The sequence below is a fragment of the Dipteris shenzhenensis genome, chromosome 28 (genome assembly GCF_047967505.1).
Source record: "Dipteris shenzhenensis isolate YYH24624 ecotype China chromosome 28, Dip_SZ_1.0, whole genome shotgun sequence".
Taxonomy (NCBI): domain Eukaryota; kingdom Viridiplantae; phylum Streptophyta; class Polypodiopsida; order Gleicheniales; family Dipteridaceae; genus Dipteris; species Dipteris shenzhenensis.
In genome coordinates this window covers 1,579,395-1,709,440 of record NC_141623.1, presented here as the reverse complement: position 1 = coordinate 1,709,440, position 130,046 = coordinate 1,579,395, and the positions used below count along the sequence as shown (strand labels likewise).

Below are 130,046 nucleotides of genomic sequence, written 5' to 3'. Positions count from 1 at the left end.
CATGGGATCAATGAGAGAGAGAGAGACAGAGAGAGAGAGAGAGAGATACATATGCACGCATGTGCACACATGCACAGACATAGACACACACATGTAATAAAGTAGTACGAGAGAGAGAGAGAGAGAGAGAGAGAGAGATGCATGTGCGTGCACGTGCACACACACACACACACATGTAGTAAAGTAGTATGAGAGAGAGAGAGAGAGAGAGAGAGAGAGAGAGAGAGATTGAGACTTGATTCTATTTTCTTGTTTTTTCATGTTCTAAACACACTAAGTGGCGATAGAATTTGTGTTGTAGGCATTTGTGGACATAGGAATCCAAATCTACATGCCTTTCTTCCTTTCTTACATCTTCTCGTGTGCTTGCTCATCATTTGAATGTCCTTATTCATTGTCTCTAGCAATGAAGAACTTGTTGAAATATATTGATCTATGAATGCAAGTGCATGCGTACACATACACACACACTAAAGTAGTAGGAAAAAAACTATGCTCACTGACCAACTTCTTTACATATGTTAGCACCTAATTATAGGATTTATTTTTTCATGGATGAGGTAACATCTTGTGACCCATCTTCCTACACTTTCATCCACTTATGTGCCCATGCCTTTTCCTTAGCTATGGGTAAAGATGCTATCTTCTTTACAACACTAGTGTCAATATTGCATTGATAATAGGGATGTTTTATTTTTGTGAGTAGATATTTGATGGCACTCTCCACTACATCATGCTTCACCTCTATGTTGATGCACTCCTCCATACAATCATCTTTGTTGTCCTTGCCAAAAAACCATTCTTTGTGGAGGAGCTTTTTTGATGCAATGGTTGCATAGGTGTTTTCTGGTAAGTACTTTACTAGCCTTCACATCCTTGTGGTCACTCTTTCTCAGCCACACTTTCCTTTTGTGTTAGAATTAAAGGGGTTTCATATGTCACATCTTCCTTCTTACATGTAATGAAAACATTTACAATATGGTTGAACACTTCATCAGGATGAAAAATGATGTATGACTCTAATACCTCATCACTTTTGCTTGTTCTTGTTCTCTACACACACACACACACACACACACATGTATATATATATATATGCAAAAAATGAGAAAACCCTAGGATTGTTTGTAACTATGCAAAGTCATGTAAACTTATGATTCAAAACCTTTCTTTGCTACCAAAAACAAGCATGAAGACTCCATGCATCTTGAAGACGGATGAAAATGACGACTTTGGAGAGCATTTGAGCTGCATGCAAATAAAGTGATACAATTCCAATCTTTAAGTATAGCAATTAAATAGGCTATCATGACATTGTGAGTGCATTGTCTAAGAAGGAAGATCAAGCATCAAAGATGATCCATAGTCACGAATCAACATTATTTGAAGATAAGATTAAAACCACACATGTTAAGGCAAGTCTCGCTAGTCATACTATGGTTAAAAAGGCCACACAATTGAGAACTATTGGAATTTCAAAGACTACTTTGTTGTGGATGATGAGAATGCCTTCTAAAGCATTATGCTTGTCGATGGTTCAATTGAGCTTGTATGTTTTGGTACTTGGGCATCTACTTTGTTGATGGGAATGCCTTGCTTTAGTCCTCTAGATGGATGGCTACCTCTTGTTCATAGAGGAAGTCCAAGCATATTGAAATCCCCTTACTTGTTTAGAGGGGGAATCGAAGGCGTTTAGTCCAAACTCATAGTAGGTAAGTTGTGAGTGCGATTGTATTGAGGTGCAATGTAAGCCATGATAAAGGGTGATTAGCTTAGAAGGTGACAATAGCATGGCTAATTACAAGGCAAGCATCACGAGGAGCAGAGCTATGTAATGACTATGGTAATTACAAGAAATCAATCGAGTCTTTTCGGCAACAAAATGGGTTGCAGGGTATCATCCTGTCCATGAGGGTTGAATGCCTATGTTAATACCTCCTCTGTCTTCATGTTGTATGTTTATCTTTCCATGCATACATCGAGTTACCTTCATTTTCTTGCCTCATATACTAGTTGGTATATTAGTTCCTTGCAACACATACGTTTCTATTGTCTTCACTACCAGAAGTTAGTCCATTCAATTAGCTCTTTGCAAATGAACATGCAGATAGGTTGGATATTCCTACAATGTTTAGTAGCATAAACAACCACAGGCAATGCAAACACACCAATAAGATAAGCCAAAAACCCAACCAAAATAAAAAGTAACCCATCTAGAAGAGAAAGAGTCTTACCTCTTGTATTGAAGGAACCCAAGTAAAGGAAAAAGGGGGGTTGCAACCAACAGAGTAGAAACCCACACAAAGTAGTGTAGCATTTGGCTACATCCCAACGAACAAAGGATTCACCACGGCTCACTTAGGCACGTGAAGGTGCTCCCCTTCACTTGTCTTGGGTCTCCCATCCAAGATAACATCTTTTGAAGGGAACTTTTTTCAAAAAGTAAAACCCCTCCAATGCATGGGGGTTAATACTCCATCGTCCATAAATCTTTTTACTTTCTTATTGAGCTAATGTATAGTTCTCCACTCAATTAGAAACACTCTAGAGGGTTCTTAAGAAAATCATAAGTAAGGGTTCAGGCATCATCACAATCATCACATCACAATCATAGTTCTCCACTCAATTAGAAACACTCTAAAGGGTTCTTAAGAAAATCATAAAAGTAAGGGTTCATGCATCATCACAATCAACGAATATAACATCTCATGGCATATTCTATCCATCTCCAGTTTAGCACATCCAAAGCAAATAGCAAAAAATAGCATAAGTCCTATGGGCTCTTCACTATTTATGCAAATTAAATAACAAAAAGACATGATGGCTAAGGTGCAATGTTCCACGTCTGAGAATATCTCTAGAGACTCATGCTTCTAATTAGGATGAACAATAAGGTCCAAAACTATTCCAAGGTAAATTGTAAAATTTTCCAAGATAAGTAGGTAACAATTAATTGCCAAATCTGACAATTAATATAAGCCTTCATAACGAATCATAGTAAATCTATTAAGTCCCTTGACTCTAAATATTAAGAAGGAAAATGTAGCAATGTGTGTGTGTGTGTGTGTGTGTGTGTGTGTGAGAGAGAGAGAGAGAGAGAGAGAGAGAGAGAGCGTGCGCACAATGCTTGGAATATCATTTTTGCAAATAGGTGCCTATGATATATGACATATGAAAATAGGGATTGCTAAAGGTAAACAAACCCAAGTTAGTGGGTTTTTAAAAAATATATTTATTTATTTTTATTTAAAAAATAAAATCGAGTAAAATTTTGTAATTCAAATACCATCTTTACGCCAAAGTTAGGACATGGTACCTTCCAACATCCAACACATGACAACATTTGTTGGAAAGACAAGTGTTAACAATCCTATACACGTGTGATTAATGTCAAGAGTAAGTATGGTGTAAGAAAAAATCAAGGGAAAAGGGATACAATAAATCATGTGAGAAATGCTAGATGGTTTTTCTTGTTATATGGAATGTAGGGCTAGGCCATAAAGCAAGTTCTACCATTAGCTGGTAGATTTTACTTATCTAAGATGTTTGAAGCCATTTGAGATATTTTCTAGAATATTATCACACAAAAATCACACTACCTATCACCATTTTCAACCATTATTGACAAATATTGTGTTGTTTGATGAGTTATTTCTACCAATATTCTTCAATAGCTAAAAGCAACACTCTAACATCAAAAAATGATATAGGTTGGTTCTACACTAGTCTGCATACTATTTGATCAACACAAGTTTGCATATTATGGCACAAATGATGAGATCATGTTACTGTGGACCAAAATAATGAGCCTCATTGTAGTTCAAAAATGCCATCAAGGTGATTCCAATGAAAATAAAAACAAAGAACATGCAACAACCTTCAACTTCAAGCATAGGTCGTAACCATCAATCATCTAACGATCACAGAGGTAATTTCAACAATAAGAATAACTTTAATCAAAGGCAATTGTCTAGTCATTAGCATAATAAAAATTCTCAAAGAGATTGTTGGAATAATAGAGATTGAGATAGAGGTAATCAAACAAGTACAACCATATTGAAAACTTTCAAAGAAGACCTCAATTGCTATGGTATACTTTGACCTTGGGAATTAGAATGACATAAAAAGAAAAGAGATCAATCACAAGAATGAAGATCCAAAAAATTTCAGAAACATGATGATCAAAATACTCCTCAAAATGAAACTTACTTTTTGATACAAGGCAATTTCAAGCTCGAGTAATGTAATCAAGCAACATGGATAGTGGATTAAAGTGTAGCTACACACATGATACGCCGTTATGGATGGTTCTCAAAGAGTCACAGGAACTCAAAGAGTCACAATTCAAAGGAACATGTATTACTTTGACCTTGGGAATTAGAATGACATAAAAAGAAAAGACATCAATCACAAGAATGAAGATCCAAAAATTTTCAGAAACATGATGATCAAAATACTCCTCAAAATGAAACTTACTTTTTGATACAAGGCAATTTCAAGCTCGAGTAATGTAATCAAGCAACATGGATAGTGGATTAAAGTGTAGCTACACACATGACACGCCGTTATGGATGGTTCTCAAAGAGACAATTCAAAGGAACATGTATTCATTACGTATTGTTAGTCATGCAAGATTGAAGTTACATATTTAGTGCCGATTCAAAGCAGTTCAATCCATACCAATGTTATCAATCATGTTTTGCATGTGCCACAATTACTCAAAATCTATTTTCAATTGATTAAATTAATGATAGTGATGTTATTCAACAACAGAAGAGCCTTCATCCGTAAAAATATTAATGCACACAAACTTTTTGCCCAAGGAAAGAAAATTGGAAGACTCATTAAGCTAACAATTGATTTGCCTTCACAACAAGCAATGCAATGCACCATAAGCACAAATATTGCAATTCCCAAATGAAGTCTGTAAATCTTTTTGTATGAGTAAACTACACGATAACCCTTTCTTTGCAATAAGTATCTCATAAACACTATGTTTTACATTAAGTGCACACATATATGTAGGAAAAACCACAAAATCAATCGCGTGCAAAGAGAATGGTACTACATCCCATTAATTGATCATTACTCAAGGATAACCTATACTTACTTCATCAAGGAAAATTCTAGTTCAAGCTTTCAAAGCTCTTTTTAAAATAAAAACCGACAAATAAATAAATAAATTGCATTGTGATAATGGTGGTAAATATAATTCTCATATGTTCAATATCATGGCATTAGAAGAAAATTCACATGCATTTACACTACTCAAAGTGTTGTCGTTGATGTAAAATTAGAGTCACTTTAGAAGCTTCTAAATTCATGATTGATAGAAATGATTTACTAAAATCATTTTAGACAAAAGCATGTAACACGACTATTTATTTGATGAACGTAAATCAACCTCCATACTTAAAAATATTGCACCAAAAGAGATCTTCTCTTGAAAAAGACTCAAATGTTTCACCTTAGGAGTTACATCACAAAGGTTATACAAAGGCTAAAGTTTGAGCCCACTAAGGATTGAGAAAGGGCCATCATTACTTATATCCATTGTTCTTCATTTCATATAAAAATGGGAATGCTAACCTATGCCCATGTGCCAAAAAAAGGAAAGCTTGACGCCAAGTCCCAAAAGTGTGCACTTATAGGTATATTGATGGAAGAAAAGCCTATTTGCTATGAAAACTACTAAAAGCCAGTTCATTATTTCTTACGATGACATTCTAAATGAGAGCAGTAGTTATTTTGATAAGTTAGCAATCCTCCAAGTTCAGTCAACTACCAAAACCTTTAAAGTTATTTCATCAAGCTACATTTACCAATTTGCTTAGTAATCGACAGTGACAAGTCAAGCACTAGCCCATATGCGCTCCTCCAACGCCAACAAATATGAGGAAAGGTAAAATCTTCATGAAAACTATTGAAGTGAACAATTACACAAAAATTCTTCTAGATAGCATAAGAGATGCACCTACGAGAAGAAAGCCTCCGACAAATAAAATCACATTACAAACTACGCTTTCATGGTGATGTGATGGAGATTAATGAGCCTACAACTTATCAAGAAGTTGCACAAGATCCACAATGTGGCAAACACTAGCGGATGAAAAATATTAGGTCATGAAGCACAACAAACTTGGACACTTGAAAGAACAAAACAAAATATAAACAAAGTGTTAGATGCAAGAAAGTTTACAAGGCTCAAGTCATATTTGATGGTCTAAGCAAAAATACAAATCCATACTTATTGCTCACCAGAGTATGGTGCAAATTATGATCAAACCTTTTCTCCAATTGTGAAAACGACCACAATGAGAACAATGATTGCCATAACTAAATACTAAAGCTTGCCCATTTATTATTCTTAATGGGTACATCCATGATAAGATGCATAGATCAACCCTAAATATTATGTTGTGTTGTGAAAAAGAGCATCTTGATTGCGGTATGACCTAAAACAAGTCCCCAAAAAATGGAATGTTAAAAAATTGATGGATTTTCACACCAACTTAGTTTCCAAACTTCATATCAAGAGATTCCTCTTTAAATCACTCAAACATGATGCATCATTGTTATTATCGTTCTCCATATTGATAATTCTCTTTTATCATAAGATCATGTGAAGAACTACTCACACTATGGAAGCCAAAACTTGCAAAATTGGATTTTCGGTGAACGGTATTAGTTAACTGCATTACTCTCTTGGCATAGAACTTTAGAGGTCAGATTCACAAATCCTGTCAATTCAATCCAAGTATGTTAGAAGGATCTTAAAACAAATTAAAGTGGAGGCCAAACTTTGTGCCTTCTAGTAGAATGCAATGCCAATCATGATAGGCAAATTCACCCGATAAATTCAAAGTAATACTACTAGCTCATTTGGAGTCTTATTTTAATTAATGGCTAACAAACTTCAGGTTGGTTGTGCTATTGGTATACTCATCCAATATATGAAAACCAAAGAGAGTTCATCTTCACACATCACAAAGAGTGCTGAGGTGTGGGCACGAAACCATTGACTATTGCTTGAATGCAACAATCATAACTACAAATATCCTCATTTATAAATGCACACTAGGTTCATCGTATCAACGATAGAATATTTGCCAATGGTGTTTCAATTGCCATTCTTGGCAGAGCAAGAAACATCTCCCAATGGCCTTTTCTAGAGTTGAGTATTGTGCAAAAGCAACACATCGTGTGAAGCGGTACAGTTTCAACAACTCTTATCAAAACTTGATCGATTTTAGGGGACGACCTAAGTCCCATACATTTTAACATCATCGATAGTATATATCATGCATGAAACCCCATTTTACATGCTTACAGCATATGCATATAGTGTAGTATAACTTCCTCTTTGAGAGCTAGCTATATAAGTAGATCTTGTTTAATTCTCTAGTCATGAATAAGTTGCGGACATAATCAGAAAAAGCTCTCAAGGATGATAAGTTCTCTAGCTCAAACACATTCTCAAAACCTTTTGTAGAGGGAAAGTAAGGGAAAATAATGGATCACAGGTTGGTCCAAGTTTATACTATTGGAATTTTGCTTTAACTTTTCTAATTATGCTCACAACAGCATTCTTTAACACTTCTACTCTAGTAGCATTCAAAAGTATCTTTTGCAATACAATTTAAGAGTGTGTTAACATGTAAATTGCACTTGTATGCATAGAGGAGGAAATGTATTACGCATAGAGTGGTAAAAGGTTGTATCCTTAACTCTGTGAGGTTTTATGTAAATTTCAAATAGGATCTTAAAGGAGGGTTTATCATATAATCCCCGTTCATTTCGTAATTGAGAGCTTTTATTCTATATCTTGTTGCTTATGATGGCTGCTCCTTTCTCACCTTTCTCTCCCACCTCGCACTCACTCTCTCAACATCTTGTTCATCCATCAAGTCTGAGAATGAGATTGTGTCGGAAGTCCGAACTTCTACATCAAGTTGTCTTAGATTGAGTTCTTTTAACTCCGGTTGTCAAAGATGCTCACCTATGTTTGCTTGGCTTGCCCTCCACTGACAAACAATGCCTCCTAAATTAGAAAGAAGATTAGCAAGATGAAAAAACCAATGATCATGAAAATCTGTCGTCGTCAAGTTCACCTTAGTATTGACCTCTTATTGAGCTTTAACACTTACTCTAGATGTACATCTCATGAGATTGATGTTTTGGCTTGCATTCCTTTTCAGAGTGCCCTCGCTTTTCTTAATGAGCACAAAACTTCTTTTTCCTTTGCTATGCTTACTCCTCATGAGATAACCACTTCTTCAAGCAATCTTGACCCTCCCTTGAGTAGATATTATTGATGTCTTGTTTAAGGCCAAGGACTTTGAGAAACTAGCAAAACTCCCTCACTACACTCTCAGCCATTACATAAGTATTATCCAAGGTTTTGTGATGGAACAAATCCACTTCTTGGTGAATATGAAAAAGAGACTCGCTCCATATTTGATGGTGGGGGTCTCCATAAGAGTCTTCCAGCAATTTCATTTAAAAGAAATTGGTGAAGATCTCATTGTATAGTTAAACTTAGCTGTAAAGCAGCTTCCAATTTGTACCCCAAAGCCAAAACTTGTTGTTCATAGCTTGTTCATTATGTTGATAGGAGGATGAATCTCCATTGAACCTTAGTTTGAACATACCCCACTATTGGGATGTCTCCTTTGAAGAGCTTAATGGAAGCAAGATGTAGCTTGTTAGCTTCTCAAAAGGCTAAAATAGTAGAGAACGGATTTGTCTCCCATTCATTCAACTTCCTAGGATGAAAGGACCCATCAAATATAGTCAATTCCAAAGCCGTATCAACTTTGAAGCGGGGCCCTCCAAGGTAAGTGACCTTCCTTGCATAAAGAGTTGGCTCCTCCTGTAAACAAGGGCCACTTTCTCTACGAAAAATGTGAAATCCACTATTACTTGCTCCATTTGATACGTTTTGACAAGAAGGATCATGCGATTACAGTTCCACTTAAAGGCTTGCTAGCCCATCTTGCAACTGGATACCACAAATCGATAGCCAGTGCATTTGTTTAGCCATCTCCTTCAGATTTGAAACATGTTGTTAAAGGTCTGCATGCCCATCTTCCATTCTTGAATGGATACTTGAGAATCCTTAAGCCCCTTGATCTTGAACTACATAATGAACAATTTTGAGTTCTTTGGTCATAGGCGAACCACCTTGAGGGTGAAGTAGAGGAGCTAGAGTAGGGTCAAGAGGAGTAGAACACTAATTTTGGTAGGCTCAAGAGGACTAGAGGAGCTAGAGTAGGCTCAAGAGGAGTAGAAAATTATTTCTGTAAGAGACTTAGAAAATCTCCCACTCTATCCAAGATCTAATGCCAAATGATATGGTTTCTCATTTTGTCACCTATTTTACACACCAAGTGAATAGTAACACACTCAACGCACAAGGCAATACTCAAAGGATGAGCTTTATTGCATGTAAAATGAGCAAATGCAAGGTGATTCCACAAAATACACACAATAAAGAGGCAAGATCTCATGAAAGAATGTCAAACATCACAAAATGAGAATTCTAATCGGGTACAATGAAAGTTACGTCGTCCATATATTATAAGCTCTGTAAGGCACACAAAGCATATGGGTGCCAAATTTTAGCAGCAGAGATATCCAGCTTCAAAGAGAAACAAAGACCCCGAAGAAGCAGATTAGTCCTGACCACCTGTAGAAACATGCCCTCATATTAGTCCTCACACAAGGGTTTGCCAATACTGTCGGAGCTCAACACTGGCAATTTTAGAGCTAAGCTCAGCAGGAGGGACATATAAGTACAACATGAAACAAAACTGGGAGGAAGTGCAAAAAACAAGATTTCAAAATAAAGTGAAAACTGATTAAAACCAGAGATATATACGCATGCACCAAATTGCATAATTCTGAATATGACAAGAGGTACGCGGACTTACCATCCAAATTTCCTGATTAAATTTCTTTATAGGAATTGTTCGGAGTATAGAATTTTGCGCCATTGGAGAAACTGTAGCTTCCTCCACATAGCACACATCAAACAAGATGCGGGCTGCAATTGCTATTGTACTCAATGGTACACTTGTCATATTATCACGCTGAAACACCACACCTATGTCTAGCAGCGCCAAAGCGATTGAAAGTTCATTGCCCTCACACAATGCTAACACCATTCGAGCCAACTTCCTGCGTGCTGTAACGTCAATTTTTTTGCTCTGAAACAGACAACAGTAAGCAGTGCACTTTGTAAGAGAGGCACAAGAGTATATTTTTGGAAGAGCTTTGAAGTTTATTGCAGAATCACACCTGCCCATAATCAAGAAGCCCAAGTCGACCATCAGATAACAAGAAAAGATTGCCAGCATGTGGATCCGCATGAAACACTCCATCAATGAAGAGCATCTGCTTGCACAAGAAACAAAGTATGACCTAAGATTGCCAATGGTGTGTGTCCGTGCATGTATGCTTCTACAAGGAAGAGTGCTCTTTCTCTCTCTTTCCCCAACATACGTAACATCGCTCTACGACATCCCAGTCCAGGCAAGGCCTAATATGTCCTCCTTACACAGGCCCACGACATCTATCTTGTTCACTGCACAGAATGTGCGAGCTGCAGTGTGCTTGCTCCACAACCCGAGAGCCCAGGATCATAAGAAATGCGGACTCAGCATTTTGCACATGGTCAGGAGACTTTGGGCTCTGATCTAAGCTCAAATGTTCAATCATGCTATCTACCATGGCTTCCCACCTGCTTGGAGTATCCCCACCATTGTGGTGATATACAGTGCAGAGGACCCCGCGGACACTGGGAAATTACTGTACTGTCATGATTGGCCACACACTTGAAAAAATTTATGGATCGGTGCTAGAGAGAGAGATCAGCTCTTACACAGAGGCACAAGACCAGGGAGCTTTGGGATAGGCTGGGTTCCTGAGACAGTACTCTACCCTTGATCACCATTTCACTCTTCAAGCCGTCATCGAGGAGGCAAGGTCGAGATCCTAGAAAGCCTACGCAAGCTTTGTAGATTAAGGAAACCTAAAATGCACGCAACGATTAAGAAAAGAAAACAAAACGATGGTGTTTCACACAAAACTCGTTTTTGCTAATGAAGCCATGGAAGACAAAGAAAAAGACATCCTTTAGGATGATTACCTTTGGTTCCTCACATCACAACATCTCTATGGTAATACTCCAATGCCCCACGCAGTGATGGAGGTGGCCGGAGAGGATTGGCCAACCAATAAGTGCAGTCAGCTAAGGAATTTGCAATGGAGGACTTGGAATCTTCAAGATGTACGGGGATTTCTCTTGAAGAAGGTGTAGCAGCAGATTAGGGTCTCCAAGCTAAAGATCTTTATGTGGAATCTGATGGGGCACAAGCTCCTCATGGAATAAGGTTGGAAGGTGGAAGAATTGCAATGTGAAATGCCCAATGTGCCGGTGAGCCGATGAGCCGATGAAGGATGCAAAGCATTTCTTTTGGGCATGTCCAGTTGTAAAAGCAGTCTAGGGCCAGGTAAACCCTGGGGCTTGAGAAGTCTGGGATAGTGCAGCATCTGGTGGGGGAATTGGAGATGGAAGGGGCCTCAGCGAAGTATAGACAAGGATTTCTTTTCAGATCCGAATCTGATTTGGCCGACGCTTAATGGGTCCTTCAGTACATGGTTAGTATGGCATGGAATGCCGTGCCATTTCGGTGTGCTGTAATTCATGAATATGAAGTGGAGAGAGTTGAGTGGGATGATTTTGGTGACTTTGAGAGAGATGTTTGGTTGCTAAGGATGGCCTTGGCGGATTCTTGAAGTGCGTTTGAGGATCTGCATTTGCAGATGGTGAGGAGAGCACTAATTTTTATCCATCACAACGTACAATTGATGAGCTGTAAGAATGAGCCTCTTATTTTCAGAGGGAGATATTGGGTCTTCAGAGGCCTCTTGAATGACAGATTGGGACTTCAAATGTGAAAATTCTTGCTCATATTATACTCTTGAATTTTGAGCAATACAATGCATGATGTGCAATAATTCCACACTTAATTTGCTAGATATACCTGAAATACTTGTTAGACCAATGAGACACTACTTGTGCTCTCTATAAAAGCACGCCAAAAAAGGCTCCCAAAAGGGCTGATGAAACACAGGTAGAAATGTCCTGCACCTCTAAATCCTGCCATATTTTATATGCTACAAATCAGACCATAGTGAAGCCACTGAGCTTGTGAAGTACCTGGCCATAAGCTTTTATCAGATGTTCCACGGCACGTGCTGCCTCAGGTATCCTGCCCAAAGTCAAAATTGAAGACTTTATTACAGTTTCCACACTCAACAAGCATGAAATTTTCCCGAGCACAAGACCCAAATGGTACTTGAGATGCTTCCAAGCTTTACCTGAATTGCAAATCTCCGTTAGATGAATGTAATATTTGGGTAAAGGGAACCCCTTCCACCTTCTAAGACATCCAAAACAACAGATTACAGATTACAACAAATGGTACAGATTACAACAAATGGCCTTCCAACTATATGATATACAAAACGGCTATCACAGTAGCCCACACACAAAGCACAAGCATTGCCCTGGAAGAAAAAAATCAAGCTGAAATTTTGCCTGATCCATCTAGCACAACAAAAACTCATTTGAGAAAACACCACAAACTAGTCATAAGCTTCCTGCAACTTTTGCTTAAACTACAAAACATGGCAAGAAAATGTTACCTGCATCACAATAAGTCGATTTGAGCAGAATTCTACATATGGCAGAGGACAAACTATATTCTCAAATCCATTGGCCTCCAGACTATTCCTAATATAAGTCTGTCCATAGAGACACTCCATAAGTTATAACTAACGCTGATAAGTCTCAGTTCATACTAAACAAAGGAAACCCATATCTTTGTTTTAAAGACAGTATTCAAGAAGAGCTTATTGAAAAAAGACTCAGTCCCTTTGTTTCTATTAGTGCTACTTTACGCTCACATAAATTCTTAGAAGGTGTATGCAAACAATCTCATAAAAATTATGAACAAGCTGTGTCTAGCAGGAGTGCACATTTACATGAGACATTGCATGAGTGCCTCTGTGTGTGTGTGTGTGTGTGTGTGTGCGTGTGTGTAAACAACATAAAATGCAGCTAGATATTGTTTGTTTGCAAGAGCATAATCAACACTCCATGGTTGGTCATCATGGTTATTTTGGCGGTTATGATATATATTATGCTGGTACCACTACCTACTCAGGTGTATGCATACTGGTTAGACATGAGCTGGAACCTCAGTTAGCCTTCAATGACAGCAGTGGCAGATGGATGGTCATACAATGTAATGTCAATGGTGATATTCTTGAGTTTGCATCAGTCTATGCTTCCCAGACCTCTGCCATGAGGGCTTCATTATGGGATTCTTTATGCAGATATCCATGGAGATCCAATGCATTCATCTGTGGAGATTTTAATAATTCCCCTCTGCCAAGAGATAACACCACTTCAAGATCTCATATGCTATCATTGGAAAGGCAGAAATGGGATAGCATGCTTCTTTCTCTGCAGGCTGAAGATTTATGGCTGCTTCTCCAAGGGTCAGTGCCTGGATATACTTTTCATCATAATGCACTTACTACATACTGGGCAAGGCTTGACAGATGGTATTTGTTTTACCCACAACAATTTGCAGATTTTAGCCCTCATCTCCTTATAGATTTCTCATTGGGCTTGTCAGATCATGCCCCATTGTGGATGAATTTGCAGCTTGGCATGCCTCTGGATGATTTGCCACCCCTTTCCAGTAGATTATTGCATGTTAATCAGGCTTATTTCCGACATCACTATTTTCAGCAAATGATCAGACTTGCAATTCATCCCTTGCCTTTGCATGCCCAGGAGGACATGAATTATGCTTGGGACAGTTTTGTCTCTCGTATGCAGAATGTCATAAGGGAGTATGGCAACTGGCATATGACTGAACGGAGGAATGAGGTTAAATGGGCAAAAAGGACAACACAACAATTGACAGAATTTTCTCAGTTAAGGGCTCTCTCTGATTCAGAAAACGATTCCCTTTCACATGCTCAGATTAAATTGACTGTTAATGATCAGAGGAAATTGCACAAATGGCAGATTAGGGCAAGAATGAAGCCCCTCATGGATAAGGGCTGCTCATCAAAAGCCTTCTTCCAGGGCTTGCATGCTACTCGAAAGAAAAACTCATGTCTAAGGGTAAGGAAGCTAGATGGCTCTTGGACGCACTCTTTCTCTGATCTCCAAGATGAATGCCAAAATTATTTCCAGAAATTGTTCTCCGCTCCAGGTTCCCCATCAAATCAAATGACTGATGCTAGGACTGAATTTCTCCAATATGTTTCTGGAATAGTGGAAATGGATGATGCTCTTACCTTGGAGAGACCTTTTATTGACACAGAACTTGATAATGCATTGTTCCACCTCAGCAAATACAAGTCCCCTGGCTGGGATGGCCTTACGGTGGAATTTTATATTTCTTTTTGGGATGATTTAAAAGAAGTCCTCTTGCAAATGATCAATGTTGCCTATCAGTTGCCGCACTCTTGGAAGCATGGCATAGTCAAACTTGTGCCCAAAAAACATCTGTGTGACCATATGTCAGATTGGAGGCCTATTACTTTGATGCCTGTAGTTTACAAACTCATTGCCAAAATGATTGTGCATAGGCTTCACAGGATACTGGATGCGGGACTTCATCCTCATCAGTATGGGTTTGTGCCGAAGACAAATCCATGATCAATATATCCAATGCCTTGACTGCAATTGAATATGCTAAGTATTCGCATCAAGATGTGCTTATATTGCAGGTGGATATTGCTAAGGCATTTGACACTGTTCAATGGGATTTTATCTCTCAAATCATGACAAAGTTGGGCTTTGGTCCCAAGATAGCAAATGCAGTTTACTGGCTTTATTCTGGCTCTACTTCTCAGTGCATTCTTGGGGGTCATCTGTCTCGGTCATGGACATTGGGTCGATCAGTTAGACAGGGCTGCCCTCTTAGTGCTCTCTTCTATGCCATTGCGACCCATCCCCTTTTAATGTATCTTGATCATCTTACAAACACAGGACAGATGACTGGTCTTAAAATCCTTGGGGCTGCATCTTTTTTGGCACAAGCATATGCTGATGATTCCTTCTTTATGCCACAGAATTCTCCCCGGAAAGTTCACATGCTTATGACCACTCTTTCATTGTATGGTTTGGCAGTGGGATTGCATGTCAATTTTGACAAATCTAAATTACTTCCCCTGAAACAATGTGACTGGCATTCTATTCTTTGGCCAGGTCAGGTGGTGCATTCCAAAGATGTAGTTAGGCATTTGGGATAACCCATAGGATGGCATATCACCAGGAAGCAGCAGCTAAAATGGATCTTCCAAAGACTTCAACACAAACTGGAATACTGGAAGATTTCTACTTGGCCTCTTCATGTCAGGCTCAAAATAGTACAATCCATTGTAATGTCCTATGTCCAGTTCTCTTTGCCTTTGCTCCATTGGTCCTCCAGGGATATTTCAGCCTTTATGTCTCAAGCTATGGAGATGTTATGGAGGACAAAAACTGTTGTGAAAGCATTGAGACTGATGAAGATGGAAATGGTGTGCTCTCCTAGGATGCATGGTGGACTTAATGTCCTCAATATAAGATATCATGTACTTGCAAGGAAGGCGACTATGCTGCATACTTTTTCCGCCAACAACAGCCATGGACTTGTATGCTAGCATCCATGTGTCTCAACATGAGGACTTGTGCTTATGGTCATTGGATTACTGATCATTGGGAGGTTGTCATTGGGAGATTTGTAGGGAAGATACCTGGCTGTCCTTTCTCTACTGCTCTGATACTTGATTGGAAACAAGTACTTTCTAAGGTCAAATGGGTTCCTGATAATTGCTCGGGGACAAACTCAATGAGGAAAGAAAGTATTCATTGGAGTGCCATCTTTGACATTCCACTCGCTTTACAGGAACCTGTTCAGGCATACAATCGCATGAAATTGGGAATTAGATACATACATGATGTGGTAGATGATCAGGGCTATGTCTTATCTTTTCCTCAAGCCACTGCTTCCTATGCATTGGGAATGCATCATAGGTCTATATGGAAGAAAATTGCTGATTTATTACATCCTTTTCTACCTGTTCCTCCTGTGGCTGACACAGACAGGCTTACGGATTGGCAATTGCAACCCTCTGCTACATGTACTCATCCTGTTCCTCTTCCTGCCTTAACCTCCATCAAAGCCTACAAGCTTCTTCAGCCTGCTCCATGGATTCAGCAATATGCTAATTCTCTGTGGCATATAAGGAAGCCCCTCTCATGGTGGTGGAAGAATCTCGGGATGTTATGGAAGTGTAAAATGCCATTGAAACAAAGACTTTTTCTCTGGAGATGTATGACACGCACATTGTCAGTGGGGGTCACACTTGCTAAACGTCGCATTGCACCATCCACATGTTTAAGATGTCAGGCTCCTTCAGAGACTGTTTTTCATTTGCTTTGGCACTGCCCGTGTTCTAGGATCCTCCTCAGGAGAATTTCAGATTATCTTCGGCTCCGTTTCCCGAGTTATAGATTTGGGAAACATTTCTGGCTCTTTGGCAGATTTATGAGGTCATTGTCTCAATACTCACTATTTCTCTCTTGGGTGAGATATTGGGCTCTTTGGACAATCTGGAGTGAGCATAATTTGGCATACTTGGGTCCGCAGATTCACAAGTCATATGAATCTTTCCGAGCCTCATTGCGGCAATCCTTATATGATGCCTGCCATGAGGGTGATATGGATGCTTCTTGCAAAGAGCTTTTCTTCTTATGTTTCTGATCTTTGGGATACTCTCCATTTCGGAGACCTCCCATCATGTAAATTTATGAGCATATAAATATACTGCACTGGATATTACCCAAAAAAAAAAAAAGTGCGTGTGTGTAAACATGTATATCTGTATCTATCTATATACACACGTGTGTATCAGTGCCCCTGTGCACATGCATGCGTCGTTTTGTATATTGTTAACTGTTGCACTTGATTTGTGTGCATGCATGAGAGAATGACTGTTGGCAGTACTAAAGATATGAATACTTGTAGCTCTGAAAACTCATAGCATTAAAAAATCTTTTGCCTCCTGTGATGATACAAGAGTGCTATGGAATCCACAAACATATAGGATTGTGAGCATCTCGTTCCATGCGATTAAATAAAATTTAGTAGTCCATCCAGTAGCCTGGGCCAAGCATCGGTGCAGCAGGGCGGAAAATTCTGCAATGCCTTTCAATTTGATTGCAAAACTATCGTGAACTGAAGGAAAAAGCGCTGACATCAAATTTGCAAGAAGCAGACTGGTGGAAAAAGTGAAAAATGCCAAGAAAGATAAGAAATTGGCCTTCATCAAAGATGGCAATGCAGTAATAGTGAACAAAGACAGAAAACAAGAACTTGTACAAAGCCTAGGGACTTGAGACCCTCAGGATCAAGGTATGGAATATAGAAGGGTAATCTCTGGATAACACTTTGGCACTACCTCTGGCTGATATGTTTGCAGAGACTGAGATTTTCATAGCACTAGAAACCTGGGAAGCTGAAGGCAACGATACAACAGCCCTAGTTCACAAAGACATCAATCTGGAATAAGAAAGACTACATAGAAGGGAGAGGTTTTGGCGAAATAATATGCTACATGAAGACAGGATGGGACAAGGTAGTAGAGATTGTGAAGGCAGACCCAAACAAAAAGTACATGTGGCTGGAAATCAGGAGAGAGAAGGAAAAATCTCCTGAGTCGTGCATTTACTGAACCTATGTATGCCATTAAAATGGGAAAAGAAAAGGTGGTGTTTCTTAGTCCAAGGGGAGACATGTTTTGTTTGAGCAAAGAAAGTGTGGTAACTCTCTATGCATCTGCATAGACCATGCTGGGGCAGCACTTGATACAAATTTTCATTTAGGATCCAAACGAAATAAAATAGATTTTATTTTATTTTTTTTTGGGGGGGGGGGGGGGGGGGGGGGTAATAAAAGAGAGAATTTCTCTTTCATCTCTACAAAAAGAAAAGATTTGATAAGGTGGTAGTCTTGAGAAGATATGACCACATACCATAAACCACACCTCACGCTCGAAATCGAATTCCAAGGGGATAGTGCATTGTATTTCTTTGACAATCTGCAGTGGCCAGCAAGAACCCGGAATTGTTAAACGATTTGATGAGCAGAACAAGATAAAAGCAAATCTCAAGATAACAGGGCATCTCTTGGAGCCATATGCAAACTATTTACCGGAAGAAGATCAACGGGAAGTTGCCCTTGTAAAAACTTCGCCAACTGCAAATCACATTATGCTAGACCTATGAGATGACATGCATTCATGAAAAAATGTAGATGCAAACATATAGGAACCCGCCCCACCCAACGAAAAAGAACCCAAAAGACAACAAGACAGACCCACACATGATACATGCTCTCTCTCTCTCTCTCTCTCTCTCTCTCTCTCTCTCTCTCTCTCTTTGGTGTCCTGTGTACTATGAGATCCGAGAATGTTTCCACTGCCTCTTCAGGGATAGTTATGGGATTTTAGCCCGTTTCCTCTCCTACCTAGACCAGCGGTGTTTGGCAGGTTTCATTCATGAGGCACTTAGACACCGCGAGAGGATACTCCGAGCACGAAGACAAGAGCAGACTTCTTCACATGACCGTGACCCGGAGCCCATGACCCGACAGCTCAGACAGAGGGTCGACACACAGATCACACTTGGAGACATCCCCTCCTTGTTTAGAGTCGAAGCCTGACCGACGGGGGTCACAGTAGCCCTAGTTAGATGCAGAGCTACGACCAGGAGACGTGCCAGGACTGCACCTCTGAGTGGCCGATAGCACTCTATTGCCGACTTCATGCCTCCATTGCCTCATCCATCCTGATATCTTGCTGTTGCTGGGGATGATGATGATATTGATGATGATACTGAGATTGATATATAGTCGACCATCGACATGACTATGTTGTACTTAGGACTTAGTACTGCCATTCTGCATTTTTGCATTTTGCATTGGTATGGATGCTCGTTTAGTAGCTCCACTACCACAGTTCGTTCTATCAGGATTCACACAGTCTCATAGACCCATCGGTCTTCCGAAGACTTTAATAAACTTTCTTTCTTTCTTTCTTTCTCACTCACACACACACGATCTCGAGGTAGAGGGGTAGATGGGCAAGACCACGTATTCCTAGAGAGAAAAGAACCTGCAAACTCTGCCCCAGAGGGCAGGTAGAGAGATGTAGAGCCTACGCACATATCAGAGACTGATATGGGTGCAGCAAAGATGCAGCCAGCCAAAAATCTAGGAAGCTACATGAAAGAGGTTCTGGAACATCGCAACAAGGTACTAGGTCTAGCACACCATCTAGCCCAACAAGTACTCAATACATGACAAGTTTGTAATTTCTTACTGGATGTAAGGGATCACCATTAATTAATAGTGATCGCCAGTCCCATAAATCCTGAAGGATCTCCCACAGACTGTAATACAATCATATCATATCATCTCTCTCTCTCTCTCTCTCTCTCTCTCTCCAAGAAATTACACAGCAACCAACCCCAACAAAGGAAGGCACGAAGAGATGAGCTGATAAGGTTTGTCAAAAGCCTCTATGAAAGAGAAGTGGAAGAGAAGATCAACCACAACTATACTATCAAAGCAACAAATAGAATCATAACATAGGAAGACATGGGGAAAGGCCTAAAATAATTACCTAATGGGAAAGCTCTAGATAGACAAGAACTAGTAGCGGAAATGCTAACATGGGGATGCGAAAAGGCAAAGAAAATGCTTACCAGGCTTATGAATATGGCGCTAGAGGAAGGTTTTCCATCAGATTGGTAGCTTAGTAGGATTGTACTGATTCTTTAGGGAGGAGATAGTAAGATGACAAAGAATTATCGGATAATCATGGTAAGCAGCCTAATGGCAAAGCTATATGGTACTATCCTTGAACACAAAATCAGCAATTTGTCGGAAGAACAAGGAGTCAGGACACCAATTCCACCCCAGACACTCGATGATTGACCATCGGGTTGCCATAAGAGTTGCAATTGAAGGAGCCAAACATAAGAAGGAGGCTGTCTATTGTTGCTTTGTAGACTTCAAGAAAGTCTTCGATAAAGTCCCGCGTAAGAAGCTATGGGAAAGATTGGAAAATCTTGAAGTCCCTCAAGAACTCAGAGAAGCCCACGCACAGACTCTATGAGAGGGTTCTAGAAGAGTTAGCACAGTTGTAATGCTCCAGGGGGAAAGCTATGATAAACGGTGACATAGGGGTTAAGCAAGGCTGCCCCCTCCACTTTTCAGTCCTTTATAGATGATTTGGAGGAGTGGATGTGAATACACAGCAGGGAACGTGTTCAGATTGCAAGGTAAGCTTTGTTAATGCTTATCATGTGGTTAAACGTTTCCTAATAGGGGAGTTAGGGGTTAAGGCACAAACACCCTAACCCCATAGGTATGCTACCTCTAGAAGGGGAAGCATTATGTCAATTCATGGCCTACCTCAACAAAGTAGAGAAGATGGATGCCAGTGGGATACCACATAAGGCAATGGAAGCTACGCAAATCATGGGCTGGCACAAAGAAGGGATGAGGTGGATGGAATCATGGGGTATAACAGCTGCCAATCTACCAGAAGATGCATGTGAAATCAGGGAACTAGTGATGCAGAATGTTGCAGAAACTATGGCGAAACCCGGGGGCGAAAATGCAGCTCTACAAACAGGAAATCAATTCAATGAAATGCAGAACCCTCGGGGAGGACATAGTCAATATTTAAAGACATCTGATCTGCAAAATCAGAATTAGTTCACATGCTCTCGAGGTGGAGAGGGGTAGGTGGGTAAGACCAAGGACCCCAAAGAAGAAAGGATCTGCAAAATCTGCCCCACATGGGAGGTAGAAGATGAGCAACATGTACTCCTAAGATGCAGAGCTTACACACACATACGTATAAGGGCAGCATAGATAGCTTATTCTGCTGGAGCAGCCAGCCAAAAATCTAGGAAGCTGCATAAAAGAGGTTTTGGAACATTGCAACCAGGTACTGGGGCTAGCACACAAGCTAGCCCAAAAGTACTCACTACATAACCAGTTTGTAATGTTTTTCTCACTGGCTGTAAGGGATCACTATTTGTTGATTGAAACCGGCCTTCAGGAAATCCAAAGGGCAGAGAATATTTAATAACCAACAAATACCTAGTTTCCAGCCATTTAGACCTTCCCACAGCAAACCAAAACAATTTAGAACAAAACGCCCAAGAGATAGATTGCCCTTGTCCTGCACCAGACACCAGATTGGCCCTAAACTTAGCGCCCCTTTCAGTAGTTCTTTATCATTTATTCAAAATGCATCCAAAAAAAGCATTGTCGTGCATCAGCTCAAAATCAGCCAGCTCAATAATTCGTTCACAGGCACTTCCGTCCTGCTATGCATCAATTTCAGTCTCAAAAAGGCATCCTAGTCCAGTGCAATATCCCAAGCAGCCTTTGTTATGATTCTGGCTGATAGTTCTAACATGGCAGCTCTGATACCCTTGAAGGGAGTCCTAGCAGGAGAGAAATCAGTCATGTCTGTCCTGGCAGCTCTGATACCCTTCACGGGAGTCCTAGCAAGACAAAGACCAGCAAAACTACCAACCCTAGCTGTTCCTGGTACACAAAAAGGCTAGCTGCAACAAGGCAATAGAATCTAAAGATTCTGAGGCAGTAGGCAAGCTTCTGGGAAGCAATCGACCGATCTGAAGGCTTTGGGGAAATAACAACAAGCAAAAAGGCGAATCTATCTGGAGCAGTTCTCAAGCCATTTGGTAGTCGAAATCAGCAGCAGCAACCCTGGAAGAGGTGAAAAACAGCAAAAACGATTTTCTTCTAGCACCCCTCAGGCCCACGGCAGTCTAATCCTGAAAGGCGATTTGACAGATTTGGCAGACTCTGCCATTTTCTTACATGTATCTGTTTCTTCAAGATTACAAGATAAAGATATACATGCAATATATCATTTGATAGAGCTGCATGTAACCAACTTATATACCATGTACAAATAGTCTGATAGCGACTAGTACACTGATCTAGAAGTCCCACGGTAGATATACCGTCAGTATTAGCAGTACCTCAGGTGAGAGGCATACAGTGTCACTAAACGACCTCTAGATATCCGAAGCGTTCTGTTCCGAGGGAGTGGAGCTTCTACCCCTCTATTAAGCATCAGGCAATGCTCCAGACGCACGCTCTGCCAAGCCTGAAAGCCACAACCGAATTCGGCTCAAACTAAAAAGCAGAGTTACATCAACTGAGGTGAATCTGCCAGTTCACCCTCCTCCATCCACATCACATCCAAATAGCAACGAGGAAGCTCTACCACTATGTGCCAATAACGCTCTTGAATCAAGATCTCGTCCTTTTCCTCTGTCTCTGGATGTTCCTCATGAGGCATATACTTTGGCACATCCTGTGCATTCCCTGCACAACATCTTGGCTGAATTCTCTTAGCAACCGCAGGCCTCACCTCTTGAGAGAGATGGTAATATCCTTGATCTCAGCATCGTCCACAACCACCACAGATCTCACCCCTTGAGAAAGTTGGAGATGTCCCGGCAATGGAACCATTGAAACCAGCCTTCGGAAAATCCAAAGGACAGCGAGCAGTTAATAACCAGAAAATACCTGGTTTCCAACCATTTAGAACTTCCCACAGCAAACCAAGACAATTTAGAACAAAACACCCAAGAGCTAGATTGCCCTTGTCCTGCACCAAACACCAGATTGGCCCTAAACTTACTGCCCCTTTCGGTATTTCTTCATATTTATTCAGAAGGCATCCAAATACAAAAAAAGCATTGTTGTGCTTCAGCCCAAAATCAGCCAACTGAATAATCCATTCATAGGCACTTCCGTCCTGCTATCCATCAGTTTTAATCTCAGGAAGGCCTCCTAGTCCAGTGCAATATCCCATGGCAGCCTTTCTTCTGGTTCTGACTGATAGTTCTAACCTGGCAGCTCTGATACGCTTCAAGGAAATCTTGGCAGGAGTCAAGTCTGTCTTGGCAGCTTTGATACCCTTCATGGAATTCCTAGCAGGACAAAGACCAGCGAAACAGCCAAGGCACAAAAAGGCTAGTTGCGACAAGGCAATAGAATCCAAAGATTATGAGGCAGTAGGAGAGCTTCTGGGAAGCAATCGACTGATCTGAAGGCTCTGGGAACCCTGAAACAACAACATGCAAAAGGCCGAATCTGTCTGTAGCAATTCTCAAGCTGTCTAGCAGTTGAAATAAGCAACAGCACCCCTGAAAGAGGTGAAAAACAGCAAAAACGATTTCCTTCTAGCACCCCTCAGGCCCCTGGCAGTCCAGCCCTGAAAGGCGATTTGAATCTGGTAGCAGTCTGGCACCCTGGAAGTTTCATCCAATTCTGGGAGCCTGGAGCAGCTCAAACAGGTGCGACTTCTGATAACGCTCAGTCTGGAGACTCTGAAGTAGACTTGGAAGCAGCGAAATTAGATCTGGCAGCCTTGAAAGCCCCTGGCAAGTGCAACTCAGCAAATCCTCTCGCTTGGAAGCGAATCGAGTTGCCTGGAAGCTCCAAACTACCCGAAAAAGTACAATTTTGTTAGGCCCCTGGCCTCGAAGGCTCCTGGAAGAAGTGCGAATCAAATTTGGCCCGGTAGTTGAAATTGTGACTGTCCTAAACAAGCATGATGTGGAGGTATTTGAAAGGGGGGGGGAGTACGCGACATGCGCGCAAGGGGGAGGGAGTACACGACATGGGGGAGGTACGCGACATGCGTGCAAAGGGGGCAGGGGTGTTGGGGGAAAGGGGGGGTTACGCGACATGCGTGCAAGGGGGGGTGTTTTAGAGGCCGGGGGGGGGGGACATGGGAGGGGGTATGCGACATGCGCGCAAAGGGGGGGGATATGCGACATGTGCACAAAGGGGAGGGGTGTTGGGGAAGGGGGGGGGTTTACGCGACATGCATGGAAGGGGAGGGAGGGGACATGGGGTGTGTCAAAGGGGGGGAAGGGGGGCAGGGGGTGTGTTGAGGAGGGGAAGGGGGGGGGGGGGGGGGGGGGGCATGGGGGGGTGGGGGGTAAACGACATGCATGCAATGAAGCTATCGATGTATTTGGGCATCGCCACGCTCGTGCTAGTGTCTAGACCTTGTCTTGGAGGATTGGTACAAAACACTTGAGACCAAGTTCTTCAATTTGTTGTATCATGTCAACTCTCTCTCTCTCTCTCTCTCTCTCAACCTGGTCACATATGCTAGAGATTGAGAAAGAAGCACGGGATAAGGTGCCAAAAGAAAAAAGAATATGTTAGTTCTATGATTTAGGTCTGGTGGAGATAGAGGAACACAAACACCTAGTTATGGTTTGCCCCCGGTATGCACACATCAAGGATGATTTCAGCACTCTCCTTGAGAGACACACAGGGATTCCAGACTTATTGCTCAAGGCTCCACCTTTGGCTTTAAGGGCATAGATCTACATAATAGTCTTTTCCTTCCACTATGGGAGGAGTCTATGTATTTGTCTTTTGGTTTTGTACTTGATATTTTTCGGGCTGTTTTTGGCTCCCAAAGGTCGTCTCTCTCTCTCTCTCTCTCTCTCTCTCTCTCTCTCTCTCTCTCTCTCTCTGTTTTGTACTTATTTTTTGGGCTGTTTTTGGCTCTCGGAGGTCGCGTCCTTCTTCCTCTTCTTCTTCTCTGTCTTCTTCTTCTTTGGACCATGTTGATAAAACCTGTACGGAGCTATTTCAGCCTCACTGCCTCTTCATGAGTCCTCTCTCTCTCTCTCTCTCTCTCTCTCTCTCTCTCTCTCTCTCTTTTTCAGCAGCAAGCCAGTCTTATCCAAGAGCTCAGATAGGACATCATAGAGCTCCAGAAGGAGGCTCCTTCTTTGAGCATGGACTCAAGCCGCACACCAGCAGCAGTGGAGGCCCAGATAGCCACCATGCAGTCGACCATAGCAGAGACTTCCAAATGGTAAAGAAGAGGGAACCTGCGAAGGCAACCGTTTTGGCTACACTTTTGGAGCAGCAGCAAAGGGCCACTAAGGCTCTCGATATCAAAGTTCGAGGGATCCCACGGATAGAGATCTCATCGATGGACGTGTCGACACGACCACCTTGTGGCAACTACATTAGGGTCATTGATCATACTATTGTGGGAGCATGGCGAGTGGGGAGAGACCCCAACAGAGAGCAGCCTCTTGTTATACGTTTCAGAGACACTCAAGGCAAGCTTGGCAGTTTTGCGTCGTAGATCAGCTCTATGGGATCACCCCACTATATGTATGGATGAGGACTTGACTCCTTTGCAAGTAAAGGAGAGACGTGCTCTCTTGGAGCTGCGGGATGCGGCTCGCAAGGAGGGAAACAGGGAGTAGTGCGGGGTGGACGTCTCATCACCGAGCCTCGCCGTTCACCCGACCGCCCTCACACATAGGGGATGGGGTCTATGAGACGCAGGATACCAAGACCTTCGCTTGCATCATTTGGACCTATATGGTACCCTTTGGTCAGAGCCTGAGAGTTTCTCAGAGTCCTACACAAGACGAGACATTGTCTTCTACATAAGACACATCAGAGCCAAGAGCGCCCCTTACCGATGGTCAGTGGATAGACTTGGGAGTTAGCCTACAAGGAGGAGACGAGGGAGACAGGTGGAGTACGTGGTTCAAGAGGAGTGGCAGTCCTATATAAATCATCTCTCATTGGGACGGTCTCAGTGGAGAGGAGGGACCCACAATCTAGGTTCCTTTAGATTCGATTATGACACACGATTAGCCGAGATCTCTTCATAGCGATCTGCTACTTCCCACCAGAGACATCACACTTTCGGGAGGAGGCTGAGACATCACCATGCACACCTCTCGACCAAGATATCATGGATTTTCCAAGCTGCAAAGATGTTCTCCTAAGTTTGAGACTTCAACACGAGGACAAAAGCACATCAGGTGCCACTGCTAGATTTTTGAGAGGATGTTGTTTAACTTCCCGATATAGATCTTGCTGACGTTGGCATATCACAAGTGTCAGCTGATAGACGGGCCCCACTTACCTACTATGGACATGCACTACTTGATCTAGGTACAGTGCATGATCTCATTCTCTATAATGGTTATGAACAATGGCCCTCCTCCAGTGGTTTTACCTGCTCTCCACATGGAGGGGGATCTAACGTGGTTGATTATATCTTGGGATCCCCTGCCTTCACGTCACACATCATAGACTTCTTTGTTTCGCCACCTACACCTGGAGCAGATCATACATATCTCTTCTTTAGTATTACCACTCCTCGCCTTGCTATAGCACCTACCATACCACCCACTTACACTACCTATCACGACCTACACTTCGATCATAGCCTCTCACCAAGATATTCTGCACAACTCTACACTCTACTCACCTATATTGATCACATACCTCTCCTAGAGACCGAGCCGCTTTGATTAGCCGATCACTGTGAAACTGGCCTCTAATCACTTAGAGGGCAGTGGAACTAAACCTTTAATCACTTCAACACTTATTTACATCTCACAAAGCATATATCACAACCACTAACCATTGCATGATCACCATTTGGCATTTACCCATTTGTTCACAAACAAAACCACTGAAAAAGGATGGAGGCTAGAATTCCCCTGCTCAATAAACATAGACAAGTGCACCCGCCGATTGGCCCCAAACACCATGGCGCCTCTTTCGGTATTTCTTTATATTTCACAATGAAATGATTACAAGTTGCATCTGGGAGACCTTCCCTGCAATTGAGCACACAGCCCCAATTCACTGAGCCTTCGCAAGGCTTTCAAGCATAGAACACCATCACATAAGTGCACTTAACCCATAGGCTCAACCCAAAGGCATTCTCTTTTCCGAGTGCAATTCCATTGGCTGTCCAGATGCAATCACACTGCACCCCAGCTGCACTCTCTTTGAGTGGTTTCCAGATGGCATTCACAAAGCTTTTCAAAGCTCCAAAATACAATCAGCAAAGTACCCAACCAAAGAATGACTCATGTAGCATTGCCTGGGCACCTGTGAACCAAGAAAGACGTGGCACACGAGGCCAACCAATAGCTTATGGCAAAAGGAAATGGCAGCAGCAAAATCACAACTCACCAAGCCCTGAAAACTCAAACCAGGTCCTCAATTGCCAAGAGGACATAGTAGCCAATGCTCAATTGCATTCTCAGCCAAAGAAGACTACAAAGGCATGAAGAAAGAGCATTTACAAGAGCCGACCAGCAAGAATTCCACTGAAAAATGCGAAAAGAAGCACTTCTATCGCTAAGAAGTGGGAGTTCTTGGGCTCAAAAGAAGCGTGCTTCAGAGAGGAATGCATTGAGAAGGTTTTGGAGAAGTTTCATCGCCAAAAAGTCCTCCAAAACTGAGAAAAACCAGTCAACCAGCGCGTGGGACCACTCGAAATTCAACACAAAGCTCTAGCTTTGCAAGAGGAGAGGCCTAGAAGGTTGTAGAAGCAAAAAGGTCCAGAAAAAGCCACTTTTGCAAATTCGACCAGCAAAAGAAGTGCTCAGCTCTGCCCGTTCTACCAAACGCACGGAGGGAAAAGCATATCACTGCGAAGGGGAAGGCAGAGGGGAAGCCATCGAGCCAAACGGAAGTCGAGGAATCCAAATAGGTGAGGAGTTATGAAGAAAAAAGGAATTTAGCTGAAAGAGGCTGAAAAACCAGTCCAAAATCTCAACAAAGGGAGAAGATGAGAGAGAAAACCACACACGTGAAGTTTAGAAGGCCCAGGAAGGTCCAGGAATGGCAAAGGAGCATGTAGATGACACTAGAGCCACCTCGAACTCTAGGGGGGCCACTGAAGGTACATGGCCCTCTAGGGGGCCCATTAAAAATGCCACATCATCATTTCCCAACAACCACTCTTTTAATTCCTTGGAATGCCTTTGGGCCTAGGGATTAATTACGCTTATGTGCTAGGCACCATGCCGCGTTTAATTACACATTATTAAGCCCACGCTTAGACTTTTAAAACCAAAGTTGTCACGGTCTTGTAGTACATTAAAGTACTTAGAATTTCTTGCCCCTGTGACATATCCTCTCTTGAAACAGCAAACCACAGTTTGCTGCCCCAAAACACAGGAGCGAGCATGAAATATAGCATGAAAGAGTATACAAGAAAGCCGCAGTTATAGTATACAGAGACAGTGAAAATATGGCTAGGAGAGGCATGCATCCATCCATATATACTGCTCAAAATCTATGTGATCCTCGGCGATCAATAGTCAAGATGCATCAATATCATGAAGTCTCATAGCAGAAATACTGTCAGCTCAGTATCTCGGATGAAACATACAGTGTCATCAAGCGACCTCATGAAATCACGGTGAGCCCGTCTGTACTGAGGGAGTGGAGGTGCTACCCCCCTCTTGAACACCAGGTAATGCTCCAGACGCTCGCTCTGCTGAACTACCTGTAGGAGCCCGGACCGCAGTCGGCTCTAACTGAAAAGCATCAAGGTAAAGCTGCAATATCCCAGGTGAATCTGCCAGTTCACCTTCCTCCATCCGGCTGCACCTCATCAGGTAAATCCTCGGGAATATCTCCATGATATTGCTTTACCAAGCTCATATGAAAGGCATTATGTATCTTCCAATGCGGAGGCAACTTCAGCCTGTAAGCTACCTCGTTTATCTTTTTAGAAACCTGGAAAGGAAGCTCCAAAATAAAATCAGCAAAGTACCCAACCAAAGAATGACTCATGTAGCACTGCCTGGGCACCTGTGAACCAAGAAAGAGGCAGCACACAAGGCCAACCAATAGCTTATGGCAAAAGGAAATTGCAACAGCAAAATCACAACTCACCAAGCCCTAAAAACTCGAACCAAGTCCTTAATCGCCAAGAGGACATAGTAGCCAATGCCAAGCCAAAGAGGAGTGCAAAGACATGAAGAAAGAGCATTTACAAGAACCGACCAGCAAGAATTCCACTGGAAAATGCGAAAAGAAGCACTTCTGTCGTGAAGAAGTGGAAGTTCTTGGGCTCAAAAGAAGCGTGCTTCAAAGAGGAATGCATTGAGAAGGTTTTGGAGAAATTTCATTGCTGGAAAGTCCTCCAAAACTGAGAAAAACCCGTCAACCAGTGCGTGGGACCACTCGAAATTCAACACAAAGCTGTAGCTTTGCAAGAGGAGAGGCCCAGGAGGCTGTAGAAGCAAAAAGGTCCAGAAAAAGCCACTTTTGCAAATTCGACCAGCAAAAGAAGTGCTCAGCTCTGCCCGTTCTACCAAACGCACGGAGGGAAAAGCATATCACTGCGAAGGGGAAGGCAGAGGGGAAGCCATCGAGCCAAACGGAAGTCGAGGAATCCAAATAGGTGAGGAGTTATGAAGAAAAAAGGAATTTAGCTGAAAGAGGCTGAAAAACCAGTCCAAAATCTCAACAAAGGGAGAAGATGAGAGAGAAAACCACACACGTGAAGTTTAGAAGGCCCAGGAAGGTCCAGGAATGGCAAAGGAGCATGTAGATGACACTAGAGCCACCTCGAACTCTAGGGGGGCCACTGAAGATACATGGCCCTCTAGGGGGCCCATTAAAAATGCCACATCATCATTTCCCAACAACCACTCTTTTAATTCCTTGGAATGCCTTTGGGCCTAGGGATTAATTACGCTTATGTGCTAGGCACCATGCCGCGTTTAATTATACATTATTAAGCCCACACTTGGACTTTTAAAACCAAAGTTGTCACGGTCTTGTAGTACATTAAAGTACTTAGAATTTCACGCCCCCATGACACACTGTGTTGATGGTCCGATTCCCTCACCCGACTAGCTCAAAAAAGTGTTCAATGATAACCCAACCTGATGCTACTTGCTAAAGATGCTTTCTCTTGCAGTCCTAAGGTATGTGCTAGGGTGCAGAACAGATGTCAACATATATACACTCGGAGGTCAGGGTTAGCTATCGTAGGAGAACCGTGTGATGACGGGAGAATACCGAGTCGCGTACACAGTTCAAAATACTTGGAATATGGATTACAAACAATAAAAAAGTTGAATAGGCAACCAACATTCACTTGTATTGAATCAAACTAACTTGATTACAACCAAGCCGTCTCGGCTTGCAGTAAGCACTCCCTATCCTAGTAAGCTCAAGTCAGAGGAAAAGAAGTTGGCACACTGCTCTCTTGTTCTCTTCTCTACCTATTACAACCATATCATTCTACCTAAGAAAACCGCCTTCCAAAAAGATATGCGCTCGGTGCGCCAACCTCCATATGCTAATTGGTAGTGACACCGTAATCTTCTGCACCTCCACTACAAAACTCGTGCTCGGCTCAAACCATCGCTTCCATCCAAGGTCGGCACTCGGTAACCACACTTAGACTCGGATTAGCCTAACCTGAGGGCTAACATCTCGCCTCAACTACTCTTGGCCGTGTCCTCACGGACTAGCAAGGACTAGCCATTGCTCGAACGCGGAGGCTCTAGGGTTGAAGCCGCATGATCGCTAATGTCAATGCCTTCGACGGAGTGGAGGTCGAGGACGGACTGGCGGTCAAGATGGACCAGCCTCATCTGTGGTAGAAGCGCAGGGAGGGGAGCGTGGTGGCTCAGCTTTAAAACAACGCCCCTTGGGTGGCCAAGGATAGATTTCACTTATATCTACGGGAGGCCGCTCGGGGTTGCTAAGCCACTCCATTGCCCACGCTTCGGCTACAGGGTCTTCGAATGGCTCGTCGATGTCCAGTACCATTGCAAAATTTATCGTATAGCGCTAGACCTAGTTGACCCACTCTTGCCACTTCATGCCGAGATCCTTACATACATCTTGTATATTGTCATGCATGGAGTTAGCTTCTGTCACATGGCTACTTATGAGCTTCTTGAGCTCCTGCAAAGATGACCATAGTATGTAGGTAGCTCGGGCATGGACAACTTCGGCAGTTGGTATACTTTGGCGAGCCAGGATCAACATGCACTTGGTCTTGAAGATATTGTGTTAGCCTTGAGCGCATTCTTGGACAAAATGGTTGAACGCCTTTATTGGTCAGTCATATACCAAGACCACCGGCTGCACTAGTTCAAGGACACCTTGGTGCATTGAATGGGGGGGAGCAAACAATTCCATCTCCTAGGTTTGCCGCTACAACCGGTAACGAATGGGCATCTCCTCCCGATCCAGAACTCGGCGCAAAACTTTCGTAGTTGGGACTACAACGGGGAGACCCTGAGTTGGCAAAATGAGCTCGGCATCCATTGTTTGCTTTGTTTGTACCCCTGCTTTAGTTGTGTCTCCCAAAATTGTGACCTGCATTGCGGCATCTGCAAAATTGTGATCCCCATATCGCAGTCGGTCTAAGTGGCTTTCTCGGTGCCTTCCGCTTGCCCTGTTGAAAGCGGTGTCGAGATTCCTTCTATTGCCTTGGTCTGTGAAGCACCTCCCCCTTCAGTGGATTGTTGCCCCCAAATGCCCACATGTCCGCTCAAATTTGATAAGTCCCGCACATCAGCCTGGCCATCTGTGCCATTGTGGTCTGGTGGATGTCGGCGAGGCAGCTTGTCTAGATGTTCGTCAGGAACCTAGAGGCAGACTAACTGCTGTAGTTAGTTGTACCTATCCAGCATGGCCTGTAATTGCGTGTTCTCCTTCAGGGCCACGTTTCTCTTGTTCCAGAACTTCAGGTCCAAGTCCCTTGCTGCTACCAAGCCTCCGAGGTTTTTTTTTGTAAGCACTGCAAGGTATGCTGCAACTTCATGTTCTTACTGGCCAGGGTCATTACTTCTCCTTTGGCCTTACTCGAGAGTGTCTTTGGTCTTTCTACCTCGCACTGCAAGTTACCATAGCCCGTCTACAACTCGGTGTGAGCCGGCTGCAACTGCAAGTAGTTTTGAAGCATCTTTTCATCGTCCGCGTTCCTGCCCTCTAGTTGTTCCTATAGTGACTTGCATTCCGCAGATAAGTCCGCCTCGGCTTGACGCAGGTTTGCCGTTTGTTCCTCAAAGAACCTTGATTTCTCCTCCTATACTTCAATTGAAGGAATAAGTTGTGCTCTAGTACCTGGGGAGGGATCCAGTGGTTGGCCAAGAAGTTTAAGGCATGTGCCGCATGCACCATATTCTCCCTTAACATCTACCACTGACCCTCGGTGGCAACCTAATCATGACGATTATTCTCTATAAGAAGGGGGTCTAAGGGGAATGGTTTTGCATGGGGTAGGCTCTACAAAGGCGAAGGAGGTGGAGGCAGAGTAATAGTGGCCAATGTCGAACCACCTTTCTATTGCTCGACCTTTTGTTAAGGCTCGGCATCACCGTGTTCTATCCAGACTTCCCTCCGCTCCTGGGACGTGACTTCTTCTTCCCGCTGCTTGGGTGTCCCACTGCCCTTTGCTCCTTTGGTCACTTCCATTTCCATGTCCCCGTAGGTGCCCTTTTGGCTATTCCCCTCCGATTTGTCCTGTTTTGGCTCCTCGGAGGTGCCCGCAAAGCTATTCCCCTTTGGGTTATCTTGTTTCAGCTTGAAGGCGCCCTTAGCAATGTTCCCCTCCGGCACTTTATCTTGGGTCTTCTCAACCTCATCCTCCTCTGTGGCTTCTTGCTGCTCTTGTTCGTCCTTATCTTGTTAAAGAATTTGGAGCCACAGATCCATTTCCTCTTAATGTCGAGTCACGCTTGATGGAGTTGCAGATCCTACCTATAGGTGAGATAGACATTTTCCAAGTGGCTGTAGACATCAAACAGAAAAAGGATGAGCACATCGCCAAGTAGGAAGATATTTTTCCGAGTAATTTTACTGAGGATATTGAAGGAGAAAGGGAGATTGCTGAGGTACCAGTGACTCTCACTCGACTTGGTACTGAACAATTGATTCTAGAGCCAACACAAGAATTGAACCTCGGAACACAAGATCACCCTGCTATAGTAGTGGTAAATGCCAATCTTTCTTCCGAGCAACTCGGAATGATAAGATATTTATTTGTCAAATACAAGGATGTGTTTGAACTTTGCATGGAGTTATACAGACTTAAGGGGAGTTTCTCCTGAGTTGTGTCAACACAAGATACCTTTAGTGCCAGATGCTAAACCAATTCGACAACAAAGGTACAGAATGAATGCTAACTATGCCAAACAGGTACGAGCCGAGTTGGATCAACTCCTACGTGCGGGGTTCATCTATGCCACCGATCGTAGTGACTGGCTCTTTCCTAAAGTGGTTGTGCCCAAGAAAAATGGCAAACTTCGAGTCTGTGTGGAATGCACAGACATCTCCTGATCCATTTCCTATACCCTTTACTGACATGAGATGTACTTTTTTATTAATGGTTATAGTGGTTATAATCAGATCACTGTGGCTCCAGAAGATCAGTCCAAGGCTGCCTTTATTACGGAATGGGACGCTTATGCAACCAAAGTTGTGCCTTTTGGATGAAGAATGCCTCGTCAATCTTCCAGAAGTTTATGGTTGAAACTGAGAGGGGAAGAGTAGTGGAAGAGAGCAAGAGAGTGAGAGTGAGAGAGAGTGACACTCTAGTGCGGGTGTGAAGAATGATAAGCCACACCACAAACTCACTTGTGTTTTATTAGGATTAGGTTTACCCTATGACTGTCTTAATAGGTGTCCTATCTTTTAATGAAGGGTTGGCAATGTGCCTTTACCCGAGGGGAAGAGTAGTGGAAGAGAGCAAGAGAGTGAGAGTGAGAGAGAGTGACACTCTAGTGCGGGTGTGAAGAATGATAAGCCACACCACAAACTCACTTGTGTTTTATTAGGATTAGGTTTACCCTATGACTGTCTTAAGACAGTCATAGGTGTCCTATCTTTTAATGAAGGGTTGGCAATGTGCCTTTACCCCAACAGAAACTTTTTAGATTACCTTACCGAGTTCATTGCCATTTTTCTGTGTCTATTCCTCACATAAAGATCATCTTGGATACCTGGAGAAGGTTTTTCTGAGATGCAGGCACGTGGGTATCTCATTGAATCTAGCGAAGAGCGTATTTTGTTTTCGAGTCGGGGTACTAGGAAAGATGCTAAGTTTGAATGGAATGCCGAGTTAACTGTAGTCTCCCATGATTTGAAGAACGAGCAATGACTACTACTATTCTAAGGCAACCAAATGGGATGTCATCTTCCATGTGCATGTGGATGCTTCTAGCTATGCTTTGGGCATTATTCTGGCTCAGTGAATGGGCGTTGGACTATCCCATATATTATGCCAGTCGATTATTAACACCTGCCGAGTCAAATTATAGCACTACCGAATGAGAAGCTTTGGGAATGGTATTTAAGGCATTACTTACTCGGTAATCATTTTGTGTTCTATGTGGATCATCAAGCCTTGCTTTATCTTATCAATGAGACTGTCATTCAAGAACGACTTGTTCGTCGGATGCTTTTGCTTCAAGAATTCAACTTTAAAATCATTCATAAGCCGAGCAAGAGCCATGTGGGAGCTGACTGTTTACCCAAGTTACCAGCACCTGAGAATACATAAGGAGTTAACATGGAACTGCCAAATGCTGAACTATTTGTAGTAGAGTATTATGAGAATGAGTATGCTGAGTTGATGGATTATTTATCTAAAGGCATATTTCCTGAAACAATGCCTCAGGATAAACGCCGGCAACTAGCCTTAAAGGCTTGGAAATACACCTTGATCGGTGGACAATTGTACCGACAATGTGCAGATGGAGTCCTTTGTCGATGGGTTTTACCACAGAGCGAGCTATCGTGTTGCAGGAAGCTCACTCGGGTCCGTCAAAAGGGCATTTCCGAGGGGAGTTAATTGCTCGAAAAGCCTTGCAAGCAGGTTTGTGGTGGGAAACCTTGTTCAAGGATGCTCAGACTAAATGCATGCAATGTGATGTTTGTCAATGCACTGGACGACTATTGGCTAATCAGTCTATGCCCTTACAACCTATTAGACCATAGGAGGCTTTCCAGCGATGGGGTTTGGACTTTGTTGGTCCTTCTAAACCACTCAGGTTCACTCAGAAATAAATACATCATTGTTGCCATTGACTATGCTACTAAGTGGGCAGAAGCTAAGGCACTCCGAGACAACTCGGCTCGGAGTATTGCTAAGTTCATTTTTGAAAATATCATATGCAGGTATGCATGTTCTTTGCAGCATGTCACTGCTGACCAAGGGGCACATTTTCTCAATGATGTGATGCATTCACTCAAGAAGGAATTCAAAATCATGCATACATTCTGCTTTGTGGGCTTATAGAATTGCTTACAAGGTGACTATTAATCTTACCCCCTTTCGTATGGCCTTTGGCTTAGAGGCAGTTGTCCCCTTAGAATTTATTGTTCCAAGTCTTTGAATTGCTACTGAGCATCACTTAGGTGAGTCAGAAGCAATCAAGAGATGATTGCATCAGCTAAGCCAGCTGGATGAGTTATGTCTCCGAGCAGCCTGGTCACAGCTAGTGATACATTGCAGAAGAAAGGCCTGGCATGATAGACACATTGTGCCTAAGCATTTGAAGAAGGGTATGCTTGAGTTACTTTACAATGCTAAGTTGGGGCCTATCAAAACAAATTTTAAGATGGGTTGGAATGGACCCTACCGGCTAATGGAAGTCTTTGACAATGGGAAAGTTCAACTCAAAGATTTAGATAGCAAGGTGTTCTCCAAGTTGTACAATTGAAGCGAAGTCAATCCATACCGAGCAACGAGTTCTTCGGACAAACAGAATTCGGAAACAGCCCACTTAGTTGACAATGTCTTGGTGAATAGTCTCTGCAACCAGAATGATATCTGCAAGTTAGCAGAAATCTGAAAATTCTTCCAATGAGGAGCTCCACTGGGCTTCCAACCTCTAAGGCTGTAGCAAAAGAAGGTAAGGCGCTTCTCTCGGTGCCCTGCATCAATCTATTCTCACTCCCCAAGGTCCCACTGCAAATACTTTATGGGGACACCTCCATACTGAAACGTCCCTTTGGGATAAGATGAATGAGACCCTCTATAAGTGAATTAGGCGTGCATCAGAGTCACAAACGCACTGTAGGGCTAGGTAACATGGTCTCCAATCATGTCCCAAAAAGCAATAAAAAGGGAAGGTGTAAGCTCATTTGCACCCGGGCGAGAATGGATTATACTTTTGATTGGGGGACATAAGGTTGGTCTTCTCAAACTTTATGCCCCCAACGATAGAGGTGATCATGTCTTGTTTGAAAGGAACTTCTCTCTGGGGCACCAACTACACAACGTGCAAGTGGTGGGACGAGGTGTGTGTATGAGGTCTGGAGTGGGCTGGTGTGGGACATCATATAGATGGTGTGCATACGTGTGCCAGATTCTCATGTCGGTGAGGGGTGATGGGGACCTACGCTCAAGGAATCTCCACCAAAAATCCTTAGAGTTGTTGCTGTAAAAGATGTGCAGCAGCTCCTTCTCATTTTGACAAAGAAAAGCCTGCTTCTTCCGACGTACGAGAGCTGAAGGCAGGAGCACTGAATGAGGAAAAAGGGCAGCCAAGGGGCCCTTTTATAGGGCTGGACTGAGCCAACCCAGTCTGTAAACAGCCGACTGAGTTGGTCTGTTTTACAGACTGGTTAGCCTACAACCAGCCTATAAAAAGCCCTCCCTGGCTGATTTGCCAGGGGAGTTTTTGGCCAGCCTTTGCAGGCTGCCTTCCATGCTTACCTGTCCAGCCTTGGGGGACCCTAAAGGGACTCCTAACCTTTTTACCGAAAAAACAGTGCTAACTATATTACTTCAAGAACAAGATACAAAAAGTCAGCTTGTAGCTGATGGGCTGCGTACACAAATCGGACACAGCCCTAAAAGGTAACACAATAAATCACTCTCTCACGTCGGGATAAGGCGAGTGTGAATGAACAGCCATCGGGGTGGTGAGTAGCACCACCGAAGGCCCTGCGAGGTCTGCTCGAAAAAGAGGCCCTGAGTGTTCCAAGCCCGAAGGAAGCGTCTCCGCTTCTCTTGACCGGACCGGGAATCTCCCTGAATCTGGTCCCACTGGCCTCTGAGGGTATGAATAATCTCGCACCAAATATCAGTCATGACCTGGGCAGTCGATAAGGAGGTGCCACCGAGGATCTGCGCGCAACGCGAGGTCCAAATGTGCCACCCTGCTATGCTGCTGATAATCTCCCAGACTGGCTGCCTCTCCTGAACTCCTGTATCCGCCTCTGCTAGGTGCTGCGGGATACCCTCGAGCAGCCCCCATGTACCCTGCGTGATAAGGAAAGTGGGGTCCTGCTGGCATGCCTCGAATAAGTGATGTAGACCAGGTGCGGTGCTGCACCAACAGAACGCGCCCCACGTGATCAAGCCTAGCTCTGGTGCTGCGCGAGTCAGAATCCCGAAAGTTCACCTCCACACTTCCTGGGCGCGAGTGCAGCTCCACAGGCAGTGCTTTGGTGACTCCTCAACCACACGGCAGATCTGACAGCGTCCGTCCTGGCCTATCTGTCTCAACCAGCAGCTCCCCACCGGAAGACCTTTGTGGGCGAGAAGCCACAGGAAGTAGGAGATCTTCCGCGGCCGCCAGCTCTCCCACAAGGCCTTCCAGAAGGCCTGCAAAAAGAATCTGGAGATACCCTATGCATACCAGCTAGCCCGCTGGGTGGGGGGGCGACTCTGCATCCTCCCAAGAACTCGCCTGCCCAAAGTCGTGCTGTAGGCGAAGAAGGAGGTCGGTCCCTGTCCTGTCACAACCTCTGGCCAGCTCCACTCTCCTGGGTCCCACTCAAGCTCTGACAAGGCCCGCCCCTCCCAGAGCCAGAGTCGCCAAAGCTGCAGCTGATCTTGCTCAATGCTAGAGTCGATACGCCAGACCTTCCCCAAAAGGCCTACGATCCAAACCCTCTGCCATGGGAGTAGGGGGTCGATGAGTGCATCCTCCCTCCTGAGTCGTCCATCCCCCATAACCACGAAGAAAGAAATAGAGGAGTCGACCATACGTCCTGCGACCACCAGTGGGATGCCACGGGGGGTGAACTGTCCCAGCCAACGGTCGTCACCAGGCATGAGGATCTGAGGCTCCGGTGGAACCAACCAATCAGCTGGGATCGCGCCGTCGATCTCCGTGCGTCTCGCCTGGGCTCCACGAACACCTCCAGCGGCGTCTGCTAGATCAGCCGTCTCCAAATATCTGTACGTGTCCCTCCAAACTCGAAGGGACCGGGCTGGCCCCCTCATCCAACCATCCCACCTGATGTGTGATCTCTCCCCCAACTGAAGACCCTCGGCATCTCTGACCTGATCGTTCCAGATGAGCGGCTGGCGATCAATCTCCTCCTGACAGCGGGGAGGGGACTGAATGAGACTGAGGCGGAGCCGCCTCCAAACCATGAGGAGGCTACGAACGAGTGGGGAACGGGGCTGAGTAAGTGGGGCGGAAGTGAAGATCCACCTGAGGGACGGGAGCCACTCTCCACCTCGTCGCAGGACACAAGAACCGACCCCCTGCTGAAGTAGCATCTTCCACGTCTGCCCCCCCGGGGTCAAACCGCGGATGACTAACTTGCCTAGCAAGGCCTGACTCTGCAGCTCTGGATCGATGACTCCCAGGCCTCCCTCAGCTTGCGGAAGAATAACTGTCTGCCAAGCAACCCTGGCTCTGGTATCTCTGAGGCCATCCTCCCCGGACCAAAGGAAGTTCCGAACCAGCCTCCTAAGCTGTGCCACACTGGATCTCGAGAAACACCAACAGGAAGCCACATACCAAGCCGTGGCAAGGAGGACTTGGTTGACTACCAAGGCACGACCTGCAAGGGAAAGCTTAGCAGTACTCCAAAAAGCCAGCTTCCGTCGGATGGAATCTAGCACCGGGAGAAACTGCTGAGCTGGCGTGATGTCCAGGCTGACCTGAAAACCCAAGTATCTAGCTGTCTGTCCCCGCGGGATCCACCTGAAACCCAAAAACCTCCCCCACTGAGAACGCGCCCCGGGGTCTGTGAGGAAACCAACTGATTTGTTCCAGTTGATTTTCGCACCAGCAGCCGAACAGAAGACCTCCAGGGCCAACCTCACCCTCTCCAGCATCAACTCGTCGTCCTGAACATACAGGGCTGTGTCATCCCCGTACTCCGAGTCCAAGAGCTCCGTGTCCTCCCGGAGGGGGAGGCGAACACCCCTGATCCCTGTAGACCTCGCCCGGAGATAGTAAGTCATAGCCTCGGCGAAGAAGAGAGACAGGTAAGGGGCAAGGGGGCAGCCCTGACGCACTGATCTCTCCAAGCCAAAACGCTCTCCCAACCTGCCTCCAATGATGACTCTGCTAGAGGCTGTCCTGTACAAAGCTGAAATGCCCTGAATCCAACCTGCTGGGAAACCTAGCCGCTCCAGAGTCCCCTCCAGAAAGGACCAGTCCACCCGATCGTAGGCCTTCTCAAAGTCGAGAAGTAGGATGGCTAGGTGTGATCCGCTGTGCTGAGCCCACTCTGCCGCCTCTGAAAAGGTGAAGACATTGTCCAGAATACTGCGATCCTGAACAAAGCCTGTCTGAGTGTCGTGAATGATGTCTGGAAGTAGAGGCCGGACTCTGGCGCTGATCATCTTGGCTAGGATTTTGTAGGCAGTGGTAAGGAGAGTGATCGGGCGCCACTGACGGATCTCCTGTCTATCTCCTCCCTTCGGGATGAGGCAAATCAATCCCGAGGAGAGGCTCTCTGGCATATAACCGCTGCTGAAAATCCTCTGAAAAGCTGCTAAGAGGGGCTGATGGATCTGGTCCCAGAAGGAGGTGAAGAATGCCCGGGATAGCCCATCCTCACCTGGGCATCTCTGTCCATCGATGGCCATCAAGGCCTCCAGCATCTCATCCGTGGTAAACGGTGCCAACAGCGTCGCCTGCATGCTAGGCTGGACCAAGGAAGGAGTGTGTCTCCACACCTCCTCGCGGGCACGACGAGTGCGAGGAGCAAGTGGCTCCTGCTGAAAAAGGGTCCTATAAAAGTCGGTGGCCAGTCCCAAGACCTCTCCCGGATCCGTGACAATGTGTCCCGACGCTGTCCTAAGACTCCGAAGCTGATCACCTGCAACTCTCTGGCCATGTGTCCTGAAGAACTCCCTGCACATCCGGTCACCCTTCCGAGCCCGGAAGGAGAGAGAGGCGTGATAGGAAAACTCTGAGCGACGCTGGAGTGTCTCCTCAAGAAGGGCTCTGGCTCGAAGGGCCTGGATCCGAAGCTCCTCCGAGCCCGGGGATGCCTGCTGGAGCCGCTGAATGGAAGCGAGGTCTCTCCGAGAAGGGCTCTCTCTCTACCCCACCACTCCTGTCGAACCTGTAGGGCTGCGAGCTGGCAGATCTGGCTGGACTCCTGCAACGCCTGCGCCACCGAATCAACCAAGTCCTCGCACTCGCCCCAGTCTCTGTCCCAAAGATCACAAATACTGTTGCGCACGTCCTCCCTCGAGAAAATGGAATCGGGAATCCGACATGAGCGGGGGGGAAGGGTCTGAGCTGCCGAATCTAATGATAAGAGCACCGGCGCATGGTCGGAGAGTGTCGTCCCTGGAACTATACCGGCCTGACCGCCTCTGCTGATGGCTCAATCACTAACATAGAATCTGTCCAGCCTCTCCAGGAGTCTGCCTCCTTCCCTGCGGAAACCCCACGAGAAGTCCAAGCTCCCGTGCCAACGCCGGAAGGACGGGTCTCGCCAACAGTCCCTTCCTCATGTCGCAAAGATAAAAGAGTCCCAAGCGGACTGCTCTGCCTGAGCCATACCTGTAAACTCCGGTCCTCTGCCCTGCTGGTCCTCCAAGGTCTCCAAATTGTTGAAGTCACCTCCAACAATCCAAGAATCCATGTCTGGGAGAATCCCTGTAAGTGTCCTCCAGAAGGTGGCTCTACAACGGAGATCTGTGGGGGCATAAATGTTGAGGATTCCAACTCTGGAGCCCTCTAATTCCGGGCCTACCCAAAGGGCACGACCTGGAATCAACGTGCCATGATCGAAAACTCCCTGGGCTAGCTGCTCTCCCACGGAAGTACAGACACCACCACTCCTCCCCAGTGCGCCGATCGAGGGCTCCCAATAAGTGTGAGAGCGACCAGTGAGGATCTTCCCACATCTACGGGAGTGAGCCGCCGAAAGCTTGTGTTCCTGTAGCAGAAGTACATCCACACGTCCTATCACTGCTGGCTGAAGTTCCTGTCTCAGAATGAGCTTCCTGGGACCACGGGTGCCAGAAGAGTGAAACCCGTTCACATTCCAGGATACGAGGTGTAGGCTCATGGTGAGGACTGGGAGGCAGCGAACAACTGTCTGCTCGCGGTCGAGGTCGAAGAAGAAGCTGACACTTCGGAGGAGAGGCGCTGGCGCTTATGGGAAGGTTTGGAGGGGGAGGCGGGGTCCTCCTGCCCGTCCTTCAACACCTTCAGCAAAGGCGAGAGGCCTTTGGTACCATGAACAAAGGCTTTCTCGAGCCAGCTCGAGATCTCTGAGGTGGACATCCCGTAGAAAGCACGGAGTTTCTGAGGCGTCCAGGCTCTGACATCTTGGGGGAGGGGCCAAGACAGGGGGGGCCTGAGGATCACAATCAGTCTGAATCGTTTGGCGGCGCAACGCCACCGCAGGCGCACGTCACCCTCGGACCACTGAGTCTCGAGAAGCTGCCCACCAGACGGGCCTATCCAGGAACAAATCTGAGCATGCGTCTGCTCCCTGAGAGCCTCCCAAACCGAGTCGTCTGTCCAGGTCTCGGAGCCGTCACTGAGGAACGTGAAAGCAAAACTAGGGCCATCCCTAGGGGCCAAGGCGGCTATCTTCCCATCCGCCCCTTTGCGGAGCAGGAAGATACTGATGTCGAGGCAAGCAGGGAAGGTCCCGAGGTCGGCCACGTCCAAGTAGTCCCAGGGGCCAGATCTGTAAAAGTCGCGGGGGAGCTCTCTCTCCTGAGGCTGAGGCCCATCTGAGTCTGCCACTGAGGGGCTAGCGGACGGAGAAGCCTGCACCGGAGGTGGTGGAGACTCCGGGTGTCCTATCAGCGGAGGGGGAGGGGTAGGGGGAGGAGGCTGGGGAAAAAACAGCTCAGACTCCTCAGGGGCGGCTGGCGGTGGAGAAGGAGGAGGGGGAGCGGGAACTACCCTCGGCTGGGGAACCGACGGAGCAGCTAGCTCTGCGGGAGAACTGAAAGAGGCGGGGGGGGGAGGGATGGGGCTGCAACTGAAACTGGGGCTGAAAAGGAGGGGAAGAAGACTGAGGACGCGGGGGCTGAAGCTGCGGGTCGGGAGGCAAGGGGTGCCGTTGGAGGACGGGCTGGGGCTAGAGGGGGGGAGGCTGTGGAGAGGGAGAAAGGGGGACCTGAGGCTGTGGAGGGCGGGCTACCGTCGAGGAAGATGCTCTCTCAAGTCCCTGGGGCGGCTGCCTATCGGGTCTCTGGGGTGCAGCTACAAGTGGGGTAACCTCTGCCTCCTTGCCTTTATCAGAAATCTTCTTGTTCTTTCCCTTTTTTCTTCTAACCTCAGTCCAGCCGCCAGCTAGCTCTGGTCCGGGCTCCGGCTGCCTCTGCTCCTCCTGGCGTGGCTGTCCGAAGGGGGGAGGAGGGGACGGAGCGGGAGGAGGCGGGGAGGGCCGAGAAGAGCTGGCGAAACGTGGACAGGCAGCCGCCAGGTGTCCAAAGCCGTGACACCTCAAACACTGTCCTGGCTGTCCGGTGACTACCATGCTCTGGGTGATGCTGCCGGCACCTGTCACTATCTCGATCACTGCCGGGAGAGTCACAGGATCCGCCACAGCCACACGGACTCGGGGGGCTCCTGCCGTAGTCACCGCATCGGCGAAGGTATCGTGCATAACCCAGCCGAAGTGGGAACCAAGGTCCCTAACAATCGGCCGCAGCTCAGCAGCAAGACCAGGAAAAACCAGCGTCACTGGATGGCGAGGTATACGGAATCGGGCATCAAAATCTGCTGCGCTGAACCCACGGTACCACGGGACTATCATGATAATCTTCCCGTCCACTAACGTGGGGGAGCCAGCAATCAGGTTGCTCGCAGCTTTCGCACTGGAGAGTTTGAGCCAAAAGATGCCCCTTCCCATAAGGGCCACCTCCACAATATGGCCGTCCTCTAACATGAGAGTGGACTGGCTGACTTGACCTAAGACTCTGGCTCCAATGCAAGCAATATGACCTAAGAGGGGAATGTCCAATGACTCTGCCGTAGACTGATGTAAGAGCAAAGTCATTGGCCACCTCCTGAACCCGAGATGACTGCTGCTCAGTCAGGATGACGCGGTAGGCATCTGGAGAGGGAGGGACCGTCTGGGCCTCCGGTTCCGGGCAGGGAGCCGCCATACCGCCAAGACAAACTGCGAGGCTTCCGATGAGGAAGAGGCTGTCACCCTAAAAACGGGGGGGGGTAGAAGCGAGAGGGTGGAGCCTGGGTGTGGCGGGAACGGAGGTGGCGCACGAGGTGGCGGACGGGGGGTGGGGAGGAAAGGAGAGGAGAGGCGGAGGGGGCGAGGTGGGGCGAGTGAACGGAAGGGAAAAAAAAAAAAAAAAAAGAGAAGTGAGTGGACGGGCTGGCGGCGGGGGTGAGCGGAGAGGAGCGAGGGGGTGGCGGGCTGGGGTGGGGCGGTAGCGGGGCGGGATGGGGCGGTAGCGGTTAGGGCAGTAGGACGGTAGCGGGACGGGGGTAGCGGGCTAGGGGGGTTAGCGGGGCAGTAGGGCGGTAGCGGGCGGTAGGACGGTAGCGGGACGGGGGGTAGCGGGGCGGACGTAGCAGGGCGGGGGGTAGCGGGCTGGGGCGGAGGGGGGTAGCGGGGCGGGGGTGAGCGAAGGGGTAGTGAAGCGGGGTAGCGGGGCGGGATAGCGGGCGGAATAGCGGGGGTAGCGGGCGGGATAGCGAGGGTGAACGGAGGGGGTAGCGGGGCGGGATAGCGGGGCGGGGGTGAGCGGAGGGGGTAGCGGAGGCGCGGGTGAGCGGAAGGAGTAACGGCGGAGGGGGAGGTAGAGGTACGGCGGGGAGGAAGGGGATCTCGCAGGAGCAGGAGCAGCTCACAGTTGTTTGACGCATCTATGGATGCAGGGACTCCTAACCTAGGCTTAAGACCTAAACTATAAGATGAAACACTTAGCCTACTGTTCTCCAGTGGGTACTAGTGAACAAGAATTGACTTGCTGACTTGACCTAAGACTGAGAGACTGACCTACGTAGCTTGTGCCTGACTGTCCCTGGACAAGGGCTCACAAAGGGGTCACAGCATACGACAAAATCTCCTATCTGGGAACTATAATGCACTGACACTCCTATCTGGGAACTATAATGCACTTGTCAGTGTAGCCAGTGTGTCACCTTGCACCCAAGTGCAGGGGTGCATGTGACACCATCTGTGAGAAAGTAGTCTGATGCCGCGATAAGATATATCCAATCTGGATCTGTCGTCCAGAGGGGGTCCTCCGTCTTGAGGGCTGAAGATATATCTATATATGTATCCATGCAAGCAATGCAATGCAATTTTTACCTACGGATAGAAAATAGACATGAACTTCAGTAGATTAACATTTGGAGTGCTTCTGAAATAAAATATGTAGCTGTATTTACCATCTCCCTTTGTTTGTGTCAGTAACAGGATAGGATTAATTACCTGACTACATCATGGGAGCAGTTGAATGCGAGTTAAATGCATCAGTACAAATACAGAGATCTAGCAATTCCTAAGTCTGAATAAGGAAGATCGTTAATACCCAAACGATGTTACGTAAATCTGAGCGCATCAGTACTTCCATTCCTTTGTGTTGCACCTTCATCACAACCTGAGTACCGTTCCGCAAAATCCCTCCATGTACCTGAAGATTATGCCATGGAAATACTAGCACACCTTCTGCATCCCCTTGAAAAACAATGCATATCATTCAAATCCTTGCCCTCCTGCCAACCATCACTGAATTCAAACTCGAAGCCCAACACCTACCACCGCTCAAAGGCAACAGAAATGAATAGGAAATATACTTACCTGCGCAATGGAGGCAGCTGCAAGTGGCACCTTCTCCACTTCCAAAAAGACAGCATTTAAGGGCACTAAACCCTTTTTAGAAGATGAATAAGATCCCCAAGATGATTTTGCAAGCTGTTCACATATAGTTTGCCGAACTTCTTGAAAAGGGCGTGCGGGGGCACTATCAAACAGCTTTGCTAGATGCTTTGTCCACGCCTCTGGAATAAAGTCCTGTAACTTTATAACATCAGATGTGTATTTCGTGCTTTCTTGATCAGATGCACGCAGGGTGCTGAACTAGACAGAAGTAAAGGACTTTCGATGAACGAAAGATATTATGAATCTTAATAAGAAAGAAAATCCTTAAAGGTTTTAATAAGCAAAAGATTAGTTAGGCATTCAATAATGTGCAGAACACATACTCTACAAGGTTTAAGACAATAACAAAGCCATGAATCTGGTGCCACTTAGCATCAACACTCTTCAATACATATACATGAAAAGCCCATGCTTACTTGCTAACACTACATTTCCTTAATGCAGAACAAAAAGTGCATGGTTTTGACTTGGTGTCTTCTTGACAATAATCCATACGACCTATACATCCTTTCTATGTTGCAAGTGCGCAAAAGTAGCTGCAAGTCTGTACAAAATTATGTCCATTTAAGTGTTCGTAGGATGAGTTTGAGCCCAGATAATTCCATAATGCCAATGCCAATTCTGTTGTGGTAGCTCTCGTGGGCAACTAATGAGCTCGCCTCAAGAGTGTGTTGTGCTTATCACCACAGTTCAAAAAAAATGTGACAGTTGAGTCTGCTCAAAGATCTCTCACCTTGAGCCCTTCATTCACACTAATACACAGTCTTAAGAGTCCCTTGTAATCATAAACATGTACCCACACTAATACGCATAGTCTTAAGAGTCCCTTATGATCATAAACATATACCCACAACTTTTAGAACACTCAACATAATTTGTTATGATTGACAAATACTGCGGCGTCATACCATCCTTCAATTGCTGCAACGTACCTTCCATTATCTTCCAAAGAACACTGCAGCCAACTTCACCTTGGTACCACTAACAGTGATCTTGGCTGATATCCTACATACACATAAGGAGCTGTAACATCTGGCTTATGTTTAGTAACGTTTAAAGTAAATGTGTGGTGACGTTGTAAGCATACCCCAATGAAAACCATGTGGAGTGAGTTCTCGACAACATTTGGAGTCGGAATTAGATGGAGCAAACCAATCATTTGTTACATTGATTGCCAAACTTGTGCAACAGACTTACTATTTCTAGCAATGACAGTGTCATGTGGCAATTCAAAGGTTTTCATAGCTCATTGACCAAGATGGACTAGCTCAAGATTTCTATGTTTGACTTAGTTGGAAAGAATCTAGCTTATTTGATAAATCTCTCAACTATCACCCAAATGTAATTCCTAGTCCATGTGTAATAATGCTAAAAATCCTAAAGACACTCCCACTTTTTGAGGACATATCCCTATACCCATAACGTCATCTTTGGCCCACAAAAGTGTCATCTAACCAAACATAAAGGTTATCCCTTGAAAGTTTTGTGACATGCGAATTGTACTAGCTTGTAAAGGCGTCAAATTCACATCTTTCTTCCAAAAAGAGATTCGGCTTTCTTACCCTCAACTCCACCCATTTGGGTTCCTAATAGCTCCATGTAACCTTATTGCCTAGAGAGTTTGCCGTATTTTACCAAGTACCACTTAATCAGGAAAAGGCTTTTAAGAGAACGGTACCAAACTGAGACTTTGTTCCGTTGGTATATACCTTAAAGCATCCACAACCATAATTCAGACTCCTTTTTGCCAAGGTTTTAATCAAACATGAATATAGATGACCTACTTTGCTTGTAATGTGGAGTAGGTCTCCCTTAAAAGATTTCCCTTTTAGGAAATAAGAGGGTGGCCACTAATAGCAATGGCCTAAACGCTATTTATGCTAGGCAATGAGTATAGTTAGCACTGGCTTATTAGTTATAAAAGAGCTATATGTCCTAAGTAGACTGAACAATCAATTAGTAACTGGCAACAAGGCTTGGGTGGGAGAATCGTGCATCTAGATGTCTCGAGGTGTAAGACATGGGTTAGACTGTCGTGGCTGTGAGAAGAGCAAGTCTCACAACAGTAGTTGTTAGTTTGTTTAACATGAGCACCTTACATATTGAATACCGAAGAATCTAACACTAGTACCACAGCACTCTTTATGGGCCTAAGTATTTAGGGTTTTCTACATACCATGAAGAGTAGAGCATAGCAAGGAGCTAGCAACTAAGTGGGCATAGCATTGCGTCACAAGGTTCAATTGATTCCAAGTCCATGCACAATGGCTAATGCATGTCGACTTGTGTTAAGGCCCCATCACTAGGCATTGTTAAAGAACTCCTTGTTGCGTTATGCTGAGCAAAGATGATTCACAAAAGTAAATGGAGAGTAGACCCATTGAAGCGATTGAATCAGGTATGACAGTCATCTACAACGGATTGACTTGGTGACAATTAGCTGATATATTACTAACAAAAGAACCTTGCTAGACTTGTGACTACTCAATGTAAAAGGGAAACTCGCTCTATGCACTAAGCCAAGGCACACGGCTAATGAATGCCGTCATGCCAGTATTGCAACATCTATGTCAAGCTATGGCATTACAAGGAAACGTACTGTTATAACAATAAAGGGATGTTAGATGTGTCTCATAATTATCAAGGATTGAAAGTGAGCCCACCTAAGAATGATTGACAAGTCCGAGGTTGAGGAGATAGAGATAGACACTGTGGTGTGATTATAGATGGGGCAAATTGGGAGTGAATATTATCTCAAAGAATTTGATAGAGAGCTTCAATTGAGAGCTTGAAACCATCTCCCTTCAGAATAAGAGGGAAGATTAGTACCTCATAACAACTGAAGGGATGCTCAAGGTCGTGTGCATGAATATCAGTTGTATCTACTTTAATGAGGTTTGACAATAACAACAATAGTGATAGTGATAGTGATAGTGATAGTGATAGGGGTATTGGTAGTGGTAGTGGTAGTGGTAGTGGTAGTGGTAGTGGTAGTGGTAGTGATAGTGACAGGGTTAGCTTGATAGTTGTAGTCATAGCAATGGATGAAAATACCTACATCCTCTTGCAAGAGAGGCGTTCATTAAATTGAGACACAATACTACATGATTGGGTAATCGAATTGATGACAATTGGCATTAAGGATATTGAGAAGCAAGTTCTCACAAATTCTCAGCATGTACTGAGAATTCACACACCTACAAGCTTGGAAGTGGAGGATCGATTTCCACAGGATATTAGACTCAGCTAATGAAATTAAATATCACTCCAGTCAGTGAGATAGACTTGTTTCAGGTGGCAGCCAAGCCGAAAGAAAGTCAAAAGGCTGAGAAGTAAATCAGTGGAGGAACACCTTTTCAGCTGATCCTTCTTGCCCTCGGTGCTAGGTTGTTGATGACCTATTCAGTGTTGCCGTCAGGAATGCGAACAAGCCAAGATCATTTGGGCTGGAATTGTAGGAGTTGTGGGCAGGTCTTGTTACTCAACTTGTTTCAGTTGGGCTTAATGGCCTGGCTTTCTTTGACTGGACCTCAAGTATATTACGAGAGTCAAATCACTTCTTGGACTATCACGATTTGGCATCATCTTATAGAGTTTTGTTGACGTGACACTACTCTTTCCTCTCAATACAGACCCCCACTTGCATCGCTGGACACAAGTTGAGAGATTATTGCAAGCTTCACAAAATGGCACATTCATATATCCAAATGTAGGCTATATAGAAGGCACCCAAGTCCACCAACTTGTGGGCAGGTTTTGCAGACAAGCCAAGATCATTTGGGCTCAAATTGCAAGATTTATGGGCACGTTTTTCTCCTCAACTTGTTTATCACTTGGCCTCAGTGGTCTGGCTTTCTTTGACTAAACTTCAAGTATATTGCGAGAGTCGGATCTCTTCTTGGTCTATCCCGGTTCAGCATCATCTTCTAGAGTTTTGTCGACGTGATACTAACTCTTGCCTCTTAGTACAGACCCCCACTTGCATTGGTGGACACGAGTTGAGAGAGTATTGCAAGCTTCACGATTTGGCACATTCAGAGATCTAGATGTACAGAGGATATAGAAGGCATCCCAGTCCACCTAGCATATACCATGGCTAGCATGTAGACAAACGTTGTACATACCTTGTTGGCCATCTGCCAGAGATGCAAGTGACTCTAGGTATGCATCAATCAAGAGGACAACTTTTCATAGAGTGGAAAGAAAGTCCTTTCTTCTCTTATCTTTGATGCAACTTTTCTACCCCTTCTTGGGATACATTGTAATTCAGCAAATGGTGCATGTCTTGCCATGGTCTCCCACAAGGGACTTTCAGGCTTGAATCTGACACAGATGCCCAGTCTGGGTTGAAGTGGTTGATTTTCCCCAATGCATGGCCTCACTTTTGCCTAAAAGCCTCTTTAGGTAAAGTGGTCTGCCCACCACGGCCAAATGGTAATTCAAACAGATTTTGCATTCTCTGGGATACTGATAATCCCACACCGGACTCTTACTCAGTCACGGTGAATAATGTCAACATGGGGAGTGCATTTTACAAACTCAAATGGGGTTTATTTGCAGGGGCCTGTTTTGAATGCAAAAAGTTTGGACACATGGCTTCACAGTGTCCACTGAACCCACATAAAATGCCTCATGTCACCTTGCCAGTCCACATACCCACTAAAGATGCTCCTATTCCAGTTGCCAACAAAAACAAAAGCAGTAGACAGCATTCTAGGAGTCAGGATAAAGGCAAAGATTCAGTAGCTACCAATGCGAATCTCACTTCACATCCACCTCCTGCTACTCAATCCTTGCCCAAAGGAAAGCAACCTTCAACTGATGGCTGGCAGAGCCCAAGAAAGGTTATCTCTGCTCAAAGAATTCCACCCCCTCGCACTTGGAATGGTGCCTCTTCTAGCGGAAACACCCCAGAGATCAATACAGGAATTGAGATTACATGGGCTGCAGTAACAGCCAGCAGAACACTCTTCCCTGAAGAAGAGGTTGCTCCTTTGCTGTCTACTTCTCAGGCGACTACTTCTCAGGGGCGAGGCCTCGACCCTGAGATAGAAATGCAAGGCTGACCTCATGCATTTTGCTGCTGTACATAGTTGTTACATTACTATAAATATCTGTATATATGAGGGTGTGATTTTTTGGTGAGCTTTTTGTCATGAGCTTTTTTTCAATTTTCATGAATATTGCGAGCTTTTCATTCACCTGAGAGAGAGAGAGGGCGGGGGTCATGGAGTGGGGTGGGTTGAAAGTTTGGGTTGTGGTTGCAGTTAAGAGGAGAGAGGGGGGGGAGGGGAGATAAGGGAAAGGGGGAGGGACGGGCGCATGGGTAAGGTGGCATGGAGAAGGGAGGGGAGGGGAGTTGGAACATATATTCATTATCATAGTGGAGAACGTAGAGGGGGAACTTATAAGGTATGCAAAGAGGAGTGCAAGGAGGAGAGAGAGGATGAGGAATGTGAAAGTTATGTTCATCTACTAAATGTAAAGGGGAAGGGAGAGCATGTGGGAAATTTGTTTATTTTAAAAGTGTATAATTTGACAGATTTGACCTCATATTTGGATTCCTCGTCGAATTCCGGTCATTTTGAGTACCAACATGACCATATTCAGAATTCGACGAGGAATCCAAATATGAGCTCAAAAGTTTCAAATTATACACTTTTAAAATGTACATATCTCCCATAGTTCCTCCCTTCTACTTTGAATATGGACATATCTTCCATAATTTTTTGCCTCCTACTGCCACTCATATCCTCCCCCCCCTTGTGCATAGTATACACTCTTCCACCCCTCCCACATGCTATGAAAATGAACATATCCTATATTCTCTCCCCCTCTTTCTAACCTCCCCATCTTTCTTATAACAAAAACATGTATGGATTTCTAAAAAAAGCTCGCAAAAACAAAGGAAATGGTAAAAAAGTTCACATTAAAAAGCTCGCCAAAAGATTTCCCCCTATATATGACTCCTCACATCACCTGTTTTACACTCAATGTCCAGGGCATATGTGACAGTAGGAAATGGAAATCTGTGTGGCTGTACATCAACAGATTTCAGCCTGACATAGTGGCATTACAAGAGCACAACCAACATATTTATGCAGGCAAGACACGACACTACTGTGGGTATGACATTTTCTATGCTGGGGAGCACTCTTTCTCAGGGGTTGTCCTTTTGATCAAACATGAGCTTCAACCAGTCATTGCATTAAATGACAACAAAGGCAGATGGCTTGTTCTCCAATGCATTATTAGAGGAGAGGTGTTTGAATTTGCTTCAGTTTATGCACCTCAATCATCTCGAGACAGAACTGTAATTTGGCATGCTATGCAACAATACCCATGGAGATCTCATGCCTACATATGTAGGGATTTCAATAATGCTCCACAACAGGGAGACAACACTTCCAGCCACGATCATATGTTATCTCCTGAAAGGCATGCCTGGTCTCAACTACTCTTGCATTTGGATCTAGTTGACCTTTAGAAGGAATTGCAACCTTTGTCACCGGGCTACACTTTTCAACATAATGCTCTTTCCGCTTATAAGGCACGACTGGATCGTTGGTATAGTGTTGCTCCCCAACAAAATGGGGATTTCGCATGCAAAATGTGGATTGACTATGCCTTTGTGCATTCAGACCATGCACCACTATGGCTGCGGTTATCTTTTCATAAGATGCCAGATGATAGATTGCCACAAAGGCGACATCTAATCATCAACAACAGTTATTGCAACATGCTGAATTTAAGGCAATGGTTACTGAAGCAGCTCATTGTCTTTCATCTAGCAGCCATCTTCATGCTGATGATGCCTGGGCTTCTTTTATTTCTAAAATGCAAATGGTGATTAGAGTTTATGGCAAGTCTTACATGAAGACTCTGAGGGAAACCATTGCTCAGGCCAAGTCTACTTGTCAAGACCTCACTGAACTCAGTCATCATCGTTCGCTGTCCATGCATGAGCAAACCACATTATGTCAGGCCAGACATTGTCTTAAACTAAATGATCACAAGAAACTGGCAAAATGGGAGACTAGAGCAAGACAAAGAGCCTTCACAGATAAAGGTTGCTCTTCCAAAGAATTTTTCAAGAGTTAGCATCAGAGGAGAATCAAAACAGAAATTTGCAGAGTGCTTATGCCTGATGGATCATGGACTACTTCACGGTCACAACTTGCCTCTGTTTGTGTGCATCACTTCTCTCAGCAATTTGGCTCTGCAGCTCCTCCCTCGCAACAGGTTTTGCTTGCACGAAATTTACTGTTGCAAAATGTTTCTCCAATCATTTCCCCTACTCAAGCTTTGGAATTGGAGGAACCCTTTACTGAGAGGGAACTGTCAAATGCCATCAAATCATGTGGCAGATGGAAATCCCCTGGATGGGATGGTTTGACAGTCGAGTTTTTTCTAGCATACTGGCCTATTTTGAAGCATCCATTACTATCTATGGTGAATGCTGCATGGCAACATCAGAAAATGCCAAACAATGGAAGAGAGGTCTTGTTAAACTCCTTCCTAAAAAACAAATTTGTGAGTCTTTGGCAGACTGGAGACCTATCACTCTTATGCCTGTAATTTACAAAGTCACTACCAAAATGATTGTTGCTCGGCTAAAGGGGTTTTTACATGATGGGTTGCATCCTGCGCAATATGGCTTTGTCCCGCGTAGGCATATCACCGATAACATTGCCAATGCCTACATTGGAATTGAATATGCCAAATACACACAGCAGGATGTTCTGTTATTGCAAGTTGATATTGCCAAAGCTTTTGATACAGTTCAGTGGGATTTCATTTCATCGACTATGCAGGCTTTGGGTTTTGGCACAAAAATGCAGCAACTCATCAATTGGCTATATCAAGATAGTGAAGCTGCCTGCATACTTTCAGGAGATATTTCTCCATCCTGGACTCTTGCTTGCTCTGTCAGACAAGGATGTCCACTGAGTGCTTTACTTTTTGCCATAGCCACTCATCCACTACTTCAATATCTGGATCACCTCTTGGACACTGACCAGCTGCACGATTTGGAGATCCTTGGCAGTCGCAGCATGATTGCTCAAGCATATGCCGATGATTCATTCTTTACTCCAAAAAATACTCAGGCTGATCTGTCCATGATTATGCATGCTCTTTCTACATATGGATTGGCTGCTGGCCTTCAGGTAAATTTCAAAAATCAAAATTGTTGCCTTTACATCCACAGGACTGGTACAACCTTTTGTGGCCTGGGGAAATTGTCCCTGCTTCTCAATTCATTCGACATCTTGGTTATCCTTTAGGATGGGGACTCACCCGTTCACAACAAACTGATTGGGTGCTAGTAAAGTTGAGGGTAAAACTTGAATATTGGAAGCTTGCAACTTGGCCATTACATGTTCGTCTGCAAATTACACAATCCATTTTGATAGCATACATACAATTTTATCTGCCTCTCACTATGTTCACTAAGGCAGATTTGGTTTCATTTATGTCAGCTATCATGGAAATTTTCTGGCGTTCAAAACATGGCAAGAAAAGTCTCAGATTACTCTCCATGCATCGTCTCTGTTCTCCAAAGATGCACGGGGGTCTAAACATTCTCAATATTCAAATGCATTTACTTGCTCACAGGGGAAAAATGATGATGCAGTTTCTACAAGGAGATCAGCCTTGGGCTTTTATGATTCGCTCCCTCTTATTACATCTTCATACATCTGCTTTTGGGAATTGGCAGCCTACTCAGTGGGAATTTTTATTTGGCTCTATCCAAGGCAAGATCAGAGGATGCCCTTTTGTTTCTTCTCTGCTTCTTGATTGGAAACACATTCTATCCCACTTGGAATGGAAAGGCAGGGACTCTCTCTCGGGCAACTCTTTGAGGGTAGAGAATCTCTTTTGGTCTAAAGTATTCCACCCACCTTTGGCCATACAAGAACCCCGACGTTCTTATTTTCTCTCCTTCAAAGGCATTTCATCTGTGGCGGATGTACTTCAAGATGATGGCACAAATCTATCTTTTTCTTTGGCTGCTCGCAAATATGGCTTGGGAGCTCATTATCGTCCTTTATGGCATAAAATTTCAGCAATGCTCCAACCGTACTTGCCGGTACCTCATTTAGAAATACAGCATCGGCTTGAGGATTGGATTTTACGCTCTCCTTCCTCATATGTCCGTCCTTTGAAGCTTTCACATATCACAGTGTCATCATTGTATAGAGTGCTATTACCTCCACCTTGGATTTCCAACAGAGCAAATACTGTTTGGCATATGGATCGTCCAATGAAGTGGTGGAGAAAAAGGCTGCGTCTCCTTTGGCATTACAAAGTCCCTCTTCGACAACAGCTTTTCCTATGGCGAGTTCTCCTTGGCATTTTTCCATCTGGACAGTTACTCGCACACAGACATATTGCTTCAGCTGTTTGTCACAGATGCTCGCACTCTACTGAATCAGTGCTCCACATCTTTTGGTCCTGTCCAAATACTTCTGATCTCATTGCTCTCATCAGAAAGAGGCTTCAACAGCGATTTCCTACTGTTACTTTTGGCAGATTTTTCTGGTTGTTTGGATTTCATCCCCAGAGACAGGGTTTTGATTTATTTTTTATATGGGTGCGATATTGGACCCTATGGACTTTATGGATAGATAGAAACCATAGAGTCTTTGGTGATCCCCTATTTTCATCCTTTCTTTTTTTCAAACGATCTCTGCAATAATCATTCTACGATTGTTTTCAGACTCGTTTGATTGATCAGGATGTGTATACAGCCTATACTGAGATCTTTTCTTGAGTAGTAGCTACTTCGTTTTTTGAAGCAGCTATGAATGTAATTATTATATAGAAATAAAAGCTTTCTTCTCACAAAAAAAAAAAGTGTGTGTGCGTGCGTGCGTGCGTGCGTGCGTGTGTGTGTGTGTGTGTGTGTGTGAGAGAGAGAGAGAGAGAGAGAGAGAGAGACTGGCATTCTATTCTCTGGCCAGGTCAGGTGGTGCATTCCAAAGATGTAGTCAGGCATTTGGGATATCCTATAGGATGGCATATCACCAAGAAGCAGCAGTTAAAATGGATCTTCCAAAGACTTCAACATAAATTGGAATTTTGGAAATTTTCTACCTGGCCACTTCATGTCAGGCTCAGAATAGTACAATCCCTTGTAATGTCCTATGTTCAGTTCTTTTTGCCTTTGTTACATTGGTCCCCCAGAGATATTTCAGCTTTTATGTCTCAAGCTATGGAGCTGTTATGGAGGACAAAAAATGTTGTGAAAGCATTGAGACTGATGAAGATGGAAATGGTGTGCTCTCCTAGGATGCATGGTGGACTTAATGTTCTCAATATAAGAGATCATTGGGAGGTTGTCATTGGCTGTCCTTTCTCTACTGCTCTAATACTTGACTGGAAACAAGTACTTTCTAAGGTCAAATAGGCTCCCGATAACTGCTCGGGGACAAACTCGATGAGGAAAGAAAGTATTCATTGGAGTGCCATCTTTGACATTCCACTTGCTTTACAGGAACCTATTCAGGCATATAATCTCTTGAAATTGGGAATTAGATACATAAATGATGTGGTAGATGATCAGGGCTATGTCCTATCTTTTCCTCAGGCCACTGCTTCCTATGCATTGGGAATGCATCATAGGCTGATATGGAAGAAAATTGCTGATTTGTTACATCCTCTTCTCCATGTTCCTCCTGTGGCTGGCATAGACAGGCTTATGGATTGGCAATTGCAACCCTCTGCTACATGCTCTCATCCTGTTCCTCTGCCTCTCTTGACCTCCATCAAAGCCTACAGACTTCTTCAGCCTGTTCCATGGATTCAGCAATATGCTAATACTCTCTGGCATATCAGGAAGCCCCTTTCATGGTGGTGGAAGAATCTCCGGATATTATGGAAGTGTAAAATGCCTTTGAAACAATGACTTTTTCTTTGGAGATGCATGACCGGCACTTTGTCAGTGGGAATCACACTTGCCAAACGTCACATTGCACCATCCACATGTTTACGATGTCGAGCTCCTTCAGAGACTGTCCCTCATTTGCTTTGGCACTGCCCGTGTTCTAGGAACCTCCTTGGAAGAATTTCAAATCATCTTCGACTCCGTTTCCCAAGCCACAGATTTGGGAAACATTTTTGGTTATTTGGAAGATATATGAGGTCCTTGTCACATTATTCACTATTTCTCTCATGGGTTAGATTTTGGGCTCTTTGGACAATCTGGAATGAGCATAATTTGGCATACTTGGGTCGCCAGATTCAAAAGTCATATGAATCTTTCCGAGCCTCATTGCGGCAATCCTTATATGATGCCTGCCATGCTTCTTGCATAGAGCTTTTCTTTTTATGTTTCTGATCTTTGGGATACTCTCTATTTTGGAGACTTCCCATCTTGTAAATTTATGAGAATATAAATACACTGGATTTTACTTTAAAAAAAAGTGTGTGTGTGTGAACAATTTTTAGTCTCCACTAGCTTTACAAAAACCTTGTCGTTCCTAGTTTGTTTCTTTTAAGGGCATCACTTCGGTTGCTGATGTTATTCAGGATGATGGCTCTGTGCTACCTTTCTCTCTAGCAGCTACACGGTATGGCTTGGGCTCTCATTATCGTGCTTTGTGGCAACAAATTGCTTATATACTTTCGCCATTTGTTCCGATTCCTCCTCTGGAACTTCAAGACAGGTTGGAGGATTGGACTTTGACTTCACCAGGGTCCTCTTCTCGCCCTTTGAGGCTATCTCAGATTACGATGCCTGCATTGTATAAAATCCTTTTGCCTCAACCTTGGGTTTCAGAGAAAGGAAATTCTATTTTGCGAATGCATCACACAGCCAAGTGGTGGAGAAAGAGATTAAAGCAACTTTGGGCTTACAAAACTTCTCTGCGACAACAAGTTTTCTTCTGGCAAATGCTTCTGGGCATTTTTCAATCTGGACAGATGTTGACCCATAGACACATTGCTCCTGCTCGTTGCCATAGATGCTTGAGTCCTCAGGAGACTGTGCCTCATTTATTCTGGTTTAGTCCATGTTCTCGTGAGTTTATCGATCTTCTTCGCCAACGCCTGCGAGCGAGAATCCCGACTAGAAGTCTTTCTGGCTCTTTGGTTTTCATCCACCCAGACCAAAGTTACATCTTTTCTTTGTTTGGGTTCGCTACTGGGCACTCTGGACTTTGTGGACAGACAGGAACTGTAAAGCCTTTGGTGGTTCCATATTTACTTTATTTGCTTTTTTTAAGCGTTCTCTACAGCAATCCTTCTTTGATTGCTTGCAGACGCACTGCATGAATCATGATATATATTTAGCATACACTGAGATTTTCAGTTGATGTACTTTTGGCTGCCTCGTTTTGAGGTTGCTACTCTTTGTAATATAATCAATCAAAAGTTTTCACTAAAAAAAAGTGTGTGTGTACATATGTATATATATACATACATACATATATGTGTGCGTGTGTATATATATGTATATATATACATACATACATATGTGTGTGTGTGTGTGTGTGTGTGTGTGTGTAGTGCTTCTAGGAATTTTTCCAACTGGACAGTTGCTGGCCCGTAGGCACATTGCTCCTGCTTTATGTCATCGGTGTCTGATTTCTCAAGAGACTGTGTCTCATTTATTCAAGCATTGCCCGTCTTCTCGGCAGTTTCTGGATTCTCTTCGACAGAGGCTACGAGCGAGATTCCCGACTGTTCTCTTCGGGAAATTTTTCTAGCTCTTTGGTCTTCATCCACAGCGACCGGAGTTTCATCTTTTCTTTGTTTGGGCTCACTATTGGGTACTTTGGACTTTATGGAAAGATCGCAATTGTAAAGTCTTTATTTTTCTTTGTTTGCTTTCTTTAAGCATTCTCTGCAGCAATCTTTCTTTGATTGCTTGCAAACTCGCCAGATAGATCAAGATGTAAATTTGGCTTATACTGAGATCTTCAGTTGATGTATTTTCTAGCGCCTCTTTTCTAAGGTGACTATTCTTGTAATATAATCAATCAAAGCTTTCACTAAAATAAAATAAAAAATGTGTATGTATGTATATGTATGTATGTATGTAGTTTCCAACAAAGAGTAGTAACTCTGGTGGTAAAGCACCCACAGTTGTACTAAGCAAGTAAAGTGAAGAAAGTATATAATAGCAATGGTTTTGAGAAGAGCATGTGTTCCGGATAATCATACATTAGGCACCAATTTTTGGATGAGCCCCAACTTTTGGATGAGTATCATGATAGTCTGAGGGCGGAAGATCCAGGATTAAAAAGACATGCTCTTCTCAAAAGACAATTCTAGTGCCTTGCTTCATCCACTAGAGGTCCCATCTAGCAAATGAAGAAGCATCTCTTAGATTTTATTTATTGAAAACTCAAAGTTGTCATGATTCTATAGGGAAGAGTAGGTTGATTGACTAGATGGCTCATTTTATGCCACTTAGGAAAAATATAAAAAACGTTTGAGCTGGCAAGATTATTTGTCGAAGGTGTTCACAAGGGCTACCATCCAATATTCCAAGTCATCGAGATTGCAAGTTTAATAGTCAGGGCCACCTTTGATAAGTTGGAAACAAATTTAACTATATAAACCTATTCGACATCTTATTCCCGGTAACAAATAAAGGTGGATGCAAGGGGCAGAAAAGAGACTTACAGCTTTTGATGCTAGAATCTGTGCAGATTTCACATAAAAGCCACTCATGTCTATTATCAGGTTATACACCTTCACTCCACCCCATTCATGTCTGAGAGCCCATGCTTTCTCCCTCTCTTCCTGGCTTTTCTTTCTTACCTGCATTTTTGTTTTCATGTACCTGACATCCCACAGTCCACAGGCCTAGTAAACTAAATTAAAAGTGGCATGATCAATCTGCGTGTCCAAAAAGATAGGTTGGCTAGTCCAAAATAAAACATTCAAACAAAAATCTAATGTATCCAATTCATCACACTTGATGCCTTTCTTCTTCCATAAATATACCATTCAAACAGAGGAAGGAAAGGGCCACAACAACCCCGATGGAGACTAACCCTGCATAAATTGGCAAGAGATGACCCCAGAAACAGGTAGTTCGATAAGCATCTGGCCAAAAACACCTCATCACATGCTGAGAGACAGTCACCCACAATACAGGTCCAGCAAGCCAATGTAATGACTCCAAAAGTACATCTGTTGCTTTTGAAATCTGCCAAAATAAGTCAATTTTACACCCCACAAAATCTCTCTCTCTCTCTCTCTCTCTCTCTCTCTCTCTCTCTCTCTCTCCCCGCTCAGCTCCCTCCCTTGCCGCTCAGCCTCTCCCCCGCCACTCAGCTCCCTCGCCGCTCAGCCTCTCCCGCTCCTGCTCCTCAGCTCTTGCCCTCCCGCTCCTGCCCCCTGCCCTCCCACTCCTTCCCTCCGCTCCTGCTCCACGCCTCCGCCTGCAGCTCCGCCGCCCCTCCACCCTCACTGCTCCTCCTCCCTACCGCGCTGCGCTGCTGCTCCCGCCACTCTGCAGCCCCGCCTGCTGCAGCTCCGCCCACTCCTCTGCCTAGGCCTTTAGGCCTCCCACCCACTCCCTCCTTTGCCTCTCCACCTCCCCACCTCCGGCTGCTCCTCTCCCCCGCCACGCCTCACAGCCCCCCCCCACCCCCTCTCGTGGGCAGCTCCCTCCTTCGCCTCTCTGCCTCCGGCTCCTCTGACTTCCCTACCTTCCTCGCCCTAGGTGTGCTTCCCGCCCGGGGGGGGGGGGGGGGGGGGGCTGTGCTCCCGCTCCCGATCACGCACTAATGGGAAAAGCCGAGAAAGAGACAGATAAATCCAAGAAAGACGACAACAACAACAAAAAACAACAGACAACTGAAACTTGAGGATGTGAACACGCGTGTCAACCGAAGTGGACTCGGGGTTGATAGCAAAGCAAAGGCAGGGCCCACTTCAGCCTCAGCTTCAGCCTCTATCTCTACTTCGACTTCAGCCCCCGCTTCAGTTTCAGTTCCAGCCTCAATTCCCTCTATCTCTACTTCGCTTCAGTCTCAGCTCCCTCTACATCCTCACTCTCAACTTCAGCTTCCACTTCAGCACTAGTTTCAGGTACACCCTCCACATCCCCAGCTACAGCTACAGCCACTATCACTGACATACTTATGCCCATGGCGTCAGTTGCTTCCTTCCCTTCCTCTCCTGTTACAGCTCTCGCACCACTTATGACACCTACTTCGGAGGTGTCATACACTGCTCCGCATTACGCTTCACTCTCCCCTCTCCCTCTCAGTCAGCCCACGCTCCCACATCCCATTGGGACTGCCTCATCCATTCCACTGTCATCTCCGTACCTCACCAAGTTCACCCAGTCACCGGCCAGCTTCCGGACTCATCCCCACACTTTCATGTCACAACCATCACAGTTTCAGCTAGGACACGGGTGGGCTGATACACCAGAGGCCTGGGAGACCTTGATCATGGAGGTACATAGTTTCTGTGAGCGCGAGATGGAGCTGACATGCTTCGCACGGGAGCAAGTCCGCTTTAACCAAGAGCAGAGCCGCATCATACAGAAGCAGGCTCGGGCAATTCAGGAGCAGGCTGGTCTCATTCAGGGACTCCGACAGAATATCCTGCAGCTCCGACAAGTCACAACCATACACACAGTCCCAGGGAGTACCCCAGTTGTCGAGGCACAGATTGCGAGCATGCAATCCGCTATTGAGGAGACATCCAGATGGGTTGACGTGGCCAAACGAGAACCCGCAAGGGTAATCATTTCGGCTACCCTCATGGAGCAACAACAGAGAGCCAGTAAGACTCTCAACATCAAAGTACATGGGATCCCACGCACTAAGGCTACACCGATGGCAGATGCGATTGCTTTCGTGGCTACTACTCTAGATGTGGCTAAGCACAAGATAGAGAGGGCTTGGCGGGTGGGGAGAGACCCCAACCCAGAGCAACCCCTGATCATACGGTTCTATGACACTCAGGCATGACTTTCAACTCTATGACGCAGGTTAGTCCTCCGAGATTAGCCAGCGATCTCCATGAATGAGGACCTCACTCCTCTACAGGTTGAGGAGAGACGCTCTTTGCTACATTAGCGGGATTAGGCCCGCGGGATCAGGCCCAGAAGGAGGGAAAATGGGCAGTGGTACGAGAGGGGGAAATGGACAGTGGTACGAGAGGGGTGACTTCTTACAGACCCCCGTAGGACACCAGTCCCCTCCTCTACATAGAGAAGCGGGGTCTATGAGACTCAAATATCTGAGACCCTATACTCCACCATTTGGAACTGTAATGGTACCTTATGGTCAGAACCAGGGAACTTCTCGGAATCCTACACATGTCACTACATAGTCATTTACACAGAGACACATCAGAGTCCAGAGCACCCACTTCCAGTAGTCAGCGGATATACATGGGAGCCTGCCTACAGAGATGAGACGAGGGATACAGGGGGAGTTCGAGGGTCAGGTGGAGTTGCAGTCCTTTTCAGATCCACACTTTTGGGGACCATTTCAGTAGAGCAAAGAGATGCACATTCTAGGTTTCTTTCGATCCGGATTTGGCACATGGACAGCCGGGATCTGTTTGTTGCAGTTTGCTACTTCCCCCCTGAGACCTGTCACTTTGCCAGAGATATCAGGTGAGGATGAGACATCTCCATTTGCTGCTCTTTATTAGTCCATTGTTGACTTCTCTAGCTGCGGAGAAGTCCTAGTAGGGGACTTCAATGCAAGGACAGGTGCCCATCAGGTACCACTCCTTGACTTCAGGGACGATTCCACTCTACTGCCAGACATTGACCTTGAGGAGGTAGGTATGCTACGGGTTTCAACTGACAGACGAGATCCATTCACATCTTATGGGCAGGCCCTATTAGACCTCGGCACGATGCATGATTTCATTGTCTATAATGGTCTTGACAGATGGCCCACCTCAAGTGGTTTCACGTGCTTCCCACATGGGGGAGGCTCTAGCGTTGTTGATTACATCATGGGATCCCCTGCCTTCACATTTCGCATCACTGACTTCACTGTAGCACCTCTCCCTCCAAGGACTGATCATACCTATCTTTTCTTTAGCATCTCCACTCCCCATCACATAGCACCTTCCACCCCACTGAGATCTTACTCCACCTACCACGATATACGCTTTGACCGCGATCACTCACCTACTTACTCTAGCCGTCTGTACATACTTCTCACTTATATTGACTTCATACCCCTTTTAGAGGATCATGCTGCCCTGGTCACCCGCTCACTACAAGAGGCTGCCCTTCATGCTTTCCCCCACACCACCCGCTTTACGCCGTCAGCTCAAAACAATCTTCTGAGCGCACCAGAGACGCTACGCGAGTACCGCAGGCTGGTACTGAGAAAGAAACTAGACTTCATTCCTCGAAACAAAAAGGAGCTACTAAACATTTTGTTTAGTAACAACTCTAAGGACTTTTGGCGGAGATTTCTAGAAGGACGGTCCCCCTCACCACTCACTGACACTCAAATCTGGTTTGATTATGCACGCACACTTTATGGCATCCCAAATCAGCCAGTCCCTGACCTCTCACACATGCCACACCCCACATCCTGCACCCTCTTCACTAGAGGAGGGGTAAAGGATGCCGTAATGAAACTTCATAATGGCCGAGCGAAGGATCATGAGGGACTATGCACTGAGTTCATTGCATATGGGATTAACCTCCTAGCCCCAATCTTAGCAAAAGTCTTTAATGAAGCTGTTTGTTTGGGGTTTCCACGCACCTGGACCATTAACACTATCTCACCCATCCAAAAGGCAGGGGATCCCATGAGCCGGAGAACTAGAAGACCATTATGATTGGACATGTCATGTCCAAGGTTTATGCATCAGTACTTGATTCCGAGGTCAACAGATTTGCGGAGTGTCGAGGAGAGAGAGCAGCAGGACAGGCCAATTTCCAGCGTGATCATGGAACCATGGACCACATTCTCACGCTCAGATGTATCATCGAGGAGGCGAGGGCACAGAAGCAAAGGGTTTATTGTTGCTTTATGGATTTCCGCAAGGCATTTGATAAGGTAGGGGATCCCATGAGCCGGAGAACTACAAGACCATTATGATTGGATATGTCATGTCCAAGGTTTATGCATCAGTACTTGATTCCGAGGTCAACTGATTTGCGGAGTGTCGAGGACAGAGAGCAACAGGACAGGCCGGTTTTCAGCATGATCATGGAACCATGGACCACATTCTCACACTCAGATGTATCATCGAGGAGGCGAGGGCACAGAAGCAGAGGGTTTATTGTTGCTTTGTGGATTTCCGCAAGGCATTTGACACGGTTCCGCCTCATATGGCCCCTATAAGACTTGGGTTGTGACCAAGAGATCATTTGGGCTGTCTTGGCACTTTACGAGAGAGTTTCAGGCAGAGTCCGGGCAGGATCTGGGTGGACAGACAAGATCATGAGCACTATCGGGGTCAAACAAGGGTGTCCTTTATCGCCTACCTTGTTTGGTCTCTACATTGACGAGAGCTTGAGACAGTGATGCGGACACAGGGGAGGTAGGCTGTTCTCTTGCGGGCACGCTGATCCGGATATTTCTTTACCTAGATGACGTGGCTCTGTCGCCCCCGAGCACCCCCGTCATCCCGATGCGCTGTGCACCCGAATGCCGCCGTGGGAGAAGTTCAACAGTATTGAACAACAATGGAGAGAAGAGAGTGAACAACTCACAAGCCATAACTGAAAACAAAGAAAACCAAGAGAGACTTGCATAAGGATCTCAGGAGAGAACCCCTCTATTGTTGGGGAAAACCTCAACTCCAGGTAAGCTAAGTGTTGTACATTGAGATGGAAAAACTGTGAGGGAGGGGGACCTATATGTAGGGTCACCTCTTGTCTTCCTAAGCAGAGGGGCTCCAGAGACACCTTGACGCCCTACAGTCCTTTTGTGAGTCTCATGATTTGAAGGTCAACCTCGGTAAAACCAAGGTCATAATTTTCAATACATCTCCAACCATCATGTGCCAAGGGCACTTCACATTTGATGGGTCACCTATTGAAATTTGAGATAGTTTCATCATACACTTATCTTGGGGTTATCTTTTCCGGACCCATCTTCACTATGAGACCCGCGATGCAGGTACGCTTGAGCAGAGGGTATGCTTCATTGGTCAGACTACAGAGGCAGTGCTTCCGCTCGCACTTTCAGGATCCACGTACCAAGAGGTTGCTTTTTGACTCCTTGGTCTGCCCAGCACGGATGTACGGAAGCCCATGTTGGGGGCCAGACTTGTCGGATACAGAGTGGGCCCATGTGGAGCGGCTACAGGTTCTCATGTTATCATGGATGATTCGTGGTAAGCCATCTATAGGGGCTTACAGATGGGGAGGTGACCTTTCCAACAAATTCTTGGTGCATCATTTACCCCTCTCTTGGAGTAGCATTAAATTCTATTTGCCCTTTGGCAATTCCATCATTTGCTGTCCCTAGACCCCTGACCTTTAGGACCATCTAGTCAGTGTCAATTCGACCTCACCAAGGAGCTTGACATTGATTCCTTTAACCATATACTTGAAGCGCAATGAAATATAATATAGAAAGTTGGTCCTCTAAAGAAAATGTCCACCAACCCTTCCGAGGTCATGCAACCAACAGTGGGTATCTTCCGATTGCGTACTTGTATTGTTCCTCGATCCAAGATTCTTGTTGGTTTGCGCCTTGCATTATCTTATATCTCTTGAAACAAGACAACACCCTCAATTAAGTGAGTCACCTGGGTGCAAAAACTTCTTTTAACGAAAAACATGAAACACTGGGTGCACCTTCCAACCCTATGGTAATTCCAACTTATAGGCTACCTTGCCTATTCTTTTAAGAATTAACCACGGCCCACAGTATTGCGGTGATAACTTAGCACACTCTCTTGCAATCAAAGACTTGGAGTGTGAAGGAATTCTGAGAAAAACTTTTTCTCCTTCCTTAAATTCTCTAACGGATCTATTTTCACCCGCTACGCCTTAGCTCCCATAGCTTGGTGGATGTTAGCTCTCGCAACTACTAGCATCTCCCGCATCTGAACCACATAGTTCGTGGCGCTAGGCACTTTCTGAGGTATTCCAACCGTAGTTGGATTTGCTTGTCTATAACCATAATTCAGCTCGAACGGACTCATTCGTCATCCTTTTCCCATGGTTTAAGCACATAAGCCTTAGGCCAAAGGCTCTGGATGAACTCGTCCACCTTTTGAGTTTCCCTAATCTCGGCCATTAGAGCACTCTCCTATACCATGAAACTCATATTATGCATATCACGAGGACATGAGCCAAGACAAGGGACTGAAGGTCAGAGAGGGGTAAAATTCCCGCTGCTAAAAATAGCTCAAGGGACTGCGTCCAGTAAGTTGGCTTGAGGAGCAAGCAAAAAAGGGCGAAATTTGTTTTGAGGCAGATTTCTAGACCACATAAGAACAGGGAGAGGCAAGTCACAGGCTGGGAAAGTGCTCCAGGGCTATTCTAACAAATTGCCTTGCTTTTTGACTAGCAGAGAAGTCCATGTGCTATTTGAAAGCGGAACATATATGGGTCTTGCGGGATGGCCATATGAAAACAAAAAGTACACACTGACTGTATGCTTTCATGCATTGAGTGCTTGCGTATGCTCTTGATGTACCTCGTGCTCTGTGTCCTACGGGATGTCCATGAGAGGATAAATCATCTGTGTGGGTCCTACGAGATGGCCATACGGAGCATCTTCTCTATCTGAGCATGTATGTCTGCTGTTTGTGGAAGGATGGATGGTTGTTTGAGCTTCTATTAGCTTGAGACTTTTGCTACAAGTTCTGATGGAACAAAGTAAAAAAGTTTAGTGCAAACGGGGACATTTGTTGTGTTTCAAGAGGGGAGTCTATCACAGGGACGTGAATTTTTAAGCTTTAGGAATTTCTAGTGACTGCCCTAGCCTCCAATTGATTAAAGCAGTTCAAAGGACACTTCAGTGCAATTAATTCCATGGGCCAAGGGAAGGGACTGAAGGTTAGAGAGGGGCAAAAATCCCGCTGTTAAAAATAAATCAGGGGGCCACGTTTAGCAAGTTGGCTTGAGGAGCCAGCAAAAAGGACGAAATTGGCTTTGCGGCAGGTTTCTGAACCACAGAAGAACAAGGAGAGGCAAGTCACGGGCTGAGAAAGTGCTCCAGGGCTATTCTAACAAATCGCCTTGCTGATTTTTACTAGTAGAGCAGTCCGTGTGCTATTGCCAGGGCTGCCAAAAGCTCAAAAACGAATTTCGTTTTTGTGCCAAGAGCCTCCAAATCAGTTCGTTTTTGCTGCATGCCTGCTGTTTATGCCTTCCCATAGCCCCAAATCTGATTTGCACTTCTTCCAGGAGCCTTCTAAGTTCTAGGCCAAGCACCTATCAAATTCACACTTTTCCGGGCAATTTGGAGCTTCCAAGCAACTCGATTTGCTTCTAGGCGGGAGGATTTGCTGAGTCGCAATTGCCAAAGGCTTTCCAAGGATGCCAGACCTGATTTCATTATTCCAGAGCCACTCCAAGGTCACAAAACAGGTTTTCGAGGTGCCAAATTGGTACCAGATCCATTTCGCCTACCAAGATTGGACTGCCAAGGGCCGAAGGGTGCCAGAAGGAAATCTTTTTGCTCTTTTTCACCTCTTCCACGGCTATTGCTGCTGATTTCAACCGCCGGAGTGCTTGGGAACTGCTCCGGATCAATTCGCCTACTTGCTTGCTACTGTTCCAAGGTTCCCAAAGCCTTCATATTAGCCGATTGCCTCCCAGAAGCTCTCCTATTGCCTTGTTGCAGTTAGCCTTTCTATGTGCCAGGAACACTCAGGGTTATTGTTTGGCTGGTCTTTGTTCTGCCAGGACTCCCGTGAAGGGTATCAGAACTGACAGGACAAACTTGGCTGATTTCTTTGCTGCTAGGACTCCCTTGAAGGGTATCAGAGCTGCCAGGTTAGAACTATCAGCTAGAATCGGAGGAAAAGGATGCCATGGGATATCATGCCTTTCTGTGACTCAAACTGATGCATAGCTTGACGGAAGTGCCTGTGAAGGGATTTTTCAGTTGGCTGATGCACGACAGTGCTTTTCTTGTACTTGGATGCCTTCTGAATGAATGATAAAGAAATACCGAAAGGGACACTAAGTTCAGGGCCAATCTAGTGTCCGGCTTCATGACAGGGGCAATCTAGCTCCTTGTGTTTATTCTGGGATTATTTGTTTGCTATTATTATTTTCTGGTTGGCTACAACAATTCTCTTAGTAGCTGAAATTATGGTATTTGCGGGTTCATATTGTTCACCGCCCTTTGGTGTTCCCGAAGGCCGGTGTCAATGCATAATGCATGACAACGCATCAGCAACTTTATTTTCCTTCCCTCTTCGGTACCAAATCATCATTTTAAACTCCTGCATTACTTCTGCCCACCTAGCTTGGCGGCCTCTCAAGTCAAGTTGTTTACAGAAATGTTTCAGAGTATCATGATCAACATCAACATAGAACTCTGAACCATACAAATAATGTCTCCATGTTTTCAAAGCATGGACAATGGCATACAACTCTAATTCATGTGTGTGCCAATTTTGTTGAGAGGAAGAAATCTTTTTGCTTTCAAAGGCTACTGACCTTCCCTCTTGGAGTAGAACTGCTCCTACCACAATGCCACTTGCATCGCTTCCTATGAAAAACGGTTTTTGGGGATCAACTATTTTTAACACCAGTCCTGAGACCACGGCTTGTTTTATGGGTTAAAACTTTCATGTTGATTATGTCCCCATATAAAAGGCACTTTATCTGAGGTCAAATCAATCAATGGCGATACTATCTCGGAATATCCTTTAATATGCCTTCGATAAAATTAGACAAATCCCAAGAATGGTCGCAAAGCAGTCAAACTCTAAGAGATAGGCCAAGTTAGTATTGCAGCGACTTTCTTTGGATCCATTTCCACCCCCTCAGAAGTAATAATGAATCCTAAATATTCAAGTGTTACCATGCACAGCGCAGATTTTCTTTTTATTTATATATAGACTAGCTTTCCTCAAAGTAGTAAACACTATTCTCAAGTGTTCACGATGCTCAGCAATACTTTTGTTGAAAACTAGGATATCGTCAATAAAATATACTACAAACTTCCCGATATACGATACGGGCATAGTATATTGTTCATAAGCATGACGAATGTAGCTAGACTACTAGTAAGTTCAAACGGCATTACCAAAAACTCAAAATGTCCAAACCTGCTTCTAAAAGCGGTTTTATGCACATCCTTGGCTCTAATACGGATCTGATGGTAGCCACACTAATATCTAAAATTATGGCTCCATGTAATGCATCTAGCAAGTCATTGATCCAAGCCATCGGATGCATGTGCTTTGCAGTGATATTATACGGTACTCTGTAATCTATACAGAGGCAGAAAGTATCATCTTTCTTTTTCTTCAATATCATTGGCGAAGCAAAAGGTGAGAAACTGGGCTGAATCTGCCCCAACTTGCAATCCTCTAGTTGTCTTCTCACCTCTGCTTCTTCAGTAAAACTTAACCTATAGGGAGGCCTATTTGCAGGTTCTGCCCCCTGGATAAGTTCAATCTTATGCTGAACAATCTGCTCTGCAGGTAACCCATAAGGCAACTCATCCCTAAAATAGTCGGAGAACTCCTCTGCTATCTCTTGGGTAACATCAGTGCTAGCCAATGAACCATAATCGACTCTACCAAAGCTGTACAAAGAAACAAAAACTCTTCTTGAGTTTTTTCAGCTTCTATTATGGAAACTAACAGTCCCTGAGGTAAATCCTTTTCACCTTGCAAGACATACAGCACATCATTCATCTTGAACTGATAAATGTGCTTTTTCCAATCTATGGTTGGATTCTTCTTAGAATGCCAAGCCTTACCCAGGGCTATATCTACGTGAGCAAGCCTAGTCATTTCAGAATCAGCTTCTCCACAGTCCTCAATTCGAAGTTCCAACTGGGTAGCCCTTTGGTCCCATACTTCAGTTGAGCTTCCATCTGCCATCTTGACTGTATATGCATAGTCAGATGGACTAGTCTTTAACTTCGGTCTCTTTACGAGCTTGGAGTTAATTACATTGTGCATTGGCGCTGTGATTGGCCACTTGCCCTTTCATCTTAATTAACTCTGTATCGCTAAAGGTTGTATACCCATTGCCGCAGGCTTTGATAGGATATTATCAGGTGCACTATTTACTAACATAGCAACAGACATACATAACAAAACAAGTACTGACCTCTGAGAAGATCTCGTTAGCTAAATCTGCATCTGTTTAGCTCTGGAACTTCCCTTCATCTCCACGTCGCACTTTGAGATCACCATCTCAGCCATCCGACGATCCTTGTTTCATGGATAATCTTTCCACTGATGAGGCTGAAGACATCCAAAACACAAGCCTTCTCTCCTCGCTTTCTGTTTTTACTCTAGGGTCAAAGAAGATTTTGACCAAGCCCGGGCTACTATTGGAGTTACTTTTCTTTTCACCCCAATGGTGGCACTTGGTTTAGAAGGAGTCTCAACCATAGTTACCAGGGAACGGGAACGTTTCAGAAATTCGGGTGTCGAAATGGGAACCTTCCGAGAAGGAAAAACGGCGGAACGAGAACCGGAACACAAGTCATACACGACAAGTCATCATATGACATAAAACAATGTTAGAAAATGAAATAAACTTACATTTTACAGCTTCAAACTTTCTATATAAGCTCTAAAATACTTATTTGAAACTTTCAGAGAGCCACCAAAAAAAAAAAAGGACGTTTCAAGGCTGTTCAGGTTCGGCCTTCTTCCTGGAACGGCATTCCAGATGTCAGAATGCCATTCCCTGGGAACTATGGTCTCAACTAGCTTCGCCTGCTTGGCTTGACCACTAGGCTGTGAGACACTCCCTTTACTAAACCACTTTTCTTTGGGTACTCATATCGAGTCCCACCCTACACAAACCCACTTGGTCTATCTCCTTTGACATCCTCATAGTTCAAGGCTATGGCAATCGCTTCATCTAGAGTATTCGCATACTTAGCCCGAACTTCCATCTTGATCCTATCATTCAGTCCAAAAATAAACTCCTTACCTGTACCGACTGAGGAAGAGGTTCATAATCCTTCATTACACATTCTCTGAACTTATCAGTGTATTTAGCCGCTGATAAATTTCTCTCACGAAGGTTTCTATACTGATCCCAAGCTCGGGATGCTTCATCAGGAGGCAAGAAGTGTTTTCAAAATTCTTTCTTGAATCCTTCCCAAGTAGTGGATGCCACTCCATCCCTCCGCTGCTTTATCCACCATCTATCCACTGCCTCATTAAACATGTGGGTGGCCTCGGATTTTCTTCATGTCATTCCTAATTTCACAAATGGCGAAAGTCTCTTCCTATTTGTGCAACCAAATTTCTATGGCATCAAAACTACGGTCAAACATCCGACCGGAATACTTTTCTGGCCTATAATTGAATCTATTAACTACCTCAGGCTCGACCGTATAAACATTGGTTTCAGGCTCCATTGGAGCTTTTGTTTTTCCTCACAAGACAGTCTAGTAGACATACTGTGCTCGGATTACCCTACATTTGCTTGCAGTTGCTGAGCCAGAATCAGTTGTAAGGCATTCTCCAATAAGGCAATTCTACTAGACACTGTACGGGCCATTGGGCGCGACACTTGTGGGGTCGACCGAACGACTGGTCGGTTATTTTGAACAGGCTTGGGGGGCCTATATAAGGAGACGATTCTACAGGATCCACCCTTGAGGCCTCTTCTTCAAACTCCATTGCTATAGGTTTTCCTTTATCCATCAAATCTTGGGTCTAAAAAGTTTAACCCTGCCTGGATTGGTTGAGTGTGGGGTTTTTTTTTTGTAAATAAACACCGCCCGAAATTGTATCTACAATTGAAAGTCCAACTTCCAAATCACAGCTATACTAAGAACCTCCAAATACTCCAAAGAACACTAACCAAACAGAAGGCTTCCTAGCTGCTCCCGTTGCCCGCCCTGCCCGCCTTCTCCCTCCGCCCTTCCGCCTCTGCCTCCGCCTCCTCTCCGCCCCTACCTTGCCGCTGCCTCCTCTCCGCCCTTCCGTCGCCGCCTCTGCCCCGCTCCTCGCCGCCTCCTCTCCGCCCTTCCGCCATCCCTCGCCTCTGCCTCCTCTCCGCCCTTCCGCCATCCTCTCCCTCGCCTCCGCCTTCCCTCCCCGACTCCACCTCCTTCTCCCTCCTCGCCTCCACTTCATCGCCTCCCCGCCTCCTTCCCGCCTTCACCCCCCTCTCCGTCTCCACCCCTGTCTCAACCCCCGCCTCCATCTCCGTCCCTTTCTGCCTACTCCCCGCCCCCCTCGACACTTCCTCCCCCGCCACCTCCTTACCGGCCTCTTTGCGTCCCCTTTCTCGACCCCCCCGCTGCTTTCTCCGCCTCGCCTCTTCACGCTGCCCCCCGTCTCTTCTCAATTCCTTTTCCACCTCCTCCTCCCCGCCTTTTCCATCCCCCCACGCCCCACCTCCTCCTCCTCTCCGCCTCTTCTTTTCCTTCCTCTCCTCCACTCGCAGCAGGAGCATTTGTGTTTGTTAGGAGGAAGAAGATCTTGGTGGTGACCTTCGGTCCAGCCAGAGGGACTCTATGGCAACACCCTCGAATCCCACAGCCGTTAAGGTCCTTCTTTCTCCAACCGACAAACAACAATTACAACAAGCAGTTTAGTCCCTCCACGACAAGGCGATTGTGGGCAAAATTGTGGGCCTCACACCCACAAGGCAACAGGTGCGAGAGTAGATCCAGATGAGCTTGGCACTAGAGGGTGACCACATTCAGGAGGTCACCATCTATGGAAAAGGCGTCTTCCTCATCCACCTGAGCTACCCCGATACTGCCTTCACACTTGTGGAGCAAAGCCCCATAGAGCCATCCTGCCGTCCATTGGTCGGGCATGCGGCACCATGCTCGAGTCTCCTCCAGATTCTGCCGCATAAGTGGTAGCAAATGACGGGGTCCCCAGGATCAGACTGGTGGTTGAGAACCCAAAGTCCCTCCCAGAGTTGATTCTTCTAGAGACACTTGAAGGGAGTACACTTCGCCAGCGAGTGGAGATCTTTAGGTTACCAGGCCAGTGTCTTCATTGCAAACAGATGGGTCACCTAGCCAAAGATTTCCCCCGTGGCCAATGCCGAGCACCTCCCCCCCCACCCCTGTAGAGCAGGCAGAGTCAGCAAGCCAAAGCCCAACACCCCCCAAGACAAAAGCAGCAGGAGTCTCAGACCCCCTGGGTGACCCCCTCAGAAAGGGACTGGACCCAGGTTAAAAAGAAAAAGAAACCAAGCAAACACGCCCGCAAGCACCGCAGGCAAAGGGCTAGACGCAAAGAGAGAGACAAGGTTTTTCGAGAGGCACTTGAGGAGGAGCAGCAGCAGGAGCCCTTACATGGAGACCCACCTCCCCCAGCGGAAGGGGCCAGTGCCCAATCAAATGATCCTCCCATGTTGGAGGTTCAGCGTCCACATTCACGCGTCCACATTCATGCTTGCATCAACAGCGAGCCCCAGGAGCTCTTGATGCTGCAATGGCGGAAGCTGCGGACGTAGCCCGACAACGGCTGAGGAGGAGAGCATCCAAAGCCCCGCGACGAGACTGATCAGCAGGGGGGCATGTGGTCGCCCCTACTCCCCCCCTCCCCCTCCAGATTCCTCTCCGTCTCCCTCTCCCTCTCCACTCCCCCCCCCCTCTTGGATTCCCACCACCCCCTCCCCCCCCCCTCGCCCCTCCTGCTATGATCACCCTCACCACCCGTCCCCCTCCCTCCGCCTCCCTCCCTCCTCCCTCCCCCTCTGCCCCCCTCTCCACCTCCTTAGCAGGTTCTTCAGTCTCCCTCTCCTCCGCTGCCTCGATACCCCTGCCAGCAGGCAAGGGTAAGACTACGTCCCCTTCTGCTTCCTTGCCGCAGCATCTGATCCATTCGGGATGAGGGAGCCAGAGGGAAGGGGCTCGTCCTCCCGGTCAGCAACTCCCAATCTCCAACCTGGGCGTCCCTTACCGCAGGACTTTTGAAGATTGGGACCTTGGATCTTACCCTTTACCGTTGGAGGTAACGCTTGTGGTCTTGCAGCCCCGGAAAGGGGGTTCGATCTGCGTAGTGGGCTCCCAAACACACCCCATTTGGAGATTGCACTTCGCCTCCACAAGGTTAGAGAAGTGGTCCCCAGTGGTGTTTGATGCTATTATGGGAAATCAAATTTCACAGATGACGGACAAGTGGATGGGGCCACAGGGACTGGACCTTTGGCACACCCATGGTGCGGAGGTGAATTTTGAGCTGTGCTTCACGCGAGAGAAGCCGATGTGTGGTTTGGCGGTAGGAGTTATCACATTGCCGCTTGAGGCAAAGGTTGATCATGCATACCACTGGCCCCTTCAGAAGTGTGCGGAGTTGAGTCTCCTTCATGATGAAGTGGGCACAGAAGATTGGCATTGAGCCGGTGTCCATCCTAGTACATCGAAGTACACATACGGAATACTCACCCTCCAAACCCTTGGCAAAGTCACGTAAGACAGTCTTTCTGGTACATACACCCACTCACAAGAGAGCCTTGTTTTCTGCATCCCCGTCCTCATAAGCTAGACCATAGTGAGTTGGAACGTGCACGGGCTCCACGACCGTGGTCGTAGTCAACCGCAGCACCTGATACTCCAGCACGAGTTGCAGAGGGCAACGGTAGGGCGGACAGTGGACATCCTTTTGATTTAGGAGCATATGTTCTCAGCATCAGACATCAGACAACGACACCACCTTCTCCCATGGAGAGGTCCGGAGGAGTGGTCCCCTTGCAGTAGGATGGAGCGGAGGGGTCTACATCTCGGTCTCACAGACAGTGGCTCCAGAGGTCTATGACCAGGGCGAGCTTATCCTAGGACTGGCAGTTGGATGGGAGTTAGGACGGAAGAGTCCAAGATTGGGATCCTAAATGTGTATGCCCCACCATGCAGACAACACTGTCTGGCCTTTTGGAGGAGGCTGTCAAAGTGTCTTCCGAATAGTGTCTTCCGAATGTAGACTCTTGGATTGTTGGAGGGGACGTCAACAACCTGGAGTTTGGGGAAGACAAGCAAGACAGCACCTCCTTCTCTGAGATGCCAGCAGCAGAGCAGAGCACCTGGGAGCAGTTCATTTTCATGATCAGAGGTGGCAGAGACCCGTGGCGAGAGCCAGATTTCTGCAGGATACCTGGCAGCCTCCTCTTCTCTTTCGGACAGAGGAGACATGATGGACTGCTTGAGAGGCTAGACCGCTTCTACGTTGGGGACTGGGCACTGGACAGAGGCAGCTCTATCGGGATTCTGGCAGGTACCACGATGTCAAACCACTCTCCAGTAGTACTTCACTTAGAGCAACCCCGCCGAGGTCCTCCCCAAAAGGGGGTTCACATTCCAGAGGACCTCCTGCAAGACGAGGAGATTCAATAGGTCATGGCAGAGATTTGGGAGCAGTCAGAGATGGCACCATGCAAGGGTTGGGCTTCATGGTGGGTGGCCGATGCGATGCAGAGGAGCAGTGAGGAGTTGCATTCTCATGCCCTTAGGCGGAGGACTCTTCAAGAGCGCGAGCAAGCATTGACCTCGCCTCCATAGAGCGGCTCGAGGAGCAGGACCCAGGTTCTCAGTGGCTTAGTGACATGTTCAAGAGCACTCGCCTTGAGCTTCAAGACACGGAGATTCGGCAGGCTGAGTTCTCCTATCACTCTTCCCAGGCTCAGTGGGTACAGCAGGGGGACAGGATGACGAGTTTTTTCAGACCACTGGGCCTTAATCGGCAAGCACGCAGCTGCAACGTCTCCAAGATCCGTAGGGCATCATGCACACTGACCTGCAGGAGATTTTAGACCTAACCACAGGTTTTTACAGCCAGCTCTTTCAGATAGAGAGGATGACTCCAGCTGGTCTTGTGGCCCAGGAGATAGTTTGGGATCACGTTCCAATAGTAGTCTCGCAGGATTTGTGCAGTAGTCTAGAGGATCCTTGTACGGATGAGGAGCTTTGGGAAGCCCTCAAGGCTCTCCCGACCTAGAAGTGTCCTGGAGAGGATGGCTTGACTCCGGCCTTCTTCCGAAACTTCTGGGAGATTATCTCCACCCCTTTCCGACTAGCTTGCCACGAGATTTTTGACACGGGCTCCCTCCCTCAGTCCCTGAGCAGGCAGGGGATTTGTTTGATCCCAAAAGGGGGAGATAGGTCACATATCCGACAGTGGAGACCAATCACTTTGCTTGACACTGCATACAAGATCCTCGCCAAGGTCTTGAGTTTGCAGTTATGGCCCCATCTTACTGGCATCATTCACGACACACAGACCGGGTTCGTCAAAGAGCGTAGCATCCTAAACAACATCTTCACGTTCTGGGAGGCAATGGATTGGTCCAAGGAGAAGTCACAGCTATTGGCCGTCCTCCTCTTGGATTTTGAGAAGGCCTACGACAAGATGGAGTGGTCCATCCTGGAGGGTACTATGCGGAGATTGGGTTTCTCAGACAGATGGGTCAGAGGAGTTTCTGTGCTTTATGCGGGGAGCTCTAGCCAAATGCTTATCGAAGGACACACGGGTAAGGCCTTTCCTCTCTCTCACTCGGTCTGCCAGGGCTGCCCACTCGCTCCCTTCCTCTTCTTGTTTGTGGCGGAGGCTTTGGGCTATTACTTGAGATCACACGTGGCCGGCCTCACAGGGTTGAGGCTCCCAATCAAGCAGGAGGAGGAGCTGCTAGACTCTGAGTTTGCAGATGACACGGCCTTGTATGTAGAGAGCACCACAGCGAGTTTGAAGAGAGTCAGGGGAGCCCTGGCTATATACTGTGAGGCCTCGGGTGCGCGGATCGACTGGACAAAGTCCATAGGTTTCTTCACAGGCTACACAAAAGATTTGTGAGTGGGGGAGCGACTTTGGCTTCAGATAGATATTGTGGGGCCGGATAGCGAGATACCTCGGATGCCAGGTTAGTATTGACATTACAGCAAAGCAGCAGATCGCCCCAATCCTTGAGAGTGTTCGGCGCAAGCTTCTCCACTGGAGCTCGGCCAAACTCTCCCTAGCAGGTCGTGCCTTAGTGGCAAACCAAGTCCTTGCCACGGCCTAGTATATCACCTCTTGCTGGTGTTTTCACAAAGGGTGCATTGGGAAGCTCCGACGGTTGGTTCGGAACTTCCTTTGGGCAAGTTCGGACGGCACGAGAAATACTAGAGCTCGGGTCGCTTGGCAGATGGTGATCATGCCACAGGCACTGGGAGGCTTGGGTATCCTTGATCTGGAGATGCAAAGCAGAGCCCTCTTGGGCAAGTTGGCTGTTCGCGGCCTCACCCCAGGTGTAGAAAATTGGAAGCTCCTCTTACAACGAGGGCTTCTGAGGAACACCCCACGCACTGGAGGACAGTGGCAGCTTTCACACAGAAGGATCTTCTCAAAGGCTCCCCTTACAGAGAAGGGTTCCCCCTTCATGAGGAGCCTCCATACTACATAGGGTCTCGCAGAGACTAGCGGGGGGCCTCATTCGTGCTCAGCCTCTGAGTTCGAGCGTCAACCCCTTGTTTGGCACCCAGAGATCCGAGATCAGGAGGGGCGTATGCTCGAACTATGGACTCACATTAGTTGGGCACAGTGGGACAGTGGACTGGCCGGGTCCTTTGGCAGATGGGCATTGGGTGGCCCAAAGAGTGCCCCGGGTTGGCCATTCTAGGTTTTGGACGCGGTTATGGTCCAGTTTGCGGCCGAGGAAGATATCCTACTTCTTCTAACTGGCCGCCCACGGAAGCTTGCCCATCGGACCGTGGTTGGAGCAGGTGCGGGTGGAGGTAGTAGCCAGTATCACTGCGTGGAACATTTGGGTGGCTCGCTGCAGTCTGGTGATGGGTGAGCATCCGGTTCCACCTTTGGCTACAGTGGTCGCCATCTAGCAGGATATCATCTACACCCTCTGCTCCACTTGGGAGCGTGGGACCCCAGGCTCTAGGGCGATTGTCACGAGGTGTGCTCGATTCTGCAAGGCTTGGCCTATAGGAGTTTTTTACATTTTCACTCCGCGAGGGATTCGCTGGTTGTATAGCCCCCCCACCTTGCTATTAGCCCCAGTACCAAAGATCCCCTAGGCAGTGAGCTGGGTTTCTCTCGAATAGGCCGGTTTTTCTTTCAACCTTTTCCCAGTTTTTTCCATACTCAGCACCTTCGGGGCTGCTGGTTTGTATGAAGTCTTTCAAGTCTTTGCGCACACACCCCCAAAAAAAAAAACAACAACAACTAACCAAGCATATATATCAAACTACAAACTAAAATTTGTATTTCCCTATGCTAGGAAAATTCTTGCACTATCAACTAACTAGAGATACCTACAACTACAATCTGAAAACTCAAAAATTTTAACAAAGAAAGGAAGCTCCTTGGTCACATGTAGAATTGAAATGCAGAGCCTGTCTCCCGAAACTTCACGTGTAATCCAAGGCAAAGGCTTTGTGACCTATCAATATGCAGGACTCGAAGGAAAAGGCTCAAGAACGCCACTCTATTCCTTCAGCAAACTCTCCATCACTTCCACTAATGAGCGACAATAAAACTTTATGCTCAAGCAGGACAGCCTTCAGATACGAGTTGAAGATTCACCAATTTATATCTGACGTTGTTATTGATTCGTGATTTGAGTTCTTATTGCCAACTATTCCTGTGTTTGAAGCAAAGTTACAAGCGGCCACCGTCAGACCCTAGCGATTTGTTTCCTCAAGCGATTTTCGACTACCAACGATTCGATCGAACATGTCACCAGCTTCCTTGCCATCCAAATATGGATGATTCAAGCTATATTTCGATCAATGAGAGGAGAAAAGAAGCCTTCACATAACACACTCAAAGTCTCGTGACGACAGACCAAGGGAAGCCCAACCCAACTCCTTCAACCTATCGCTCTAATGCCAAATGAGATGCTCAAACGTAACAACCTCTCAAATATCACGGGCGATGACACACGGTTGTTCCTCCCAGCCAACCTTTGTGACAACAAGCACACGTATGCACATTTCTCTCATATTTTTCTTCTGCGTGTTGCACACAAAGCCCACACATCCCTAGATGATTCTACATTCCACATGTCTTAATTCTAGGGTCAATTCTTGGTGCATCATTTACCCCTCTCTTGGAGTACCATTAAATTCTATTTTCCCCTTGGCAATTCCATCATTTGATGCCCCTAGACCCCTGACCTTCAGAACCATCTAGTCAGTGTCAATTCGACCTCACCAAGGACCTTGACATTGATTCCTTTAACCATATACTTGAAGTGCAATGAAATATAATACAGAAAGTTGGTCCTCTAAAGGAAAATGTCCACCGACCCTTCCGAGATCATGTTATCTCAGCTTGAGCATAACATGAAGGATTTGTAAGAGACGGACAGCACGTCTAGGATCCTATCTCTAAATCATCAGTTGTTCAACATGTGCATGGATGAAGGAGATACAGTACATGACCACCTTACAAAGGTCAAGAGGGTGACAGATCAACTTGCATTAGTTGGTCAGAAAATGGGCACAAGCCAGCTCGCATTGCTTGCTTCCGAGGAGTTTCAAGGGCTTCATAACTCCCATGACAACAAGAGAGAAGAACAAGCCTCTGACGTTTGAGGAGCTTGGTCCCTTATTGCTGCAAGAGAGAAACTCTACAACAAAGAAGATGACAAGGCACTTTTGCCAAAAGACAAGTTTGGCAAAGGAAAAGCTAAGGACTCTGAAGGCAACAAGGCAGATGATGCAGAAAAGAAGAAGGTGAAATGCTTCTACTTTGAGAACCTCGATGCAAAGGACTGCCGGAAGCAAAAGGCAGACTTGAAGCGCTAAAGGATTCTCAAAGGAGTCGAAGTCTGATTCAGCGAATGTGACTACTAGCGAGCTCTTCTTGGTCATTAAGCTTTGCTCAGCTCCTACAGTGACTGAAGACAAGGAGGGCTGCTTTGTGGACAGCGGAGCATCAAAACACATATGTAACAAGAAGGAATGGTTTAAGACCATGGAAGGTACACATCCAAACTCAAAAGTGACGGAGGGGGACAGCGGCAATATACCATTCCGCAATAAATCAAGAGCCCTGGAGGTAATTTCGAATGTTTTCTATGCTCCAAAACTTTGTAAGAACTTTCTTTCTATGACACAGATGTCAAAGAACAACGGGGGACTCATTGTCAGTGTAACCGTTCTGAAGCTAAGACATAGCTTCAATGTTCAATGTGCACCAAATCTGAGTCTTAGCACTTCAAAAACAATTTCTAATAACTCCAATCAGCAAACATAATTCAACGTCGAAGCTGGTACATGAATTGCCATGAAGAGGGAGAGTGACTGGGACGACAGAAGGAGAGAGAGAGAGAGAACACAGCACTAGGCCCCAGAAAAAAGGCTGCCCCCCGCCCCCCCCCCCGAAGGTCTTTTATTGCAATAGAGAAAACTTTGTACAACTGGCTCTGAGAGAGGATAAGGCTGAGTACAACTCTTCAATGGATCTAGGAGGCCTAGGGCCTTTCTTTTATAAACTAGGCCTGGCAAAAAGCTAGGGCCTACTTTCTAAAAGCTACTTTTACACAAAAAAAACAAGCTTTTTAGGCTTTCTTTTTAAATCTGGTGCTTTTGATGCCTTTTTTATCACATGGGCCCTCCTTTTAGAGAGTCCCGTTAGTGCCGTCCAACTTTCCGGGGTAACTTCCGATCAATCTTGTGGCATTCTCTGCTTCTTTTGGCCGACCGGCCTTCTAGAGCACTGGGCAGCCACACGCCCTTCTTTCCTTGCATCTAAAGCACTTGCTTTCCGTACGAAGATTCTTGTTTTTCTTTGGCATTTCTTGCTCTTTAAGAGCACTTGGCAGCCAGGGGCCCTTCTTTCTGGTTCTAGGATTGATTATTACATCTAAGCATTTCCATGCCACTGCTAAGCCATAGTCCTGTTGTTATAGTCAACCCACCTGAGTCCTTTCGATCTAGTGCCATTCTCGTTCATATCAATATTTTTTGCAAATTCCTTGGAATGGCAAAGCTCTTGACATCTATGTTTCTCAGAAGCAACATAATGTCTGTAGATACACTCAGAGAAGTTTCCCATATGGTACTTATATGTCCTTCTTTCTTGGCAAATCCGTGCTCCTTTCACTTGGAATTGATTGCTTCTTCTTTGACTTTCACAAGCCGACTAGAGATAATTATGAAATGATTGCTTCTTCCAAGGGCTCTGATTTCCCCTTGACTTCTTTGGCTACAACTCCATCTTTAAATCGAATATGTAAACTACTCGGTGCTTGCTATCAATTTAGACAACGGATTTTGCAGAGGCGTTTGAATGAAATGATTGCGAGTTGCCAAACACATATACTTGAACTTAAGAGATTGCAATTAAGCTGGAATTAAGACTTATACAGCTTAAACACAAAGTGACATCATTGGAAATTCCAATATGATTGAGGGGCCAAGACAGGGCCCCCCCCTTATCCAGGCTCACTTTACTCTTGAAAATGGAGATACAAGACCAAGGTGCAATGCACCTTCCAAACTGATGAACTCAGTGAAAGCCTAGGACCTAGATACAAGACTCAAAAGCATATGTACAAGGTAGACAACAAAAAGGAGGACTCCAAGCTCAGGTTTCAACTCTTGGCTTGCCCAATCCACAAGGAAGAAGCCTGTAACAATCACCACTTACATCCAACATTAGAGGCAAGCACTAGTTTCTAGAAAGATAGTAGAAACAACATGAAATAGTGCTTTAAATGAGATAAACTTGACAATAGAGACTCCCTTCGTGACTTTACCCTTTTGTAGATGAAGTCCTTGATGCCTCTGAAGCTACCTTGGGTGAGGAGAGTGTGGAAATGGGGCTGGAATGAAAACAGCTGAGAAAAAAACAGCCTGTAGGCTAGAGAGAGAAAGCCTTTATGGAGTGATAGCTGTAGAGAGAGAGTGCCAATGCTGATCCCAAGGGAGGGGATGTAAGAGAGGAGCTGCTGCTGTTCCAGAGGTGCAGAGAAAGGCAGATTTCTGCAAGGGGAAGGGGCTGGAACAGTAGAGAGAGAAATTCTGCAGTAGAGAGGGAAAGACTGCAGCAGGAGAGAGAAAGGGGCTGTGGCTGCTCCAGGCTAGGAGAAGGAGAGAGGATGATGCTGCTGTTCCAAAAGAGCTGAGAGGGGGCAGATTTCTGGAGAGGTGGGGCTGGAACTGTAGAGAGAGTGTGTGCTGTTGTAGAGAGAGAAAGTGCTGCTGAGGTGAGAGAATGGCCTGGGGAGAAGCTGGCTGCACCCAAGGAGCTGGAGAGGTTCTACTGCATCAACCAAAAGGAGGGAGAAGAAAAGTGACGAATTTTTCATGTAGGGAATGAAGGGGAGAGGCCTTCTTTTATAGGCGCAGCCCCCCCCCCCCCCCAGGCTTAGAGTGGAAGGTGGACACTTGTCCCAGATTTTTGGTGGGCTGCAGTCCCAAAGAGGACAGCCCACAACCTGCCCCAAATCTACCAGATTTGGGGCCAGACACTTGGCCTGCACGCCCTGCCACTTGCCATGCATGCTGCCACATGTGTGGGACAGGTGGACTGACTTGCCAGCTCAGATTCCACGTGGCAGTCTGCCACGTGTCACTCCCAAAAACCCTAAATTTTCAAAGTTGTCAAAATTCAATTCTGATCGCACCCACGGGTTCCTAACAGCTTGGACTATCTATTGACGTACTCTAAGGTCATAATTGAGCCATACTGAGCTCATTTGTTTGTCATCTTATCTTGTATCTCCATTACTCTTGGGATGCTGCCAAGCCCACACCCAAAGCTCAGGGAACATTCTCTTGAATGGTTCCTAGGTCAGTATGCAATCTGTGCATTTGATTGGTCCCATGTTTGGGTACTCACGTGGGGTTTGGTTTCCAGATGTCCCTCTCAAAGAGAGGCCATCACTCTTGTGGGTCACTAATGCCCATAACCCCAAGCAAGGGGGTCCACCCTCAAATGCTAGACCTAGTCCCCATTGTCCGTAACTGAACAGTAGGAAAACATTTCATTCCTTAATAAGCATACTATTGAAAAACAAAAAGAAATAGTTACCAAGCAAGTGGATACATGTTGAAGCAGGATGACATAATAAAAGGAAGCCATAAATCACATGGCCACAGTACCTGATATAGTGTGTAGAACAACTCAAAATAAGTCCAATGGCGAAGTTCGAGAGGACTATCAGTGAAGAGGCTTCAAAATGCCAAACACGCTATGAAAGGCCCCTAAAAGAGCTTGGGATTTGGTGGGCAGGCCTTTCAAGCGGAAGGTAATTGGTACCAAATGGGTGTACAAGTTGAAGTTCAAATCCGATGGCCGTTTGGACAAACATAAAATATGCTCAGTCGGAGGTCTTGAATTTAATGAGACATTTGCTCCCACGGCTCGGCTGGTGACCATTCGAACGGTGATAGCCTTTCATGCCCTTTTTTTTTTTTTCCCAAAGAAAGGAACCTTCTATTAATGCTTGAAAGATTTCATACAAGACAACAGCCCCGAAGGTGCTGAGTATGAAAAACCGGAAAAGGCTGAAAGAAAGAAAACCGGCCTATTCCAGAGAAGCCCAACTCACTGCCTAGGAGATCTCTGGAACTCGGGCTAATAGCCAAGTGGGGGGACTATACAGCCAGCGAATCCCTCGCGGAGTGAAGATGTAGAAAACACCTGCAAACCAAGCCTTGCAGAAACGAGCACACCTCTCGATAGTCGCCCTGGAGCCTGAAGTCCCACGCTCCCAGGTGGACCGTAGAGTGTAAATGATATCCTGCCAGATGGCAACCAAGGTAGCCGAGGGTGGAACCGGGTGCTCTCCCATCACAAGACTGAATCTAGCCACCCAAATGTTCCAAGCCGTGATGCTGGCTACCACCTCCCAAACACTGTCCTCCCTAGGAGAAGGAGGAGCTAGGGTGTCAGGGCTGTATGGGCTCAAACAGGCCCCTAGAGCATGGTACCAACGCATCGACGGTTTCTTTTCCAGGATTGGGTTGAATTGAATCGTCTGATGCTAATCTCTACCTCTTCTCACAGGAGGGGAGAAGGATAACTTGATACTTACACGTGATCACATGAGGAAGATCTCTCAGGTCAAGAAGCTTATGATGAAGAAGTTCAAGATGACGGACTTGGGATCTCTCCATTCTTGGCATTGAGGTCAGGCAGAATAAAGACAGCATTTTCATCTCGCAAGAGAAGTATTGCCGTGAGTTGCTAAAGTGGTTCCAAATGGAGAACTGCAAGGAGGCACTGACACCAATGGAGGTCGGACTGAATCTGAGTGCTCATGATTCATCTCAGCCAGTGGATGCTAGCAAGTATCGGAGTTTGGCAGCCTGACCAACGGCCACATGCCATTTGGCTGATATATCAATTTTCTACAAAACCCAGGAAGAATCATTGGAACACAGGTTTGCAAGTGCTGAGGTACTGGAAAAGTACTTGCACTTCTGGCATAACATATACCACATAAGTAGAGTTGGGTGGTTTCTGTAACTCAGATTGGGTAGGTGACTAGGATACCACGTGTTCAACCAGAGGTTACGTTTCGTGCTTGCATTAGGAGCCATCTCTTGACTAAGCAAGAAACAGCCCACAATTGTCCTTTCTTCTATAGAGGCGAAGTACAAAGTTGCTTGCACTGCTGCAGCATGTGAGACGTTGTGGCTCAGGTGGATCCTTGAGAATATGGACCTGTCTCAAGACGAGGCAATGGTGGTTATGTGCGACAACATGCACAGACAAAGCACATCGAAGTCCATTACCAATTTGTATGGGAGCTCATCATCGACAGGGTGGTGCAGCTGATGTATTGTCCAACCACTAGCAACTTATTAGATGCTTTCACGAAGGCACTCCCAAGGGAGCAGCTTGGCCCACAGTTGTGTCATTGAGAGGGGGTGTTAGAAGTCGCTACTGTTGGAAAGGTCACCTCCCCATCTGTAAGCCCCCAAATGAGGAGTGCGTGGGGGAGGGAGACCTAGGGCAGGATGTGCCCAAGAGAGAAGAAAGAGAGGGGGCTGCCACATGGGCAGCACCTCACAGGATTGGAACCTGCAGATGGCGTCAGCATGGCGAGGGTAGTGGGCAGGTGAAGGGCCTGCAACAGACCCTGATGATGGCGCGGTACAGGCGGGTCAGGACAGCAGGATGTACAGGAGTACAGCGCAGGACACGTGGCTGGGAAGAGGACCTGGCAGAGGCACAGATATGGCAGGATGTGCAGGCCCAGATATGGAGCAGCATATATGGCTGTCAGTGGGCAGAAGGCAGGCCTTATATAGGCTGGATCCCTGCCTTGAATGGAGGGCCAAAGGGCCCTGGAAGTTTGGGCCAAAAGCCCTGGGTGGTGTGCCCTTTTAGGGCTGGACCAGCCACAGACTGGTCGGCCAGTCTGCTGCAGGCTGGTCGGTTTTTTGTCAGCCCCCTTGGGGCCTATAAAAGGAGAGGCCCTGGGCCTCATTTCACATCCAACAGTTCAGCAGAACCAGCAGCAGATAGGAGCAGCCAGAAGACATTTTCTTGGGCCTCATCTTGGAGGTGAAGGAGAGTAGAAGGTGTGCTGCAGACTGAGCTCTCAAGGGCTGAACCTTGGCTGTCTCTCAGGGCAGCAAGGTGTTGTGATCTGGACGGAAAGTCTACGGAAGCTCCAGGTGGAGCACGCGGGCTTGAGTCTAGAGATAGCCAGCAGATAGGAGAAGGACCTTGTGGTAAGATCAGAGGACCACACCATTGGTGGGACTCTGGATCTGTCTCTTTTGTATTGTGTCCATAGTTGTGGACGGAAATATATATTTTGGTGGTTTCTCTATCTGGTTGGTTCATTGTCTATTGATGAGTCTGCACATCCATTGAATGCACATAAGTAAAGAAGTTTGTGATTCCACACCCACACCACACTGTGTGAGCTCTTGGGCATTACTATAAGTCTTCCGCTACGTGTACCCTCTGATGGGTAACATGGTATCGAGCCCAAGTAGGAGGCTCACAGGTGTATGAGCCTGAAGGCAGGGACCTTGCTGAAGGATGACCCTGATTCAGAAGCTCTAGGGAATCAACTTCCACGACTGGAGGATTGTGCCCTTGCGAGAAGGAGGGTGACTCAGGTTCAGTCAGGTGCGTTCTGAGTTCTGGTTTACTGAAATTGAGTTTGGTTGACTTTGCTGTGTGGTATAAACAGCAGAGATGTCGACCTCTACAGCCTCTTCAGCCCCTGCTTTCCCTTCCTCCTCCCCCAATTTTCTCTCTTTCACTATCCCTAATTTTGGAGAGTCTGGGAACCTGGACGGGACTAATTACCCGATCTGGAAAGTGAAGATCCGGAGTCATTTAGTGGCTCGGAAGTTGTGGAAGCTGACCACCGGAGAGGAGTCAACGGAGAGGAGTCGAAGCCGGAGGACATGGTGGACAAGAAAGGGGAGGTACTCATGGCAGTAGACAGAGAGGAGCTTGAAGCTTGGGAAGACAGAGATGCCCATGCCCTAGCAATAATCATAGGGACTACGGCGGATTCCGTTCTTCCGCATATCCAGCTGGCCGAGACGTCAGTAGAGGCGTGGGCCACCCTAAAGGATCTGTACGAGACAGACAATACCTCCCGGATTGTGCTTCTTCAACATCAACTCTACAATCTTGATATGGAAGAAGGAGATACGGTACATAGCCATTTGACGAAGGTCAAGGTGGTGAGGGATCAGCTGGCAGCAATTGGTCAGAAGACAGACTCATGCCATCTGGCCTTGATGGTATTGAGGAGACTGCCTTGGAGTTTCAAGAGCTTTGTTACAGCTGTGACAGCAGGACAGAGGACCAAACCTCTGACGTTTGAGGAGTTGTGTCCATTACTGCTACAGGAGGAAGCTCGGGAGAAGCTCTACAACGAGGATAAAGATGACAAGGCGATGCTGGTGAAGGATTCCGCTGGCAAAGGAAAGGGCAAGCCTAACGGTGGCAAGTCCAAGAAAGACGACTCTGACGACGAGGGGACTTCGAAGAGAAAGCACAAGAAGAAGTGTTTCTATTGTGATACGCCCGGACATTTTGCAAAGGACTGCAGAAAGAAAAAGGCGGATCTGAAAAACAACAAGAAGTCTGACTCAGATTCAGAGGGAAAGGCCAAAGCAAATGTGGTAATCGAAGAGTTGTTCCTGGTGACATCACCGAGTGTTACCGAGGTCAGATATGTTGATCCAGAAATCACAGTAAGGATGTCTGACATAGAGATGTGGGTCGACGAGGAGTCAGATGCTTTTGTGAAGGTGAAGGACAGCATGGAGCGCTTGGTACCTTCCAGGTGTGTGGCTGTTGACACTGACACGAGGGTGGATTCCATGGAAGGCCCTGGGGTCTCATGGTCAGATGGATGCTGGAGTTCATAGGGGAACAGCACAGGATGACACAAGCGCTTGGTGGGTGCCTCAATGAGAGTTTGCTTTCAGAGCGAACATTCAGGCAGTACAACAGTCTGGTATGTATTTGATATTCTGCATTTGAGCCTTTATAGCATGCTGTGGAGAGACTCTGCTCTTCATTTGTCTCACGTGATAAGAGATTGGAAGGAATTGGCCTTCTTCGAAGGCAGAAGGGGAAGTATTGGTGCTTCTTCAAATCTTGGACGCAGATTGCTAGAAGGCGATGGACAAAGAATACTGAAGCCAGAAGAGTACCTGCTTGAGAACTCAGCGAGAGTTCATGGTCCAGGCTATCTGGAAATATTCATTGGTTGCATACCTTGCCAAAGGAAGGACGGGTTGAAACAGACCCTCAGAGCATGGTGCCTGGAAGACTCCAGGTTGTTCACTCATTATGAGGGGGACAACTGGAAGATCGTGACGGCTGGATTGCTCGAGTTCGAAGGCGGGAACATGACGGAAGATGGTGGTGCCAGGAGGTGCTACCAGAGATGGACCTGTGTACCAGGATGGTGTGCGGAAGCGGAACCGGACCTGGTGGAGCAGGAGCCATTGGATGAAAAGCCAGGAAAAGATTTCGACATCAAAGAGTTCCAGAGGACTACGACCAGGGAGTTACTGGAGCATCGTCATCGACGAGTTGGCATTGGGCCGAGATGTGTCGGTGAGAGGGGTGTTGGAAAGGTCACCTCCCCATCTGTAAGCCCCCAAATGAGGAGTGCGTGGGGGAGGGAGACCTAGGGCAGGATGTGCCCAAGAGAGAAGAAAGAGAGGGGGCTGCCACATGGGCAGCACCTCACAGGATTGGAACCTGCAGATGGCGTCAGCATGGCGAGGGTAGTGGGCAGGTGAAGGGCCTGCAACAGACCCTGATGATGGCGCGGTACAAGCGGGTCAGGACAGCAGGATGTACAGGAGTACAGCGCAGGACACGTGGCTGGGAAGAGGACCTGGCAGAGGCGCAGATATGGCAGGATGTGCAGGCCCAGATATGGAGCAGCATATATGGCTGTCAGTGGGCAGAAGGCAGGCCTTATATAGGCTGGATCCCTGCCTTGAATGGAGGGCCAAAGAGCCCTGGAAGTTTGGGCCAAAAGCCCTGGGTGGTGTGCCCTTTTAGGGCTGGACCAGCCACAAACTGGTCGGCCAGTCTGGTCGGCCAGTCTGCTGCAGGCTGGTCGGTTTTTTGTCAGCCCCCTTGGGGCCTATAAAAGGAGAGGCCCTGGGCCTCATTTCACATCCAACAGTTCAGCAGAACCAGCAGCAGACAGGAGCAGCCAGAAGACATTTTCTTGGGCCTCATCTTGGAGGTGAAGGAGAGTAGAAGGTGTGCTGCAGACTGAACTCTCAAGGGCTGAACCTTGGCTGTCTCTCAGGGCAGCAAGGTGTTGTGATCTGGACGGAAAGTCTACAGAAGCTCCAGGTGGAGCACGCGGGCTCAAGTCTAGAGATAGCCAGCAGATAGGAGAAGGACCTTGTGGTAAGATCAGAGGACCACACCACTGGTGGGACTCTGGATCTGTCTCTTTTGTATTGTGTCCATAGTTGTGGACGGAAATATATATTTTGGTGGTTTCTCTATCTGGTTGGTTCATTGTCTATTGATGAGTCTGCACATCTATTGAATGCACATAAGTAAAGAAGTTTGTGATTCCACACCCACACCACACTGTGTGAGCTCCTGAGCATTACTATAAGTCTTCCGCTGCGTGTACCCTCTGATGGGTATTTTCTAACAGCTACCTCACTTTTGAGCCCCCATATGAGGAGGACATCAAGGTTAGATGGCAGACAGGGGCTGTCAGGCCAGAAGATGGCGCAGCAAGCAGATACAGAGAAGAGGACATCTCCACAAAGAAACCCTGCAGGAACTGCCACAACAAAGGGTCTGAGTGCAGCCATTTGTGTGGAGAACTGTGCAGGATTGCAGCAGCAAAGAAAGCCTGTGGGAAGGCCTATATATAGCCTGCAAAGTCTGGCCATCAGCCAACCTGGTACGTTGGCTCAGACCCAGATTTACAGACCAGAAAAGTCGGGTGGGTAGTCGGCCACAAAGAGGGCTACTGGTCACCTATATAAGGCCCCCTTAGTCTTCACTTTTGCAATGATTTACAAAAAGCCTTCTAATAGACAGCATGGAGCAGGAGAGTGTGGAGACATTTACAGGGAGTGTTCTAAGTTTGGTGATCTCTTGATCACTATTTTACCCAGCCCTTTGCTGGATGTCTTGAAATTCTGATCTGCTTTGCCCACTACTTTTTGGATGAATAGAATCCCAAGGGTGATGGGCCTATACGAGTCCGCCGTCAGAGGGAGAGTTCGTGCTCCGATAGGTTTATCAGATTGGGTTGAGAGCACCATCGGAGTGAAGCAAGGATGCCCTCTCTCACCAATTCTCTTCCAGTTCTACATTGACGAGATCACATCCTTTATTGACCGCCTAGGAGGCGAACGATCACTGCTGGCCGATTTGATGATACCGATATTGCTATATGCAAATGACATAGTCCTCATATCATCCTCAGCAGAGGTACTACGAAGGCATCTGGAGGCACTAGAGGTGTTTTGCAAGAAGAGAGACTTGACAATCAACCTTGGGAAGACCAAGGTCCTGATCTTCAACACCTCACGCGCTGTGCTACACCAACATAGGTTCACTTACCGAGGTGAGCAGTGGAGATAGTGAAGTCCTACACATACTTCGGGGCAAACTTCACAAGGCTAGTTTTCAGGATGGTTCATGTGGCCAGAGCACAACTCACACGCGGACAAGGAGCTTTGGCCCGACTAGAGAGGCACTGCGTTTAGGCGCACTTTCAGGACCCGCCGACGAAGGGCTGGCTTTTCGACACCCAAGTGAGGCCGACCGCCATATACGCAGCATTTTTCTGGGGGAGCGACCTTTTGGTGACAGAGTGAAGGGGATAAGAGCGGCTGCAGTGATTATAGGTTCTATCTAGAATGATTCGGAGGAAGCCCTCAATCCCCCATCACATAGTATAAGCAGAGTTCACCATGACACCTCTCCAGGTTGATGCCATCTTTCAAACAGTGACATTCCTCCAGAGTATAGGCCTTACCTCACGGAGACTACTGAGGCTGGCACTAGATTCATCCATACGACTAGATAAAGAGTGGGGGCGATACATGGTATGCACGCGTATCCACATGGTTTGCCAATCACACTATCCACATGGACCACCTTCCCCCCTTTCAATACAGCATGGTTGCATCACCGGAGTCAATCCCTCAAGATGAGATTAATCGTATCGTATTGTTAGATCTCCTCCAGCTTCATACATCTCAAGCTTAGGGTGGGGACCAGGAGTTCCCCACCAAGATCCAGTTCGACCACGATCATTTCTTTAGAGTATCGGAGGACCGACTCATCATAAGATCCCAGTACCTTGAGGATAGAGGAGTCTCATATGCATCGAGGATTGCCATGGGACAGATGCGGGTCTCATCACATCAACTAGGGATTGGTACAAGAAGAAGGTTATACAAAAGAAAAGTTAAGCAGCCTCATAGAGAAAATACTCAATCTTGAATGGGAGTTTGATGACATATGAGGGTTCAATCAAAAGGGGTCACATGCTCAAATTGTTTGTAAAAATAGGGCAGCAAAGATAAATATTCTAAGGCAAACTCACAAATTAAAAGGCGCTCGGATTTCGATTCCAAAAAGCATACTCCAATCAGCTAAGACAAAGATCCTTGGAACTCGCCAACGTAAAAAGCAAGCCAGGAAGGAGGGCAAATGAGCTGTTTACAAATAAGGGAAAGCACTTATCAGGGGATTCAAATCTAAGCCTAAACACTCTCAGCCTTAAACTAATGTAATGAAAGCTATATTATGTTAGCACTAGAGAATAGTTGGGCTTTATGATAATAGTGGAAATGCTTCGTGCACTCCTCTTTTGGGAATCTGATGTACAAGCTACTCATTGGTCCCAAAGATGTTTTTGGTCTTCTGCGGACGTTAATAGAGATTTCTTTGTCTTTCTCTCAAACAAGCAAAGAAACTGAAAGGCATAAACATTTGAATGTGAGATGATCTTACTCAGGTTCAACTAAAATACAAACTAATGGAGCTGGAAAAAGTCAAAGAAGCCAATAAAGCAGGCGAATGCGCTGTTTATCATGATGGAATCACAATACTCTAATTAAAGGCTAGTCTGTTGTCATGCCAGTTGTCATGCCACACTAGACGACAAGATTTTGCTAGATCTTAGGGGTACAGTCAGCAGCTCTAGTTCCCTGTTGAAGGGATGGTGATCCCATGATGTATTCTAGTCTTAATCTCATAGGTCCACTCAAGTGCTAGGAGTTCTGCTTGGAGGCCTCCTCCCTAGCTTTTTCTGTAACTTCTTGATGGCCCCTTTTAGCCGAGCTATGGTGAAGACCATAGAGGTAGTGATACGAGCGATGTTTTCTAAGAAGGGCATGGACTAGTCATGAAGACCTATTAGACCAAAAAGCTAAAACACATCATGATTTGAACCCATCATGTAGGGTAACTAGAGGTGTCTAGCACACCTCTACATATGAAACTAGAAAGCTTGAAATAAATAATAGTAGAATAGATGGAACAAGCCACTTGGCCAAGCTTTATGCACATCTCAACATAGATGGTTGTGTTGTTGATCTATGATAAGTAATCTAAGCTGCCCAATAGCCTAACTGGGGTTTAGGGAGCATGTTAGAGATTTGAAGTCGTTGCCTACTATTCTTTCATATGGGGCATACCCCTGGGTGTCATGAGACTACTTGGTACTGTGACTTTGCGAGAATAGTACCTTAGATCGGGTACTATTCTTCCATATGGGGCATACCCCTGGGTGTCATGAGACTACTTGGCACTATGACTTTGCGAGAATAGTACCTTAGATTGGGCACATGCTTGGTTGTGTTGTAGCCATTGTCAAGTTGGCCTAGCGTCTATAAAGAGCAGGCTCAGATGTCATGCCCTACGATGACTAGTTAGAGAGCTCCGAATTCCAATCCTATGAAGACAACAATACAACATTCAGTGCGAAGAAGTGAGCTAAATTATGAGTACATATAACATTAATATAGCAAATCTCTTCTTCATTTGCCATATGTAAAAAATTGGGAATTTGAAGGAAACATTAATGTTGTTTTAAACTTTTCTCAAGCTAGATGAAAAATCATATGGCAAGGAGACTGGAATTGATTTCACAAACCAACACATGATATAGCGAATGTATTGCACCCTTTATGGAGGTCTAAGAAACAATACATTGTTAGGGAGTTGAGCAATGGTGGATGGAACACATATGTAGATCTCATTTCAAAGAATAACAATGCACGTGTGGGACAGCTGGAGGATGAGCTGCTTGGTTTTCAGAAACTCTCAACATTTCGGATGGATACTGCCATGAGTAACGACACTCAGATTGCTCATGTGTCTTGGTGGGAGAAGCATGGAGTGGTAACCCCTAAATTAAGGAGTGTTGCTATGAGGGTCCTCTCATAAGACTATGGTAATCCCTAAATTAAGGAGTGTTGCTATGAGGGTCCTCTCATAAGACTGGTGTACTGCAGCCTGTGAGAGGAATTGTAATACATGGGCATTATTCCATACAAAGAAGAAAAACCGTCTCTCCGCAGCTCAATTAGAGAGATTGATGTTTGCTCATAGTGGAGAAGCTCAAAGGATTAAAGGAGCCTATGCAGGTAAAGTTGCAAGTTGCAACCTTGGCGTTTCAAGTTCCAATGTTCACATAGTTATTAGTACCACACTGTACACTTCAAACTGTTCAATGTTTATAAACTTCCAAACAATTAATTTCTAACCCTTGACTTTCCCAGGCCTTTCCTAGGCATCCTGCCCTGGAACCTCTGATCTGGACCCATACCCTTGCTGCAAACAGTCCATACTGATATTGACATCATGGCCTCTGTTCCACGCTGGAATCTCTGCACAGATCTGCTCCAAGCTCCATCTGACAGCCTCCCGGCCATTCTGTACCAGATCTGTCCTCCGGGAAAGCTTCCATATGTTAGGTACTCTCTTAGGTATGCTGCCCACATGGCAGCCTATGTCCTACCCATGTGGCAGCCCCCTTTCTCTGCTTTTCTCTTTCAATTTGCTACCCATATGGCAGCCAATATGCTGCTCATGTGGCAGCGCTAACCCTAAGTACACCTCCCCCACGCCCTCCTCATATGGGAGCTTACACATGGCGAGGTGACTTTTCCAACACCCCTTCTCACCGACACCTCTAGTCCTGATCCCACCACGTTGATGAAGATGCTCCATTGGCTCACGTCTCGAAGCCCTCTAGAACAATCAAGTGTCGATGTCGCATCATCATGCTCCATTGGCTCCCATCTCAAAGCTCTCTAGAACAATCCATGTCGATGTCAATTTCTGGCTTTTCATCCAGTGGCTCTTGCTCCGCCAAGTACAGTTCCACACAAGCAAACCATCCGGGTACATGGGTCCATCCAAGGTAGTACCAGATGGCACCACCTCCTTCAGTCGCATTCCTGCCTCCGAACTCGAGCAATCCAGGTACCAGCATCCTCCAGCTGTCCCCCTAATAATGAGTGACCAGCCTGGAATCCTCCAGGCATCATGCTCTCGAGGTCTGTTTCAACCGATCCTCCATCTAGCAAGGTCTGCAACCAAATAAAAAAATTTTGTACACCTGTCTGAACCTGAGCCTCCCTCGTAAGGGTACCATCCTTCAAACATCGAAGTTGATTTCCTCAAGCTTTGAATCAAGGTCATCCTTCAGCGAGGTCCTTGCCTTCAGGCTCCACTTCTCGTGAACTTCCAATCAGGGCTCCAATATTATGTCTGGCCCTGATACCATGTTAGAAATGACTGTAACAGAGGGTACCCGCAGGGAAAGACTCTTAGATAGCCCAAGAATTTCACACAAAAGTATTTATCACGAAATCCAAAACTTCTTTACTTTGTGTATTCAACATACATATGTGCAAGCCAGTGAATAGAAAATGCTCCAACAGAGGTATAGAAACAACAAAATATATATCCGTCCAAAAAGACACAATACAAAGGAGTCAACAATCCCACCAAATCGTGATCCTCTATCCTTACTAAAAGGTGTTGTCCGATCCCTAAGCATGTGTGCTTCTCGTCGAGCTTCAGTAGACTTTAGTCACCGTGCCGACATACACACCTCCAAGCTATTCTCCCAAACAGCTACCTGTGAGGCAGTGAATGCTTAGAAGACTTGACCTCCTTGCTGCCCTGATGTGCAGCCAATGGTGAGGCCCAAGCTTCTCCCGACTTCCATTCTCCTTGCTGCCCTAGAAGACAGCCAAAGGTCTTGATCCCTGTGGGCTCTTTGTTTGCTGCTGAAGGCCACCTCCTTTGTCTCTGAACTGGTCCTTGAGGCAGGCTCTCTGCAGCTCCAATCTGCTCCTCAAGTGGATCTTTGGGTGGCGTGTTATGAACCCCAAGGGCTCCCTTATATAGGGCAAATGTCCCTCCAAAACAGGCCGAACCCAACTGCCTCAAAATGGCCGGTCCAACCTGTCCAAAACCGACTGGGGCCCAGCCCCTCTGGTCTGTATAAACTGACCTGGCAGGGTCCCCTTTTGAGGCCTTGGCACTTGCAGAACCCGCCCGGCCACGTGGCATCCAGCCACTAGCCCAGGCAGACCTGCCCTGCACGAACCTGATCTAGCCTCTTTCCTGGCCCAGACCTGCTCCAAAGTAGGCACAATCCACCATCTATTTTTCCGCCCTGTTCCTGGTCGTGTTCCAAGCCTAGCGGACTTGTATAGCCCCGTACAACTCCTGAAAACAGCCCGTACAGGCCCGTCCAAGGTGCCATCTGTCCCAAGCCTTTCCTGGGCATTGTCCTGCCCTGGAAAATCTGTTCTAAACCAGTAGGCCTGCTGCAAACAGACCAAACTGATGCTGACATCATCGCCTCTCTTCCACGCTGGAATCTCTGCACAGATCTACTCCAAACTGCCTTGGACAGCCTTGTGGCCATTACGTACCAGATCTGTCCTCTAAGAGAGCTTCCATCTCTCAAGTACACTCTTAGCTATGCTGCCCACATGGCAGCCTATGTGCACCCATGTGGCAGCCCCCCTCTCTGCTTTACTTTCTCAGTTTGAGCCACCCACATGGCAGCCAATATGCTGCCCATGTGGCAGCCCTAACCATAAGTACACCTGCCCCATTTGAATCTCTTTGCGTATTATTTAGTTCCATGTATGATGTACGTACATCAATAGTCAACTATGGTACAATCTACTTGATGGATGATGGTGATCAACCATTGCATTCTATGGACTATCTCCCCTCTCTCTCTCTCTCCCGGTCCTCGCTCTCTCCCTTCCCTCTCTTCTTTTTTGACAATAATTTACAAAGCCGGCTCAACATACCAGTATTCGTGCGGTAAGTATAGTACCACGTTGGACTGACTATATATATTTATTATTGCATAGAGAAGGAGCTAGCGTACAACCACAACAATGATTTCTTATTTGACTCAAATTGTACACTTCTCGATACACTTTAGTATCGTTTTCAATTTCACTGCCTTTAACTTCCTTCCGATGTAGCTGAGGCGTCGTTTTTGTTCTGTCTTAAATCCTAGTGCACAAAAAACACAAGCTAAAAAAGCATGAAGCAATTATTGACAAACGATATAAGCTACGATTCTAGTCGGTTGGTGATCTTTCATTTGTAGTAAGTTATGCCACGCGTTTGGCATATGTAAGAAATTGAAATCAAGGATGCCTAGAAAATGTGTGCACACGTTACCTTGATCTGGCGGGAACGTTTCCTAATCAGGAAGGTAGATAAACTAATTGTTTGCAAGAAAGGCCAGGCCTTTGCACAGAAAATTCTGGTGACGAAGACTGTCACGATCTTTGCTGCAACGGCAAGACCTCCCAGAAGCAACGGGTTGCTATTCCGAGCTACTGATGAGACACTCGTCACTTCGGGGACGTCATTCCCTTGTATAGAGCACAAAGAAAAAGCTTCGGATACTGACGATTGGTCGTACGAGACGGAGGCTTTGTTAGCATTTCTCCTAGAATTTCTCTGGGGACCCGAGCGGATGGCATCCAGTGCAGATTCCTTCTTGTCTCGATGGAAGTAGCTGGGAGAGCTTGAGAGCAATGGTCGACGGTAATGCCGACTGCGAGATCCTCCTCTGCGATGACCTGCATTCCAAAGCTCTCCCATGGTATCGTATCGGATCAAAGGAAGACAATGAGAGGAGGAGGCGGCCCATTTCACTTATATACAGTTGTGAGCTTGTACTAAATTAAAACACGTGGCATCTAAGGTGGCGCGCCAAAGGTTAGTTGTACTATTTCTTTTTTGGCCTAGTGATGCTTTCCTTCCCAAAGGGAGAATTCTTAATTTTGAGGTGAGGGGTAGCCTTAGCGACGCCTCTCTTTTGGCAAAGAGGAAAATAGAGGATTTTTGGGTAGTCAAATTTCAAATTTTGTGATTGGGTGGTTTTATTTCAAATTTTGTGATTGGGTGGTCTTATGGTAGGGGGGGTAGGGTATAGTGACCAGTACCGTTTGGCAAAGCTAAAAATATGTATTTAATTTTATTGTAATGTCGTAATTTTGCCATTGGTCCACGCTCGTATTTCTAATATTGGTGTGAATTTGTGATTGGTTGACCGCCCTGACTATTCCATACGTTGCAATGTGTGATTTGTCTTCTTCATCACCGTTTGCATGCGCGGTTGAGTTTGATCGGTAGAGGTATGTGATTAAACCATGCACTTGCATGGACTCCTTGGAGTAGATGCTTTGCTTTTCCTCTCATGCATTTTTGTCGTGCTCATGCTAGCTCTCAACCCGCGTTATCATAGGAGCTCCTTACCACCTCATTGCAAGTAGGAATCATATGATTCGTCTTCTTCATCACTTGATTCGTCTTCTCGTCCCACGGTATCATGGGAGCTCCTCACCGCCTCATCGCAAGCAGAAATCACCACCAATCAAAGATGCAGGTTTGTCACGCTCGTGGTAGCTCTCAACCTACGGTATCGTAGGAGCTTCTCACCGCCTCATCGCAAGCAGAAATCACCTAATCTCAACCTGCGGTATCATAGGAGCTCCTCATTGCCTCATCGCAAGCAGAAATCACCAAAAAAGAAAATATGAGCAGACACCGAGGATACTCGGGAGCCATCAAAATATGTCAAAGCGAAAGGTGGACGTTTCCAACAAAACCAATAGCATGCAACGGACCAGCGTTTTGGCGCACAAGCAACTCTAACTATTACAGAGGTGTAGTGATGTGTCAACCATATTGCGCCCTTGCGGAGTTCACGAAGCTAAAAGGGCAACAAGAGTGTCGATGCTCCATTGTATTGGCAAATGCAAGCACCCTTCCCTGCGAAACTGTCTCTCTAGGAACTAGTTTGCTCCTTATGGCCTCCTATGCTCTCGGGGAGTTACGGCAGCGATTAGACTTTTCATGTTTCATAGCCATCTCCCATAGTCGGTTAGGATGGCCTATAAAAGCAGACGTCAATTGGAGGATGCCTTCGATCACCTATCTCTTGTTGAGCTACTGCTGCTTCACCTGCCTCTTGCAAGCCCATCATATTCTCACTTCAGCAACATAGCTTGCCTTTGGGGATTCCATGGACTCTAGAAGTACTTTGCAAAACGAGGTTACATATGTTGAATTTCCGCACTTCCTTCTCCTTATTACTTCATTATTCCTTCATACTTCCTTATTTCAGTGTCGATGATGCAATTTGTCGTTCTGCTACAGAGTTGGAGCATAAATTTGGGAGGAAACGAGAGAAGGCTATTGCTGTCGAGACGGAGTCGAGAAGGTACTAACAGCCGTCACTCTTACGCCCCTGATATTTAGTTTCAGAATTGTTGATGTCCATTTGATTGTGTGCGCTCTATTGTTGTCGTAGAGGTTTAGCCCATGAGCAAACAAATAGAACATGGGACTGCTCCATGTTTGACGTATTTGAGGGCTCCCCGCATCCTAGTTGCGTGGTTGGTGATTCAATTTGTCGTTCTACTTTAGAGTTGAAGCAAAAGTTCAGGAGGAAATGGGAGAAGGTTGTTGATGTCAAGATGAGTGGAGAAGGTACTGACAACTATCACTCTTATGCCCCTGATATTTGGTTTTGGAATTGTTGATACCCATCTGATTCTGTGCGCTCTATTGTTATCGCAAAGGTTTAACCCGTGAAGAAACAAACGGAATAGGAGACTGCTCCATGTTTAACGTACTTGAGGGCTCTGCGCATCTTGGTGGCGTGAGCTTTAAAAATAGTGTTTTTGAATGTGGGGGATGCTCTTGTTCGTATTACAGATACTCCTATTGTGAAGCTTGGTCATAACGCGGACATCAAAATAGTTGATGACAATTGCAGCAAAAATGGTACAGAAATTGCCATATAGCTTTGCCTTTGTGGAAATCATTCATTTCTCCACTGTATATAAATTATGTTTGCTATTTGTATACAGATACTATGAGTGCTAGCGCTGTGAAGCACTGTGGTAAAAGAACTTTAGACAAAGCAAAGATTGTACTACTAGAGAGCCCTGCAGTCAAGCGACCTCGGAAGTCCTTGAAGAATGCATTCCACAAAGCAGCTAAGGAGGCTTATGCGGAAGGTTAGAAAACTTCATTTGCATTTACTTACCATTTTTTGTTTCAATATTTATTCATGCTTCTCTTGTGTGCATACACAGTCTAACCCACCAAACAATCTATAGGATATCAAACCGTAGGCTGTGTGCATATTGCACAAGATTTGTAGGCTACTATTATGAACTGTCCATTCTATGAAAAATAAGAATGTTGTTGCAGTTAAAGTCAGTGATGCTTGGATAAATTGAACGAATGTACTTGTTACAGTCAATCATGTAGAGTCGACAGTGTCTTCCTTCTCTCCAAATAAATTGAAAGTTCTCGTCTTTTTGAAATATGGGTTGCATTACCTTATCACTTTGAAAGGAGCCTTTGTTATTCATAGTGCTATCCAAGTATTGTGCATGTGTTGAGATACATATAAGTAAACTTCTTTATTGTTGCGAAGTTGAAAAGCCAAAATTTATGGGATTTTAGCGAGCAAAAGCTCTTGTCATAGAAGACAAGTTGATGATGATTTCACATTAGCTGGAACATTGCGCGAGACCCATTTGAGTGCACCTCCTTTGCAAACTAGGGACTTCAACCCGCGTGCTATAGTGCCTAGACTAGAGAGCTTCGTCTATGGGGGGAATACTCTACCTGTTTTACATATCCAGGTGCTATCAGACTGTATTCGCCATAGGTTTGCTTTCCAGGGCAAGCTTCTAGCAAAGTACGGAACATATAAAGCAAAGGACGTCTCTTATCCTACTATCCTGCATGCCAATTTCACTGACCACAGGAATCGTGATACAATCACGTTGGTTGTCCCCCATGGCTTTGTGCAATAGTACAGGGATTACTTGGAGATAGACTCTTTCTACCGGATTGAGGGTGCTATCGTAGCTCAAAAGGCCACAGGGGAGGGAGGTACATGCAAATTCTCACTGCATGTGAATGCCACTTCTATTGTAGTAAGAGGGGATCCTTTTGAAGGCATGATCACTCTTGTTTTGGAAGCTACCATTGCATCGTATGTTCCATGTGCTTCATTGATGATAAGTCAGGTAGATGGAGCATATCTTTGGTGATGGGTATGATAGCTTTTGTGATAATCAAGGTGGACAGTGGTGGAGGCACAAACAATCAAGTAATCATCACAGATGGGCCCCACAATGAGGATAGAGCCGAGTTAAGATTATTGTGTGATTGCAATGCATTTCTATGGTATAAGCAAATATAAGATGTTCACAATGCATTCTTTCTATGGTATAAGCAAATCTGAGATGTTCACTAACATTGTTTGTTGAAATAGTTGTCATTCGTCAATGAACGGAAGAGTATTTAGACCCGCTTAATCCAAGAGTTCAATGAGAATGGGATTGTCATGTATACATTGCAAAATGTTTCATACATGCTTGTGCGCAACACATTGTTTGTTTATGACTTCACAATACTAGTAGATGTGCTCGAGGGAAATAAGCAAGAGGAGTTAAAGCATGCTTTCAGTGCTCAATAACCGAGCTTGCCTACGGTACACATGTAATTATACTTTGTTTTTTTTAATAGAATTAAAATCTTGCAAGACCAAGTACTTATGTTAAACAATGTGATGTAGGTGTATGGGATATTGCATTTCATGAATGTGAATGGGCAGCTTGTAAATTACTTGTGCGGGTCACATGGTGGTGATCGTGTTAGCCGAGATCCTACATATCCATAGCTATAGTTCCAATGATGTTCAGGAGGTTGTGCAGGTCCCTATACTAAGTGGGAGACTTCTACTAGAAGACGCGTCTGATGTTCTTGTTCATATCGTGGAGCCACAAGTGGACGTTGTTTTGTCACTGCAAACGACTTTCTTGGAGCTATACGAGGACAATGTTCTCATGGTTCGATCGATGCTACTAGAGTTGAAGCCCACCGGTAGTTTTACTATCAACAGCTTTGGCTATGTGATTGCTTTTTACCCCTAGTGAGCAGTAGCAGTGATGTTATAGTTGCTTCCACATAGCACTTTTGATTTCCATGCTTTACTTGCATTGACGACAACTATATTACTTCCACATAGATTGGTTTACTAGTTGTTTCAGTTCTTCATTACTTATAGTCATGGTAGCGGCTTGTTCAACAGAGGCTTCTTGCTGAAGTAAACAGATTGCAATTTCCTTCCTTATTATGGGCTGGTTTTCATCATGGATTTTACATTGCCTCAACACATATTGCACTCTTGCATATTATGTTCTTTCGCACATCTACGGTGCTATGTGTATGCATCCTTCAAAATGACATACTACAATTAACTATAATATTCTTTTTGGTTGATGAAACTCCCATGAACATGGCATTTTTGTAGTCCAAAATTTCCATCGAAAAAGTTAATCATATTGGTACATAACATTATGCTTCTCTTTCATTGATGGAACTCCCATGAACATGGCATTCTCATAGTCCAAATTTACTCCCCTGAAAAGTTAATTGTATTGGTACATGACGTTGCGCTACACTGACGTGCTAAATAATGTTTACTTCATGACCTTAGCATTGACATTTTGGTAGATCAAAGCAAAAAAGCCTAGATACACAAAGAATATGGAAATGACATTATGTTTGAATACGGAATACCTTTGTGACATATTGGATTTCAATGAGCGGAACCCATAAAACAATGACATCATCAAGTGCATCTCACAGCTCATTCTTTCACAATCTTATGATTCTTTGGTGGAACGGCTCTACAACATCATTCAACTGACACCAAACATATCCACAACACCCTACTACCTGATTGCAAGAGTACTTAATAGTGAAGCCAACAATCATATCATGCTGGAACTAGTCAAACAATATGCCACTATAGCTGCTTTGTCAAGGCTCGTGATGAGTGATTGTTTGAGCTGCATCGTTGAGATATTAAGCATTCGCTTCGCAATTCTCAGAAAAGAAAAAGGAGAACTACATGAGGTACACAAATCATAGGCAAAGACAAATAGATGGGACTGTACAAAATCGTACTCGATGAAACGATAAACCCCCAAATTATACATCCATTATGCCCAAGCATGAATGAAGAGAAGGCAGATTTGTGTGTAAAGAGCACATTCCTAAAGAAAACAAACTACATCCACAACTTAGACAATTATGACATGGACAAGACAAGACTTTCAATGAAGAACACAAAAACAACACTGACATCATCACATGCTTAACCTCATTAAACCCAAGAAGAACAAATGAGTCAATGTTGCATACATTGTTTGAATGTTTAAGATCATCAAAGAAAACATCTATAAGCCCATGGTTGTTGCTTGCAAAGGTCGATGAAATCCATACCGAACAAGACCTCACACGAGAACATATCTCCACATGTTAAAACAGCATCTACATCCCGGGCAATCCTTCATGATTGCTTGGCAAAATTCTCAGACTCATTCCAAGTCAATTACAATGTACTTTGATATAATGGGACATAGTTGGAAGTACTAAACCAAACTTCATCCATTACCAACAAGCAAGCACATAACATACTTTTAGATGAGACATGGCATCCACCCATGACATTGGACGCTATTATATTGGCAGAATGAAGGAATCAAAACATTTCGTGGCAGGCGTAGTAAAAAAAATATACAAACTACAAAAGAAGCATACTATAACAGACGTCCCACATCCCCTTGCCATAAAGAACTTGCCGAGCACAATCACATAAGGTGTACTTCCAATTGAGATCCCCATTAGTTTAAATGATCCTTCTTTGCCTCCACCACAAACATGCAAGAGGAAGAGGCAAACTATATGCCATCGTGATCTTTACCTCTAGAAAATAAGAAACTCTACCAAGTTCGCATGTCTCTGCTGTGGGACATTAACATTTCAACAAAGGCTTAAGAAATTGAGTCAATCCATGAAGAAATTCCTATGGGAACACAACTTCATACCACCAGCTTCTTCATCAGCACAAGAAGGGCTATATGCATACCTTGCACAAACAAAGTTCGAAAGAATAGGGTGCCTAACTTCAATGTCAAGAACATGACTATGGCAATGAAGACGACGTACATAGCCATGCTAAATAACATAGAAGTAAGGCTGATATCAATCAGGATTCCATTTTGCCAAATAAGAGAATTGACATATGATGGACAATATGGAATACGTGGAAGTGTAATCAATGTTCTTGTAGATGTTAGAGAGCTCAATGCGTCCTTCCATGATTCATTAGTGAAAGTGCAAGTGTGATGGTAGTTATCAAGAGAAGGCTACAATATAATCACAACTACATGAGCAGACTTGTCCGCCCAACTCTTACGATTTGAGCGCTTGAAGAGCTAATGACCTTAACTTTATACAAACTATACAATGTAAAACCTAATAGCAGCTGGCCAGAACACATAAGGAACATGCAAAAACAAGCAACAGAAACAAATGATGAAAACAAGATGATGCATGCAATGGCAACATAAGATGATATCAAAACTGATACCTTAGTGCACGATATATACAGTAGTCAACAAGTTGTTGACTTTGAGGATAAAACCATTGCAATCACACCATCTGAATGATTCACTCCCCTCAGCATATTCAACGACACCCATTGCAAAGAGTTAGCATTTCCAAATATCTTCTATGGCCAAGCTAGGGATAGAAAATACCAGCATCTACACCATATCAGAGCATAGCACAATGGGAATTAACAAATGCAGATACGGGGTTTGCTTTAAACAAACATAGATAGGGGGTTTGCAAGAGACCCAATAGCTGACACAAATATTGAGAAACTCCTGCAATCAAACATTGGTTTTCGTGACCTAGTATGCCTTCGAACCTCTCTAGATTATAAGCATAAATTTAAAAGAAATGTCTTCTCAATGTTGCAACAACTCGGATCCCCCACATTCTTGATAACCTTCTCTGCGGTGGAACGCCTATGGGAACCACTTACATCATGCTTACAAGAACTTAGAGCCAACACATCAATAGTTCCCAGCTCAACAACACCTCTACACATACGTGACATAATACACTCAAACACTGTCACCACTAGTTGATATTACATGCACAGGTTTAATGCAATAAAACATTTACTTCAGAAGGATCCAACGATTGTGGGAAAAGTACTTAAATTTTTCATCACTGAATTCCAAAATACATCATGCTTACAAGAACTTAGAGCCAACACATCAATAGTTCCCAGCTCAACAACACCTCTACACATACGTGACATAATACACTCAGACCCTGTCACCACTAGTTGATATTACATGCACAGGTTTAATGCAATAAAACATTTACTTCAGAAGGATCCAACGATTGTGGGAAAAGTACTTAACTTTTTCATCACTGAATTCCAAAATCATGGTAGCCAGCACGACCACAGCTTGCTATGGTTTGCAGATGCACCTATGCTAAATGGATCAACTACTGAAGACATAGTCACATTTGTGGACCAACAGACTCGACACTATTGGACACAACAAAGAAGGACTTCCAAACACACATGCATAAGAAAACATGTAAGAAAGGAAGAAGGACATGTAGATTCAGATTCCCACGAGCACCAATGCGTATAACACAAATTCTATCCCACTTAATGTGCAAGACATCAATGACCAACAAAAGAAGCGAAATAAGAAAATTGAATCCATGCTAAGGGACTCCACTACATTAACAATGGACTTCGACAAATTCTTACAACACATTGACCTATCCGAAGAAGAATACATTACATCATTGAGATTGAAAGTACATGAACCCACAATTTTCTTAAAACGACACCCAAAAGACATCTTCACAAACAACTTCAATGCTACAATAACAATGCTATGGGAAGCCAATAAAGACATACAATACATTCTGAACCCCCATGGCATCGTAGCTTACTACACATCATGCATTGCAAAGGTAGATAAAGCAACAACAGAAGCAGTTAAACAAGCATGTCATATCCAAGGTACCAACTAATGAACGTGTACGCAAAATAGGAAACGCAATATTGAACACTCAACACAGGCACTTAATAGGCTGTCTACCTTTCATTATCCTTGCCTCTCACAAGCAGTTTTCGAAGAATTGCTTACATTAACACTAGTCCACCCGAAGAACACACACTACTATTCCAGACAACACAAAAATCTTCTTTGATGACATTATCACTAAGTATCAAAGAAGACCGCTACACTTGCACCACATTTGCCTTGCACAATTTGTGAGCGAGTATTCACATGAGAAGAATGCCACAAGAAAGAGAAGAAAAGCAAAGATCATAAGATTCAATAACTATAGCAAGAACAAGGACCACGAGAATCACTACAGAGAAGAATGCCTTCTTTACCTACCATTCTTGGAAAGGGAACACAGTACATCATAGGAGCTTCATACATGGCATGACTTGCACAATGAGAATAAGCAACAATCGAACACAATAGAGCCATATTTAATAAAATGATACTACCACCCATAAAATTGCTAGCACATAGTAATACAACATTACATCCGAAATGACGAGCCAAGATGACAACCAACAACAATATGATATTAGCATAGAAATGGAAGGGCTGCATCAGGAAAAAAACATCAAGCAAAATCAACCAAATTTGCAAGGCACGATGCAAAACAAAGAATACCACAAAATTTTTAAAATATTAAACAACGAGCAACATATAATAGTAGAACACATTATGTTGAAAAAAAGAAAATAGGAAAACAAGTAGTTCATTCTCTTCCTATCTAGAAATGTAGGAATAGGAAAAACTTACACTCTTCATCTGATAGTACAAGCATTGCTACAGCATTACTCACATAAAGAGAACACAAATATTGAGCAAATATTGAACTACCACCAAGAGTCCTTTTATTAGCATACAAAGGCAAAGCAGCTTTCAACATTGGTGGCATGACAATACACTCTGCATTACATCTACCACTTCTCATGTTCAACTACACATATCTTTCAGCAGAGACATTGCAATATCTATCAACACTATACCAAAACTTGGAATCGCTAGTCCTGGACAAAATTTTGCTGATTGGTTTGAACACATTCATTACCATTGACATGCATTATATGTGAATCACGATTTGTGTACGTTTGGAGCATTGAATCTTCTAGGAGAAGTCTTTGCACTTGCGCTAGTTGTCTGAATTTGCAGTGGAATTCCTTGTTTGGCATTGTTATGTATGTAAACTTTCACATGTTGAAGCATGTTTTCTTGTTCGTGCTAGATCAATTCCTGTTCCAAGGCCAAAGCCCTCATGAAATTGTGTGCCCTCATAGTTTCTTGAAGATGTTCCATCCAGTGCATTGTCCCTAGTACTACCAATGTCTACGGCTAATAGTTTGATGAATTGTTGTCTATCCTTTGTATTTGTCGTGCCAAGTTGGAAATTCATTGTCAAGCGTTTCCAATGAATGGTAAGTATAGTAAGCAATGTTCTCGAAAATGGTTTTCTGGGTTTTTTGATATATTGTAATTGTTAAAGCAAATTACCTTTGCTCGTTTTCTTTTGTGCAAGCCTCTTTTGTTACTAGTATAATGAGCTACGAAGTCTACTAGACATAGATGTTACATGCTAATGTTGCGCTTGCAATGCTTTCTTATTTGGTCTTTGAAGAAAACATATGTGCTATCTGGGTCCATTTTCTCAAGCTGGTTACGGTGTTTTAGTAAAAGGGTTTGGTCCACTACAATGCTTGTATTAAATTATGTGAAAATTTGGGTGCTACTAGTGAGCGATAGAGATAATGATATGTGCGCAACTTGCTATGCACTAATTTGTTGCGTATTGAGTATTGTGTTTCCAGCCTTTCTTATTCTTTCACATGCTGAAGCATTGGTGGCCAAACATGTTGTCATAGCATCTCTAATTGCTTTGTGTTGTTGCCTTGTTTGCTTTCGTCATGTATGATGTGCAGTATTGAGCTGCAACGTGGGAGTGTAAAACAAATTCTATGTCTATGTTTGCATCAAATAGTTTGGATATTTTTGGATTGAAATTGTTTGTGTAAGATGTCTTTTGGTTGTCTCTATAGTAGTACTGTTGGTTGCATTACTTTTACATGTAGATACGTGACATATTCTTCTATTGTTAACCCAACATTTTGCAAGAAGTTATTCAATTCCATAGTCATGGTGGAAGGGTCTACTAAGACCTTGTCAATCCTCCTTACCTTCTCTTTTACAGAGGGTGTTATTAGTGTAGATTGAAATGGAAATAGAATGGTTGTTTTCTCATTGGAGATCTAGGGAATCCAAATCTATAGTGTTAGTTTTGTTTCTTATGAGTTCTTTTGTGCTTGTGTGTTTGGAGTTCGGTATTTATTGATGATAGCTTGGAATTGTCGGTTGTTGTGATGTGTCTGTCCACGAACACTATAATGTCTTCATTTGTTGAGATTCCATACTTTGGAGCTCGTTGACCCATAATAGCCCATGGTCATTTTGTCTACCTTAATTTTGAAATTCAGTGACAAAGAAGTAGTCAAGAACTTTTCCAATAATTGCTTGATCTCATTGTCGCAACTTTTTCATTGCTTGAAACCTATGCACATAGTATCTTCCTATGGTTACAGGATCTGATCTGATAAGATCTCTTATTGACTATTGTGATGTGTTGGTTTTTGAAGCATTTGAAGTGTCGTGAAGTCCTTGCAAGCACGTAGTCAGTGGTTCCCAAAGATTTTCTGCACATCAGAGAAAGTCGTGAAGAATGTCGGCCATCCCAATTGTTGTATCATTGCGAACAAATTCTTCTTTAGCTTGGACTTATCATCTAGATATGTACAAAGGCACGTGAAGCCATGGTATCCTATATTTGATTGTAGGGGTTTCTTGATGTTTGTGTCTTCTATCGTATAGCTTGCTTTTAGTGCTCTCTCAATGCTCTTCCTTGTAGTTGGCCTTTCTTCATGGAGATGCTCATGAAGGAGAGGACTTGTCGAACTAGGATTTTCATAGTCTTAAAGAATAGGTTCTCTATTGAGTATGCAAAGCAGCAGTCCTTGTATATGAGCTCCTAGCATGCTATTTCTTGATAGCTTGTCCGTATAGGGATATTATATTTATGTGGCTAGCCATAGAGCAAAGTTGGAAATGCAAGCTCTTCTAAGAGTTTGTCTTTGAAGATACCAATGGGTGAGAAACCTTTAGAGGGAGAAACTACAATTGTCTTGTCCTCAAAGTCAATAACTTGTTGAGCAATGCATATGCCATGTACTATAAGGATGTGATCAATCCACAAAGGATTAATTTGACATCGTTTTGCTTATATAATAGTGCTTCGAATAGCTCTTTCAAAGCATGCACATTAATGTTAGATGTACAATGCCACTCATATAATTATGTGTGTATTATAGCTTCCTTATTATTGCAACTAGAATTGTCAAATTGTTTGTGAGAAAGCAAGAAAGTACTCTCTGCGCTGTATCAACATCGGCAAGAGTATTAACGACACTACCACACAACCCATACTGTCCATCATATGATAACTCCCTTATTTGAGCAAATGAAATTCTTATTGCAACCAATCTGGCTTCAATGTCATTAAGTTTACTTCTGTACATTGTTTTATTTGCAAGGCTCGTGTGTGTGAAAGCATGGGTACCTTATTTTGCTTCATTTGTTTTGCACAAAGCGAACAAATTTTCTTATCGTTAGGGTTGCTGATTTCAACTATCAACCCGCTTTGCACAATGTAGTCATTTAAGCGGTCGTTTAGCCTAATAAGTTCTTGTTTAAGCATGAGCAACCCACAAGAAGCACAAGAACAAGGTGTGTCACAAATGGCTCTTTGGTATTCATTTTCAAACCGAGTGGCACCTCGTTGTCATTGTCTTGATTGATTGGGGTAGTGAGCAGGCACTTTTAGTGTCATAACATTTGTGAAAATAATATCATTTCCATTACCATCGTTATGTACTATAATGAAAGGGATCTTCGCATTCTATAGACTTTTCTCTCTATTGCTGTTATTGTGTATGCTTTGTGTGGAAAGATATTTGTACTATTTGCACATCAGGCAAGGACACATATCTTGTAACTAATAAGTACAACTCTTCCTCATGTCCATTTGTCCATGTAACATATGCTCATGTTATCTGATTCCTTATAAATGGAGGAATTATATGGTGTGTGGAATGCTAGTCCACTACCATGTGATAACATTTCTTGCACGTGAATGTTTTGACCAAAAACATTGTCGATAGTGTCTTCCCATCGTATCTTAGTACCTTAAATGAAACATCAAATTGTGCTAAAAAGAATTTCAAAGTGTGAAATAACAATAACTTTGAGTTCGATCCCATTTCAAGTAATAGAAGAACACGTTCTCTAGGAAATGGTTCAAGGTTGTGATAATGCACTAGCAACTTATACCAAGGAGATGCTTGGCTTTCATCCTTATGAATGCTTTCATAGAGTAATTAAAAAGTTGTTCATATGAGAACTCTGTGAAAACTTTACTAACACTGTGAATCACGTTTGCATTTGATGGGTATTGAATATTAAACTTGTTAAGTTTAATCATATCAAAAGCATGATTTATTTCATTCTAACATATGCATACAACTTATATAGCTATGGAGTTCAAGCAACTCACTCCTTTGATGTACGTGTGAACATGATGCATATGGAGTGGCCATGAGCATCCTGCGTATGGCTCGTATGCTATCACAAAGCTAGTACTATTGATTGTGAAGGCACCACTTGGCTTTAGGTCGAGCAGCAGTGATCGAGTCCAAACAACACCGGTGTTAAGGAGGTCTAGGAATGCAAATTCTAGGAGTAGAACAACATTATCATGGTGCCACAAATCTCAATAGACACATCCATCCCATCATGAGGCAAAACTCGGCCCGTAAGACATGAGATATTGGCTATACACTGCATAGAACAAAAAGGGCAGCCTGGCTCACGACTAACTTGTACAACACCACCGCAAGAAGCTCACCAGTAATCGATCAACTGTGTATTGAGACAAGTGAAGTGCAAGACATCGGTCGCCTATAATAATGCATTAAAATTGTGTCATTGTATGAACACGGTAATAAAAGGGGAAGTCTTTTACATGCCACTACATATTATCTTTCGCCCATAACCTAAGTCAAACACTTGGCTTGTGAATATTTGCTGAATCTCATCTCTCTTTTGACCCTATGGGATCTTTGCTAAAATTGCAAAGTCTAAAAATCCCAAGCCATTCTTGCCACGCATGTACAAAACATTTCTCAAGGTGTACATGACGATGCCTTCTTCATGGTACTCTTGAATTAATCATGACGAAACATTCTTTTGCTTCACAACAAAGTGAAGTTGCAACATGATTCTAGAAAATGTAAGTGAATTAAGAGTATAGTGTGATTGATTAGCCTATGTCTCTTTAGACACTAAAGTTGCACTTATAGTTACTTGATACTCGTGTAGAGGTCTGTTAGCTATTATTAAGCTATCTGCATCTACCTCGATATAATCATAAAAGCAGCAACAACTATGGAGACTATTCCTCTAGCTGTCGAACAAGTGATGGTGCTCTAGGGAATAGCGTGTGATAGTAGTCTATGATAGTAGTCTCAAGGAGCATTGGGTATTGTCAAATGATTCCCCCTTGATAACATTTGTAGCAGCATCAACATGCGGAGAAGCTTGATGTTCCTCCTTCACCGACTGCTTTCTTCACAATTGTAGTGCCTTGAATATGGAACAAAGAGTCAATGGCAAGGCTATCTCTATACTATGGTACATATACGTGCAGGACAACCAAAGTGACAGTGTCACAATTATGTTGGTCAGTGAAATCAACCCTCAAACACATAGGATATGAAACATACTTGGCCTTGTAAGTTCCATACTTAACCAACAACTTCCCCTCGAACGCAAATCAAAAGCATATGAACTTAGAGAGCTCACCTATTGTTAGTAGTGGAAGTGAATTACTGCCATGAACAAAGCTGTTTGTAGTAGTAACTAGTGCTCTGAAGTTATATTTTGGTGCTTGCAAAGGGGGCTTGCTGATGGGTCTAGCTAAAGAAGAGAGAGAGAGAGAGAGAGAGAGAGAGAGAGAGAGAGAGAGAGAGAGAGAGAGAGAGAGAGAGAGAGAGAGAGAGAGAGAGAGAGAGAAGATGTGTGTGTACAATATTGTTTGACCTAGGAAAAAGCTACCATACTATACTACAAGATAGGTGGACATTGGCATTTCAGTGGAGCAATAGATTGCCCTTGTGCTAGAGAGTGTGCAGTGAAAGCTTTTGTGTTGGAGCTTGACCAAACTCTCCTTAGCCAGGTGGGGCCCCATGGCCAACCATGTATGTTTTCACAAAGGATGCATGGGACATCTTAGGTGGTTGATGTAGAACTTCTTGTGGGTAGGATATGATGAAATAAGGAACACTAGAGCCAGGGTCTCCTGGTAGATGGTAATCTTGGTCTAGGCAAAGGGAGGAATCAACATCATTGACTCAAAGATGTATTGGTAAACCTATTCAAATTTTGTCTTACCATATACTTCATTGGAGCCTTCCTTTTTTGCTGTAGAGTTTCTAGTGGCTACAAGTATGTATATCTCTCCATTATACAAACAAAGAACACGAGTTAATGTACATAAGTTCTACCGATGTAATAGAAAGGGCCTGAGGTTATCCTATGTTCTATAGTTGGCATGTAACGTTCTATTGGAATAGAGTCTACTACACGCTAGTCACCACATTGTAGATAAACATCAATGAAACATTAGGGAGGCCACCACACATGATTTTCAATTCACAGTATTCACTTTAAAAAAGGACTTCAATATATCCACATTAAAGTTGTCAATGAACTGCATGGTTTAACAGATCCTCATAGCTTTGTTATAAGCACTGTGTAAGAGAAACAGCTTTTACATTGATAATCCAAGAACAATATTAGACATCACATTCATTTTCTACAAATAACAATTTGTGTTGCTGGCAACTCTGCTTGTGGAAGTCTACTAGACAAGCTATTATGTTTGTAGTGGATTATAAGAGAAACTAGATGCTGTGTCTAAAACCTAATGCAAGTGGTGCCTCCTCACACATGCCATAATCACACATTCACTGCATGAACTATACATGCAACGGTAAGCACTTAGCCTAGGATTTATGTATAAAAACTCTAGAAAGAAAAAGTAAATTGTGTGCCAAAGTTACGTTCTATCACTAAAGAAGTGTGTAAATGTGATGTAAGATGAAGAGTGCTTTGATGGAGAAGTTCCTTACCTTTTGCGTACGCTTGTCTTATTACAGCAAGGAAAGGTTTGTGTAATGTTTTTACACCAGTGGCCTTCTTTATCCTGCTGTTCTTTGAAGCAGTACCAACCTTGAGTTTTTTAGAGTATCTTATCAAGACCACCGACCCGTTCAAGAAAGCAATATCCTCTGCTAGCCAAAACTAGTGCAAGAGTCAAGCAACCTCGAGAATACAAAAAGAAAGAAACCAAACCAATATCCATAGGAAAAAACAAGCACACGTATTCCACACAAGTTAAACACTCACTATTGCACGTTAATTAGGGCTGATTTGGAGCAAAGGTCCTTGATTTTTTAGCAATAAATGATTGCATGTTTCTAGCCTACTTTGAGCATGTGAATCTAAGGGTACAATCTACCTCATGTAGAGGATGGTGTGAGATTTGTTGGATGTTGGTCCTCCAATTGATTGACCAATGAAAAATGCTCTGTTTGCAGCTTGTTTTGAGTAGTATAATGTAGGGGTAGAGTTTGACAAATGCAGATGATTGGTGCAGAGTGTAGAGGACAAGTGGAAACTGCTAGAGTGCCATTCATTTTGTAAGGACACTAGCCAATATGGAAATAACAAATTTTGTTATAAACATTTTTCTCTTTTAGGGAGAAACAACTATTAAGGCCTACCCCATTGGGGGCAACGCAAAAATATTATATTCTTACTTGTTCTTTGATTAATTACTGTTACAAGGCATAGTGAATCATGACACTGACAATAACAAAACAGTGGAATAGATGTAGGGCAAGGGGAGAGTGTAAGGGTGCAAATGCATGAAAAAACTAAGGCTATCAAAGTTGTATGGCATGGGGTGTAATGTTACACTAAGATGGGAAAGAAGTAGGAGGAGTTTGGGATGGTTAGAGGAGGATGAGACCATGAAACAAGGCCACAACTAGAAGTCCTTATAGCTTAGGTGAGAGACTTTCCTTCACTAAATAAATGCAAATAGAAGACCCTAGAAACTCAAAGGCTAAGCATATAAGTAAGTGAAACATTGGTTCATGACTCTTGATTTCCAAATGCATAAAATAAGATTAGCAAGGACTAAATATTCAAAGGTTACATGTCTTCATTCTACTCCTTTGTGAAAAGTATGACATTAGTTTACCCAATATCTAACATGTGTGCATATGTGCATGTGCATACAGTTTATAAGCTATTAAAAACTAACCATCCAAATTTGGCAAGATACATTAAGGATATAAAATTCTCAATCCAAGCACTATACTTATTTGCTCAAAATGAGTAATCTAAGATGGGGAAGAATTAGTACAACTAGTTGTCCCTTGTTGCAACACCGATTAATTAATCAGATAGTAAGGGTGCACGCTTGGAGTTGGAGTAACCCTTAAGCAAAAATTTGATTGGGCATTTCAGAGGATCAAAGGGAAGATTGCTAAATGGCTAGGGAATGTGATAGCTTTGTCGAGTAGGATTACAATTGACAAACATGTTATAGAGTTGATTACTAGTATATGTTATTTCTATTATGCCCTTTTCAAAGTCGAATCTCAAGAAAGTGGATAAGGCTATTGCAGACTTTATATGGGAAAAAGGGTGGCACACTATAAATTGAGACTTAATGTCAGAGGCTAAAGGGTATGGTGGACTGGGGTTAACACCCATGAAGATTAAAAATGAATGCCTTTGTGCTAATATGCTATAGATGGCCTTGGCGACGATAGCCATGGGCCAAAATTGCTAGATGTTTAGTTTGTCCCAATGCTCTTGGGGGAATGAATGTGCCTTAGCAGGATGTTCTTTAATTAGATATTGCTTTCAAAATCCCGCAATTAGAACTTTTGTCCAGATTGGTGCAAATTTGGAAATTAAAGGCCCAAGGTTGCTATTGGAATGGTATCAAGCCATTAGTTGTGGATGCCTCACTTGGAAGATCTTTATGGCTAACAGAGTGGCCATATGAAAACGATCAAGCACTGATTCTCTCTCAGCCACATGGATGGAAAGGCAGCTATTCAATAAAGGGCTTAAAACTTTCATTCAAATTTGGGACTTAGGAGGAAGAAAGTGGAGTGCAGTTGACTTTATTGTTTAGAAATTTGGCATCAATATTGTGGAAGAAGTGTTTCTTGAGGGGGTACTCCAAAGGATTAAGACTGATTGGCCTACCTCTCAGTTCTTATGGTGGGAAGATCCTAAATTTAGAGGTTTTTATTGGAAAAATAGGAAACCTTTCTTTGAGGATAGGTTAAAAGATCTTGGAGAAGATGCCTTAGCCACATCACTGATGACAGTGCAAACACATTCGAAGTATTATGCATCGGTTTCTATCGGGCCCTATTGGGTCTACTAATCTTCAAAATTCATGACCTTCCCATTGGAGCATCAAATTTTGATGGGATTTGTTCCAGTGGGTTTGTAATTTTGTGTTTCAATTGTATGCCCATTGAGCCATTGCATTGCATCTACAAAACTTATTGGATTTGCAAATTAAAAAAATTTGCTAATCTAATTAACTCATTAGCCTAAGTTACAACCCCCGAGTCTTAATTGACCCCCCTAAGTTAAAACACCCTAAGTTAAGCTAATCTTAATTAACCATCCCTCCCCTTGCACCTCGCCATCATCTATACTACAGCCATGGCATGACTCGCTGCACCTATTGTCACTTCTGGGCGGAGAGGAACTACTAGCTTCAGATCTCTTGCAGCATATTCTATAGTATTCCTCGTCGATGTACGTTCATCACAACTCACCTCTTAAATCCTCAAGATGGCCTGCAACTTGCTACTACAAAAGCACTCGACACTCAACTAGCTCCCTCATTGATTGAGTCCCCTCCATCACCCTTCCATATCATTGTCTACATCCTACATTAGTAAACCTAGCTCGTTGCTTGTGTTGCATTACCAGCAACCAAAGCCATGTAGCATGCTGTCTGTGGCATCTTTCATCCGCCAATGGCTTGGGCCCCTTCCATATTGTTGTCTACGGCCTACATCATACATCATACATCAGTATCCTTTCCCTTTGTCTATAGCCTACATTTTGCTGCTCAGATTGAGCTTCATCACCCACTCAACCAATGCAATCTCCCCCCTCCTCTCCCTCCCTACTCCTTGTTTCCTCCCTTCTCCCCGCACGGGCTAGCATGGGTGGGGAGGATAGCGGATGATCCCTCGAATGAAGAAGCGATGGCCACAATTGATGAAGAAGCACGGGTGGGGAGGATGATAAATGAAGAAACGATGGGTAGAATTGATGAAGGGAGATCTCTTGTTTATCTATGAGTAGTAGGAAGTCAGTGTAGACAAATCTAGAAGGTCTATACGTGTTAAAGTATCCCTACCCCCCATTTATCCCTCCCCTCCCCCTTCACCCCATCGTTCATGCTCTAATACCATTTTTCAATAACTGGGGGGCCCTATTAGGCACCATGAGACAATCTGGATATTTGGGCAATGAGACTTAGGAGAGTCTAGAAATCTACCCCCTTGTTTAAACTAAACTTTTTGCTTTGGAGGGTTTTGATTGGGAAACTCTCTGTTTGGGCTAGAATCTCCAAGTGGAATCAAAGGGTAAGTCCATTGTGCCACTTTTGCAATCAATTTAGGGAAACACATATGCGTGTGTTATGGGAATGCCCCTTTGCCAAGAATTCTAGAACAAAGTTATTGAGAGGTTGAAAACTGTTCAGGTTCATGTTAAGATTAGGTGGAAGGTTGCATTACTGGGAGATCATGGAAGTCTTAATGACTCGACCTTTGTAGTGTGGTAGCTTATAAGAGGTATAGTCATCATGCATCTGTGGAGGTATAGAAATGACGTGGTGTTTTAGAGACCCCATTTTGGCAAAGGGGTAGTTCTATTGATCTTTGGTCATGTCAAGAATATTTTGTAGTATTTTGGGAAGAAAAATGAGGCCCTTAGTGTCTTAGGCAAACTTCTGATGTAGCTAGTCTTTGTCCCTGTAATAGGGCAGTCTTTTCTTCTCGTTTTACTGTTGTAAATTTTCCTATAAATATGAGTTATCTCTTGCACTCGAAAAAAAAAAAAGATGATTTTCATTCATAGGGCCTGTCCATTTTAAATGTTCTTGCCATTGTCATTTTAAGTTGATGGTTGTATAGAGAAGTGAGTGGTCTAACCAATAGGTGAAGTTAGTGCCTATGCATGTTTTAGGGTTGTTTTTGTTTGTCCAAATGTGGTCAATCCTTGAATTGTAGAGTGTAGTGTTGGTGTCAATGAGTTGACACATGTTGTTGTTGGACATGAATTGGTTTAGTTGTGTTGATTCATATATTTTTTTGTTTAAGTCAATGTTAAAGTCTCCAATGATGCAAGTAATGGTTTCGCATGGGATTAATGACATGGTCAATTGTAGTCCCTCTATCAGTGTTGTAGCTCTTGCTTTGGGATGTTTATAGACGTTGATTACATCAATTTGTTTTTGTGAATGTGTTTTGAATATTATGAGTAGGCACTGAGCTCCTTTTTTAATGTAATATTCTTGTTTTAGAACTAGTAGTTGTGGTTTATAGTAAGTTACAATCCCTACACCATCATGTTTTGCAATACTTTTAAATCCTTGTATGGTGTGGATACTTTGATTTTGTGAATGTGTTTCTTGTAGGTAGAGTATTGTTGCAGACATGATGCTTGGACAACCTCGAATGTCTTCTTGTGAGAATGTATTGATCTTGTGCTAAGTGATTGAATGTTATGTTGTTGGTTCAATGTTGTTGAGAAGTCTTTTTGTTTGCTCCATGTGAGAGATGAAAGCCCTCATATTCTAAATTAGGACTTACATGCAAATATGCACGGTCATTGTGTGATGTGAATCCTACATCATTTGATATGGCAAGAAATGGAGTCGGATCCATGCATACACGCGATGGTTGTACATCACTAAAGTCAAACTGTAATAAACCGGTCGATGCATACAATGCTTTGCTCCCTCCCCTTCTCTTAGTCCTCCCTTCTCCTTCCCTCCCTCATCTCTACTTTCATTCCTATCCTTGCTAACTAGTAACGCATGACCAAACTTGCCCCTAACATGTTTGTTATTGCTAAATAGAAATTCAAAATCATCAATACTCGTGCAATCAACATATATTTCTTGTCCAATTCTTTTCCTTCATTTCTTCTTTCAGCTCTGTTTTATGTTGTGTTATACTTTGATTATCTTAGATGCAAAAATATTACCTTTGATTGTTCAGTATTGTGCTCCTTCTATAGAAGTTGCTACCTACAAGGCAATGAGAACACATGAAATAAATATAAAATAGGGAATTAGATTCATATATGATTTCAATGGTTTTGTAAAAAAAAGTCATAATACTTAGAGCATACATAAAATATTAATCTTATGTTCATTTGCATTGTGTTTGTTGAACATGGCATGAACTTTGATAAACCTGAATTTGCTAGTCTCTGTGTATCATTCCATGAACTACAAGAACGTGTTCAACTCATCAGTACGTCTCATAATATGCTTGGCCTCTATTTTGGTTGGATTTCCACTGATGAAATTGGCAATGACAATTATAGATGGTAGAACTATGAATCATAATAACGCCTGTGATATGTTCAAGCTAAAGAGAGGAATCGAATATTGATAGTTGCTTGAATCAAATGATCAATGACTAGATCTAAGAGAATGAAATTTAGATACTGTTGTTTCTCAAGATATTAAAGAGCTTCTAATGACCAAAGAGGAATTTCTTATAAAACAAAATTTAAACGAGAGAATTATTGAGAAATAGTGCTAACACGATTCTATTGTGGTTTTTAATTTACACAAAATAATTTATTTGAGATTGTGGCATTTCAAATAGTAGTATTTCTTTTGATATGGAGGGTGGCCTTTGAGGTTGTTGTATCCTTGTTCTCCTGTTGTATGAAACCATGAGATGGATTTTCTTATAGTGTAAAATTTTGCCTTGTCTATATTATTTGATTTTTGCCAACATATCTACGATAAAATCCTTCTCAAAAGGTCTAAAATTTTCAATGTTGGATTTCATCTTAGGTGGAGGGTATTTTTTGTGGCTTTCTATATGCCTTCTTATGGAATAGATCAAATGATTGTCTTTCCTTTTGCTTGGCGCTTTGTTGGATGGCCATCAGTGTCTTTGATTCTTAATGGATCTACTTCTGGACTACCAATAATACAATTAATATATCATTATGTTTATGCCTCTATAATTTAACTTTTAAATATATAAATTTCAATAATTATAAAACAGTTATAGAAGGCATTGACATGGTATCAAAATTTTTACCTTCATTTGGTTTTGCAAATGGGTTAAAGTCTTGTCCATATTGCTCAATCGCAACATCTGGAGCTAATTTTACTATTACCTTTTCTATGGTTAGTGGAGTGTTTTGTCTAGTGTGTTGATACCCGTAGTTATCCATAAACTTGTTCAATATATTTAATCCCTTCTTATGATCCAAACTTGTAAGACGATCTAGTGAGATGTTGAAACCATAATGTAGAAGCTCAATACAGTAGCAATAAATTCTATTTGCTTTATTGTCTAGCAATTCTTGAGCTCCGTTTTGTATCATGAATTCGTGGTAATTACTGAATTCTATGTCTAACTCCCTTAGTATAGTTTTCATAAGTCCTAGATATCAATTGATTAGGAACTGATCAGGGGAAAATAATTATGACTGTAGTCATTGATTTTTGTATTGGGATATTTTTATTACCATTTGCTAATTGGTTAGGCCTCTCCTTGTTCATGAGTCATTGCTTGCAATCACTAATAAAGTCGTGCAGTATTGGAGTATGTTGGGAACCCCAATATCTATGACATTGGCTCTTCTCTTGCATTGTTAGCCATTTTCATTTGGGGAGTTAATAAGTAGAATGTTTTTGGTTGATTTTTTTATGCTGGCTTAATGTTGACTTGTGATTTGTACAAGTTGAATAATTGTGTACAAGTTGAATAATTGTGATACGGTGTTATGTATGGAGATTAATTTAGTAGCTATCTAGTTAATCATATTATCATTAAATGATGGTAACTGAATAGGACACTATAGTTTATGTTGTACCTGGTTTGGATCCATGTAAAATAATGCAATTGGTAATTCTTAAATGGATGGTAGATCTACAAGTAGAGCATGAAAGTTAGATTTGTACTAAATTTCTTGTAACTAATGTAACTAAGCTAGAATTGTCCTAATGTAATAAGTAGTACCATTTAGAATTGGACAGGTTGAAAGTCATCAGGTGTTACTTGGCCAAAATGCAAAGATTTCACCTTGATGTGACTCTAAATAAATAGCAAGTCATATGCAAGCCCAGGCGTGAATGCTTCACGAATGACCACCATTGCTTTGGTTGAGATCATGCATCCTTGTGCCTTGTGTCTTGTGTGACAACATATGCAAGTGTGATTGGGAAAGCTGTCTTGTGGTACCACTTGCCATTCATTGGTTTTCTTTGATGTCTTGTCTTGCACAACACAATCGGTTGTGAATCGTGATGTCATGTTGATAACAATGTGGATTGCTATAATAGTTGTGGAGCGCTTGATGTTATTGATAGTCATCGTAGTTGCATTGTTGGCTACTCTAATTGTTAGGTCAATGTTCTCGGTGATCATTATTCTAGCTCCATTTGTGATTTCACTGATCTCGTTGAGATTTTCATCTTCTAGCCATTCTTTTAGCAAAGGCTCATCAGTTGCATTTGTGGTTAGCATGACAGGTTGTATCTTGCTAGGAGGAAATAGCTTGTGCAGTATTTGCAGATTGTATTCTCTGGCATCAAGTAGATGGCAGCATATTAGTGAAATGTTGTTGTCCACAAACTGTTCTGCTTGTTCTTCATTGCTCATGATGCCACTGAGGTAGTGATGTATCTCTTCTATTGTTGGTTTCTATCTTATATGATGTTCCAAAATTGGAGGAAGTGATGAGGGCATCCCATATAGAGTGTTTCATGGTGTAGATTGTGCCATGCTACCAATGTGAAGATCTTTTAATGTGGCATATCTGAAAAAATCATGCTTGGTGTTTGCATATTGTTGGTAGCTGGGCAAGGTCTCCGAACAATAGCACGAGTTTATCAACAAATGGGTTGAGAAGTGATTATGATGTGACTGACCATAGCTGTGTCTAATTATGAGATCAAATGTTGTACTTGTCATCATGAATATTTCATCGATGATTATCACATCAGCTTGGTTGATTGCCTGATGTTGCTCATCTATTTTGGGAATGAAGGAGGGGTATAGTTGCGAGTAGCTTGTGAGCTTGAATTGGTAATGAATAGTTGTAGCTATATAGTTGAGTCACATTGCCTGCAACACTTGTGGTCATGGTTAATATCACAAATTTGTCATCTTTTATGGGCTGGTATGTGATATACCTGATCAAGAAGGATTTCCCTACTCCTGGTGTGCCACAAATGATATGGAGTCCTTTCCCTTTAGAAATGATATGATTGCATATGTCACTTTGCTCTGAGGTAAGTTTGGCATGCTCCATCTGCCTGAACTAATGAAGTAGTCCCAGTAGCCATGTGTGATCATTCAAGATTTCTATTTCATTTTGATCATTGACTTCTAGAGAGGTCATAATATTTGCTCATAGCAAAGGGATTTTTTGCAATCCCATGTTCATTATTTGTTGTATCCTGTCTTCTACTAGTAGCTGGCGCTGGGTGTATTCAGTGATATACATTTCCAAATCATCCTCTGTCTTGATGATGCCTCTGATGTGGCATTCATCAAAGCATGATTGTGCTGTGTTTTCCTTTGATATGAGTGAGGCCTCAGTCCTGAAGGGCACCTGACATAGGAGGACATTGAAGAAGAAACCCTCCATAGGATATCTTGGATGGTATTTTGTGAAGCGGACCACAGTAGTTGATTGGTAAATAAAATCATGGAGAGCATCTATGCCTATATGTTTGTCCCCTACCCTCTCACGCTTCTCTATGGTGTAATTTGTATGGTAGTCACAAAATGTGATGACTTCAAGCTTGAAGGGCCATGCACAATATATATCTATCAGATACATCACTTTGTACCTGTGTTGTGTCAAAATCTTTTGTCAGAGTGTGGGTGGCGAGGAGTCTATGTAGTGTAGCGCCTCGCTGCACTCGAAGATGGAGGCAAGCAATTTAGGGCTGCCACTATTGGTGATGTTGGCTTGGTCAAAACAGAGGCAAAAATGATCTTTAGCTTTATTGGATCTAGATTACTTAGGCCCAATCTTTTGGCATCATCAACACTGAGGTTCAACTGCCCCATTGGCTTAGTTTTCATGGTGTATTTCAAAAGATAGTGTGAGATGCCAAAGTTTGTGATGCATTGGATGTTCATGTGCACACCCCATTGTAGCAACATGGTTGAATGGTATGGGACAATGTTCTCGTGTTCATATCCATGCCAATAGTAGAGCCACGGTTGAGTATTTTTATCGATCGAGGCAAAAGGATTTGGTCATGTCAAAGTAAAACCCGTACTTGCATTTGAACTTGCCTAGTTGCCCTGTGCATGATTTTCTACATACATAAATTTGTATTGTTTTGACCAAGTTATGTAGGTGGGATTGCAACAATGGATCTATGCCATGCACATTTACAGAGCCATTTCTCGATATACAAGCCACTATCTCATTGGATATTCTATCAATGTCATCATTGTCAATCCAAAGCATAATGTGTGCATGTAGGGATTCACGGTTTTAGTTTTAAACCGGATGACATGATGTTCGACTCGACTGAGTATACCAAATGGATTAAAGATAAAATGCTGCAAGAACATCTACAATCGGCAATAAAGAGAACTGCATACTCAACTAGGCAATCCCTCCAAGTAAAGTTCAAGTTGATGGGGGATATGATTTTCTCTATTGCATTAATTTCAGACCAACCTGCTATTGTCACTCATCGGCCATAAGCATCAAAAACAAGTTTGGTAATCCCCAAATGTCAACCATTGCAATCATGTCTGTCAAGTTGCGTGATGGTGGCATGATGGTGATCCTGGTAGGGTTGCGGGTAGCCTGTATTTGAGAATATTTTTGTAGACTTCTTGTTCTATTGCATTTCTATTGGCCTTGTTGAAGTTATCTCTCTCTCTTTGCAAACAAGTTGTCTAGGTATTGTTTGCGATTTGGATGGCTTGTTTCAACTGGTACATGAGCAAGCTTGTACAAAGTGTACAATGAGAAGAGCATCCCAGTCCTCATTTTTAGGTAATCTGCAAATCGGATATCCCCATTGTAAGCACTATGTCTGAAACGGAACATGAATGGAAATAGTGTGCATCTGGTCGTCCATCTATGTAGAATGTTGAAGGCCTTTTGACTACCATACCTGAATCTCTCAAGAAAATTGAAGCCATTTCATGTGTATACCTTTTCTAATATTATGTATGTGTAGTTGTGGGGCCTATTGACGATGTTATTTTGTCGACACCTATTGTTTTGACATGCTTTACAGTAGAACCAACATCTGTCTCCTAAATTTCTTTCCACATATGTGCATAAGAAAATATTTCCCAGGGATGACGGTGGAGGAATGTTTTCCTCAGGCATGTTGTGTAGGTAATTGCCTTTCGTATGATAGTTGACTCTACCATAGTAAGCATAGTAGCGCGTTTGATGAAGCAAAGCCTTACAGTTTTCACTCCATTTCTTGTGGAGGAAATTGATGTTGATCCATGACACTGCAGATGGTTCTAAATGCGGGCTTTCTTCTTTGCTTGTGTCCAATCCATCGCTATTTTTTATCTTTCTTTTCTATTTATTGGTGTCCTTCATTGGATAAGTTTATATAGAGTATTAACGCGGTGAATATATTTTTTATTATTTAGAATGACAACTACAAATAGAGACAATCATTCTGTATAATTGTTAAGTTTCATAAATTAAAAACATAGTAATTAAACGCTCAATGGTGCATTCCATACTATATATATTTGATCTAAATGAATTCTCTATGTGTTTTGTAATTGATACTTTATTTTATTGTAAAGGAGAATGTTGATGTATTATATGTATTTTTATGCTTACATCGTTGATTCCTTATGCTTAATTTGTTATTGACTACTTTTTCTTTTTGATGCAGCAGTCATAGTGGAGAAGATGGATACATAATTGAGCCAAAGTATATCAAAAAAGATAGTATTTTGACTATCAATAATTATTCTTTATATATAAAGTAACATCAATTTGTTGGTGGTAAGTTATTCTTTGAATTCTCAAATAATGATTATGTGATAACTATGAAATCTTGAAAGAGAAACTAACTTGTTTACAACTTTGGTTACTAAGTCCATAATTGTGCGCAATATTTAACATAAGTACTTGTAAATTGAAATTTCTTTAAACATGTAGTATTTCTACATAAGGAAAACAGTGATGCTTTCTATGTGTTTTTGTACTTACGGAGAATTTTCCTTTTGCTTAGTTTGGTTTTTTGTCCTAGCTCTTTCTGATGTAGAAATTCCTAGTTGATAGGATGGCTATAAAAATGATATAAAGCTATTTTAAATGATACCATTTTGAACATACCTAACAAGGTTGTTAATTCCATCAAATTAATAAAATCTCTTCATTTGCTATAAGGAGTGTTTATATAAAAATAATATAAAGATTAAAAGAGTTTGATTATGCTTTTCAATCAGCTTTGTTTTCTTCTTGGCTATTGAACCTGCTTAACTCGATTTAGATGCAAGTAGATTACCTTTTTTGAATTGCTTGTAAGCTCTTCTTGCGGGTTATGGATAGCTAGTGCTTGGATTCAAACATATAGATACCTGAGGCATATTTAAAAAATATAAAATGTCGAATTGAAATTTGGCTAGGGCATATTAATGAATAGATAAATTATTATCTTATAAGAGAATTGAGAAAAAGGAATAAAAATTTGGTTATAGAGTTGTTCTTCAAAAGTTCATTAAAAACTATAGTTGTAACTAGAGTGCGTAAAATATAATCAATGTCCTAATTATTGATGATTTGAAATTGATTTTTTAAATTAACTTTTGTGTGTGTTATTGTATGTCTAGGAGAGCATAAATTATAATATATTAGTGCAACTAAATAGATGGAGTATTAGGATCGATGATGAATGAACAAGATATGACAACTTCATAAAGCAAGGATTGTAAAGTGATGGAAGAATTCTCATGCATTATTATGTACGTAAATAATGTGTGCAAGGTACCGTGGCTTAGAATGGGAGGAGATTAGGAGAAATCGAAAAGAAACATGAAGAAAATCCTCATCCAGAGAGTACACTATTAACAAATAAAGAGATTAGGAGATTGCATTCGATTGAACATTAGCAGGGCTTCCTTGCCATGTCCATTATGAGTACAACTAGCAATTATGGCACTTCGAATAAGTTCATAAGATTTATGAAGTAATGAAAGAATTATCATGCAATGCTATGTATGTATGATAGTGTGAATGGAATTTGTAAAAACTTTCTTTCAAATTAGAATGAAGTTATCATGGCTTAGAGTGGGAGGAGATGAGGAGAAATCGTAAAAAAACATGAAGAAAATTCCCATCCACATAGTACAATAATAACAAATAAAGAGATCAGGAGACTTTTTTTTCATCTACATTCCACTGAATAATTGTGTACATCTCTCTTTTAATCTGAGGGTTAAAAAACTCATATTTATAAGGAGAAATCTTGACACACAGGGGCCACCTACTGCATGTCCTCAAAAAGTTCAAGAGCAAGAAAACCATGCCATGTTCAACATAAGCTAAGATCATTGCAAAATATACTATGTCATCTCGATTGAGTAAGTCAATAAAAACCTTGCTAGCCTCCTCTAAGCTTTGACATTCATAATATACTACAATAAGGGTGCTCCCTACAATCACATCATAGCCAATCCAGTTTCAATGATTTGTTGATGTATCACCCTACCCCCAGTGATAGTTCATATATTGCCACATGCTTTCTAGGCACCAAAAAAGGCGGCTTTGTTTGGCTTTGTGCCTTCCTACTGCATTTCCTTGAAAAGTTCAAAAGCAAGGTGGTCATGCCTATGCTGAAGAGATCCTGCAACCATTATACCCACTACGCTGAATACATTTTGCATACTTCTAATGGAGTTATATTATCTACTATGGCTGCTAGTTGCTATCATTAAGCCATAGCTTCTCCGATGCTAGACACTCTAGTTCTAGCTTGAGAGATGCATGCCTTTTTAGTCTTACAGTCGGATTTAGATTTAAAAGTATACATTTCAGCTCTCCCTCTTGTTAATATTGTTTTGACGAGCATGCTTGTTGAGCTTTTTCCTTCAAAAGTTCAAACATATACTCTATAAAACTTTAAAAGAAGAAGCATTATAACATCATTTAGTGCTAACCTATTTGACCTTGAGTTGATTTAAAAAAAGGAGCTATTAAATCATTTTACAGACACATTTGAGATCTCATTCATAACTAAATACTATGTTGAAGGTAAGAAGAATATTCCTCTCTCAAGCCCTATTCTTATAACATACCTAGCTCACTGTAGGCGCATATCTTCACACATCTCTCAACGGGACAATCTATTGTTTATTCTTATGAAATTTTCTTTGATTCAATGCTAAGTTGTTTCAAGAAAAGGTTTGCATCTTCATACCTCTCTCAAAGAGAATTTGTTTTTGGATGTTTTGAAAATTCCCTTGATTCAATACATAGCAAGTCTTTTTGAGATGCAAGGCTCTTTCAGATCCATTGATCAATGAGACTTGGCATATCTCAGACATGGGATTGATGCTTGGCCTACACTTTGCATCAGTGGGTTGGGGGTAAAGAGGCCGAGTCAAGTAGTTGTAGAGGTGGGGTGACTACAAGTAGCCTACTTTGGAAGTGTTTTTTGCCCTAGGGATTCAGGAAGACTATGTACAAGCAAGCCAATAGTGTCTCACTCACCTATACAACACAAGCAATCTTATAACAAACACTAATTCTTCAGCAAAGGAAAACATCATTCTTCCAATATGTAGACCAATAGAGGGTGGCCACACAGCAACAAGATTACAAGGAGATGGATCCTCCCTCATCTTAACATGGAATAGATACTCTAGCACATTAATTTAAAAATATCCTAGATTTAGTACTAAGTTGTTGCATCATTTTAGCAAGTCTCTTTGAGACCTGAGGCTCTTTTAGATCGATTGATCGATGATGCATGGCATATCTCAGACATGGGATTGATGCTTGGCCTACACTTGGCATCAGTGGGTTGGAGGCTGGAGGTGGAGAGGCTGGGTCAAGTAGTTACAAAGGTGGGTTGGCTACAAGTAGCTTGCTTTGGAAGTGATTTTTGCCCCAGGGCTTTAGGCAAATTATGTACAAGTGGGCCAATAGTGCCTCACTCACTTGCACATAAGCATTCTTAAAGCAAACACCAATTCTCTAGCAAAGGAAAACATCATTCTTCCAATACATAGACCAACAAAGGGTGCCCGCACGGGTGCCCGCACAGCAACAAGATTACAAGGAGATGTATCCTTCCTCATCTTGACATGGAATGGATACTCTAGCACATTAACTTGAAGTGGATAGGGCACTCCCTACGTTTCTAAAACTTTCAAATGCATGTTCCTCTTGTATTTGAAAATTGCATACAATTATTATTGTCTGGGTTGTCATTGAGTCTTAATTCTTGGAGAGACTGAGAACATTTTAAAAGGGAGCTACCCTAATGAACTTTTATAGTGCGTGCTATGTATACCGAATGAACTGTCTTTATATGAAGCTATGCAATCACAGAAATTGATTACCAAACTCTCTCTGGTAGCCTTGCAGTTGAGGAAAAGAATCAAATGAGAGGGTTGGAATATGTTACGGGGTGCACACAACGAGTATTGTAGTATTTAATTGGAAATGGAGCAGCAATGTCCCAAATTGAAAGTGTCTATAGCTGTTACCACTAAGAAGATATCCCCTTTCTTTGGCCTTTGCTATTTCAAGTTGTGTTGTAAATAAAATGGCAACGGTTTCCCTTGCCACTCATAATAAACACTTCTTATCCCTTAATAACCGGGGTAGTTTGTAGACACTAATTCTTTTAGAAATCTAATTCATAGACGGTGCAAGGCTATGCAAACAATCGCTATCATTAAAAAAAATTTCTATTCTGTAGCTCACAAGACATTTCTTATGTCAGGTTTGACCATATGCCCCCTTGTGACTTGCCACTTTCTCAATCCAATTTCCTCTCTCTTGCCCTTCATTTGTCTCGGAGGAAGAGGATGGAAATAGTAACCAATGATGCCATTCTTTATCTATCTATTCTATCACTCTAAATCAATAGAAGCAACTGCCTTTTGATGATTCATGCTGCACTGCATCATTTGGTACCTTCTCCGAATTGTTGCAAATTCCAAAAATAGCTCTGATTTTATAGACTCTCATGCACTTCCTTTCTTCTTGGTTAAGGACGCCTCTGCCACCACAAAAGATTTGAGCTTGCACAAATCGTCCGATTATTCTGGGAGTACTATCCTCTCCAGAAAAGAATTGAATGAGTCAAAGCATGTGATTTGGGATGAGCATGAAATCGACTAGATAACCTCCACTCACGTATGTGATCCCTTTCGTCCACCTTCACGTGGATTTGCTGCCCCCTCAACCTGAAATCTCAAATTTATGCCAAAGTGATTCTCGATAATCATGTCTTTAATAACTAACACTCATATGTTTGAAGAGAAGTGCAAACATGTGGAAGTGCTCAAACAATGCAGTGATTGCACCGAACAAGCTGATAGTGTCTTCAATACTCAGACTGCCACCAAAGAGGAAGCAAGATTCTTCCCCAATGATGAGAGATGATATTTAGTTAATGGTCAAAACACTCTCATTTGTGGCAACAAGATTACAAGGAGATGGATCCTCCCTCATCTTGAGATGGAATGGATATCTAGCACATTAAATTGAAGTTAAGTAGTGAAGTAAAGTCCCCTTAGTGGAGAATGCACTTCCTATGTTTCTACAACTTTCAACGCAATGTTCCTTTTGTATTTGAAAATTGCATACAATTATTACTGTCTAGGTTGTCAGTTGAGTCTTAATTCTCGGAGAGACTGAGAACATTTTTAAAAGGGAGCAACCCTAATGGAGTTTTATGGTGCATGCTATGTACATCAAATGAATTGTCTTTATATGAAGCTATGCAATCATAAAAGTTTATCTCCAAACTCTCCCTGATAGCCTTGTAGCTGAGAAAAAGAATCAAATGAGAGGTTGGAATATGTTATTGGGTGCACACAATGAGTATATAATTGGAAATGGAGCAGTGACCCAAAGTATCTGTAGTAGCTATTGTACCACCAAAAAGATGTCCTCTTTCTTTAGCCTTTTCTAATTCAAGTTGTGTTGTAAATAAATTGGAAACGTTTTCACAAATGTTTCCCTTCCCACTTATAATCAACAGTTCTTATCCTTTCATTATAATAAATGGATAGTTTGTAAACACTAATTCTTTTAGAAATGAGATTCATAGGTGTAAGGCTATGCAAACAATCACTATGATAAAAAATTATTTCCGTTCTAAACCTCACAAATCATTGCTTATGTTAGGTCTGACCATATGCCCCCTAGTCATTTGCAGGTTTCTTAACCTAGATTCCACTGTCTTGCCCTCTCTTTGTCTCATAGAAAGAGGATGGAAATAGCAACCAACGATGCCATCTTTATCTATCTGTTCTATCACTCTAAATCAATAGAAGCAACTGATTTTTAATGATTCAGGCTACACTCCATCATTTGGCACCTTCTTCGGATTGTTGCAAATTGTAAAAATAGATCTGATTTTGTAGGAACTTCTTTTCATTCCCAGTCAAGGACACCTCCACCACAAAAGATTTGAGCTTTTACAAATTTTATGATTATTTTGGGAGTGGCTATCCTCTTCAGAAAAAACTTGAATGAGTCGATGAAGTGTGTGATTTGGGATGAGTGTGAAACCATCTAGATAACCTCCACTCATGTGTGTGGTCCCTTTCGTCCACTTCACATAGCTTTCCCATCTACCTTACTGCCCCATCACCCTAATGCAATGCCAGGAAATATTTAATTAATGCCAAAGTGATTCTTGATAGTCATGTCTCCACTAACTCACACTCAAGAGAAGCGTAGCTAGGGGAAGTGCTCAAACAATGCAGCATGATTGCACCCAAAAAATCTGATAGTGTCTTCAATACTCATACTACCACCCAAGAGGAAGCAAAATCTTTCCATAATAATGGGAGGGATGATATTTAGTCAATGGTCAAAACACTCTCATTTGTGGCAATAAGATTACAACGAGATGAGTCCTCCCTCATCTTGGCATGGAATGGATACTCTAGCACATTAAATGGAAGTTAAGTAGTAAAGTAAAGTCACCTTAGTGGGGTGCACACAACGAGTATTGTATTATATAATTGGAAATGGAGGAGCGATGTCCCAAATTAAAAGTATCTGTAGCTATTGTACCACGAAGAAGATGTCCTCTTTCTTTGGCCTTTCCTATTTCAAGTTGTGTTATAAATAAACTAGCAAGGTATTCACAAATGTTTCCCTTGCCACTTATAATCAACACTTCTTATCCCTTCATTATAAAAGTAGGGTAGTTTGCAAACACTAATTCTTTTAAAAATCAAATTCATAGATGGTGCAAGGCTATGCAAACAATTGCTATGATAAAAAACTCTTTTTGTTTAGCATCACACAAATCATTGCTTATGTCAAGTCTGACCATGTGCCCCCTTATGACTTGGAACTTTCTCAACCCAGTTTCCTCCCTCTTGCCCTCTCTTTGTCTCAAAGGAAAAGGATGGAAATAGCAACCAAGGATGCCATTCTTTATCTATTTGTTCTATCAGTCTAAACCAATAAAAGCAACTGCTTTTTGATGATTCAAGCTACACTGCATCATTTGGCACCTTCTTCAAATCATTGCGAATTGCAAAAATAGCTCTGATTTTGTAGACCCTTGTGTACTTTTCATTCCCAGTCAAGGACGCCTCCGCCACAAAAGATTTGAGCTTTCACAAATCGTCTGGTTATTTTAGGAGTGGCTATCCTGTCCACAAAAGACTTGAATGAGTTGACGAAGTGTGTGATTTGGGATAAGCGTGAAACCATCTAGATAACCTCCACTCACATGTATGATACCTTTTGTCCACCTTCACGTAAATTTCCCATCTACCTTGCTACCCCCTCACTTTAATGCAATGCCAGGAAATCTTAAATTCATGCCATAGTGATTCTCGATAATCACATCTCCACTAACTCACACTCATATGTTTGAAGAGAAGCGTAGCCATGGGGAAGTGCTCAAAGAATGCAGCGACTAGACCAAACAATCTAATACTGTCTTCAATATTGAGACTACCACCCAAGAGGAAGCAAGATCCTTCCCCTATGATGAGAGAGATGGTATTCAGTTAATGGTCATAACACTCTCATTTGTGGCAACAAGATTACAAGCAGATGGATCTTCCCTCATCTTGACATGGAATGGATAGTCTAGCACATTAAATTGAAGTTAAGTAGTAAAGTAAAGTCCCCTTAGTGGAGAAGGCACTTCTTATGTTTGTACAAATTTCAACGCAATGTTCCTCTTGTATTTGAAAATTGCATACAGTTATTATTGTCTTGGTTGTCAGTTGAGTCTTAATTCTAAGAGAGACTGAGAACATTTTAAAAGGGAGCTACCCTAATGGAGTTTTATCATGCTTGCTATGTACACCAAATGAATTGTCTTTATATGAAGCTATGTAGTCATAGAAGTGGATCA

General features: G+C 43.9%; 1 protein-coding gene across 5 annotated transcripts; it reads right to left on the bottom strand.

Moving 5' to 3' along the window:
• Positions 1-9,514: 9,514 nt before the first annotated feature.
• Positions 9,515-95,678, bottom strand: LOC147883024 (putative aarF domain-containing protein kinase At5g05200, chloroplastic). Of its 5 annotated transcripts, none has more exons than XM_087399911.1 (13): positions 95,244-95,678; positions 59,060-59,214; positions 58,686-58,845; positions 44,973-45,185; positions 44,704-44,805; positions 18,288-18,332; positions 18,109-18,174; positions 12,712-12,810; positions 12,385-12,446; positions 12,224-12,275; positions 10,300-10,395; positions 9,933-10,208; positions 9,515-9,688 (listed from the first exon to the last, which is right to left on the bottom strand). In XM_087399911.1, the coding sequence occupies exons 1-13, from the start codon at positions 95,670-95,672 to the stop codon at positions 9,578-9,580; spliced, it is 1,866 nt and encodes a 621-aa protein (XP_087256037.1). In that variant the 5' UTR covers positions 95,673-95,678; the 3' UTR covers positions 9,515-9,577. The 5 variants fall into 5 exon arrangements, with proteins under 5 accessions (XP_087256037.1, XP_087256038.1, XP_087256039.1 ...); XM_087399912.1 differs by having other exon boundaries at positions 12,385-12,443; XM_087399913.1 differs by lacking the exon at positions 18,288-18,332.
• Between the last annotated feature and the right edge of the window lie 34,368 nt (positions 95,679-130,046).

What these genes read in the sequence shown, in the direction of transcription:
- LOC147883024 (XM_087399911.1), bottom strand. Translation starts at nt 95,672, where the DNA reads ATGGGAGAGCTTTGGAATGCAGGTCATCGCAGAGGAGGATCTCGCAGT. An exon ending in AACGTTCCCGCCAGATCAAG is followed by an intron (nt 59,215 to 95,243) that starts GTAACGTGTGCA and finishes TTATTTTGGCAG; the next exon opens with ATTTCAAAAGCAACAGATGT. An exon ending in AGATTCTAGCATCAAAAGCT is followed by an intron (nt 45,186 to 58,685) that starts GTAAGTCTCTTT and finishes ATAAAGTTACAG; the next exon opens with GACTTTATTCCAGAGGCGTG.